The 141357-nt window shown below is 36.9% G+C and overlaps 11 protein-coding genes and 1 long non-coding RNA gene across 33 annotated transcripts in view; 7 read left to right on the top strand and 5 right to left on the bottom strand.

The window, feature by feature from the left end:
• Window positions 1-12629, top strand: part of dnm1b (dynamin 1b) — a 35274-nt gene extending 22645 nt beyond the window's left edge. The window contains exons 16-23 of one of the 4 annotated variants that reach the window (XM_027145569.2): window positions 1608-1717; window positions 2262-2373; window positions 2633-2644; window positions 2855-3025; window positions 3177-3418; window positions 3725-3922; window positions 7246-7282; window positions 11413-12629. In XM_027145569.2, the coding sequence (XP_027001370.2) occupies window positions 1608-1717; window positions 2262-2373; window positions 2633-2644; window positions 2855-3025; window positions 3177-3418; window positions 3725-3922; window positions 7246-7267 (867 nt within the window). In that variant the 3' untranslated portion in view covers window positions 7268-7282; window positions 11413-12629. Of the gene's footprint in view, window positions 1-1607; window positions 1718-2261; window positions 2374-2632; window positions 2645-2854; window positions 3026-3176; window positions 3419-3724; window positions 3923-7245; window positions 7283-7885 lie in introns of all 4 variants that reach the window. The other 3 variants (XM_047819004.1, XM_027145567.2, XM_027145563.2) reach the window with 3 other exon arrangements.
• A 10961-nt stretch (window positions 12630-23590) lies between these two features.
• Window positions 23591-31896, top strand: entr1 (endosome associated trafficking regulator 1). 4 transcript variants are annotated; one of them, XM_027145711.2, is made up of 10 exons: window positions 23591-23824; window positions 24167-26470; window positions 26602-26734; window positions 27090-27187; window positions 27456-27821; window positions 27968-28041; window positions 28190-28301; window positions 28394-28456; window positions 29723-29862; window positions 29991-31896. In XM_027145711.2, exons 3-10 carry the CDS (start codon window positions 26689-26691, stop codon window positions 30073-30075), a joined length of 984 nt encoding a protein of 327 aa, XP_027001512.1. In that variant the 5' UTR covers window positions 23591-23824; window positions 24167-26470; window positions 26602-26688; the 3' UTR covers window positions 30076-31896. The 4 variants fall into 4 exon arrangements, with proteins under 4 accessions (XP_027001512.1, XP_027001510.1, XP_047674935.1 ...); XM_027145709.2 differs by lacking the exon at window positions 24167-26470 and having other exon boundaries at window positions 23592-23824; window positions 27456-27863; XM_047818979.1 differs by lacking the exon at window positions 23591-23824 and having other exon boundaries at window positions 25150-26470; window positions 27456-27863.
• A 747-nt stretch (window positions 31897-32643) lies between these two features.
• On the top strand, window positions 32644-45336 carry snapc4 (small nuclear RNA activating complex, polypeptide 4). 2 transcript variants are annotated; one of them, XM_027145702.2, is made up of 25 exons: window positions 32644-32788; window positions 33165-33300; window positions 33389-33429; window positions 33518-33620; window positions 34134-34162; window positions 34261-34401; window positions 34515-34631; window positions 34772-34850; window positions 34938-35019; window positions 35134-35235; window positions 35538-35610; window positions 36440-36604; window positions 36751-36901; window positions 37057-37163; window positions 38417-38511; window positions 38643-38737; window positions 39248-39336; window positions 40496-40924; window positions 41072-41161; window positions 41928-42138; window positions 42240-42307; window positions 42392-42460; window positions 42675-42705; window positions 42797-44949; window positions 45048-45336. In XM_027145702.2, exons 1-24 carry the CDS (start codon window positions 32768-32770, stop codon window positions 44917-44919), a joined length of 4647 nt encoding a protein of 1548 aa, XP_027001503.2. In that variant the 5' UTR covers window positions 32644-32767; the 3' UTR covers window positions 44920-44949; window positions 45048-45336. The 2 variants fall into 2 exon arrangements, with proteins under 2 accessions (XP_027001503.2, XP_047674928.1); XM_047818972.1 differs by having other exon boundaries at window positions 45032-45336.
• Window positions 45337-45504: 168 nt separating this feature from the next.
• Window positions 45505-49498, top strand: card9 (caspase recruitment domain family, member 9). Of its 2 annotated transcripts, none has more exons than XM_047818978.1 (12): window positions 45505-45810; window positions 45891-46028; window positions 46144-46469; window positions 46567-46746; window positions 46826-46966; window positions 47058-47183; window positions 47301-47495; window positions 47911-47997; window positions 48181-48229; window positions 48470-48555; window positions 48743-48816; window positions 48983-49498. In XM_047818978.1, exons 1-12 carry the CDS (start codon window positions 45609-45611, stop codon window positions 49092-49094), a joined length of 1716 nt encoding a protein of 571 aa, XP_047674934.1. In that variant the 5' UTR covers window positions 45505-45608; the 3' UTR covers window positions 49095-49498. The 2 variants fall into 2 exon arrangements, with proteins under 2 accessions (XP_047674934.1, XP_047674933.1); XM_047818977.1 differs by having other exon boundaries at window positions 47911-48009.
• Window positions 49499-49783: 285 nt separating this feature from the next.
• Window positions 49784-62331, top strand: LOC113642287 (coiled-coil domain-containing protein 180-like). 4 transcript variants are annotated; one of them, XM_047818975.1, is made up of 37 exons: window positions 49784-50151; window positions 53195-53361; window positions 53667-53752; window positions 53836-53945; window positions 54036-54164; window positions 54264-54374; window positions 54475-54570; window positions 54647-54810; window positions 54958-55077; window positions 55201-55280; window positions 55364-55452; window positions 55535-55654; window positions 55799-55972; window positions 56127-56242; window positions 56323-56449; window positions 56547-56589; window positions 56689-56738; window positions 56848-57047; window positions 57134-57309; window positions 57426-57606; window positions 57700-57846; window positions 57924-58068; window positions 58164-58280; window positions 58369-58467; window positions 58563-58637; window positions 58749-58930; window positions 59218-59282; window positions 59628-59742; window positions 59888-59968; window positions 60058-60127; window positions 60212-60356; window positions 60919-61079; window positions 61161-61298; window positions 61383-61494; window positions 61579-61681; window positions 61761-61902; window positions 62027-62331. In XM_047818975.1, exons 1-37 carry the CDS (start codon window positions 50092-50094, stop codon window positions 62159-62161), a joined length of 4431 nt encoding a protein of 1476 aa, XP_047674931.1. In that variant the 5' UTR covers window positions 49784-50091; the 3' UTR covers window positions 62162-62331. The 4 variants fall into 4 exon arrangements, with proteins under 4 accessions (XP_047674931.1, XP_047674930.1, XP_047674929.1 ...); XM_047818974.1 differs by having other exon boundaries at window positions 54457-54570; XM_047818973.1 differs by having other exon boundaries at window positions 54457-54570; window positions 61576-61681.
• Window positions 58748-70020, bottom strand: LOC113642290. Its single transcript, XR_003440519.2, has 5 exons — window positions 69862-70020; window positions 65783-65823; window positions 59908-59949; window positions 59625-59704; window positions 58748-58922 (listed from the first exon to the last, which is right to left on the bottom strand). It is a non-coding gene; the product is annotated as an uncharacterized LOC113642290 (long non-coding RNA).
• Window positions 70021-70053: 33 nt separating this feature from the next.
• On the top strand, window positions 70054-84434 carry ccdc180 (coiled-coil domain containing 180). 2 transcript variants are annotated; one of them, XM_027145658.2, is made up of 37 exons: window positions 70054-70247; window positions 72055-72221; window positions 72499-72584; window positions 72660-72769; window positions 72860-72988; window positions 73068-73178; window positions 73282-73377; window positions 73454-73617; window positions 73766-73885; window positions 74009-74088; window positions 74172-74260; window positions 74343-74462; window positions 74607-74780; window positions 74980-75095; window positions 75174-75300; window positions 75380-75422; window positions 75512-75552; window positions 75723-75910; window positions 76002-76177; window positions 76294-76474; window positions 76568-76714; window positions 76792-76936; window positions 77032-77148; window positions 77235-77333; window positions 77428-77511; window positions 77647-77834; window positions 77970-78040; window positions 78350-78464; window positions 78610-78690; window positions 78778-78847; window positions 78944-79088; window positions 82298-82458; window positions 82540-82677; window positions 82761-82872; window positions 82957-83059; window positions 83139-83280; window positions 83405-84434. In XM_027145658.2, exons 1-37 carry the CDS (start codon window positions 70188-70190, stop codon window positions 83537-83539), a joined length of 4431 nt encoding a protein of 1476 aa, XP_027001459.2. In that variant the 5' UTR covers window positions 70054-70187; the 3' UTR covers window positions 83540-84434. The 2 variants fall into 2 exon arrangements, with proteins under 2 accessions (XP_027001459.2, XP_027001458.2); XM_027145657.2 differs by having other exon boundaries at window positions 70055-70247; window positions 82954-83059.
• pomt1 (protein-O-mannosyltransferase 1) lies at window positions 84054-92043 on the bottom strand. The gene is made up of 19 exons (XM_027145660.2): window positions 91628-92043; window positions 91445-91551; window positions 90087-90137; window positions 89493-89639; window positions 89293-89401; window positions 89135-89194; window positions 88605-88698; window positions 88357-88512; window positions 87533-87663; window positions 87328-87423; window positions 87140-87232; window positions 86955-87051; window positions 86444-86536; window positions 86227-86347; window positions 85727-85824; window positions 85535-85648; window positions 85305-85431; window positions 84793-84970; window positions 84054-84707 (listed from the first exon to the last, which is right to left on the bottom strand). Exons 1-19 carry the CDS (start codon window positions 91744-91746, stop codon window positions 84533-84535), a joined length of 2166 nt encoding a protein of 721 aa, XP_027001461.2. The 5' UTR covers window positions 91747-92043; the 3' UTR covers window positions 84054-84532.
• A 1771-nt stretch (window positions 92044-93814) lies between these two features.
• Window positions 93815-106073, bottom strand: fam169aa (family with sequence similarity 169 member Aa). Of its 4 annotated transcripts, none has more exons than XM_027145703.2 (12): window positions 105935-106073; window positions 103113-103260; window positions 102251-102350; window positions 102081-102166; window positions 101803-101974; window positions 100937-101116; window positions 100713-100835; window positions 100528-100637; window positions 100388-100418; window positions 99565-99664; window positions 99350-99446; window positions 93815-98808 (listed from the first exon to the last, which is right to left on the bottom strand). In XM_027145703.2, exons 2-12 carry the CDS (start codon window positions 103245-103247, stop codon window positions 94420-94422), a joined length of 5523 nt encoding a protein of 1840 aa, XP_027001504.2. In that variant the 5' UTR covers window positions 103248-103260; window positions 105935-106073; the 3' UTR covers window positions 93815-94419. The 4 variants fall into 4 exon arrangements, with proteins under 4 accessions (XP_027001504.2, XP_027001505.2, XP_047675003.1 ...); XM_027145704.2 differs by having other exon boundaries at window positions 100531-100637; XM_047819047.1 differs by having other exon boundaries at window positions 103113-103248; window positions 105935-106061.
• A 9638-nt stretch (window positions 106074-115711) lies between these two features.
• Window positions 115712-118291, bottom strand: gcnt4a (glucosaminyl (N-acetyl) transferase 4a). The gene is made up of 3 exons (XM_027145582.2): window positions 118185-118291; window positions 117859-117984; window positions 115712-117422 (listed from the first exon to the last, which is right to left on the bottom strand). Exon 3 carries the CDS (start codon window positions 117419-117421, stop codon window positions 116123-116125), a length of 1299 nt encoding a protein of 432 aa, XP_027001383.1. The 5' UTR covers window position 117422; window positions 117859-117984; window positions 118185-118291; the 3' UTR covers window positions 115712-116122.
• Window positions 118292-118496: 205 nt separating this feature from the next.
• Window positions 118497-130591, bottom strand: ankrd31 (ankyrin repeat domain 31). 7 transcript variants are annotated; one of them, XM_027145585.2, is made up of 19 exons: window positions 130371-130591; window positions 129729-129814; window positions 129541-129605; window positions 128128-128215; window positions 127550-127784; window positions 127299-127405; window positions 126819-127004; window positions 126522-126664; window positions 126311-126442; window positions 123350-123452; window positions 123006-123215; window positions 122405-122469; window positions 120734-122306; window positions 120414-120569; window positions 120176-120318; window positions 119773-119953; window positions 119549-119649; window positions 119400-119457; window positions 118499-118749 (listed from the first exon to the last, which is right to left on the bottom strand). In XM_027145585.2, the coding sequence occupies exons 1-19, from the start codon at window positions 130376-130378 to the stop codon at window positions 118619-118621; spliced, it is 3771 nt and encodes a 1256-aa protein (XP_027001386.2). In that variant the 5' UTR covers window positions 130379-130591; the 3' UTR covers window positions 118499-118618. The 7 variants fall into 7 exon arrangements, with proteins under 7 accessions (XP_047673947.1, XP_027001386.2, XP_047673946.1 ...); XM_047817990.1 differs by lacking the exon at window positions 130371-130591 and adding an exon at window positions 130188-130318; XM_027145587.2 differs by lacking the exon at window positions 130371-130591 and adding an exon at window positions 130198-130308.
• A 4231-nt stretch (window positions 130592-134822) lies between these two features.
• The window catches only part of hmgcra (3-hydroxy-3-methylglutaryl-CoA reductase a), an 8077-nt gene continuing 1542 nt past the window's right edge, over window positions 134823-141357 (top strand). The window contains exons 1-18 of the mRNA XM_027145616.2: window positions 134823-135006; window positions 135551-135739; window positions 135839-135950; window positions 136050-136137; window positions 136227-136311; window positions 136437-136542; window positions 137605-137711; window positions 137829-137948; window positions 138503-138657; window positions 138847-139091; window positions 139237-139406; window positions 139715-139909; window positions 139990-140148; window positions 140281-140438; window positions 140561-140666; window positions 140748-140918; window positions 140998-141138; window positions 141259-141357. The exon at window positions 141259-141357 is cut by the window's right edge and continues 60 nt beyond it. Of these exons, the coding sequence (XP_027001417.1) occupies window positions 135575-135739; window positions 135839-135950; window positions 136050-136137; window positions 136227-136311; window positions 136437-136542; window positions 137605-137711; window positions 137829-137948; window positions 138503-138657; window positions 138847-139091; window positions 139237-139406; window positions 139715-139909; window positions 139990-140148; window positions 140281-140438; window positions 140561-140666; window positions 140748-140918; window positions 140998-141138; window positions 141259-141357 (2382 nt within the window). The 5' untranslated portion in view covers window positions 134823-135006; window positions 135551-135574. The remainder of the gene's footprint in view (window positions 135007-135550; window positions 135740-135838; window positions 135951-136049; window positions 136138-136226; window positions 136312-136436; window positions 136543-137604; window positions 137712-137828; window positions 137949-138502; window positions 138658-138846; window positions 139092-139236; window positions 139407-139714; window positions 139910-139989; window positions 140149-140280; window positions 140439-140560; window positions 140667-140747; window positions 140919-140997; window positions 141139-141258) is intronic.

Genomic DNA, 141357 nt, shown 5'->3' with positions numbered 1-141357 from the left:
AAAATACCTATTAGCAGTAAAACTGAAGATACCAAAAAACAAAACCAAATCAAAAACATTTAATTAACAAGGTTTCATCAGATGAAAAGTTTATCTTCAGAGGAAATGTAGATTGTACCAAATGATGTGGCACATTTTCTTCAGCAAGAAATGGAAAAAGAGAGAAGGAAAGGCAGCAGGAGGAGGTGGAGCATGCATTTTTATCCATAAATTTTTTTTTTTACTGTTTTTTTTTCAAAGTTCAACAGGAAGTGAAAATTGGCCTCTTTCTTAGACCAGAATAATGTTGAAGACCTGTCAGAAGAAGAGCTGGCATTCGAGTGTTTGTGCTCTGGTGCATGTGTGTGTGTGTGTGTGTGTGTGTGTGTGTGTGTGTGTGTGTGTGTGTGTGTGTGTGTGTGTGTGTGTCCTGCTGCGTGTATGTTTGGGGTGGGGAGGCTGACTCTAAGGAATGTTGAAGTTTCTTTCCATGTTGGAAAGCTGTAGTATCTCCAGATGTGTAGGATTTTGGACTGTACCCTTCTCCATGCAGCTTTCCCTCTGAAGCTAACTGCATAAAGAGCTCTTTATACTGATCCCATACACAAACGCACACATGAAACTGAACATTAAAGAGACTTTTCAAGAGCATGGTTTGAGCAATACAAATTTACAGTAAGCTTGATCCACCACAAGTCCCTTTTGATGGTCAACATCCAGTAATGTGAATATGAGCATTAGGATAAAAAAAAGCAGTGATATTAGCTTGAAACAAATTTTTTGTTCAAAGAATGTAATCAGTTTTACTCCATATGCGAATGTGTAATGCAAAAGGAATAATAATATTACACTGAAGAGCAACAATCATTGAAAACTCTACAGATCAACAAGAAAAGGGGGGAAATTATATTTGCAATGACACTGTCTTTTTCTGTGTTAGGATAATGTTAAAAAAAATCTGAAGAGCTGGATAACATGTAAATATCCATAACAACACTAATGAAAAGCATTTATTTAATGACACAGTGAGACTGTGTGGAGTAATCAGATGATTTCTCTGCTGTTGCAATTATTATGATTTAATATTTTCTGCTATCCCATCTCTAAGAGAGTGTTTTTATTCTAATCAATATTAAGTAGATACATTTTTATAAAACATTCCACTGTATTTACATTTTCTTTAAAAACACATATTTGGTTAGTAATGAACTAGGACATATTTCTCTTGCATGTTTAATTTTTGAAATATATTGCAGTTTTAGCTTCTCCTGAAATCTCCTCTTCTCTTTAGTTTTCTCATGGCATCTATCCTTTTATTTTCTTTTACAGACAACCCCCACCCAACCTTTTACTCAAAGAAGTCATGAAAGTAAAATTAATATTTTTTTAAATAAACAATCACATTACTGTCATTAGCTAAAAATTAGAACCATTACAAGATATGTTTATTGGATAAATGGACTTACTGCCATAGGAGTCCAAAAGCCATTATTTACAATACAAAAATGTTCTCAGGCAATTTAGAACACATGTAGAAATGTTACTCATAGAGCAAAATTAACTTGTGATCTCGTCAATCAACCAGCTCAACAATCAGCCCCTGTCTCTCATAATGCTTCCCTCTACAGGAGAAAGAGAAGAAATACATGCTGCCTGTGGATAACCTGAAGCTTCGAGACATTGAGAAAAGCTTCATGTCTAGCAAACACATCTTTGCCCTCTTCAACACTGAACAAAGGTCAGTTCAGCTCCATTATTTCATATAAGTCCACTTCAGTACCAATGATATTAGGAATCCTTCAAAATTTCTCAACGTAACCTTTACTGTTTATGTCAGGAGTGTGTGATTATCACAGATATTTCCCTGTATGGAGAAAAAACTGAATACCCAGTGTTGAAACTTAAAATAATGCAAATTAAAAGCCACAGCTGTTAAAGTCTTACATTTAAGATATTTCTGTATGAAATGTATGAAAGTGCTCTGTGGCAATTTTTTGTTTCACCAAAATAACAAAAAAGTGTTCACTCTTATTTTCCCAGCAAAGAAAATCTGCTAAATTCCTCGTAGTTGCTATACAGTAGATGTGACATGCAATAATTATGTTGATTCTTCCTCGTGTTGAACTGTTAGTCTTTTTAGTTTATTAGACTTTTGCTAAGCGAGAACATGCACTTTGGAGAAATGCATTTGTAGAGTTGTATAGCAATTTGTATTATGAATGCAATCTAAGAATAGAGCCTTACATGTAGCCCTGTGGAATTTTGCTGCTTTTGCTCCACAGAAACGTGTATAAGGATTATAGGCAGCTAGAATTGGCGTGTGAGACACAAGAAGAGGTGGACAGCTGGAAAGCCTCCTTCCTGCGTGCTGGTGTTTACCCAGAACGCATTGTGGTATGACTACAGTTTAGACTGTTATAACTTTTATTGACTATTATGGCTTTATTGACTATTATTTTTGGCTTTATTTACTTTATTGGCTTTATTGACTATTATGGCTGTTGACTTTTATGGCTGCTTTTCTAACAGTAACACATATACTGTAGTGTATTTGTTAAATATGAGTGATGTTTATCAAAAGCTGTGTCGCTTTGATGTTCTTAACACCTCCACTTATCCTTGCTTTACTGGTGGCCTGTGTCTGAACTGAAAGGACAAAGAAAAGGTACGAGCTTCATTGCTATTAATCTCATTAAACTTCTTCACTGTTTAGTCTAATTACTGGCACAACCCAAAACTAACCAAGCATTTAATCTTAAACAAATTTGAAATTTCACAGTTAAGCCATATTAACGTATTCATTTAAAAGGTGTTTTCAGAAACGTTTCCCTGAATAGTTTGTATAACATTGTTGCGCTGCTGTGTTGTGTAACAGAGTGAAAACAGTGAGGAGAGCAGCTCGGACAGTTTCATGCACTCCATGGACCCTCAGCTGGAGAGACAGGTGGAAACCATCCGCAACCTGGTGGACTCCTATATGGCTATCGTCAACAAGACTGTGCGCGATTTGATGCCCAAGACCATTATGCATCTTATGATCATCAATGTGATTATTTTATTCTCCTTTTGTTTTTCTGTTTAAAAAACTTCAAAGTTTAGTGTTTGTCCTTGTTTATTATATGCAGGATATAGTCAATTCTCCTGCCATCATGGTACAAAAATAGCTACCCTTTTGTCTCACTTTCACTATTTCACAGACTAAAGAGTTCATCCTTGCTGAGTTGCTGGCCCAGCTTTATTCATGTGGAGACCAGAACACTCTGATGGAGGAATCAGCAGAACAGGCGCAGCACAGGGATGAGATGCTGCGCATGTACCATGCACTCAAAGAAGCACTGAGCATAATTGGAGACATCAGTACAACCACTGTGTCCACATCCTTGCCTCCTCCAGTGGATGATTCCTGGCTGCAGGTGCAGGGAGGACCCTCAGGACGAAGGTATATCACTAGCAAAAACTATTTTTATTTTATTGATTTAAGCTTAGCTTTAACCTTATTTAAAAAAATAGAATAATAACTACTTATGCAATATATAGTACATACTGAATAACAACAAGTTTTGCTGCTTCTGCTATATTACTAAAATCTTCTAAGATCTAAGATCATTTGTGGTATGTTTTCAGCTTTTTTATACAATATACATAAAATTGTTCCTTTTATCCACGAAGTATCAAATATTGGTGTCAAGAATTGGTGACAAACAGCCATAGAATAAATTCTATGAATGTTTATAATCATGCACAGATCCCCTATGTCCAGCCCTACACCTCAGCGCCGTGCCCCTCCTGGACCTCCTCGCCCTGGTGCTCGTGCTGCTCCTGGGCCTCCAGCTTTCGGAGCTCCACCTGTTCCCTCCAGACCTGGAGCCTCTCCAGACCCCCACAGTGCCCCACCACCCCAAGTGCCCTCACGTCCCAACCGTGCTCCTCCAGGAGTTCCTAGGTGAGTCTAAAACCCTCCTGTCTGATGAGTTAATTACTCATTATAGATTATATATAAATATAATATAAAATGTGCATTTTTGTAGCTAATCAAAGTCTTGATTATTACATTATTCAAATGTTTTTTTCACAGAAATTGTCAAATCTTTACAAAACCTTAAAACTGTTGAAGAATGTTTTAGTATAGAATGGTTAAAGCTATAGATAAAATAATTATTTAGGCTATACCAATTAATGCAAAATTTGAAGAGATTAAATGAAATGTTGCATATCTTGGATATTTATATACATTCAAATGGATAATGATACTTACTTAACACATAAAATAACCTTTGTGGTTCTTATTGGAACTACAGCTTTTGAAAAACTGACAAAAATAAAGGAAAAATAGGATTCCCTTTCAAGGGAACTCAACACTGCATCATGAACTGTTGAACCATGTCAGCCCTTATAGGGAAGACCTACATGGCCACACTGCACACAATGGTGGTTTTGTAGGCATACCAGGATGACCTGCTATAGGAGCTCATCTGTTGTGAGAGGCTCATGAGAGCGTCCAATGTCTGCCAAGACACATATTTAGCCCTCTCCACTTCTCTTTATTTTAAGGTGTGCTGCCACTGTTGATAACACAGACCAAACCTCTTTCCTCTAGGAGGAACTTCTCTTTCATATGGAAAAGGGGCTATAGAGCATATTCCATGCCCAGATAGAGCCTCTGGCTTTGCAGATGGCATTTCTTGATTCCCATGCCCAATTTTGGACCTGCAGGTTTTGAATTGTACTGTATGTTGACACATACATGTTCAAGATGTTAATGGTCTGATTATGGTGTTTCAGATCAGGTTCGAGGACTGGGTTTGTGATGATAATCCTGAAGGATGCCTGACTTCTCATAGGTATCTTGACAGAGCACAGGAGACTCCCCATGCTCGCTTTCGGAGGTGAAGCCAGGTTCTCCCTTTCAGCCTAGTCTTATCATTGCTCACTCTCACAAAATGCATGGAGGCTGCTCTGGCCTCATTGCACCACAGGGCATTCTTGTATTCAATTATCCAGATGACTGGCTCAGCTTGGCTCAGTCAAGGGACATGGCAACCAGCCACTGAGATGTCGTGCTTGCTCACATGAGTGTGCTTTTTCCCTCTCAGAGAACCACCTTCTTGGAGTTAGTTTGGGATTCAGCCACAATGCATGCTCCTCTGTCTCCCACTTGGGTGGATTCCATCTTTTCTATGGCATGCTCAGCTCTTTGGAATAATGGCCAAACCTATTCCTTTGGGTCTGCTACACATGAGACATGAGAGTTTCAAATCTGGCTTAGCAGCAGGAGTTTATCACCATTGCAGGCACCCGTTTCATGGTCACAAGGGTTACATGTAACAAGCTTTGTACCCTTCATATGTGGACAGACCCTGGTTTCTCACCTTGGGTCTACCTCTTAAGGTGTGTCATTGTTGCAAGTATCTTTTGACCTTCCTCCTGGGTTGGGAGCAGTCCTAGACAGCTGCCCCACCATGGCATTTGGAAGGGCTCCTGTCTTTTGTACCATACAGATTGCCTGAAGATGGGGACTGTGTTTTTAGAGCTGAAACACTTCCTCCCAAAGCTCAGGGGCCTAACTTTGGCGGTCCCCTGCATCAATCATTAGGGTGGTCCGCTTTTGTGTCCTCTGTTTAGGCTGCTTTGCTCAGTAGTCCTGAAGGCGGCTGCTTCAAGCTCTCTTTTAGACTATGGAGTTAACCTGTCTGGTCCCCTGCATCAATCATTAGGGTGGTCCGCTTTTGTGTCTTCTGTTTAGGCTGCTTTGCTCAGTGGTCCTGAAGGCAGCTGCTTCAAGCCCTCTTTTAGACTATGGAGTTAACCTGTAAGAAGTTTCTGACTCTCAATGGCTCTGTTGAATGGTAGGAGTTCTGCAGGGTCTGTCAGTTGCCTCCTTCTGCCTAGGGTCTGCTCCTGGCATGGTCAGGGCTGCCCTGCACCTCAATGTGGGATATGTTCCACAGACGTTGCCATTATGGCTAGTCTTTCTGCAGGCCTTATTTCCTCTGAACCACGAATCTGTAGAGCAGATTCTCTCAGCACTTACGCCCATTGCTCGAGCACATGGTATAAGTCCTCTTCCCTTTATGTCTGCTTCAGTGACAACTTCCACAAAGAAATGTACCTATAGCATCATGATGCAGTGTCTTCTTTCCTTCTCAGGGAACCAGGAGTTAAAGTTAATTTACTTAAAAAACTAAAACTAAAAACACTGTATATTTAAACAAAACTACAGAAAAGTTTTAACTTTACCAAATCAAGATAAAAAAAAAATTGAAATTTAAAAAAAAAATCTATTACTTGTTAAAATTGTGCAAATTACATGGATAAATAGCAGTTGAATTTAATATCAGTACTCAGTTATATGTTTAATGTCAGTGGAAATACTGTGGAATCTTTATACCATTTTCTCTTTTCACATTTGGATTGTAGACATATTTAAAACACTATAAAATTTATAGTGATTTAGCTATGTGCAATTCACCAGGTGAAGGGTTTTTTTCCAGGGTGCCATACTTGTTTAGGTTTATCTTTTTTATTTTGTCCTAAAGGTATTTAGATTTATCTCAATATGTAAGGTTTAAACAAAATTTTTAAATATAGTGTTAACATTGGCACATGTTAACATTTACATGTTTATTGACATATATTCTGTAGCTGAAACATCTGTGGTGGAATAAGAAATCTTTGTAACCTCCGTGTGAGTGTATAATTAAGGTTAATTGAGATGGTGCAGGATTCATTTGCTAGCTAGGAAATTCACTACAAAGAGAAGAGAAAGAGTGATGATCTTCAAACTTCACTCCTTATATTCCCTCTGCAATTTCAGTATCTTGATCACTACCTGATCCTTTCGCATTGGAGGAAAATTATTACTTTGTTTCTTTTTTTGCTTCTTCTTCTCCTCCCCTTTCTCCTGTTACTCTCACCAATATACGAGCCACTCGGGGTCCTTAAGTGCCTCACTTAAGCTCACAATGGCATATCATCACTGATTGTGTTGTTAGGTTTCTTTAGCTTCATTCCTGACAGTGTTTTAAATTCATTTCATGTTCATAAACCCTACACCAACATTTGTTTATATGTCATCAGTTTTGTGAGATCATGCTGTAATTGTGCATTTCCCAGAAAAGATCTGGGATGTTAGAGAAAAGGGAATATGTTCAAAATAATTAAAAACTGTATATGCTTATTCCTTTAAGCTGTTCCTCTCCATTTTAGCAAACCCTTATTCTGACAAGACGAACCAAACGCAGCCCCAATAACTCATTATTCTTTCAGAATTTCTATCAGTGACCAATGAGGAGGTCCACAAATGGTATGTCTTATGCATATTGTTCTTGTGTGGCATCATGAGTATCCATGTGCATGGCTTCATGTCCAATCATCTTTCACAAACTGATCGTTTCATATGCCAACTAACCAAATGACCAAAATCAATATTGTTCTCTGCCATTAAGTGACAAACTCAAAACGATAATAAGTACTTACTTCACCTGTACCATTTGATGAGCTTTCTGAATTTGTCATGTTATAGCTTGCAATAATAATATAATGCTCTGGAAGCTATTTTTTCTGAGCATGTTGATATTTTGGTGAGTTCAGAGAATTCATTTAAGACCCAGTCATATGTCAATGAGGAAACTGAGGCATGGACCTTAGTAATTTTAGAAGGTTTTGTTATTGTTACCTCTCATTTAGTCTCTAGTTAAATTCAAGGTAAAAACAGTGATCATTTTGATAATTCTGGTAATTTTGTGGAAGAACTAAGCATTCACTCACTGAAACTGAACGGTTGAAAACTCAAATAAGACTATTTGATCTCCATCTGTCCAGAGTGAGTGAGTCCATGCCAATTATAATTTCTGTATAATTTTATTATAATTTTGTGCATGCTGAAATACTTTTCTGATCACGACAGTAATCAAGAGTGATTATCCGAGTTACAAGAAAACCTTGAGCTCCTTGAACCAATCTGGCAAGTAAGCTCTCTTATAAGCAAGGTGTTTCCACCAACAGAACTCTCACTCAGTCTATTTTATTTGTATTGCACATCATTCATGTAGTGTTGTCATACTGTTTTGTGTGAATATCCCAGAAGATCAGCAGTTTCTTAAATCAAATCAGCACCAGCAATCATGCCATGATTAAAGTAAAAAAAAACACACTTTTCCCCATTCTGATGTCTGATCTGTAATTGAAGCTCTTGACCTGTGTCTGCCTGCTTTTATTCAATGAGCTGCTGCTGTTTGGATAACTGTATAAATAAGCAGGTGTACGGCTGTTCCTATTAAAGTGGACATCGTGAAGTACTCATCATGGTGCTAGGCAAATCGGCTTGCTAGTTGCAGTGATGTTAGGTGACGTATCCTGGGTAAGCTAGAGGGTACACAGCATTTTATTGTATGTTTTTCATTAATAAGTTAGGAGAATCAATAGAGAGAAAAGGAGCATAAACAGGATGTGTGCTACACACTCAGCATTGTGGTGTTTTAAATATGAAATGGGTCCCTTTTTGTCAACCTCATAAAAGGTCTGATACTGTTACAGTTCTGCACCTGGTTGCATTTGTTTAGTAGAACATAATGCGATGTGGTTTGTTACAATAATGAAGCTTTACAATATTATTGTATTAGCTTTACAATAATAAATTTTAGCTAAAGTTTAAAGTACTTTTGTAAATTTCTCATATTTCTCACATATCAGCTGTAAGTGAATTAATATTCTCATCTTTTTCTTTAAAAAACTATGTCAATAAAATTTTGTGACCAATGAACAACCAATCAGGACAAGGCGATATCGCAAACTGCCTAAGAAGCATGCTCATTAATTCAGAAAACTTCCTCTTACACCAGTACATTAAAGGGAGTGGAACCATTTGCTTGGATTTTGAGTATTAAAACCTTTAGGTTCAGCTAAATCCACCAAAATCCCCAACTGTGTCTGAAACATAATCTTATAAGTTTGTATTTCAAAAGCCACTTCAAAAGCTACAAAGTTTTCTATTTAACTATACAAAGATTCTATTCTTTGTATACACATGCTATTTCAATCTAGTTATAAAGTTATAAAGTCAATAACAAATAATGTGTTTGTTTATAAGCAGCACATAAAAGCAGCATGTAATGCAAGCATTGAATTTGGACATGATTCAGTGCCTTCCTACCTTTTGACTATACCCTTAGTCACTCCATTAATTAACATTTTAACATGACTATGCAGGCTTGTCTTGCAAAAGGCAAAGGAAGGGAATAAAAAAAGCCTGGTTAATGACCATGGCCATGCTGTTTTCATGAATAGGTTCATTTTCTATGTGTGTTGTACTCATCTCAATATATCTGTGTGTTCATTGACACTTGTGCTTGTGTTAGTTCTTGCTAGTTTGTTCTATCCTGTCTGTCTACTTGCATTTGTCTGTTCGTTGTCATCGTCGAAGTCGACGAGTTCCAGCATCACCAAGAAGACCCAACAAAGCCAAAGGTTCCCTTAGAAACTATTAGCCCTGGATCCCTACTTGCAGAAAGAAACTACTGTCTCCTCACACAAACACCCAAACACTCATACTGTACACAGCCACACAAATCACATCTCCTAGAAGGAACTTACCTAGAAGCACATATTTACATAAAAGAATCCTTGTCCTTGAAACAATCATACATGTAAACTAGGTAGAAGACAGTAAAGCAGCGGTGTCCAACCATTTCATTCCAACCAAGCAGAAGCCAAGTCTCAAAAACATACACTATTATGCCATTTTGTAGTACAAATAGGTTTAGTAGTTTGTTCACACTGAAAATTCCAACAAGAAGAGGTCACTTTATTTAACTGGATAATGCACTTATCCAGCTGAAAAGATTAAGTGTGGAACGCTCATAAACTGAATGCTCACAGATTTACTTACACAAGGGAAGAGGGGTGGAGCTTATAGACACTGACACTGTGGTGGATGAGACATTTTACAAAAGTCTTTTAGATTAGCCCACATCGTATGATTTATTTTTCAACATTAATCAAAGTTACTTTATTCTGCTACATGTTTGATGTCGTTTGGAATTGACTGCGAAATAGTTTATACTTCCATTAATTGAGACTATACTGCCTTTTAAAATTCACACACTACATGTTAGAGAACATATATACTGTATTGTTTAAGCACATAGTGTATAGTATGTAATTTGGGACAAGGTTAAGTATACATTGGACACTGAAATATTCTGAATACTTTAATAAAATGGTGTCAAATCTTATCCAGAAACAGTGGGTGCAGGTTTTCATTCCAACCAAGCAGAAGCCACAGCTGAGTCTATTGAAAGCCACAATCAACTGATTAAATATAAAAGCATGTGACTGCTATGACATTAGCCTCTCTCAATTGTCTTTAGTATAGTTTATTCTTGCTGACCTTTGCGCCTGCTACTGTATCTCACTTCCTTCTCTCTTAAGATCAATCTACATGCAGCTTACAGTCTTAGAGCACACAAAAGCCACCTGCTAAACACTGGCTCACTCAGTTACTTCTCTGAGAAAGCTGCTACATTCTCACACTAAAATGTAGCCATAAGTCATTTGTTTAGGGCTTGACTTAAAACTAGAACTCTAGAGGCTAGAGGAAAGAATTAGGAATTTGATTCAACTTGGTTAATTTTAAGTTTTATATACGTGTGTATAGATGTATTTATTTATCTTTCCCAAACTCGAAGCTTATTTGCCTTAATTTTGAGTTTATGGATGTCAAATAAGTCAGGGTGGTTTGGGAAACAAGTAAACCCACATGATGATATGGAGAATACGCAAAACTTTACACAAACATTTACCCGATCTCAGTATTGAGATGATAATGCTACCTGCTGCACTGCCATGCCATTCAAACACTGATTCTGTAAACTGAATTCAAAGCTACAACTATCACACTGAAAATGTATAAACATCTCTAACAAGATGAATCATTTACATTTAGAGCTTCATTTGCAAAAACTGTCAGCCGAACATCTGCTATTATAAGTTTTGATCTGAGGGATTTTCTATTCCTTTCCCAGTATAAGTAAACAGGTCAAAATCAATTTGTGGTAATTTATCATACTCTGGAGATGTAGTAGATTGGTGGAAAAACATGATACTGTATTCCTTTAATTATTGGTGTTCAGAAAAAGGTTGCATAAAGTAACTTTCTTTTGTCGCTGGGGTGGTACTCTCAACAATCTTCATTCAATTTTACTCTTCATTTAAAACTTCTTTAAGGTATTATTATTAGGCCAAAAAAAACATTAACTGAAGAGATAAAATCCCACTAGTGACAAACAACAGTACAGTTTAGTACTTTTTCTGTAAGTGTCAGAAGTCTGCAAAAAATATATTTTGAAAGAGTTGCCTGTGGGTTACTTTAGTGCTTTCTTTTTGCCCACAATTTGTCTCTCCTTCTCGCCCCACATGTTCTAACTTTTCACCCAGTCGACCAAGCAAAGGCAGCCCTTCTCATGGAGAGAGTCCACATCCTTCGTTTGACTCATAGAACCCATCCTTCCACTCACTCTCTCAACTGCCTTTTCTCTGACCACGAGGACGTTGAAGGTTGGACACGAAGGCCAGATAAATCCATGTATATCTATCTGCTAGGAAGATTTGTTTACAATATGTTTTAATGTGTGATTAGATGCAGAGAATATATAGAGTGATATAGAACAATAATAACAGAGAGATTGTGAAAGAATTGAGATGGACCTAGTGTTTACTGCAGTGTTATTTGTAATAAAGGTGCTGTGCAGTGTTTCAGTGTTTACACAATATATAATGTCAATGTGTTCTATATTGAGCTGTGACTAAAGAAGTTGCCTGCAAACATTTTGCCTTCTTTGTCAGATTACAAATGGGTTACTGTACACATGCAGTCAGCCTCCATCTGAGGCAGAGCTAAATATTCTGTCGTGATTAATGTTTAATTTATTATTAATCGCAACATAAAAGTATTCATGTTGTGTGCAAGATATATGGATCCAGCTATGGATCCTATGGATACAGCTCTGCTGTATTTAAAGCAATCTATCACCTGAAAACAATTAATGATGCTAATAATGAATTAAAGTTAGTAGGAGTGAGTTAATATTATGCAATGAAACCATGCTACTGGATTTCCTCCTTTTTTAATTAGCTTTTAAATTTTATTGAAGACTTCAGATACAAATATTGGAATATGTGTTGTGCAATATGTCTAATGGAGTATGTTGTCCAAATTATAAAAGAATTGTGTTGCCTTGCTTTAATTTAATTGAGAGGAATAATTTCTTGAATATGATTTTAGAGGAGAATGTGGTTTAATCAGACTAAATGAAAGAAAAAAGCCAACAAATGTGAGTAAAAAATTATGTTTCCCACTATTTTTCAGTGTTATACACAGATTTGTATTGTGTTGGTGTAATGCATCTCTGGGAATTTTGCTTCCGTAACTTTGTGCACATTGTACAATATTTAAGTAGCTAATAACAAAGTGAAAGAAGTGACTGTAAACAAAGAAGTGATATGTGTATATATTCTGAGTTGATTTGTTTAAATGAATAATGTGAATGTGTTTGTGTCTAGTGTCTGATATGGCCTCCTGGATCTTAATGCCACTGGTCCAGCCTGAGAAACTGGCCAGTGTATTGTGTTTTCATTAAACTGTGGAAGATGTACCTAGTGCAAGGAAATTTCTTAGAGCAATGTTTTTCAGTTTTTAGTTCAATCCTCTCTAGTTATTGGCAAATGTTGCAGTGACTCTCAGAATCTCCAAATTGACATATGCACAACATCATTCTCTCATTCACACCCAGCATAAATGCACCACCGTGCCACACTGAAACTTCTGTTTTTGCTTGTTTCATATAGGAAAACCTTTTTGTTTTTACCAGAGTTTGTGTTATTTGCATTTCTGCCTTTTGGGAGCAATCCAGAGTGACAGTACATCTATGCATTATTTAAGGTTCAAAAGCAGTTTGATGTGCAGCTAAAGTTCATGGAACAAGAACTTCCTAATCATCTGCATAATTACAATAAAACCAAAAATCTTACCTTTTAGCTTTTAAATAAATAGTTAACCCTTTATTAGTTAAATAAATAGAAAACACTTATGAAATTTTCATTATGGTTTGACAATTAAATCAGACAATAAGTCAAGCAATCTCAATATTTTCTGGGCATACAGTGTACAGTACGTTCTTCACTCCAAATCTGCATGTGTTTGAAAAACTCCTACCTTTGTTTTATGTCTCCAGTCACTTTAAACCCAGAAAATACACCCTACATCTGGTTCCAATGACATACTTGCAGAATGAGGCACAGTTGTGTACAAGATTTGTAAAATATGTTTAACCCCATGGGTATTAGGGAGAAAAGTAATCTAGAGTCTAAAGTTAGACTCTGTAGCATGCATTAGCAGAGAAAGGTCCTTGTTTATGAACATGCATGTTCTTTTGTACTGTCTCTATGGCCCTGACCCCCACTGAGCAAAAGCCTTAATGGCTGCTCAATCCTTGGGTTTTTTTTTATTGGCATTAATTATTGTTTTATCTCACCATGCCAACTTTGACACACTCCATCGAATTGTCTATAAATGTGTAAGACTATAAAATATTTAATTATGCAAATACTAGTTTACTTTTTGTTAAACATTAAGTGACTGACTAAATGAGATGTTATTTTATTCCGCAAAGTCAGTCTTCTCATGGGCTACAGAAGTAGCCATGGACCGGTGTTGGTCTGTGGGTCATTTGTAGCCGGGCCACACAGAAAAAATAAAAAAGTACTATTTCAGTCACTCGTTATGCAATGAATATATATATATTTTAAATGACCAGCCCCGTCCCCGCCCTGCTGGTCTCTTAAATTATGTCTTACGGTGAAATCGGCAGAGGTTGGAAGTAACGGAGTAAAAATACTTCGTTACTGTACTTAAGTATATTTTTCTGTTATCAGTACTTTACTCCACTATTTATTTTTCGGACAACTTTTTACTTTTACTAATTACATTTTTACACAAATATCTGTACTTTTTACTTCTTACATTTTCAAAACGGACTCGTTACTTTTAGTATTATTTCTTCTCATTGAGCGCTGTTTCCAGCCTATCATCCTATCATTGTGCGGCTTTTTCACCATGTGACTGGTGTGCTGTATTATTTACTGGCTATCAGACATAGACTAAGGATAGCGGAGCTAACAATGAGCAGCACGCCTACAAAATGAATGGCTAATGTTAATTCAGAGGGAGTCACCGATGTTAAAATAACTAACAACGAGGACATTCCTGAACACCCATGGCCATATGAGGGAGATGTTTGAAATAATCGGCGTCAAAAAGGATCCCTGGCGAATGCGTTGCGAATTGTGTCAACCAGAGGCGGTTCTACACCCTTTTTAGGGTGGCTTCAGCCCCCTGTCTGTAATCTCAGCCACCCTAAAACTATAAATATAATTTTTACTTTCATAAAGAAACAAAAATTACGTTAAAATGCAGGACACGTCGTCGATGGGAAAGAAAATTATTTATCAGTTTGATCCAAGAGCGATTTTTTTTTTACTTTGCTTTTACACGCGTGTTGTAGTCTTTCAAAAGTGCGTCTTCAGCTGTCTGCTTTATTAGAACGGAAAAGCACAGGTACAGTACGCGCGTGCACGCGCAGTCAGAGCTGGAGGCGTTTATCTATAACGGTATTCGGCGGAAAGACGCAAAGACGGCAACCAAAAGCAGTGAAATGTCACTATTCTTATTACCAGAGTTGTCATATAATATATAATATAGAACTCTTGTTTTAAATTCTCACTGAGGGCTAAAACCCCCTAAAGATGAAATCCTACACTGTAAAAAGTAAACCGTACTATTTACGGAAAAAAAAAATGGTGCTGTATATTTTACGGATTAATTTTTTGTCTAAATCAATATTTATGTTTTTATAAAAGCAGTTTATACACGTCAAATTACCGGGTTTAAATTGTAATAATTACGGTTCATAACCATCTTTTTTAAAGCTCAAAACTGTTTTAAATTAAGGTTTATTTTGGAATAATTACAGTTAAAACCTATAATTATTTCACAAAGCAGACAGGAAAGTATTTATAAACTAAGGAAAAACATTAAATATGTAAATGCTGTTATACTATTTTTTTTATTATAAATAACCAGTGAATTCAAAGCATCATTTAATCACACAATCTGGAAGCTAGAAGAGATATGTTACATTTCTAAACATTCTGATTTTACCTTTAAAAAACTATTAAGAGTACTTTCATTCTAATTGATGAACACAAACCTAAATCAAATCAAAATCTATTAATAAACTCAGACATCTGTGTGGTCCCATATATTTTTTAATAAAGACTGGCAGGCATTTAAAACAACATTAAAGTGTTTTTCTGTTCTCGTGTTTTAACAGAAGTAAAATTTAGACTAAGAACTGAAAACATTTCTGCTACCTAACTGCCACTTTAAACTGAGCTTGGGAAGATACTGTACAGTATGTAAAGTTTCAGATAAACATTTACAGTAAGAACTTCTAAAGCAAAACAGAACTAAAGTGCTTACAAAGTATTGTTACCACTAAACATATGGTTACAACTCAAGTCATTAACATTTCAATGTTTATAAAGTTTAAACTTGGAAACCATTTGCATGCCACCTTTACAAAGTATCTTGCCACTCACGATCAGAAAGGTCAGAGATTAGGGTGAAGACTCTTGGGTTCACTTGGAGTCGCTTTTTGTTCTTCTTTTCCACAACTTCTGTGCCCTTTTCGGGATTGATGTTGAAAAAACACCTTGAAAAGAAAGAAAAAACATTGAAACTCTAAATATTAAGTGAACCTTCCCTCCTAGGTGTCTTCACATACCTTTGCAGGAATTCAAGCACTGACGCCAGTTCAGAAGGGTAGTGAATGTTGAAACAGTAGTAACTGCCAAACATTAAGCAAACAGCAGCGATGAAAGTAGTGATGTCATCGTTCACAATCTTGCGGTCCACACTGAGCATGAATCGAACAGCAGCATAGCAGGAATGTCCTGTGGATACAATTTCAAGTCAATGAAGACACATGTAGCAAGGTAATTGTGTATTTACATATGACTATCATGCAGTTTATTTAGTACTGCCCTGGAAAACTATTTAACATAATAGATTTCTACACATTCTACAGCACAAATTACTAACTCCATTTAATAAAATAACCTAGTTCAAAGGTTTAGATACCCCAAATGCTTAATACTGTCTAATGTTACATAAAAGATGAACATTGTTTTGTTGTTCATTAGGCTCATTTAATTTGAGACATTAAACAAAATCCACTAGGTCCTGAACATGCTTTGAATTTCCAGCATCCAAATATCTGACCATGACCCTCATCTTTTAACACTAATGACAATTATCATACACAACTATTACCCTAGTCCCTCAAATGTCCACATTATTTAAAAACAAATCTCAATTATACAGTGGGTTAAATATGCAGAACATGTCAAAAAGCAAATAACGTGCAAGAACTGGGTTAATTTTGATATTTTTTAAGTTTCAGATTAAACAAGACACTTGTGAACAATAATCACAAAACACAGAAATGCTCAAGATCTTTGTAATATCATATCTATACTTTTGAACTGGACTATTTTGTAACCTGAGTTTTTAGTCTGTGTTGTGGAAAATATGTAAAAGCGTTTACTTACCGCACACAATAATGCAAGGCATCACAGGCAGGTTTTCCAACTCTACATCCTTTGCGAGGCTTGTCTGTTCTACATAATGAAGAAGGAGCTCCTCTTTCTCATGAAAATAGGAGAGAAGTAGAAGAATCATGTCTTTCACATCCTCAGAGCAACCATTTGTCTGTCCTCTCAAAACTTGTAATTTTGTGATAGCCTGTAAGACATGCTTGTTCTTGGTTGCACAAACATTCCTCATGAAGTTCAACAGCCTTTTCAGAAGGTTCCTCATGAAGTTCAACATTTCCTTTTCTGTCTTATCTGCGTCTCTTTAAGTGGTATCCCTGTGAGGTCTTTAAAGTGAACTTCCATTCCACTTCACTGAAACAAAAATGGCCAGTCATCAGTGAGGATTTTCACGTTTGTTCCTTTGTTGATATCTTTTTGTTGACTGTAGTATGTAGACTTCATGAGAACCTTCACTTCCTCTTCATTCCAGTCAGTTGTTTGTGACAGACTCCTCATCATCTCTTTTTTCAAATGCTGACTCTCGGCAGTTTCACTGAGGGGCATAAATCGAAGTTCCCAATTGATGCAGCCATATGTATCCTGAACTGCAGCTCTTTTTTCAGGTGTGAACATTCTCAGGGTCACATTCCTCTGCATCATGAATGCGCTTTTTTATTTTTGGTGTACTGGTCCTTCTTGCATTTTGGACTCTGGCTTGAAATTGTTTGACCAAGGAGTAGTATCCAGGACCAATCACACTCTCTTCAATCACATCTTGCAAAGACTTTGGATATTTAGCAACCATCCTTTTGGCGACCTCCATTAAATTCATCCTACTTGGACAAGTACAAACTTTCATCATTGCCGCAACAACAATCCTCACCATTTCCCTACGCAACCGAGGAATTGGTCTTTTCTGTCTCTCAAGTGCCCGCATTAATTCCTCAGGAAACTTATTCCATGGGACTTCAAAGCTGTTCACCCAGTTCACACTAGGAGGGGAGGTGTTGGGAGATGAGCATGAAAAACTCTGGGACAGAAAAGATCCCGGAGATGAACAGACTGTTTGCTTTGGGGTTTCGGAAATTTGTGCTGTAAAAAAAAAGTCACAAACATTCAAACAAAATGAAAATATCATCACAGTTTTTATTTCCTATTGTTATTCCAAACCAGGCACTAATTAAGAATGACAAGATTGTCTTTACAGTTGAACAGTTACTTTAGCAATCACAATAATTTCCTTACTGTGACTGTATAATAAACAGAAAATAATGTGTATTAATAGAACAAATAAGGTAATAAATAACGAAGGTAATTGTTACTTTTAAAAACAAAAGTAATAAATGTCTGACCACTGAAGAGAGAGTTTACCCCAAAATGAAAATTCTGTCATTATTTACTACCATTTATAGTTGGAAGAATGTCAGTAACCAAACAGACCTCATCCCTGATTGGTTACAGACATTTTTCCAATCATCTTCCTTTGTGTTTAGCAGAACAAAGAAATGTATACAGGTCTGGGACAAACTGAGGGTGAGTAAATAATGACAGAATTTTCATTTTGGGGTCAACTATCTCTTTAGGGTTTTTGTAACGGAAACAAATACATGGACTTTCTGGTCTCCTTTAGAACAGAAATATTTCCTGGCTTGAATGGGCCTCAGTACAGCTGCCAGATCTGATTCCTCAAGAAATCTGAAATCACTTGGGGTCTCCACTCCTAGTGATTTTAAGGTGTCCTCAAGAGATTTTTTTTGTTGCGATTGGGAGGTCAGGTAATACAGCATCAATGGCATTGCTGATGTTTGAAATGTTTAGCTCTGATTCACCCATTGCTGAAAAACAATTAAAAAATAATAATTTGCATAAATAAACCAAAAGGTATGAGAAAATACAGATCAACAATCATGTTCAGTGTGACATCACACTGCACTTTAAAGGAATTACCCTTTTTCCATTCATCATATATGATGTTAAAGGATAGAAATCTGCCAGGTCATTGATTTTCATACAATGCATTATTTCAGTCGGATGTTTCAATTCATGCAAATGGTATTCAGGAATGAATTCTGCTACAAACTTTCTCAGCAGAAAATGAACATCTTCATCTTTTATTAGAATAAGTGCAAGTTCTCCAAACTCTATTAAATGCATATTATGTGTTACAAGGAGCTGGCCTTGTTTGTATAACGTACCCCTGTACATTACTTCTGCTGAGACTTTGGTATTGTTCTCTGTAAATCCAAACTGCCTCACTGCATCTTTAACAGAACCACCATACAGCTCTGGTAAAATGCAGTGATGTTTTTTACCTTCAAAATTAGATCACACATAGACCCTTCTGACAGATAGGCCTGGTACATTTGATGCCTTTCAGAGAGAGTGAAGCACAGGTTTTTATAGTTCTTTAAGTTCCTAGCACATCTTTTAAAGTAACTGTGCTTACTCTCAAAGCGTATCGTCCACAACCTGATCAAAGGACCAAACTTTAAAATCAGTGCAGGGTAGTGTCGCAAGTAGTGATGCTTAAGCATTAGTCCATGTCCTGGAAAGAGAGAGAATCTACAAGCAAGATATTCTTGGATAAGAACATCAAGGTATGCAACCACTGGCAATGAAATTTTCTGGGCACAAATCATCTCCACAATGTCTTTTATCACAGTTATTCCATTGTCTTCCAGGTCTTTTAAGTCTGCAATTAGCCTTGAGAAAACTCTGTCATTTCCAAAGTGTTTGAAGTCTTTTCCTTGACACAGCATTACAAGTGACATGTGGTCTGTACTTGATCTTAAATGAGGTGGTAAATTAGCCAGAGACAGATATACAGTTAGTACTTTGTGCTTGCTTTTTGCTGAACCTAATGGGTTCACTACCTCAAAAGAATCTTGATATAGAATTATTTTGAGACATTATGGGTTTTGAGAAAAGAACTCATTGTTTTTGTATACCTGACCATCACTGACATCACAAAGCACATCAGTGCACGGTAAGCATGTATCCTGTGCAGCACAATTCCGCCATAAGTCAGATTCCAATGAACATATCAAAGTGTCTTTCAATGGAACATAGTAAGCAAACCTCTGTGACCTTGTTTCATCTATTCCTAAGTACAACTTTACAGGTTCTGTGTATCTGAACATTTTTTTAAAAGACTTTGTTCGAAACAAAAAAATTGGTTCTCATTGGCCATTCATGACTACTGCTGAATAGGTCAGATTCCTTCATGACATCACATATTCTACCAATGTGTTCATCTGTTAACTCAAAACTTTTCAGAAATGCACTCAATTTATTCAAAGTATGTCTGTCCCAGTTCGTGTATGCTCTGAATCTCTTCAACAATATTTTGTATAGTTGATGCTGGCAGAAGAAACTGCCCTTGTAATTTCAAGTAGAAAAGACAAATATTTCTGAGAAACAGGTCATTGAAATTTCCACCTTCATCAGGCTCACTAAATCTCTCTGTAGAGCCTGTAACTAAAGGTTCAGTTTCAAGAGACTGAAAAACTGTCTCCTTATAAAGATCACTTATACTCTCCACGGAACACTGTGTTTCCTTGACATGTGGGATGTAAACGACGACTTTACAGTGAACGTATGGTCGCATCCGGTCACCGGACATTTTACAACACGCCCTTCGAGAATATGTTCCTTTGTTAGTGATCTGATATCGCGACTGGTGCTGGCACATAGAAATATTACACGTAAACACCTTAAGGGCATTTGCAGTAGAAACATGTGAAACATGTTATGTTTACGGTAAAAATGAGCCTTAAATGCCCCGTATGAACGAAACGTTTCATGGCAATCTGTAGCGGCGCACTTGCAAGTTGTACATAAATTGTTTTACATGTCAAACATGCTCCCTAAGGGTTTGCACGGATATTCCACAGAAATAAGAGCTAAACATTTTAACCACACGAACAAACACACACTCAACTGCTGTTTTAAACACCTAAATGGTTTGAGTTTGCAAGTCTGACTACATGCGCAGCCTAGATACGCTTATGCGTCATGAAAACAGGAAGAAGATGCATGCTAATCGTGTTTAAAACCACACACTGATTATAAAACAGTTTAACCCAATTTACCAATGTAATCTTAAAGAATATTTCTACCTATTTGTAGTTGTAGTACCTATTTATCGACAACGCTCCGCAACAATCGCCATTTCGCCACTGCTCCGCGCCAATTAGTAATCAGCCAATCAAATTCTTTGCCCACTGGCGCAAAGGAGCAACGTTAATCATAATTGGATGATGCTTAACGGTTACCTTTTCAAATGCTTGTTGAATTTTTCCTACCTTAAAACAAACTCCTGAGGACAGAGACAAAACAGATGATTAAATTTCAGAAATTTCGATCACACACCCTATAAAATGTAAAATCACTGTTAATAACAGCAAAACGATTTTTTAGTTAGACACATGTCAAGGTGGACATTTTTAAGGGTTTTAGGCAGACAATTTAAGCATACAATTTTTTTTAGAAGTCCTTATATTACAACTTTACACAGACAAAGATGATTTTATAAAAAATGTTATAATTATTTATGTCCTCTGCCCTGCATTGTGGTTTTCAATTGCACACTAAAAATAAGATTAGGAGGGCAGTTCCATGAAACAACCTTACAATGAAAAAAATTCTGTTTTTACCAAAGGTATTTTTGCATTCATGAAATGTTTATTTCCCTTTGTAAAGACAAACTTATTTTTTTTATGGTAACTAACACATTATATTATTAATTTTACTGCAATAAACCATATTTTCATATGTTTTTAACTGTTAAATTTAAGGTCTTACTCTGTAAAACTAATTACAGTTTTTTCACTGTAAATTCTACGGTTATTGCAAGTTTTGTCAAATACGGTTTTATCCTGTAGCATTTATACGGTATTTTACTGTTAAATTTACGGACTTTTTTTACACTGTAGAACCGCCCCTGGTGTCAACCCAACAACACGAAGTGCTTAATTTAATTAACATTAATTTTGTCATTTGTAAAACATCACAATAATTTTGAGTTGTTTTCAACGACAGAGCTGGAATCTCGCTACAGTTTGGGATACGGCCTTGGTGATACACTTGGTATACATTATATTTCCAAAAGTATTGGGTCACCTGAGCTTTCCTGCTATATGTGGTTGTTTTCTGATTTCATCCCTACTGAACACCTTTGGGATGAATGTGAACGCTGACTTCATGTAGGTGAGGTAGGGTGCACCCTACCTCACCTACATCGGTGCCTGCCTTTCGTAACACTCTTGTGGCTGATGAACACAAATATCCATCAGCAAACTCCAAAATTAACACACACACACACACACACACACACACACACACACACACACACACACACACACACACATATAATATATAAATAAAACTTGACGTCCTGTTACCAGCATGACACTAAACAGGGAGTAGTATCGGTGACTTTTTACTTAAGTACATGTCAGAGTCCATACTTCTTTACTTTAACTTGAGTAAAAGAGTGTAGTCACTACTTCTACTTTTACTGGAGTCTTTTAAAAAATGAGTATCTGTACTTCTACTTGAGTAAAGGATGTGTGTACTTTTGCCACCTCTGGAAATCGGTCCATGGTGAACAAAAGGTTGCGGACTGCTGGGCTACAATACAATTACATTGCATCCTACAATTTGAGAGCCGAGAAAAGAAAAGGAAGAAGACCTTCACTGATTCTTGGCAACAACACACTGTAATCATTCAGTCTGGGGTCAAAGTAAGCAAACAAGCATTAGTCTCTTCTAGAATGCTATAGAGCTATAGAAAGCTATACATTTACACATTTACACATTTCACTATCTGTTCTTGGAAGATGGTGAAAAGACAATGTTGTGAATTGTTAGACAGATACTTAGAATATTTATGGCATATTTATTTCACTTTTATCTAGCCACAGGGGTTGCAAGCCAGTGACTTCTGTGCCGTTCCCAAGCCTGGATCAATAAGGAGGGTTGTGTCAGGAAGAGCATCTGGCATAGACGTGCAAAATTCAAACGTGAGAATCAGTGAGAATTCCATACCGGATCGATCGAAGCCCGGATTAACAACGACTGCCACCAGCGCTGTTGACCAACAGGGTGCCTGTGAAAATTGGACTGTTGGTCGAGGAAGGAGAGGAGGGAGAAGTGTTCATGTTTCTGGCCACAACCATTTCTCAAGACCTGAAATGGGAGTGCAACATAAATGCCATCGTCAAAAAGGCCCAGCAGAGGATGCACTTTCTATGCAAATTAAGGAAGTATGGTCTGCCACAGGAGCTGTTGATGCTGTTCTACACTGCAGTCATTGAATCGGTCCTGTGCACATCCATCACAATCTGGTTTGGTGCAGCAACTAAACAGGACAGAAACAGACTGCAACGCACAGTAAAAACAGCAGGAAAAATAATTGGCGCCCCCCTGCCCACTCTCCAGGACTCGTACCAGACAAGAACCAGAAACCGAGCAGGAAAAATCACCACTGACCCCATGCACCCTGGAAACAACCTCTTTCAGCTTACTAAAACTGACAGACACAGGAACAGTTTCTTTCCCCAGGCAATCACCTTGATCAACAACTCACCATAATTATATGCATAATTTACTGCTTCTTATCATAAGTACTGCATTATCAGGACTGTCAGTCATCACATCATCTGTATATTACACACTACTGCTGCTGTATATTGAACAAAAGCATAATATTGCACAATATTGTTATTTGCATGCCCACACCTTATGTACATAACTGATATTCATATTTTATATATTTCATTCATTCTATACTCTATATTTTATACTCATTCTGTCTATATTTTATCTCATCGTCTGCATTGTTTTCTTGTACAGTTTGTATAGTATTTATGTCTGTACTTTTGAGAGTCACAAACAGCTGGAACCAAATTCCTTGTGTGTGTCAACACACTTGGCCAATAAATCTGATTCTGATTCTGATTCCTCTCTCTAGTCAGTGGAGGTTAAGAGGTACAGTACGTCCTGTGTGAGCTAACGGGTCCAGAGGTCAAGCTGTGGTGTCTGCATTCTTTTGACAATTCCATTTATAAAACATCAATTATGAACATATGAGCATTTGAGTGATGTGAAGTTGTTGTGGATATTATTAGCAGGGATCCTCAAACTGCACCACATGGGAGGACTCTTTCCCATATGGCAGCACCACAAAGCTATAGTAAGTAAAACAACTAATTGTTTCTCTTTTTTGTCTTAAGCGAGTCTCTGGGAGTGTGAGACATGTGCCATGTGCCACACGAGGATGGCAAGGCACATTCATTACGCTGTCCATTACATTGTAAAATTCATTTCTGGAGTTTGTTCGTATGCACTGTTGATGTTTGTCTTTTTTTCACAGCAAACCTTTAATTGGGTAAGATGTTGGGTAACACGTTATATAAAATCTGCTTTACATTTTCTGATCAATCTCAGTATTATAATGCTGGAAGAGAGATAGAGTGTGTGTGTGTGTGTGTGTGTGTGTGTGTGTGTGTGTGTGTGTGTGTGTGTGTGTGTACAGGATATGCTGACAGTGGTGCTTGAGGAACTTTTCTCGCAGCCTCTGGAGCTTTATGGCGATCCAGCAGCTATACAATCCTGAGTGTTAAGCATCATGAAGCAGCCTATACAGGAGATGTTGAAGACCATAGAGAGAGTCTGAGCAACATTTACACCTCTTGAACACACACACACACACACACACACACACACACACACACACACACACACACATATATATATATATATATATATATATACACAGTATATATACACACACATTCCTCTATACCATCTGTTTCCAAGAGTAATCAGGACATTTTGGAAATATATTGTTTCCTATTCGATTCGACACTTTTTGGTCATTGGTAACAGAACTGTTTTTGTTTTCCATTTTATTTAATCATAGATTACTATTAACTGATTCATAACCAGCTCAAGTTTAATAAACTAATAAATGTCCTGGTCACACTTTAAACTCTATTCTTTCACGTGTTGCTCGAGCTCTCTATATGTAAGTAAATATTTATTTCAGTGTTTGTTGTTATTGTGTACAGATTAATAAGCTTTTACTTTTCTTCCTTCCTGAGAAGCTGTATAGACATCGCTGGAGTTCACATACATTTTTTTTTACATTTATTACACATATATATTTACCTTTTATTATGTAATCAAATATTAGATATTTCATTTTTTCATGACGTTTATGTTTAATATTTTATTATTATATTCTATCATATTATATAGATGCTAATAAATGTTTTTTTCACTCACATTTGAGATTTCATTATGAACATTCCCTCTTCTCAAATTATTAGGTTCTATGTTTTTAGATATCTAATATCTATGTTTATAGTGGTATTGAGGAGGATTAGGTGTTGTTTTATCTCATTAAATAATACATAAATTATCCTACTACAAAAAGTCCATGCTTTATTTTTGTTAAGGTTCAGACTAATTGTAAGGTAAATAAAAAATTGTTATAGAGTCACAACATAAAACATGAGTACTTTTATTTATTTATTTATTTATTTATTTATTTATTTGTGTGGTTTTATGTGTAAAGTAATACATACATAAATAATACTTTTTAACACTTACAATCTGTATTTCAAGGACAGCCACAGTAGCTTAGTGTTTAGTACGTTCCCGGGGGTTGGTGGTTCTGTTCCTGCCTCTTCCCTGTGTGTGGAGTTTTCTCCCTTTGCTTCTTGGACTTCCTACTTACCCCATTATTCTTAATGTGTGTGTGTATGTGTGTGTATGTGTGTGTGTGTGTGTGTGTGTGTGTGAGTGTGTAACACTAAGATAATATATATCCAAAAAATATAAATAAAACTAAGATTTAAATAGGTATACAGTTGAAGGTGTATTGTTGCACAATGAGATATGTTGTTGTACAGAGAAATTATAAATTAAGATGGACACAAGTAGAGAGATTTCCTGTGTCAGTCTGTGGGGCACCTTGGTTAAATGAGTCTGCAAATGAACATACTCCTGTATCTGTCCAGGACATCATGGAGTGGGTGGTACATGTCCTGAATGGCCAGTAGCTTAGATAACATCCTTTTTGGAAGTCTTGATACTACAGCACCCCACAACATCACCGGCCTTACGGATGAGTTTGTTCAGTCTGTTGGCATCAGCTACCTTCAGTCTTTTTCCCCAGTATGCAAAAGCAAAAACAATAGCACTGTCTACACAGATTCATAGAACGTCATCCTGCAGAAGTTGAAGGACCTCAGCCTCCTCAGAAATTAGAGGTGGCTCTGTTCCTTCTTGTATATGGCTTCTGAGTTCTTAATCAGTCCAGTTTATTATTCATGTGAACTCCTAAGTATTTGCAATCCTCCACCATGTCAACCCAGTAGTGTTGGACAAATGGTGTTAAAGGCACTATAAAAAAAAAAAAAAAAAAAAAAAAGGTTAAATGTATACTGGTACATGGTTGGATCCTTAAATTCCAGTTGTGAACTGAAGGGGTTCTGTGAATGGCCTAACCATGGACCTGATCTCCTCTAGCACTAGCTTTCTACTTGATGTGACTCTTTAAGTTATATTTTCAGTTCCCTCTGCACTTTCTTCACCTCCTCTGTCTCCCCAACAATACCCAGCTTCTTCGCTTCTTGCTGTCCTTTGTTATCTACATTATCCACGTTTGTTACCCAGGGTGAACTTGTTATCCTTTGTTATCCTATTGTTTTGTTTGTTTGTTCCAAGGTGCTTGTGGTCTTATCTAAAACGCTTAAGCTCCCGCCAGGTCACTAGGCGGCGCTGTTAATCTCATGTGATTCAGAAATAACAGAAGAAGACGTATATGTGTAGGGTGGGGAAGCAAAAACCAAATTTTCATCTAGACAAAGTTGAAGTCAAATAACTAATTATTACTCTAAATATCTGAATTTGTCAGAGAAACGCATTGACGTGTAGGTTCATTCGGCTTGTGTTGATTTACAGGCTGTCAGATGCAGGTATTTAATTCAGGGTGACAGATTTGACAGCTGAGCAGCACAGATGTGTTAGTAAGCTACTGTTTACAGAATCATGTCCAAACACAAAACCTCCAAGAAAAAGCTTATTATTGAAGATGGTAAGTAAAATCTCTTTTCTTTGGTATATTACACTTCGTCTTGTTCTCTCTCACACCAGAGCTAATCAAGACACACTGCAGTGAGACTAAATTGGGGCTTTTGGGTAGTTCATGGGGTCAGAGAGGGTAAATAAGGGTAAATGCTCAGTCTGTTGAGTGGTGCATATATATATATATATATATATATATATATATATATATATATATATATATATATATATATATATATATATATTCATTCCAATCTTGAGGAAGATTCACAATCTGTATTATTACTTCTTGATCACTTTGCATTGTGTTCAGTCAGTGTTCAGAGAGCACTACAATATTAACACTGTCTGTACGTTTACTTCAGATGAGCCAAAAGAGGACGGAGAGGAACTTAATCCCTTTTCCTTTAAGGAATTCATCAGGAGCAAAAATCAGCACCCCAACATGACCTGTCCTGTTGAGGTGAACTACAGTATAATAAGCCTTCATTTGTGTTCAGAAAGAAAGAGAGATTTTCCACTATGAATCTACAGTATGCAATGGACCTGACATACCATGGAGTCTAAGAGCAAAATGTTTCTCTTTTTTAAAACTGATAGTTATTCTGAGATTCTTTTGATCTTAGATAAATATGTTGATTCTTTAACAACCATGCAAATATGAAAGCCAATGATCCTGTGTTCTAGCCAAATGCCATTTGTAATGATGTTTGTGATGTTTGTTGGTCTAGAAAAATCTTGATGGTGCTTGCTCTGTGGAGGACGTATGCAAGTATGCCAGTGGCTTTAAACACAGCCAAAAGGGTCACTTTTTCACAGATCCCTCACTGCTCGAGCAGTCGTTTGACTATAAACCAGAGGACGAATGGACTGAAAGCTACCAGCCCTCGTGCATCGATCAGGTGCACAAGTTAGGAATGAATGCTGTTCTGGAAGGCAGTGCGTACTTGGATCACTCCCTACTGTCTTGTGAAGACGAGACGGTAAAAGAGTGGGAGCTGCAAGAGGATTTCTCACCACAGCGTGACTTCCACAGAAGGAGCACAGGGAGCTATGAAGGAGATGAAGAGACCTCGGTTGTTGATCTCACCTTCCAGGTGAAGAACAGTACAGAAAATGGGATTAGTTACCAGGAAAAGGTGAAATCATGCATGTTTTTTGGTTTCTCAGTGGTGTGATTGTGCTACATTAATTCGTTTTATACTGTGACTCGTTTTAATGTGTGTGTCTCAATCTACTGTAGCTAAGAGAAGAAAATTCTCAGCTTCGGAAGCACATCAGAGAACTGTTAAAAAAGTCTGAGGTTGATTCTACAAAGTAAGATACTAGCATGAATTTATAACTAATCTCTGTAACTGAAGTGTGGATGTACTGTAGGATGACTGATAACAGGTTGATAACATGCTGAAAAGCAAGGTCTCATTCATGTGTAGATCTAATCAGGAAACCTGTCTGTGCTGTTCAGGATCAGACAGCTTACAGATGAGCTGCACAACCGAAATTTGAAAGAAGAGAGAGAAGCTAAAGCCTTAGAGAGCATGGTGCAGTCTGTGGAAGAAAACCTCCAACTCATGACAGTATGTGCTTTAGACAATTCCATTTACTTCACCTTAACATAGAGCATCTTGTGTCAACAAGTAACTCAGACTCTCTTTTATTTTCCACACAGAAACGAGCTGTTAAAGCTGAAAGCAGTTTGTCTAAATTGAAACAAGAGGTCCAGCAGCTTCAGGTTTGGCTTCACCTTTATTTTTCCCAACTTTATACGTACAATTTTTGTATTTGTACACTAATTTATTTTAAGCTGTATTTTAAACTTTATGGTAAACTTGTTATTGTGTAACAGTGCTATTGAATTATCCAATCGGGTAATTTATTAACCTGTGCCAGCTATAAAATCACAGGTTTTATATTAATGCGCTCATCAATGTTATAATTTCTATAGAATCTTTATAGTCACTTCAGGGTCTTGTGATTTTGTGATGATAGAAATTAAGCAAGCTCTGTCTTATTTGGAGGAATTAGCAATGTTTTTTAATTATGGCAGAATTTTAAAGCAGAATCCTGTGCTTGCAATTTCAGAATTTCTAGTAGATTTCTTGAAATAAAAAAATAAAAAAAGTTTTTCGAAAAAGCCACAGTTTAGCAACTGTTTAACAGTTAGCAGTTACAGGTTTTTTTTTGTTAGAATATGTTTATTAAACATTTTTGGAAGAAATCTCCAGCCTTTTGTGTCAGTCATATGTTCCTTCAGAGGTATAGTAAGACTTACATAGGAAAGGTAACATAGAAAAGGTACTGTACAGTATCCCGTGTAAAACCCGTACTGAATCAAACATGCAGACCAGATGATTCGTTGTGGCGACCCTGATCAGAGAGCAGCCAAAAGAACAAAGAATGTTGATTTATTTATTTTCATGTTATTAACTTCCAGAAAGGGAAAAGAGACAGACTGCTTGTTTTAATCTGATGCTAATAAATATAATGTCCTGATAACCTGATCTTATTTTAAAGACGTTCCACAACACAGACTATATCTATAAACAGATAAAATTAAGACAAATAATTGTAATTGTTGACATTTTGGTGATTCAATTTGGTTTTCTTTGAAACTCTTGGACAATGGCCATTGTCAAAAAGCAGCTTTACAGAAATATATAAATTTAGGATATAAATTTTACTTTTATAAGTTTATCCTTAATGAGAGCCAGAGGAGACTCCCTGAGATGATAGAAAGAATTCTGGAGAGGAACCAGACTTACAGGGGAAGCCATCCTCAACTGGGTGACCTAAGTGCGATTATAAATAAACTTCCCTTCAATAACTGTGCATAATGTTATACTTGTATAGCCTGGAAGTTTGTTCTAGTTTGGTCTATTCTCATGATTCTTGTCACATCAACTTCATCAATTATTTTCCTATAACCATACATCATGTTTTTTGTTTTTTTTTGCTTTGGCAACAAGTCTTTTTCACCCCATTGTTTTATTTCCCCCAGAGCCAGCTTGATGTGTACAGATGTGAGAATGAGCGACTTCATGCAGGAGAAACCGCTGCCTTGACCTCAGTGAGACAAAATGCTCAAGTAGCCTCCAAGTACCTCATCAAAGTTGCCCAAGATGCTGAGACGTCCATTAAGTATGTTGCAAAATTTATGTGATGTATCTGACACTGATCAGAGTGCGTTAATCAGTGTTAATGAATATAATTTCTTACACCATAGTGATCAGGCATGTGATGATGTTGTGTGTATTTTCTGTCCGCAGGCAGCTGCTGACAGGAAGAGAGACCTTGTGCCTCGTATCAGAGCTGCTGAGTTCAATAGACAAGATCACTGAGATTCCAAAATAACACCTTCTTTACTTCACCGTGTTGTGCCTTAACCACCTCTATTATTCCTTTATTCCTATTGTTCAAAATCAGATGCTTTGAATTTTGCCATCGTAATCCGTGTTTATCTCTGTGGCTCACGCATACGTGCTCACCTTGACAACGCTTTTACCCATGCTAGCTAGCATTGTCCAACTGAAAAGGATTGCTGAAGCTTTGGAGGCAGAAAACCAAAAGAATTTGAGCTGCTTACTGCATGTTACAAGACTGAATGCAGCCACAGACCAAGTGGGACGTCACATTGTGTACCAAGTTCTTATTTATAGTCTATGGGTGATGTCTTTCTGGTCAGTTTGTTGCTGAACATGCCGTAAATCTTTTTGTAGTCATTCTCTGAAAGAGTAGTGTCAAAGAGGACACTACTGGACACTACTTTGACTGGAATTCGTCTGTTTGGGAAGTTGAATAGTGTATGACATCCATGGTGGTTTTCTGAAGAGCTTTTTTACAACTGTGTAAACATACCTTTACATGTTAAACTTTTTTAAAGATAACTGATCTTATGGATGAAAGGCTCTTGTGGTGCAGGTTTTCATTCCAATCAAACAGCAGACATACCTGAGTCCATATGTTTAATCACTTGATCTTGGCTTTCAGTAGACTCGAGTATGGCTTCTGCTTGGTTGGACAGCCTGTTCAAACCAAGGATGTGTTGGTCATGAGTAAGGATATTGTTTACACAAGTCAGGCACTGATATTGATCCTGGCTCACAACACGTTGGGACACTGAAGACTCAATTTCGGGTGAAATGACTACCCATAAATCACAAACATAAAATATTCAAGTTTATATATCAAAGAAATTTGTTAGTTTAATCATGTGTTTTTGTCATGGTGCTTCCATAGTCTAGATAGTGGATTCTTTTAAGTAATTAAACACTTACAGTTGTCAAACAGTATTTAGTTCAAAATCACTAATTTAAGTGGTCAGTTATCCTACAGTAGAGCAATGACAAGCTAATTACATGTGTAGATGATTTTTTTTTTTCAGGCTGAAAAGCTTCAGAAAATGTATGGCATCATCTCCAGTAAGGAATTGTAGTCAGCATTGAGGCTCCCTAGGCTTTGCAGTGCAGCGTGGGATTTTTTTCAGGGAACAGACGTTCCAGTGCACTAGAGGGATTTTGACAGACAGAGCTTAAAAAGACTGACTTACTGATCAGAGTCCTGACTACTAAATTAGGAGCAAATTGAGATGCACTCAGTTGTACTTTCTCAAAATTAATTTCAGCTCTTGAGGTGCATCTGTTTTCCGTGTATCAAACAGTTTAGTCCGCTTGAAATAGAGTTCTAACTTTAGAAATATCATTGTTTTAAATTAATAACCAGTTATGTTCTGTCTCCCAGGCCATTAACATATGAGAGCTGTGATTTCATTCCAGTCCCAGAGAACACACACACATATCTACTCTATAAACATAGACATGGTGTAAGAAATTCAGCTTAGAAAGTATTTTCATTTTCATTACTCGAATGTGATTAATGTACCTTTGTGTGCATAGCATTGTTCAGTCACATAGTGATATAGTTTATAAGGAATAAACTTGCTAAATTCGTTTATGTGTTCAGATAGAATTAATAGTGAAAAGGTACAGTACTGTAAATAAACAGTACAATAGTCAATTTCTGCTTTTAAGTTTTAAAAGTAAATTCTTGCACAGGTTTCTGTGTAAATTAGCTGCCAATTTGTTGCAGGGTTTTCCCCCTGCTGGTCAAATTCCACGTGATTATAAAAGATAATGACGATATTATCTTTTATAATAATAAGTTTTACATTTACAATTTCCCTCGAAAACCAAAACCTTTGCTTTCATCCATGAGATATTCCTGTTTTTACTTTAACAAACAATTTGACATTTGCTTTTTTGATACAAAATAATGAAAGTTTTAATTACATAAACTGGAAACGTTATTGCTATGTGGTGAATAATCTGTATGTTGCACTTTTTATTTTATTTTTTAATTTTTTTAATAAACTTTTTTTTGTGATTTGAATTAATCCAATTTACAAAGTTTATTACAGAAACAATAGTGAAACTATTGTGAAGCATTTTGTTAATTTACTAATCAGCAGATATTTGCGTGTTTAAATAAGCAGGTTTTATACTCTATATCAGTATAAGATATTATACTGTATATCTTTATCTCTGTGTGGCTCTCATTTACTGCTCTTTAATAAATAAAGAGTTGCTAATTGTTACAAAAACACTGAGCTGTTGAATTCTCAAATTTGATTGGTCAGGAGGTTATGACGGTAGTTCAGGCTGCAAGACAAATCACAGATTTAGATATTAATGCACTTGTTTAGGCTGTTGTTATTGCTTGTAATTATTATTATTATTATTATTATTATTATTATTATTATTATTATATAACAATATATTATAAAAAAATATTTAAAAAAGAACAATTTACATATTAAAATCATTTAAAACTTTCAAATCTGTGTGTTTGTTTTGCCTTTAAAAGAGAGAGATGATTGTGGGAGGGATGAAAATCGCTGGTCGTTATGTTTTCTTCTTCAGCTTCAGACGTTTAAAAAAAATAAAAAAGATGTCCTTTAAATAGACTTTTATTTTGAAGCCAGTGAGCACAAACGCTGCGCGCGTTTAATGCAATCGTGTCTTGTGTCTAAACGTTTCGCTGACGTTACATGAGCGAACTAATAAACACGGTCAGTATGTCGAATCTCTTCTTATTAAAAGATCGTAATGAACGAATTTAACATGCAGCATAAAAACAAGCGTTTACTTCTTGTTTCTTTACTTCGTTAATAACGCTTTGTCGAATCCCTCGAATTGCACGCTGGGTAATATGTTAACGACCTGATATGTACAGGCAGACAGCTTCAGGCTTTAAAAGTATGTTTACAGTCAGCTTTTAATGTTTATCGTTTGTAAAGAGTAATATAACATGTATGTATATTAAAGGTCAGGGTGATTTAGCACAGTTTGAGATGGTTTGGTTTTAACTTTGGAGATAACTGTTTTGATGTAGTTAGTACCCATCATTTCAGAGTTAATTTCATTCTGTGATCTGTGCAAATGTAGGTAAAGAAAACAATGGCATTTTCAGAAGACTTGTTGGCTCAGAGGAGCAAACTACAGCATGAGATTTTGGCTCTGGAGAGCACACTAGGAAATAGTAGGAACGTTGCAGACATGATGTCTTCAGACAGTGACAGTGGTGAGTCAAACACAGAACAAACTAAGATGACACACTAAGGCGCACTGTATCACACAATCACTTAAATGTTCTTTCTCCTCTTTGGCAGCTGAAGAGTCTGAGGACAGTGGAAACGCAGGGGAGGATGTTGTATGTAAAATTCTATCAAAGATTTCCATATTAATGAGTCCTGCAGCAGTTCACATGCCTAATTCAGTATTTCATTTGTGGCTTGCAGACACTTGAGGACCTGGAAGCAGAGCGACAGCAAATACAGAAGGAAATCGAAGAGTTAGAGCGAACGCTTGGTGCAGATGCGGCTCTGGTCGATGCTCTGACAGGTAAATCTGTGAATAGTTGTGACATCACAACCATTAAGAAAATACTGGTTGTCATAGTAATAATGTTCATCAGTGGTTGATGCAACTAGCATTTCACTTAACAACAAATCCGTTTTCTTGCCGATAAAATAAAACATTCTAGGAGATTTGGCTTTTGTAATGGATCATGTGTGCACTACTGTCTTTACTTCTATTGGTATTTGCAGAATCCCAATCACCCACCCATACTGATGCAGATTTACAAAAAAAAAAGCTTCATTTAATGGTCACATGTTCAACCAAATTGCAGTCTTTTCTCTATCTGCAGTTTGTGTCCAATGTAGTCTGAGACTCTCCCTCAAGATGTTCTGAGAGTCTCTTCTGTACATGTGGGCCATGTTGGGACAAGATATTTATTTTACAGTGAACTCAATTATTTCAATTTTTAGTTTTTTACTGCTAATAGACAATATGAGAATCATTAGAGATTTATAATAAAATAGTATTGACGTGTGTGTGTGTGTGTGTGTTTAGACAGTGAACATGGCAGTCTAATGGATTCTGTGAGTATTTGTATAGCTGTATATATTTACTCACTATTCATTTTCATTCATTCATCAAAATAAAAAATATTGACTACTTTTGTTTTCTAACATATTAGAATGGTGAGGACAGTGATGAGGATTTGGATCTTCCTCAAGATTTGGAAACCTGTCTTCAGATGAATTTGGTTTATCAGGAAGTGCTGAAAGAAAAACTAGCTGAACTGGAGAGGCTTCTGAAAGAAAATCGTGAACAGCAGGTCAGTTATTAGTTGGCATTAAAGATTGCTCAATTGCTTGAATACACTGATATAGTGTATATTACATAAGTGTAAAAAAGCTTTTGTTTGTTTATTTTGTGTTTTTTAAACAGAAAGAGATTGAAGAGCAACTTTCTGGTCCTTCATCTAACTATCCTGGCCTGCCTCATCTCAGACTCTTCCTTGGGAGCTTTATGAAGCCATATTTCAAAGACAAGCTGACTGGTTTGGTAAGATCTGCAAGTTACTAAATGATTTGTTACAATGTGGGAAAAAGTCGTTTTAGTCATTTGCATAATCCAGATTAAATAAATGTTCATCTTTTAATATGCATTTGCTGGTCTGTTGTTTTTTTGGCTCTCCTCTACAGGGCCCTCCATCCAATGAAGAAACTAAAGAGAGGATGGCTAATGGAACAAAGCCCTGTGATGAGAGGAAAATTAGAAGATGTATGTTGCATGTTTTGTTGAGATTAATTTCTTTGGTTTGCTACATACAGCAAAAATCAACAAATATTCTTTCCTTCTGTCTTTCAGGGGAGCCGTGGCAAAAAACGTTACTTATCAAATCTGTAGCCACAGACACTATGAAGCGCATGTTGCAGCCCAAACTCTCAAAGTATGTTTAAAAAAATAGTCTAAAGAGCTACACATTTTCCTCTGTGTTGTTTGTATCGAAAGTGTGTAACATAATAGCCTCAATGCTTGTGCCTTGTTTTCATTTGTCTTATAGGATGGAGTACTTAACTGCAAAGATGTCTAAAGCAAAAGATGAAGAAAAAAAGGAACTACAAATGCAAATTGCCCTTTTAGAGACGGATATTGGAGAAATAAGGTTCTATAATGAGTTATTAGCTAAGCTTTTTTTGTTTTTTGTTTTTTATGAAATTTAAGATAAGTTTACATAGTACAATTTTTTTTTATTACTTAGCCAAACTTCTTGTTTTTGTTAGGCATGTGATTAGTGACCTCACTCACTCCATGTTTGTGTGAATTTTATTGTGTAATTTAAGTATTAAGTAAAAAATAGCAAAATAAAAATTTACAGAATCAAATTGATAATATAGTGAGACTGTGAGACTTCATTTAATTGTCACAGTTTTTCATGTTTATTCTTATGAACATATTGTTTTGCAGGTCAATGAAGGAGGATCAACTGTATGGGTCTCGCCATGACTATCATGACTGGGACAAAATAGCAAATGTTGATGTATGTACTGTGCTTCTTGTAATTCATCATCATTTTCTGTTACTGACCAAGAAACATGTTGAATCTGTTTTTCAAAATACTGCAGCTTCACCAGAAGTAAGACAATCAGGAGACTAAGAATATGCTCAAAGAGAAGGTTTACTGAGCGCACAAAGACAACCTGTGCAATCTGTAATCTAAACATAATTTAGAAACTGTCGATTTGTTTACAAAAAGTAAAATGCAAAAAATCCACCCATTTTATGGCCTTAAAGACATCCATAAAGCAAGCTTAAGTACATATTCTTCCTGTGTTTATTTATTGTACTGTAGCCACTGGCCAGGTGATCATCTATCTATGTATCCCTCAATAAGGATAGACCTTACTCCATGTGCAAGGTACAGAATAGTAATGTAATATCAAATGTAGGCACTACACATCACAGAAGACAACATGAATATAGTTTCTGCTACCTGAGGCTGATCCAGGTCTATTAGAAACACAGGCAGCAACAGTGAATCATGATATAAGCCAAAAACGAGTGACAAAGAAACCCATGAAACAGAGCAAAATTTCTTGGCCATATTGTTACCATGAAGCAAACCAGGCAGCAAACAAATCACTTTCAGGCCAAAAACCGAAAATATATAACTAGATCCAAAATATAAATAATGGTGGTTTCCTGATTTACCTGACTCTTTCAATAAGAATAAAATCCCCAAAAACATCCAAATGTGCTTTAAGCTGAAATTTCACTTTTAATCATCTTGTTGATTAAAACAAGATGATTAAAAGTGAAATTTCAGCTTAAAGCCTCCTACTAAAAATGTCATTATGATTATGATGCAGTTTGAAGGCTTTCGACAACCTGATGATTTGATGAGATTCTGGCAGAATTTTTTGCATCCCTCCATTAATAAATCCACATGGAGTAAGGATGAGATTGCCAAACTTGCAGAAGTCGCAGAACAGCATATGTACTGCAACTGGGAAAAGATTTCAGAATCTCTTGGGGTAAGTGTAACAAAAGAAGATGTTTTGGTTTGTGTTATTAGTAATGGATTTAGTATTAGATAACTTGGTGTTGGATAACTTTGACTTTCAGAACATGTTTGGTGCTTTTCAAAATGATTCATTATCTCACTCTTTTTCCTTTTTAGACCAATAGGACAGCTTTCCTGTGTTTCCAGACATATCAACGCTACATCTCTAAACGGTTCAGGAAGAGAGAGTGGAGTAAAGATGAGGACGAGGTCTTCAAAGAGCTTTTGGAGAAAATGAGGATTGGCAACTTCATACCATATACTCAAAGTACTTACTCATTACTTATTATAAAGCAGCAGAAACTTGCTGCCAGTTACACTGACTCCTGATGTATGCTTATATTAACAAGCAGAGTATTTAGTCTGTTCTTTTGGATTGAACACCATTAAGCTTTTATTTGGGTATTTGTCATGTCTCCTCAGTCTCATACTTTATGGAAGGTCGTGATAGTGCACAGCTCATCTACCGCTGGACATGCGTTCTGGATCCTTCGATAAAAAAGGGACCTTGGACAAAAGAGGAGGACCAGGTATGGACAGCAGTTTAGTTTTCATCGGTCTTTGGTTGCGTCTCAATTATCTCTCTAGGTTGATAATCAGTATATTGTGTACATGAGTTCAGGCATTGTTAAGGACTCTGGCTCTCTGCACGTTGGGCCACTAAAGACTTAATTTCCAGTGACAATCTCATATCCACATCAGACTCTGTAAAAAATGATACCATAGTTCTTATTCTTGATATTTTCAAAAGAAATGGCAGTCTGCTTCATTATTTGTTATTGTTAATTGTGAAATATAGATTGCTGCCACCTCTTGTCATCTGTGCATTAGCATTGCAACGTACAGTAATGAACACGTACTCCTGGAGCATTTTTATACAACTACAGGTGGTGATTTAAAGGATGTCTGATCTGATTGGCTACAAAATCATACAACACATACCTATCTGCAAGGTATAACAAACTGTATTCTGAAACAGTCCTGCATATCAAAATTTAAGCTAATTCTATAAAAAGAAAAGTCCATCCCTTAGTTTACAAGCCCATACACAACTGCTTATTCATTGACGTCCATTTTCAAAGATTATTAACTAACAACAGCCCGCATGTGAGCTAATATTGAGCTAAGAGCTTATTTCTTCACTATTTTGAATCTTTTGGAAGGAAAAAAGTCACCACATGGTCCTCACATATAATCTGCTACAGTTGTAGAAAAAATTGACAATAATTATGACAATCCTGAGCAATCAAAAACATGTACTTGACCCACCATGTGGCTGGGAGGTAAGATTTCATTGTGAAGCCTTTATACGTAGATGATGGGTTTAATTTTATAGCTGTAGATCATAGCACATTAGTCCGTGTTATTGAAATTTGTATTTGAGGACTAAGAGGATCTGGTCAGTGGCTGCAGAGTCGCTGTATCAGCCTGTAATCTGAGCTCAGTTTATAGATGAAGGTCTCTCATTACTGCTCAATCTGAACCCGTATCTTCTTCAGCTGTGGTCATGAGTGGTGGGTAGACACCAAAAAAAGTTCAGAACTATAGGCTGCAGAAATGTGGTTCACCAGCAGGGTGGCCTGGTTTACTGTCTATAGCAGAGATGAGGACAATCTGGGAGAACCTCAGGGTAGAAGTGAAGTGGGTAAATAAAATGACAGTATTGTCCAATAATTCTGATATACCACTAAGGCAAATGGGTGTAATTGTTAGAAGTGATCATTATTATGCTGTTTTTAATGCTGTTGCAATGATTTGAAGTTCATTAAACTTGTTATTGCAGTTACTACTCAAAGCAGTAAAGAGGTATGGCTGTAAGGAGTGGTGGAAAATTAAACTGGAAGTACCTGGAAGGACAGACAATTCTTGTCGAGAAAGGTCAGCAAAACATTCTGTAGATTTTCTCAAGTAGTTGCAATTAAATTAAAGTGAATTGACTTGGCATTTATTTGATACAAATGCAGCATTTAAAATATTTTATAAATACATTTTTTAATCAACATTCTCAGATATCTGGATTGCCTCCAAGCTGATATAAAGAGAGGTGCATGGAGTGATGAAGAAGAGGAACTGCTGAAAAATCTGGTAGAGAAATATGGTGTTGGTGAGGATTTTATTTTTGCAGTCATAGCATCTTGCTCTCAGTAGGTAGAACGAAACCATACTATTGTATATTCAATTCAATTCAAGTTTATTTGTATAGCGCTTTTTACAATAGACATTGTCTCAAAGCAGCTTTACAGAACATAAACATAGAGCAGAAGGTAAACATAGGAATAATAAAAGAAATAACAAATAATAAAAGAAAAAGAATTAACAGAATAAAAATTCAAGATTATTATTAGATATATATATAGTAATCACAATCTGTATGTATTTATCCCCCTATGAGCAAGTCTGAGGTGACTCAGGCACAGTGGCAAGGAAAAACTCCCTTAAATTGGTAAAGGAAGAAACCTTGAGAGGAACCAGACTCATATGGGTGACACTGAGGGTGTGATTGGTGTATTGGTGTAAGGATAAATGTTTATGAAGGCACATGCAGACTAAATAATACTCCTGCTTTTTGTCTTGTTTTTTTTTTTTTTGCTCATCATAATTGCAATTTTATCAGGGAAATGGTCTAAGATCGCCTCTGAAATTCCAAACCGGGTTGACAGCCAGTGTTTGAACAAGTGGAAATGGATGTTGCATAAAGCTGCAGTAAGTATCGCTTCAGTATTAGGTTTTATACTACAGTGTTTTCAATTTATACTACAATTCTTAAATCTGATTAGTTAGGTGTTAGAAGACACTAGTGCTATTTATTTTCATATACAATTCTATAATATCAGTTCACTTAGTCCATAGTCCATACCAGGACTAATATAGCAGATGCTTCACATAGGGCGGATCAAGGGAATTTTAAAGAATGTTATATATGAAAGATAATTCACATGATGAAGCTTTCTATATATAGATATTTATTTATTGTTAATGGAAGGAGTCTCCAGTGTCAACACTTTGTAACTGTTCCGCAAGACAGTTGAGAATTGTGACAGCATTTTTTGTCTCATCAGCATCGAGGATGAGGTAACGACAACATTAACTGTAACTCGGGACATGGTTCAATTAATAAGAAATTGTAATCATTGGAAAATTGCTGTGACATAAAAATATTTTTGGATGTGCTGTTTATGGAAAATTGGGACAGTAACAGTAACGTCACCTCACAAAAGTTCGAATAACACCTTTGAAAATAGCAGACCTGGTCATGTTTCTTACTTGTGTTCTGGGAACTACAGTACAGACCAAAAGTTTGGACACACCTTCTCATTCAAAGAGAACATTTAGTTCATAACAAAAAAGTGTGAAACAACTGAAAATATGTCATATTCTAGGTTCTTCAAAGTAGCCACCTTTTGCTTTGATTGCTGCTTTGCACACTCTTGGCATTTTCTTGATGAGCTTCAAGAGGTAGTCACCTGAAATGGTCTTCCAACAGCCTTGAAGGAGTTCCCAGAGATGCTTAGCACTTGTTGGCCCTTTTGCAGCTCACCCCAAATCATCTCGATTGGGTTCAGGTCCGGTGACTGTGGAGGCCAGGTCATCTGGCGCAGCACCCCATCACTCTCCTTCATGGTCAAATAGCCCTTACACAGCCTGGAGGTGTGTTTGGGGTAATTTTTTTTTTCACACTTTTTTGTTATGTACATAATTCCACATGTGTTAATTCATAGTTTTGATGCCTTCAGTGTGAATCTACAATTTTCCTAGTCATGAAATTAAAGAAAACTCTTTGAATGAGAAGGTGTGTTCAAAATTTTGGTCTGTACTGTACATACTCTGTACTTTACAAGCATCACACTTTTATTTTCTTCAGAGAAAAGGTGTAAAGAGAGCAAGGCGTAGAAGGAGATCAACCAAGCCTGCGCCAACATCAAAGAGGAGGCGAGTAAGGCAGACAGACCTCAAGAAAATAAAAGATGATGATCTCAAACCTGAAAGTGACACCTCCATAGAGGAAGTGCGGTACATGGACAGTGATGGTGAACAGCCAGTGGAAAATGAAAATGTCTATTCAGATGATAAACGTAATCTTGAGTATGTCCAGCCAGACATGATGGAATGGATTCCTGTACATGAGAACAAGCTGGCTAATCCTTTAGGGAAACTGAAGACCACACTGGTAAGACTGTCCACTGGGGTGGAAGAGCGCAGCAGAGATTGTGTACGGAACACAGTGCTGGACAGATTGGGAAACCTTGTGAAGACTTATGTTGGGATGGAACCACCTGCTTTGCAAAAATCTGTAAGTTGGTTACTTTTTTTTTGGTCGGTAAGGCTTCATAGATAAGCTCTCAAAATCATGTTGTAGTTAGATATTTATTTTAAGCACTTAAAAAAGAAAAAGCTATAATAATTTTGTTGATTCAGATTTCTTGTATTTTACTTACAGAATTTGAGCAGTGAGCATGCCATGATTATGGTGTCGGAATGTGATGTTAAACACTTGCTAATTCGCATGAGAAAATCCTTCAGGAAAGCGGTAAGGTACCTTTTATAAGGAAGCAAAAAAAAAAAGGTCTGCTGTTTTAAGAAAACAGTCCATGATGAGGTGCTATAATGCCAGAGTGGATTATTTAATATTTATATTTTATAACTGCATATCCCAAAGTGTCCTCACACAAATACCACAAGAATTTTGTCCACAATTATGGTTTTTAATTTGACATTTTGTCAAACGTCCATGTGACATGAAAATTCCTGTTTCCTGTCCTATAAAACACCCTGTATTAAAATGTCAGATATTTAGCATATAAATAAATCTTAACATTAATATGATAATGATAAAAAGAAAGAACAAATGTTTTATCAATCATTCCAGACCTTTATATCCATTTCCTATAAAAAGAAAATAATGGCTTGTCATGTTACTTAGAGCCCGGATAATCATCAGTCCTGAAATGGAAAACTTACTAAATGTTGCAAAGAACAGATACTAAAGACCCTGGTTAATAAAATGTTAAAATGTGTTTGCAGAAAGATGCACCATATAAAAGATTATGTGCGGATCATCTGCCATCCAAATCCATGAGCATGAAGTGTTCATTTAAAAGCAATAACATATTAGAACGAGCACATTAGTATAAGCTGATGAGCTGTTAGACTGCTGTCAAAGCCGTGCTTTTGCAGAAAATGAAATGGCACCTTCAGACATGATAATTCAAATTTGCTGTGGAATAAAAAGCTTTATATATCAAAAACAATCAAAACAAATAAAGACCACAATAACAAATATTTTCTCCCAACAGAGATCATCAAAAAACAAAACCAGTTTATCTACATGCATAAATCAAAAGAATGATGAAGAGAAGGATAAAAATGAAACGGAAAGCGGTCGAAGAAAAAGATGTAAGGGTGTAGCCGCCGAACAGCTGAGATATGATCTCATGTCTGCCATTACTCCATGGGTTGGCAACGTGCTAATACCTTTAACTTTCAGTGAGAGGCGGGTATATGAAGGTAATTTTGAGATGTATAATGATGAAATATCAATTCCTGTATGTGTGTTGTGGAAGCTGCTTTCTTTTTTCAGCAGTGAACATATATTCTTTTCCATATAGCGGATATTCAAAAAAGAGTAGCAGATGCCTCTCTTCTAAAATCACCAATGTTTTTGTTTTTTCTGCAGGTAAGTGAAGTCTTTCCTTTCTGTTATTATAAATGAGTATTGGAAATGTCTGAATTTTAAACTGTTTTTTTTCTTTTGAAACAGGTTCTTAAAGTTGACACTGAAGGTTGCAAGAAAGTGATCGAGGCCCGGAAGGACAAGGAGTCCTTTATTGTAGGACATTAGTATATTATATAATTTTTTTTAAATATTTGATAATATTATGAGTTTCCTTAAACAAGCAGATGAGAATATATTTTAGCAATATCACCATTAGCATAGTACAGTCAGTATCCTCCCCTCCTAAAGTACTGTGTAATACCCAGAAATTTTAAAAGGCAAAGCAGATGCTAGAAAAATACTCACCGTCATGTTTTCCTCTTCTCAGATGCCAGAACCTGGATCAAGATCCTATACAGGTATCTGAGGTGTCATTTATGTTTCTTTCACATTCAAGTGCTGTGAATATGACCTGCAAACCACAAAATCTGTTATATTTTAATCTTTCAGCCAGGAAGCGTACTCCAGGTTCCAGCAATCATGTTAAGACTGTAGCAGAAATAATTGCTGAAAGAAACAAGAAACAATTTAACCCCCTGCTGTCCCCAGAGTTTTTAGATGTCCAGCTACTTCCCCAAGCTGCCAAAATTGCAATTTCTTCACTGCATCGACGGCAAAGGAAAACAAAACCGCCCATGCAGTCTGCTAGTCAAAAGTCAAATGCTGGGCTGATTTTTCCCCAGACTTTTGTCGTTTCCCAGCCAAATACAGATAGCAATGGTGACACTTCAGTTAATGTGGTACCGAGAATTTTACCTCTTCTGCAGTTGTGTCAACAAGATGCATCAAAGATTCCTCAGCCAGTATTACCAGTACCACCAGTACCAGTAGTAGTACCAGCTGAAAGTGTGATGCAGCCAGCATCCTGTCCCACATCTTCATTGTCCACAAATGATCCACCTACAAAGACTGCAGAAGAAGCTCGCACTTCAAAACGCAAGCCCAAACCCACAATGAAAGCCCAAGCTTTGTTGGATGACCGAAAAAGCAGGCTCTCCAAAAAACAGGCAGCTAAAAAACAACAAAACAGTAGTGTCACCCAGCCAGTGGCTGTATTACCACAAACTACAGCCTGGATTCTCACCCCTGCTGGTTTCCTGCCTGTTGCTGAAATTCAATTACAAGCTCCTGGTAATGAAAACCAGGCAATACCAAAAAATGTTCAGATGATATTTCAACAACATGTCTTTGTCAACCAGAGTAGTTGTGTTGCACCTACCAATAGCACAGGATCAGACAACCAAACATCTGATTTACCTGGAAACAATATTAAACCTCTGGCTGCTGGATCAAATCTTGGTCAGAATTGTTCACTTTTCTCTGTCTCAGACAACTACATGGTCTCTTCATTTCCCTCCTCTTCTAAAACCCCCAGTGTCATTTCATCTTCTGTCAAAATTATTCCTCAAGCTCTGCCTGACTCAACTTTGCCTTCCATTACAGGATCTGCAGCTCAAGATCCACCTAAATCTGCATGTAATCAACACAAAACTGTGACTCCCATGAATCCCATCACTCTGTTTGCTGGCTCATCCTCCCCTGTGGGAACTAGTCTTAGCATTACACCATCATGTAGTTCAGATGCAACCATCAATGTTCCCAGTGACTCAACAGTGTCTTTAGTCACAAGCACTCCATCCAAAACCTCTGCCCCTTTGTTGAACATTTTTGGTCTTGGTACCAATGCAGGTCCTCAAAGCCAAAGTATGCTATATCCTGTTTCTCAACCAACAATGGTGAACCAAAATGGCTCTTTGTCACTAATCAACACTGCAAGACCCTGCATAGTTAATGAACCTACAACTGCTACTGCAAATGTCACTAGTTTTCCAACTAACAACAAAGCACCTAATATCAACAAGAGCCTTCCTACAGAGAATACTGCTGTATCTTCCGCTTATTGTCTAATCCCTACATCTGCTCTCCCTTCTCTGAATGGAACAACACTTGCATTTCCACAGTCCAATTTTGTGAGCAATCCTGTTGTAGACAATGTAGGCAGTGTAGGCCATCCAACAGATCAGTTAGGTTTTAATTCACCTATCAGTCCCATGATAACTCAAATTGGGCCACAGACTGTGCCGCGGCAGGTGTCTCTCCAAGCCAGAAAGCAATCTGTCCATAGTGCGGCTACAACATCAAATCCTGAGCCGAAACAACTGACATTTGACCCTAGCTTGATATTCTTCGAGCAACCAACTCAAGTGAAAAACTGGTTGAAGGGGAACGGTGGCATTACACTGCCTGGATTGGAAGAAAATATGCCTTATCTTCCCCCATTTGTTAGCAGTATCAGTACACTGACTACCTTGCTTAAAGGAAGAGATTCTTTGTTGAAGTCAGCAGTGCAGCTGCTACCCAAAGAACACAGAGACAACAGCGATGAAGTTAAGATAGCTGCTGTCCGAAAGATAGTGTCTGAGAGGTTTAAAGACAACAAGGCATATTTGCTTCTGAAGGCTCGCTTCTTGTCATGCTTTACCTTACCTGCCCTCTTGGCAACTATAAATCCATGCAAAGAGTTAGAAGATGCTCTTGCTCAGGAACACAATGACAAAGTCAAGCCAAGATAGCTTGACGATGAACATCAGCTCAAACCATTGGTGAGTCTTATATGGTCATGAAAGTTATAAAGTCTTACCATTGTTGCCAGTTTTAGAGATTTTATTGTGTTAACTTTTACAGTTTACCAATTTTTTAGGAGTCTCTGCTTAACATGAAAGAAGGCGATTTACAAGCAACACTGTTTCCTGGAAGTGAGCCAAGAAATCAAACTGAAATTCATATCAGTGCATAGCATATTAGTAATAGCAAAATATTTATATTATTTAATTTTTGTACTGTATATTTAATGACGAAAGATAATGTTCAAAAATAGTTCATGTTGAAAATATATACTATATTTTATGATTATGTTCACAGAGAAATGCACAATTAAATTACACATTATTTCTCCAAAACTATTTTCAAATAAAAAGTTTTAAATTGAAGCTACTTCTTGTGATGCCTTTATTATTTCACTGATTTAACTAGAGATTCAGAATCTGTGTTCATTTCCATTGACTATCACGAGTTTAGCACACTGGCAGAACTGAATTGAGTAATAAAAGGAAATGGAAAAAAACTGAAATTACGCTTGAAAAAAGGAACTATGCCTGACCAACATTTCCTTTTTGTCAGTGATATTTTACTGAAGTCAGCCCTGTAACAAGTTTCAGTTAAGAGGTAAAGATAAAAACATTCACAAACTACAACACAAACAATGGCTGATAGACCGGACGCTGTTGAGTTGGAGGACGATGAAGAGTGTTGGATGCGTCTGGAGGACCACAGAATGCTTCTCATCAAGACCATTGAGCCTTCACGTATCATACCATACCTGAGACAATGCAGGGTGCTTAACGGTGAGGACGAGGAACAGATTTATAATGATCCAAGTCTTGTTGTTAGACGGCGAAAAGTAGGTAGGTAACCGTCACACCACAACGCAATGAGTTTGTTCTTGTCTAATTTCTTTTAGAGACGTAAAAAATTGTTTTTTTAGGTGTCCTGCTAGATATATTGCAAAGGACAGGTTATAAAGGCTATGTGGCATTCCTTGAGAGTTTGGAACTGGACTACCCTCAGCTGTATCAGAAAATAACAGGCAAAGAGCCGTCCAGGGTCTTCTCAATCCTTGTTGGTAGGTTTGTTAGCTAAAATGAAACACTAGTGATTTTTCAGTGAGAAATTACCAATAAAAATACACAATATTTAATTTGGAAACTAATAACTTAATATGTGCCATCTGAACTAAGATACGGCAGGTGAGTCCGGGTTAACTCAGTTTCTCATGAACGAGATGACACGGCTTCAAAAAGCGCTTCAGGATGAGCGCAAAGCAAGACTAGTTGCATCTGCACGTGTTGCTGAGCAAGCTGACACCGTTCGCCGGATTCAGACCCGAGAATGCGAGCTACGCAAACAGCAAGAGCGTGTACAGCGCATGCGTGAAGAACGGGACCAGATGTGGGACAAGGCACGGCACTTGAAGGATGAGAATTACAAATTAATGAGTGACATGAACCGACTAAGTGAGGAGAAGAACTGTGCTCTCATGTGTAATCGAGACCTACAGCTGGAGGTTAGACCAGTTAAGAATGACCCAGTATGTGGAATTTACATGGTTCTATCTGTATTGGGTTTTTAACAAAGCAGTGAGTTTTTCTGTTCTCCATCAGATCGAGAGGCTGAAGCACAGCTTAATGAATGCTGAGAGCGATTCTAAGATTCAACGCAAGCGTACTATTACACTGAAAAATGCTATGGAACAGAGGCCTAGACAAGAAATGGTGTTGGCGCTTCAGAAAGAAAATGATCTTCTCCGTGCTCAAGTGCAGGAGATTCATAGCTCTTCTCAGGTAAAACCGGAAAAAAAGAAAGTTAGAAAAGAGTTCTTAGTTAAACTGCAACTTGACTATTTTTGAAAATTATTTTCAGGTGCAAATCACAACAAATGATGAGAAGCCAAGCATCGAATCAGGAGATTTCAAAAAACAAAGCAGGGCACATCAAGAGTTGGTCAACGAGCTTTATAAATTACGCAGGGAGCTACATGATGCTGAGGAACTCCGAGATAAGGTTTTTTGGAAAATATATGATGAGTGTAGCTCTCTACATCAACATATTGTCAGCAGCAATTTCTTGTACATTTAAAATTTCATGTCTGCAGTACCTGGAAAAGAAAGATGAACTGGAACTGAAGTGTGAGATTTTAAAGAAGGACTCAAAAATGTACTGCAACCGTATGGAGGACATTTTAAAGCAGCTGGATGAAGTAATTAAAGAAAGAGATAAGGTGATCAAATTAACTCTGCTCTGTGTTTTATATCACATGACCTATTATATATATAATATAAATCATGTACTGTATCTCATATGCTAAATGTAAAGATCCTTTTTTTCTATTAACAAGGCAATATCTTCACGAGAGGAGTACCATCAGGAGAACTGTAAAAATCTTCAGGACAAAGACCGTTATCGCAAGCAGCTCAGAGAGTTGGGAGAGCATTATGATGAGCTCCAGGTCCAGCTGTTCCGCACTCAAGGAGAAATTCTCACTCTTCAAGCGAAACTTCGGAGACAAAAACACTTCCACAAAACACTAGGAGTAAGCAGTCATGTTATATGCAGAACTTAAACACACTTTTGCCACATGACATAATGTACGTATTTTGGTCAGAATTGGGAAGTATTTTGAATTTGAAAGTGTCTACAGTATATTGTATTCAGTAAAAGAAAAACTTCATAAAGAAAAAAATATTTATTCTTACTTTCACATGCTAAATATCTCAAAGCATATATTTGTGATCATGATGTGACACTTTCATTTTCATTTTTCATCAGACACTGACTGATTTAAAATTCCTAACAATTAAGACCTCAAGAATTAAACCTAATCCATTTGTTTGTTGTTTGTTTATTATAAATTATATATATTATATTAATATATACATATATTTAAATATACATATACAATTATACATTATTTTAAAAATTTGTCTATTTTTTGTCCCCTCTCACAGACAAATGAGGGAAACTCTTCTTGGGGCACAGCAGAGGATAGCATGACATTCTTTGCTTTGCCATTAAACAGCAGTTCTGAGTCCACAGTAAGGCAGGAAATAAATGAATCATTTCACAGTTATAGCAGCTTGTTCCTTTTTTGCCTTTGTATGACAAATGGCTATGTCATTTTTTTTAGCTTATTGTAACATCATTAAATGCAAGTCAGACAGAATATTTGTTTATTTAAAAAGAAAAAGTTGAAAGATGACTGTTTTTTTTCTCTTTAGCTAAAAAGTCAAACAAGTGAGGAGGATTTGAAGGAGAGATATGAGAAAGGTGCTCTCTTTTTGTGATTAATCTTCGTTTTATTTTTTACTTTCTTTTATCTGTGGCTGGTCTTCATTGGTTATACTTTTCTTCCCCAAGTTTTGTCTGTCTGCCCTTTAACAAACACTTAAATTCAAAAGTTAACATGCATTTTGAATTTCGACTCTACAGTAGGACAGTCAGTCCAGACTTACCACAAAACCTAGTTCCTTCTTGTTGGTTGACATTTACTTTTCATTTTGACCTAAGGTGCCAGTGATGATTCCCAAAGTCCAACTTCAGGGGAGTACAATGTCTGCATAAATATTAAAGACCTCAGTACCTCAGATGCCAAGGTAATATTCACTTTTTAAAACTAAATTCAATTTATTCATATAACTGAATAAATTTTATATAACTGAATAAATTTTAAAATTCAATTTATTCAGTTATAAAAAAAAATATTCAAGTCAAAAGTGTACACTAGAAGTTTAAACAAAAGGGGGTGTTTTTGTATATATGTTTTAATGACATCATTTATAGGAAAGGATGTCAACTGAAGAGGAACTGTCATCCAGTTACCCACCCAGGCCGAGATGCAATTTTTACTACAGAAGGTTGGTATATGTATTTTTTGATGTATTTTCTGTGATGACTCCATGCCTCCGTATTTTAGATTTGTTTTTGTTTTTTTTAAGAATCCCAACAATTTAAATAAGGTGGATGGTAAGCATGGTAATATAACCATTCTTAACTATTTTTAACAGTTTCTTCTCCTGACAGGAAACGTGCCTTGAGAACAAAAGCCACAGTTAAAGACTGCGCTAAAGAGTGCACACAGTGTGTACTGGACAACTCCAGCGGGACTGATAACACAGACACAGATGGGATTTGATACAAGCCCAACTAACCAGGAGACAACATTTTAACTTTAATTATTATTATTATTATTATTATTATTATTATTATTATTATTATTATTATTATTATTATTATTATCCTCATCCAATGGTCACCTTAGATTTATTGATGACATTGAATCTTAAAATTCAATATGGTCAACTGAAACATGGTATTTTATAATTTCCTATAAATACATATTGACCGTAAATTTAAAAGCAATTTTGTTTTACAGCAATATTTGCTTTAAAGGTCAGTATACCTGGCATAATCAACAGCCAAGGAAGTGTGTATGAAGACAGTGTTAGAGTCTCCTGGTCAGGCACAAATAGAAGAAACATCACTGATCTCTGTTTGATGGTTGTCTGTAAAACCAATAAACAAACTCCACTTTTCTTACATTATGTGTCATTATACATCCTTTGTTTTCTGTTCTGTTTCAAAACCCAACTGAAAATACCATCACCTCTAATACTGTAATACTAGCTTTATGTAATATTTTTATTAGAAATTTTTTTTTTTTTTTTAATTTATTATTTTTCTCCTGAAAGTTCAGAAAAATGTCTAGATTTTACACTTCATAGCCACACCATGTCTCTCTAACGTCTAACAAAGACAGGAGGTGATGGATGCAAGTGCAGACTTTTGTTTTATAAGTTGCAAAGAAAACAACAAAACATACTGACTAAAACTGTGGCCGGCAAAGCAACAAACCCGACGCAACCTCAAAGCAGAACTTAAATAGTGCCGCTGATTAGGGGAAGCAGAGGACAGTGTTGTTGTTTTTCTCTCGTACAGAACAGGTTTGCGTTCGGTGAGATGTGACGTACAGAGTTCTGAGTTCGGACCGGTTCTGTTTAACGGAGCATCGAATTGACTTTGAACGGAATTCGAACCTTGCGTCATTAAATAAAAGTACAAACTTTTCACAATAGCGTTCCATTCACATAAGTAACTCAATACTACATACGTAATTAGCCACTACAATAACTATGGCTGAATCTCGTATTGTTCCACGAGAAAAGGTTTACCAGCAAATTTTTGCTGCTCAGGTAAGATATCTTAGAGCTATTCAAGTAAAAGTAACTTCTTACTTTTTTAATTTAGAGAACGCAACGGTAAATATAACGTTATATCTCGGAACTAAATAGACAGTGTTGTTGTGTAGTAGCAAAACTGTTGTGTGTGAATTTAGAAAATCTCCAGTAGTTTCTCCAATTAAAATTAAACGGACTAAATAAAAATTTGTCAAAGCCAAATGTTTGTAGACAGCTGACCAATTGTAGATTCAGTCTCCTTCTAGGAAGCCTTTCCCTTAGATTTTGGGTGATTTTGTGCAACAGGGGTCCAATCTCAGGGTCACTGTTTCTGCATGTTTTTATTCTAACCAAGCAGAATCTACACTTGAGTCTACTGAAAGCCAGGACTGATAAAACGTGGACTCCAGTGTGGCTTTGGCTCAATTGGGGTAGAAACTTGCACCTTTGTGGACATGATTAGACATTTTTCCAATTTGTGTTCAGTCAGCCACATGACCATTAATGAGGTCAGGTACTGATGTTAGTTGAGGAGGTATGGGATGCAGACAACATCCTAGTTTATCTCAAAGGTCTTTAGATGGGTTGAAGTCATGGCTCTGTGCAGGACACTCTATTTCGTCCAGACCAACCTTGGGAAACCAAGTCGTTATGGAACATATAAATTTTATTTGTTGTATACACAATTATACACAGTACAAGATGTAGTGAAATGCTTTGTACCACTGTTCTTAAAATAAAAAAAAGCCAATATTAGGCAAAAAAGTAAAATAAAGGAACAAAAAAGGCACATGTGAATACAATATAAGAAGAAATGTATACTGTTTGTGAACTCTAGAAATTCCTATATTTCTGCATAATTATGACCCAAAACTTCATCAGATTTTCAAGTCTTAAAAGTAAACAAAACAAAAATCAAACAAATGAGCCAACAACATTATACTTCTTAATTTAATTGTTGAGAAAAATGTTTCAGCATTACATATCTGTGACTTGCAAAAGTATGTGAACATTTGTTTTCAGTATCTGTTGTGAGCCTTTATCTAGCAATTACTGCGTAAAGTTTCCAGTAACTTTTGATCAATCCTGCACAACAGCTCATTCCTCAGTACAGAAGCGCTTCAACACTCTGATTTTATTGGGTGTCCCCACATGAACTGCTTTCTTAAAGTCCTTCAACAATTTTTCTTTTGGATTAAAGTCAGGACATTGACTTGGCCATTGTAAAGCATTATCTTTGTTCCTTTTTAATCTTTCTTTGGTAGACAGACTTGGGGGCTTGTGATTGTTGTCTGGGTGTATTACACATTTTTTCTTGAGACTCAGTTCATGTACCAAATAATGCCATTTTCCTTTAGAAGTCTCTGGTATAATTCTGAATTTAATGTTCCATAATTGATGGCAAGCTGTCCTGGCCCAGATGAAGCAATAAAGTCCCAAAGCACTATACTACCACCAGCATGTTTCACAGATAGTATAAGGATCTTATGCTGGAATTCAGAATTTTTCTTTCTCCAAAAATAATGCTTCTCATTTTAAAACAAAAAGTTTTATTTTGGTCTTATTCCACCACAATTTATTTTTCTAATAGTCCTTTGGCTTGTCCACATGATCTTTAGCAAACGTCATTGGCAGCATTGTTCTTTTTGGAGGGTAGTGGCTTTCTCCTTGCAACTTTGCCTTGCGCATCGAGGTTGGTCAGTGTTCACCTGATGGCAGACTCATGAACATTAACATAAGCCAAAGGAAAAGAGGCCTTTAGTTGCTTAGATGTTGCTTTAGTTGCCTTTCTAACCCAACAGACTGTTTTGCTTTTAAAGTGATCTTTGTTGGTTCAGCACTTCTTGGAATGTACCAAGGGTCTTAAATTTCCTCTATTTGTACAGAATCTATATGACTATATATAAGTCCAAACACTTTAGAGATGATTTTGTAACATTTTCCAACCTGATGAGCAACAATAACCCTTTTTCTGAAGTCCTCAGGAATCTCCATTATTTTTGCAGTGATCCGACCTTGAAATTAAGTACTAAACCTAGAGGTTCACAGTATATATATATATAAGCATTACCAAGCAATAATATATTTGACTGATCTGTTTGACTGCTTTTGGGATTTGTGGGGAAAATATGATGTTTTGTGTCATATTTATGCAGAAATATAAAAATTGCTAAAGGGTTCACAAACTTTCAAGCGACCCTGTGTGTGTGTATGTATGTGTATATACATATATATGTGTGTGTGTATATACATATATATGTGTGTGTGTGTATATATACATATCTCCTATTGAAGAAGAAGCTGTTTATTTCAATGTAGCAGTGACAAAATACACAATGTACTTTGGGTTTATCGGGGTCAAGAAGAACCCAGGGCAAATCCCTCTCATGCCCATCTCCCCAATGGCTGGGTCACACATTGTCATCTAGCCAGATGTCTTTAAATGAAAATCATGGTCACGTCCACCTTGTTTTGGTATTGTTACAGTTGTTATCACCCAAATAGCCAAATAGATTTTAAATGGTAATCACAGTCACATACCCTTTGTTTAGTGACAGTCCTTGATGTCCTACTGCTGCTCCCATACTAACAATTTAATCAAGTTTATTAATTTAGAGTTCTATTACTTACGTAACGTATTACTGTACCTTATGATACTTAAGCCTTTTTAGGAATGAGCTCTTTCCGATGTGTATCTTTGAGTGGAATCTGGGTGCATATAATCTGTAATTTCTTACGACGGAAATAAAAGGAAAATATATGGAAATATATAAATGTTAAAGTGCAGGATGTACATATACTGTAGTGCACAGTATGTAGTGCCAGAAGAGGTTGGGCCAGAAGAGGCCCCTTAGTTCCAGTGAAAAGGAAATCATAATTCAATAGCATACAAGCACAAAATATGCTCTCTTTCTCCATCACTGCCTCTCTGCCTCTTTGTCCCTGTCTTTGGTCCCAGTGTGCTTTACAACAAATATATCATACTTACGAGTTGGGTTGTAAGAGGTCAATGTTAGTGTTGGCTTATTAATATATTAAAATATGTTTTTCTCTGTAGGCTCAATTGTCACTGTCTCTTCATGAGGGGAAGAGGGGGAGGCATGCTGCACATGCAGGTGGTTTGAGTGAGGACAACACCATTAGTGGAAACACAGGTACTGGAAACCTCCTGTATCCTCTAAGGAGTGAAAATGGGGACGAGCAGTGCTCTGAGGACATCACAAGGTATGGTAGTAACTGCTAAAATGACAAAATATCAATAATAATAGATTGAGCCCTTGTTCATAATTGATTATAGATTATCACACCTAGAGATTATGTAGCATACCTTTGTAGCATGTTTTAGGAGACCCACAGGAAGAAAAAGCAAAACTCAGTATAGGATCCTCTGATCAGGATCAAACCAGGGGGTTGGTTTGGCCCCCTGCTGCACTACTCTGTCACACTAGCTGAAAATGTTAAAATAAATGAACATGTACTCTAAGGATGTATATTCCCTATATTCTGATTTGTAATATACTCATTTACAGAAACCAGCTGTTTTCAGGAACAAAGCCTGTATTAAGTGTAGACCAGGATGATCAGATGATGATTAGAGGACTGCCTGACAGAGTTGGTTGGTAGCGTTCATAAATAATCTATAATATCAACTCACATTCTCATTCATTAAGATGGAAATAACAGTCAATACTCTGTCAGTTTCTACAAAGACTGACTCAGACATCATCGAGGGACTCATGGAGAAAAGACAAAGGGACCACACAGAAGCTGTCACTCGGTTTCAGATGGATCTTATTGAGCTCAGTGTGGTACATCACCTTCAGTACTGTAGAGAAAATGAATATTTTAATAGTTGTGTTGTGACTCTACTTTAATAACTGTCTCTCTGTTTTGTTCAGGGGTTTGAGTCATTGTTAATAGACACTGGAGAAGATTTCCTTCTCAAACTCTCAGAATATGATGAGGAAGTGGAGAGACTGATGCAGAAAACAGAACACAGTGGAGATTTAATAGCCTTCAGCTATCAGGTGATACCATAGTGTGGCATGTCATATCGTCTACACAACAATTTGTTGATAATAATTAATAATCATGATAATTATTAATAATCAATATTTCTTATTCAGGATCTACATGAGATTTGGACCTCTGTGAACCATAAATCTGCTATGAAGAGAAATTGTATCCAGGAGTTGGATGAGCTCTTTGTCAAATATGAGAGTGAAAGAGCAGCAATGGTAGCATATCAAAAAAGACTTGTTATTATCATGTATAATAAGATTTTACATATCTACAGTATATACTGTATAAATTTTACAGTTTGCCTATGTTTTACAGATTACCGAAATCCTAAGCAAATACACAAAAAAGTTTGAAAAAATCAGTTATGTTATGCCCAGTGATGTCCACAGACTAATTAATAATGAAGCTATGGTAGGTCACTTTGAAATTTTAAAACAATCATGGTTCTATGAAGTGTGCAGTGTTTAACTCTGTGCATTTTTAATAGATGATAAATCAGGCATTACTGGCTAACAGACGAGCTGTGGCAAAATTACATTTGAACCTAATGGAGAAGAATTTGCAGAAAGAGGTTCAGTGCCACTTCAGATGGGAGGCAAATCTTCAGAATTGGAAAAAAATCAAGGCTGTCGCTGCACTCAGCCAGTTTAAGTAAGTCTGTAGCAGGGCAGTGCTCTTAAATTTCATAGCAGGATCAGATCTAGAATAAACTTGATAGTTTTTTATATTTAAAATAATAGAAATTCACTATATACACAGGCAAACACTATATACACACTTGTAATTCTCTATCTCCAGAGACTTCATGAACAGCCCTGAGATTCAAAACCCTAAAAATGTACAAGAGACTTTAAACACCATGCGGACAAAACAAAAAGCATACAGCAAACAGCGCCTCAACATCCTGGAGCAAGTCAGGTTAGAAAGTTTCATATTGTAGTCAAACACAATGCTAAGCAGTTTAACAATACAGATCAGTTGAAGGTGAACATCATTTAAAATGTGCATTTTTTGCTCTTTATTTTCATTTGCTACATGAAGAAATATGACCCCACCTAACTGCTCAAAGTCATTTGCTGCTGAATGGTACTCCTCTTTATCTTCGGTGAATGAGCAAATTGGTAAGAATATGCTAATATCCACAAATCTATTTGTTTTGTATTTTCTTTTCCTGAATTTCTGAATTGTATTCCACTTTTTCCAGATTTCACACACAGAGAGACCATGGCAAAACTGCGTGAATATTATGAGAGTGCCTGGCAAGACTGTTACCTGGAAGTTGGACGCTTTGAGGTTTGCAATCTTTGTGAATGTATGTTTTAGTATTACATTTTATAGTATGAATTAAAAGTAAACCAAAGCTTGTATTGTGTAGAGTGAAGTGTCTAGCTATGGAGTCACCTCAGATGAGATACAGCACATTGTTAATGGTGAGATGTTGCCTCTTATTGACAAGTGCCAGACTCAAGCAGTGGAGCATTTACAAGCAATGAAAGTAAGTTTACACTCTGTGTTTGTTGAAAAGGTGCAATTTGTCTGTATTATCTACTGTAGATGAGGTACTGTACTGTATATGTATATGAAAATACATCACATGATGTTTGAAGACATGGTGGAATTCTGTTACTGTACATTACAGAAAACATTTGAGGGTTTGGCCAAAACTGCTGCGTTCTTGAGTAAGATTTTGTTCGAGTTTGTGCATGGAGCAGCTAACGTCTGGGAGGTACACAGTGCACATCTGAAGGGGGCAGAGCAGCAGCTGCAGGATTCTCTCAAAGACGTCAGCAAGAACTTTGAAGAAAAGAATCAAGTGAGACTGATACCATTGTGCTTTGAGATATAGTTCCTTAAAATTTACATAATAGTAAAAAAAAAAAAGATGGTGAACAAGTGAATGTGACATCTGATAATGCAGATGCATGTCCTTTTTTTTTTTTTTTCTTTACTGCCTATGCTGTTGGTAGAAAAAAGAGGCTCAGCTGGATGTGATGATGGACAAACTCAGGCAGGGAAGCACAGAGAAGGCCCTCAAAGCTACAATGGAGCAGATCCTTCACCTTTTAGAGGAAATTAAGGAAGGGTAAGCAGAAATAATTCAGTTTATTTCTGTGTTGTAATCACCATAGCTTATAGTTACATCAAATGTTTATACTTTTCCAGGTGTACCAATTTCTATAATGAAGGAGTCCATAGAGTGGAGAGTTATCCTGAAATGGTCCTTAAAGAAATACATGCATACAGCATGGCAGTCAGTCAGTACTTCAAAGTCAATGAAATATACAGTCAGGTACAGTTTTAGACCATCAGTTAGTCATATATACCAATTAAAACATTACATAAGTATTAATTAGGACTTTGATTAATTCTATGTCTATATACTCTAGGACCCCGAGGAGCTTCAGATACTTTATCCTGCACTTATCACCAGTAAGTTAGAGGTTCTAGGTTTAGGATTAGGGTTAGGGTTTTTTCAACTGGTCTAATAATATTTTTATACTTCGCCTCTCACTATTCTGACTTTTCTAGGTTCAAATCATGTATCTTGTATAAAGAAGACATCACCGACATCACCCTCAGTAAGTCTTTGCCCCAGCATTTTCAAGACATGTTACTCCTCAAGCACACACACTCCTGATCTTTGTTCACCCTTCTCTCCATCATGCTGTTTCTTTTTTTGTTTTCTAGGAGAATATTGATTGTTTCTCACAGGAGAACCGAGACTCTCCAAACAAAGAAGCTTTCACAACATTAAAGGGAAAAGTCTACAGCTGCCCTGTCATACATCATGATGATGATGATGATGATGATGATGAAGAGCATTTGAATGCTATGGAAGTGGAAGCGGCTTTGTTTCCAAAAAGTCTTATAGTTGAATTGCAAAGAAAGTAAGAAGATTTTTCAAAACAACAAATTAATAATACCTGCTTTGTGTTTTTTCACTATCTAAGACTGGTTTGTGTCCCAATGTCAGTGTGACAGAGGAATTCTTTAATCACCTTGAGGAGAGGAATCAGGAGGTTCTGAATCACACAGTGACCATTTTGGAAGCTACGAAAGAGAAGCTGAAGGCTGAACGAGACCTCCGCATCCATCTCCATCAGTCTCGAGCAAAGAGGATTGAAATGGACGTTCACAATGTCCGGGCAGGTGTGTGAATGTCAAGAGAATGTCATCCTGATATGTGAATATTTGGTTTGTATTTTGAAAGTGCATATTTCAAAGCTTGTCTATATGTTTGTGAACTGTCTGTGTGGTGTTGCCAGCTGAATTGATCTTGCATCAAGATCGTGTGGATAGACACTGCAACGGTGTTCTACAGGCTCTTGCTGATTTGCGATCTGACTTCAACAGCCTCCAGGTCACACAGCGCAAAATAAATGAAAACTTTCGTACAAAAATCTACAGCATGGAAGACATGTTATACGCTGCTACCAAGTCTGACATGTAAGTGCTTATGTGCTAACAAAAATGTAATATCGCCTTGGCTGTGCACTAATACAGAATTTTTAATCTGTTTTCTTATGTGTGTTTTAACAGGCTGGTAACACTCAGGGCTTCACTACAAATCCACTTGGAAAAACACATCAGTGAAAACCAGGAATTACAGAGGCAGTTTAGACAAAATCTGGAGATCAGATTAAAGGGCCTTAGAGAGGCTAATGCACAATTAATGAAACATTTTAAGTATGTTAATAATATTTTCCTCTTTTATTCTAAACACATCAGGAAACAAATGATTAACCATTCTTTTTTCTTCAAAGGCTGTTTGCTGAAGGTGGTAATTTTACCCCAGAAGAGATTGAGCAATACAGAAAGCATCTGGAAAAGATGGCTAAGTGCATTGACACAGCTGATGCGGCTCTAATGCAGGACATGGAGGGCACAGAGTCTAAATGCCTGGACAAGGTAAAGTACACAATATGAGTGATGATCCTATTAAATAAATAAAAGTCTACTATTTACCGGATTTTAAATACTGATGTTTTTGTTAATCCGGTCAGGCAAAAGAGGTCATCAGTAAGTTTGAAGAGAAGCTTCAGTCTCTAAAAGTGGATCTAATGTTCCTGGAGAAAATCCAAAGAGTACTCAAAAGCACAAAACTTCAGATTAAATCAGAGGTACTTTACAAACATTTTGCTGGTTCATAAGAATTCTCTGCCACAAGCATTATTCTATGATTTATGATTATATGTAATATTTCTCCAGGCCATGAAGAGCAACACTCACAAAAAAATGATCGACACTGTGATGAATGAACTGAAAGAGAGGGTCCATGCCTACACACAAAGCAGCCTGGATAACAGGGTACAGTCTGTTTATTGTGCTCACAAGCTAGCCTTATGTATGTATGGAAAGTATGTGTAATTCTAATGTGTTTTCTTCAAATTAATGCATTACAGGTAACATCTGGTGACATTTTTAGTTCCCTGATAGGAGAACTCAGAAAGAGAAGTCAGTATCTAGACTGTTATTTGGTATGTTTGTGCACAACAACTCATTCTATGAAAATTATGAGGACAATGATTGTGGCCATCTCTTTCTTCATCATCGTCATCATCAATGTCATTATTATTTCTTGCCTGCAGAACCCATCTACGGCTGTTCCACTGCCTGACGCTCCTCTGCAGGGGGTGTTTGCGCTGGCTACAAGGTCCCATAGGCAGGGAATGAGGGGCAGCCCTTCTGCAGATTCCCTTCTCCAGCCCAGCTGCATGGGAGCTGACTTTTTAGACGACAAGGCAGTAGAGGTGATCAGAGGCCTGCAAAGGTATAGAAAGAACATGAGCAAAACAGCTTGATAATTGAGATATTTCTTCAAATTTATGTGATTTCATAAATAATTATGATTATGATCAGAATTAAATAATCACTAATGCAACTCTTAACTTCTGCTTGGTAAATTTCAAACTCTGTTACTCTTATTTTTTCTAAGTGGTTTCAACATTTCGGTAATGCCCTCTCACGAGTAACACAATGAATTTCAACTCGAAAGTGAAAAAAGGAAGAAATGAATCACGACACACATTACATTATTTTGTTCTTTCCATATTTCAGGATAAGCAAGCCTCAAGCTTGCCAAGAGTCCAGTGAGGAGCTTAAAGAGACAAACTTGTCAACAGGTACATTATAATGTTTTCTGTAGGCTTTCTCCCTAAGAGTCAATGGCTTGCTTGTTTTCAGTTTCACAGTGTGTAACATGACGTCTGCTAGTCCCAGTAGGTTATGATGTCATTAACCGCACGGTTTGTCACTTAAAACACTTACTGACACTTTTTACAGAAGTTTTGTCCAATTCCTCAAGCTTCCAAAAATACAGTATTTAAAAAGGGTGGAAAAGGAGGGAATGAATGAATGAATGAATGAATGAATGAATAAAAAGGTTGCCTAAGCATATAGAAATAGGGTGTTTCCCAAGTGTTACATCAAAGTTTTGGTTAGATCTAGCTTCTTTTCTGACCCACCAGCTCCTGACCATCCAAGTCCTCCACCAGGTCCAGGTCAAAGGTCAGGGAAAAACAGAAACCCGTCCAGCTTAAGGTCTCTGCACAGGAAATCAGATGAGTCACTCAACTTACAGAAGTTAGTTTTCACTTCACTACAGATCATTTTATATAGTACATTAAAATGGACAAAAATTCTAACAGAGCCAGTATCCATTTTATGTACTTCGTTGAGAAAATAATTCAGTGGATATCAGTCAACATTTAAATCTTATTTTTTCCAGTGTGAAGAGGCTGAACATACCCACACGATTTGATGAGAGATTCCAAGTGTTTGGTCCTAAACCTGATGATCAAAAGGAAATGTAAATAACTTTATTTTTGTACACTTTACTCTTAGTTTATGGCAATATAAGATTGTGTATAACTGGGTAAGTGATTTGCGTCTTTTCAGCCTCACTTTTAAGGGCTTCATCGCTAAAATTCTGTGGGAAGCCAATGACCTTCTCCTTCAGGTGGCTGAGGTATACCCATCTCTTGAATTATAGCACAAAGTATAAGTACACTTCTGTGCTAAGAATAATCAGATTAAATCGACTCACTTTCAGGAATTCTACCAGAAAACGGAGTACCGCTTGTTCAGCCGTCCTCAGTATATTCTGGAATCATTTGAGCTGTGTGCTGAGGACTTCAACAAGAGACTCCTTGTCTATCAGAGCCAATCTCATGAGTACCACCATGGCTGTGTACAAGGTGAGCCTCTCTCCTTCATAATGCTAAGAAACTATTTCATGTATTTATAATCTTTAGACTTTGTTGTAACACGTCGGCGGTCAGATGCCTCTTTAATTCAACATCAGATTAAAGTTCAGAATGAGACAGATTGCTTTCTTGGGAAACCAATATTACCTTAAACTTATTTAATATGGAATGACTATTTGTAGCCAGGAGTTGAAGCACTGGCTCTGATCTCTGGGTAAAAGAACTCCTGTAAAAGAACGACACTAGCCAGTGACTGTTATCTGATACCTTGCATATTCAGAAGATGCTGCTCTTCCTTACAGCACATACAGTAGCTGTAACTAAGTTAAACTAAACTAAGTTAAAATTTACTGACTCTAATTTTTCAAGAAGTACTGTTGAACCCTGCCTGTTTAAGGTCCTTTTGTTTTATTAAATATACTTTAAATAATTTGTCAGAATTTATACAGATTTATACTTGCTCATATTTACTTCTCATAAATACTTATTTTGCAAAAGACCAAAACTGACTATGTGCCATAAAAGATTATTATTGCTTCAATTCTATGTATAGAGTTCTGTAAGCAGCTGAAAGCCATTGAGGAGATTGTCTGTGATATACCTAAAGCACTTCTAACAAAACTGAGGGATCAGCATTTGGAGGACCTGAGCAAGAGTTTGTCTCTCATACATCAGCAGTTTAAACAGACTCAGCAACAAAGTGATCAACAGAGGGTGAGTGGAATTACTCTGTATACTTTACACTTTTATTATATATATAATATTTTAATAAGTTGTTCACTCCCTCTCTCTCAGAGAAAACACAGGGGTCAGCTGTCTGTACGTCTGAGCCACCCGGCTTGTGAAGAAGAACTGAACAGGCTGGTTACAGCTGAGGATGACAGGCAGGAGGAACAGAGGAAGGCTATTGTGAATAACAGACTGGAACTCCAGGTCATACACACTTCAAACTGCTAAATCCACTGATATAGCTGTAATCTGTGAATGGTGTAATTAGTTTTGTTTTCTTCCTAAAAGGCCTGCATTAAGAAGAATGCAGATGAGTTTGTGACTGCACTTGCCACATTGACAGAGAGTTTACTCTTCCAGTTTGACAACATACTGACTGTTGATGAGATCCAAGGTGGATGTAAGTGGTCTGTAATGAGGCTTGGTGTTGTCTTAGAAATATGAAGCAAATCAATGCCCTGAGAACTCTTTCTGTTTGCAGCAGTAGAACCACAGCGGGAAAGCATCACAAAACTTGTTCGTCGAACACAAGCAGGTACTCTACAGGAGGAGCAAGAGAAGAGACATTTATTGGCAAGAGGGAGCAGGTTAGGACTGATACAAGGAATCTTTTATAATGTTTGTAGTAAGTGGTGCATGTTAGAATTCACAATTTTCCTTTTACAGAGCATGGCCAGGCATCAGTTACTTTGGAACCACCGATGATTCATCTGTCAAGCAACAGAAACAAAAGACCGCCACCATCACTACAGCTAAAACTACATTGGCACAGCTTAAGGTTATGGAGGTTCGAAATGCACTGCATCAGGTAAATGACCAATACTGTACTTGTATGCTCTAAAGCACACCAGTTCTTTTGTTGATAGGAATTTCTTCACAGCATGAAACCCTTATGTTGGTGGTGTTAACTGCATGTATCTGTTTGATCCCAGAATTATGAGCAGAGGATCATGGGGGAGTTTGAGTGCGTGCAGAAATTCAGGCAGGAACAGGAGGCAGAGATGTTCCATTGGCAAGAGCACTGGAGAGGAGAACTGAAGACCCTTGCTACACTCAAAGCAGAATGACTGTGAGGGACTAGCAGATCTCAAATGTATATGTGGTGACAAGAAAGGCTTCTATGCCCCAATTTCATTAATTCTGGGAGGAACAATTGGAACACCCAGTCCTATACTGTACGTTGGCCGGAAACTGTCTCTAGCTTGAAAAAATAAAAAACCCTGATTTTTTACCCTAACTTGACCCTGCTTTTTCTGTCTGTGCCCTTGCAGTAAAGAGTTTCTAGAAATTGTAGTATTTTTTTTTATAAAATATCTTATTTGTAAATAAAGGATTATACATTATAGAGACCAAAAAGCCCCATGTTAAACTGTGTTCACAGGTAAAGTAATAAAAAATTTGGCAAAATAGCACACCAGTTTAGTTTAACTGGACCTTCCTTCAAAGTATTCAGAAATATTTCAAGACATTGTCCTTAAATAAGTGTTTTGTAATAGTAATGCTAGTGAATGCTAGTGAATTTTGTATCCTGAATTTTCCCCCAGTCTCTCTAAAATCTCTTGTGGATCTGAGGTGTTTTGTCCTCAAATGGTAAATGATATAAAATGTTAATCTGCATTAGGTGCATATTTACTTCCTAACATAACGACCTCTGGAATCAGAAATAATTTTGGTTGGAATTAATGGTAATTGCTTCCAAATAAGTATAGCTGAACCTCTGGATTTAAAATATATTCATAATTAAAGTGAAATGTTTTAGCTGGCTTCCCCGCAGCTGAAATTGGTCTTGATTCTTTAATTGTGTTTCTTCCAAAAAGACATCTGTCCCTAATCTTCTAATATGGGCCATAATATAATCTTGTTTTATTCTCCATGAGGGAATTGTCCAATACATCCTCAAAAAAAGTAAATAAAGACACGACTTACCACAAAGCTCTGTTGAGTCCCCAGACCAGCCTCACAAACTTATTAAAGCATATCTATACACACCTTTTTTAGCTGTGCATGAGCTATAATAAAATCATTACAGACTAATGAAATAGCCTGATAAAATATTAGAGAGTAGAAATAAAATAAAAAATATTGTTTGTTCACTTTACCCAAGTCAGTTTACTTGTCTCTTTCGGATGTAGAATCAAATTTCTTCTAAATATATCTCAGCATTTTTTGGATTAATTGTATGTGTATCTGGAGCTGTCTATGGTGATCACTAGTCTAGCCGGGTAGCGTAAACTGTAGCATATACCAGCGTCTCAGTTTGGTCTTCACCGGATTAAAAACAATTTGCAGTTTGTGTGCCCATACCAGAGAAAATATGCACAGTTGTCTCTTTTTTAATAAAGACAACCCTTCCTTCTGGATAGTTTTAAGATCTTTTACCTATCTCAGAAGTATATTTTTCAGGTGGGTTCACTTTCTTGTCCAAGAGCACTGCTTAAGATATCCAAACAAGTAATCTGGGATTTTACAATAGGTTGGCTCTTCTAAGAGTCCGTCCAGTGTGTATCCTGCCTTGATGCCCGATGACGCCTGAGATAGGCACAGGCTCCCCGTGACCCAAGAAGTTCGGATAAGCGGTAGAAGATGAATGAATGAATGAATGGCTCTTCTAAGTGATGATAATTGCTTATTCATTAGAGGAGCTCCTTCTTTGCTTCTTACTCCATGACGGCAGAAGCAGAAGTGTCCAACTTTGTGATTTTTCAGTATGAAATCCATGTAATAATACACACTGTTGTATTTGGAGACTCCACTGGATTAATATGTGCCCTTCTCAACTAAGATATGGCAGGTGAGTCTGGATTTACTCAGTTTATCATAAACAGGGTTGCACGGGTCCAGAAAGTGCTTCTGTAAAGCAGCAGAAACATCACTGATCTCTGTTTGATGGTTTGTAAAACCAATAAACAAACCACCTAATTTTTTGTAATAATTTGCATGAAGTCCTTAATTCTCTAAGGTGGTATAGCTGCCCATTCTTCTCTGCTAAATTCATCCAGTTCCTTTAAATTTTTTGATGATCACCTCACCTGGCTCAGTGATACTGAGGTCAGGAGACTGTGATGGCCAATCCAGAACCTTCACCTTTTCTGTCATGACACATAACACACATGGAGTTTGTGACTTCACGAGCAGTGGAACTTAGCCATCAATCCTGCAATGGTGGAGGACTCTCCCACAGATGTTGTTCTAATTCTTATGGGTTAGGGGCTTATTGATTCAGTGGTTGTGACACTGGCACTGGTGGATCTCTCCTTCACTCTTCAACTTGTCTTGTTAATGGGTCTCAGACTTATTCTTGTAATGGTCAAGCTCTTTTATTTAAAGATGCTCAAGAAGATGACATTTGTAATAAAAATAGGTTACAGGTAATGAGCAGCCAGTAAACATTTTATGCAGTGTCAGTATTAATGTGTTTTCTGTTATATGCAGCACATACAGTACATTGCACCTTGCCAACCTGTGATCAACCAACTGAGCCATGCTCTTTAAATCCTTTTGATCACCTCCATGTTGCGCAATGGTCCAAACCATGCGCATCATTAAACACAGTAGTCAATAGTAAGAGAGGAGCCACAACATTTCCGAGGACTACAACAAATACCTGATTGTTCATTTTATCCTCACCCTCCCACCCAAACCTGTTAACCATGTTGAGAGTCTGTATTTTTTATACAGAGTCTGTGTTCTACACTTTTGCTTGGAAGGTTAAATCTCCATCTGGAAATGGTTCATCTTTTGGGTCTAAGACAACTAATGTTAGAATGTCCTACTGCTGCTTGTTTAGCTGCCTCATCTGATGTGATGTTACCAGTACTCACAAAGAAATCATCTGTTACTGTATATAGCTATTTTTTCTGGCGAACTGATGTTATGCAAGGCTTATCTGGGCTTGCTAAAGCTGGAGTTGTACAGAAATCATTGCGAAATTGCATATACATTGTCTACCATTCCCAGGAAAGTTAACATTTGACCTTCTGTCTGTAGATTTGGACTGTACCCATTGCCTCAACATGTCGTGAGAGCATACCTTTTGTAAAGTGCAAAACTTTTCCTAAGTACTCAACCTTTTGCTGTCAATAATTTTAATATATTTATAGTGAGTCCTGCTGACACTACTCTATTGTCATACTGTTATGATGTCAACAGGAGTGGGCTGGCTTGCTCCCTTACTCATGGTGCACTTGTTTTCATTTTTTTGAACTGTGTCTTTCTCCTGGGTTTCTATTCTGACTTGACCACATCAGCAGAATATTAGTTTGTCTCACTGCTACATTGTGCTTTGCTGGATCTTTCCTTATACTCTCCTATTATCAAACTGATTTTGCTAATACCTCTCTCTAGTCTAGGATTAGTCTAGGCTATTTATCATAAACAATGATTATGCTGCTCGGGCCTTGATTCTCTACTAATGGTTCAGCATTTTCATCATGTGGGTCTTTAAGGTATTCAAACAATGGAATGGTAGTTTTGCTAAATTCAGGAGCTTCATTCAAAACATGCAATTCTGGACTCAGCTTCTCCTAAGCTCATTAAACCAGTTTCTGGTAAAAATATTCTGCAAAAAATCAATTAAACTGTGATTTGGTCAACAGCTTATTTATAAATAATTCTTCTGATTGCCATCTCTCAACACTGTCATTAACTTTAAAAGTCTGCTCGTTCAAAAATGTATCCTTATACAGTACCTGTATTCTCTCCGTCTATTTTTCTAGGTGCATCCAACAGTCTGAAAGAAAAAGCAAGAACAAAATCACTCACACCAGAGGGCACTGATCACACATAATATATCTGTTACCATACACTTGTGGGGAACCTATTATAAACTACAGCAGATGTTTCCATACACATAAGGCTGAAACGATTCCTCAAGTAGTACAAAAAATCATGGAGGCAAATTCATTTTAGTGATTCATTTTTATGTAAGACTCTTCTTTCGGCTTTTCCCTTTAGGGCTTGCCACAGCAAATCATCTCTCTCCACCTATCCCTATCTTCTGCATCCTCAACAACTGCACCCACTAGCTTCATATCCTCATTAAGTACATCCATATACCTCCTCTTTGGCCTTCCTCTTTGCCTCCTGCCTGGCAGCTCCATGTCCAACATTCTCCTACCAATATACTCACTCTCCCTCCTCTGCACATGTCCAAACCCTCTTAATCTGGCCTCCCTACCTTTGTCCCCCAAACGTCCAACATGAGCTGTCCCTCTGATGTACTTGTTCCTAATCCTGTCCAATCTTGTCACTCCCAAAGAGAACCTCAACATCTTCAGCTCGGCTACCTCTAGCTCTGACTCCCGTCTCTTCAGTGATACTGTCTCTAAACCATACAGCATGGCCGGTCTCACCACTGTCCTGTACACCTTCCCCTTGATTCTCTCTGATATTTTGCTATCACCTTTCCCACTCTCTCCATTACTCTGGACTGTCGACCCCAAGTACTTTAACTCCTGTACCTTCTTCACCTCTTCACCCTGTGACCTTACTGTTACTCTTCCCTCCCTTTCATTCACACACATGTACTCAGTCTTACTATGACTGACTTTCATTCCTCTTCTCTCCAGCGCAAACCTCCACCTCTCCAAGTTCTCCTCCACCTGCTCCCTGCTCTCACTACAGATCACAATGTCATCTTCAAACATCATGGTCCAAGGAGACTCCTGTCTGACCTCCTCTGACAACTGGTCCATAACTATAGCAAACAGGAAGGGGCTCAGAGCCGATCCCTGATGCAGTCCCACCTCCACTTTGAACTCCTCTGTCTGACCTACAGCACACCTAATCACTGTCTTGCTCCTCTCATACATGTACTGCAGCACTCTGACATACTTCTCTGCTACTCTTGACTTCCTCATACAGTACCACAGCTCTTCTCTTGGCACCCTGTCATACGCTTTCTCCAAATCTACAAACACACAGTGAAAATTCCTCTGACCATCCCTATACTTCTCCATCAAAATTCTCAGAGCAAAAATTGCATCTGTTGTGCTCTTTCTGGGCATGAAGCCATGATGCTGCTCACAAATTTCCACTACCTTCCTTAACCGAGCTTCCACTACTCTTTCCCACAGCTTCATTGTATGGCTCATCAACTTTATCCCCTATAGTTGCTGCAACTCTGCATGTCATCCTTATTCTTAAAGATCAGCACTAACACACTTCTCCATTCCTCAGGCATCCTCTCACTCCCTAAAACGTAGTTGAACAAACTAGTTAAAAATTCCACTGCTGTCTCTCCTAGACACTTTCAGACCTCTACCAGGATGTCGTCAGGACCAACTGTCTTTCCACTTTTCATCCTCTTCAAAGCCTTCCTGACTTCATCCTTTCTAATCTTATCTACTTTCTGTTCCACAGAGTTCACCCCTTCTACTCTTTTTTCCCTCTTATTTTCCTCATTCATCAGCCCCTCAAAGTATTCCTCCCATCTCCTCTGTACACTCTCCTCACTTGTGAGCACCCTTCCATCTCTATCCTTAATAATTCTAACTTGCTGCACATCCTTCCCATCTCGATCCCTCTGCCTAGCTAATCTGTACAAGTCCTTCTCTCCTTCTCTAGTGTCTAACCTAGTGTACAACTTGTCATATGCCTTCTGCTTGGACTTAGACACCTCCCTCTTCACTCTGCGCTGTAACTCCTTGTATTCCTGGCTATTCTCTTCAGTCCTGTCCATGTCCCACTTCTTCTTGGCTAATCTCTTACTCTGGATACTATCCTGAACTTCCTCATTCCACCACCAAGTCTCCTTATCTTCTTTCCTCCTTCCAGATGACACACCCTTTCTCCCTGTCTCCCTGATCACTTCTGCTGTAGTTTCCCAGTCATCTGGCAGCACTACCTGCCTCAACTTCTGTCTAAATTCCTCACAACATTCCTCCTTTTTCAGCTTCCACTACTTGGTTTTCTTCTCTATCTTTGACCTCTTCGTCTTACAGACTATCATAGTCATCCTACACACCACCATCCTATGCTGTCTGGCTACACTCTCTCCCACTACCACTTTACAGTCACTAATCTCTTTCAGATTGCCTATTCTACATAGGACGTAGTCTACCTGTGTTCTCCTACCTCCACTCTTGTAAGTCACTCTATCTTCCTCCGTCTTCTGAAAATAAGTGTTAACCACAGCCATGTCCATCCTCTTAGCAAAGTCCACTACCATCTGTCCTTCAAGGTTCCTTTCCTTAACTCCAAACTTGCCCATCACCTCCTCATCACCTGTGTTCCCCTCACCCACATGTCCATTAAAATCCGCTCCTATCACCACTCTCTCACCCGTGGGAATACTCTCCATCATCTCATCCAATTCACTCCAAAATCTTTTTTTTTTTTCTATATTAGGAAAAAATATAGACTATAAAAGTCAATGGGTGCTGCCAACTGTCTGATTACCAACATTTTTCAAAATATCATCTTTTGTGTTAAACAGAAGAAAGAAACTCATACAGTTTTGGAACAAATTGAGGGTGAGGAAATAACCCAATTTTCATTTTTGGGTGAACTATACCTTTAAGAGCAACATTTAGCCTTAAATGTTATATGAATATGGGACCTGGAGCACAGGTTTTATCAGCTGACTATCTTTTGTTGCTTATAATAAATTGGAATGTTGATAACACATAAACAGTCTTTAATAATGCTCTAAATTACATGTAGATTTTATTTTATGCATTAGTGAGTGTGGTGGTGCCTATGGGGTGTCACTCTAGGATGGATGCGTATGAGGCTGGGGGGGGGGGGATCATAGTATACTCTCTACAAAAAACTAGACTACACCACTGATCCACACCATAATAAAACAGCTTGAATCCTGCTCCTATACTACGAGCCTTGCTACCCTTCCACCTGGTCTCCTGTACACACACAGTATATCCACCTTCCTTCTCTCCATCATATAAGCCAGCTCTCTACCTTTCCCTGTCATAGTACCAACATACAGAGTTCCTATTCTCAGTTCTACACTCGTAACTTTCCTCTTCTCTCTCTGTCTGTGCAGTCTCCTCCCTCCTCTACATCTTCGACCAACAGTAGCCCAATTTCCATCGGCGCCCTGTAGGTCAACGTCACCGATGGCGGTCATTGTTAACCTGGGCCTCGACCGATCCGGTATGAAATTCGTACTGACGATTTCACATGGTTAAATTTTTATGTAAGATTATTGTGACTATTGTAAGTCAATCTGAAGGTATGAACGTGTTGCCCCCATAATATAAGAAAGGTCTTACAGTACTTGTACATGCCATTAATACAAAAGCTAGTTAATTCAATTCTGTGTATATCAGCCATTCAGTAATGTTTTTTCATGTATATTAGCTCAGATGTAAGATGTTTGTGAATAGCTAAACACAGTTTTTCTTAGATCTAATGCTGAAAAATATAAATTTGCATTTATGAAATTTAAAAAGATTTAAAGGCATCACAATTGTATAACCACCATAAATACAATCAATCTATTAGCGTTAATTAATGTACTTCTGTGTGGCAATAGTGTAATAGTGTAATAGGTTAATATTGTTGTCTCCTCTCAACACCAGCTTGTGTAATCCAGTTAATGTCTCTGTGGAGTCTTTCTATATGTTCATCCTGTCATAACACCTGGTGGTCAGTTTAATATGTGTATTGTGCCCTGTGATGGTCTACCATTCAGCATTCCTCAGGATCTACAATGATCCTGACCAGGACAAAGCGGTTACATGAGAGAATAAATGACTTTAGAGACAGTTTTTAAAAGCTCACCTCGACCCAGTAACTCAATACTTACACAGAAAGCCCCTGCAAAATTAAGAAAAGACCTCAGACTGACGTTCAGCTACGCTTGAAAGACTGGACACGACTATACTGTTAAGAGAGATTAGTATGCTGTGCAGTAGGACTAATTGTGATTTTAGTGAGGAAATACTGCTCCACCTTCTGGCACGCTTAAATACCTGTTTTAATCGCCTGAACGACGTGTCACCAAGGCAACGGGTTGACGCTCGAGCTGTTAGCCTGGAGAATATGGCCTTCCTTTATAAGCACATTTAAAACATTCACATCAGCAATAATCCTGGACTGTTTCTTACAGTCACATTACTTCTAAAGTTAGCAATGACTGAGACTCGTGTTGTTCCAAGCGGAAAGGTTTATCGGCAAATGTTTGACGCTCAGGTAAGATGTTAAAGCAATATCATATCTACTACGTTGTGTTGTGTTTATTAACGCTAGCTGGGTACCAGAGTTGTTGGGTAGCAAAACTGTTGTGTACGAATTTTCCTGTACTTCCTAAATTTCGGACTAAATAAAACCACGTTGAAAAAACATACTATATTGTACCAGTATATAAATTCACTGCCGCAGCAGAACACAAGATTGAAAAAATAAGCATCGGCATTATGTTGTAAAATTATATTTTTTCTTGCGATACACTATATGTCCAAAGAATTGTAGACGCCTGATCAATTTATAGTTTTATATGTGGGGTTGCCAGGGGGTGGAAAAGGATACTTTAAGTACAGTGTCAGTCTATAATCCCATATTTGATTAGAGGCAGAAATAATAATTTACTGACTTTAACCCTGTGATCTTTAACATGATTGGGTTCTAAAAATTTATTTTACATACTACGAATTGTCTAAATAAAAACTTCAGCTCAATCTCTCAAGCACATGCAACTCAAGTTATCACTCTGTTGACTATATAATCTGGGTGTATAATACATCACAAATATTTTAATATAATAAAGCTTAAGCACCAAGAACCGAGATAAAAGAGTGTATTACAGTTTATTAAAATATACATTTACAAAAAAAAAATTGTCTGTTTAACACTGCAATTAAACAGACAAAATATTAATCAGAAATTGCAGAAATCGACTTTAAAAATACAAATATAATTTTAGTGTCCATCAATTTACAAACATTATGTACATTCTGACATACTGTACATTACAAATCCTATTTACTGTATATGTAAAACAATACAAGTCTGTGGTTTTGGTGAAAACTGGAAAAAAGTTTCACAAACTCATCCATGTTGAGGGACCTTGCCCCCTAAACTCAACACTACAAACTCAGTTTGACAAAGCCCAGTTTTAAAGCTGAGAAGCTTCTCTCACATGAAGCAGTGCTGACTGGTGTGACAACAGAAATCTTACAAAGCCTAAAGAGCTCATGGAACACCTCTTTATAAAGTTCCTGAAACACAACAAAAACTTATGTATGTCGCTCTGGATAAGGGCGTCTGCCAAATGCTGCAAATGTCAATGTAAAATCAAGGAAAGTAGATGGCCTATCCCTTTCACATTTCTCTCTCCTTTCAAGAAGTTGCTTAGTGTAATGAACCTCATGTTTGAGGTACTCTAAATTTGACTCAATGGGCTGAGCAAAAGCAAACAAAGCTTCCTCGCTTAAGAATGGTGTGCTGTTCAGGTTGAGACACTGGATCCCCTGCATTATTTCACAATTCTTATTTGAAAAATGCCTCTGCAGCTCAGTGTTTGTTAAGGTTTTCACTCCAACCAAGTAGAAGCTACATCCGAGAGTACTGAAAGCCGAGATCAACAAACGTGGATTTAGGTGTGGCTTCTGCTTGATTAGAAAACCTGCACCCACATCAGCCCTTTGTGGATAAGATTGAACATATATGATGTGGGTATTTGTCTTCAGTCAAATTAAGGAGATCAGGCATTAATGTTGGGTGAGGTGGCCTGGCATGCAGTCACAGTTCCAGTTTATCCAGTTTTAGCGGGTTTGAGGTCAGGGGTCTATGCAGGATTATCAAGTTCTTCCAACTAAATTTGGCAGTTAAGTCTCCATGGATTATTCATGCTGGAAGAGTTTTGTGCCCCTTTGAAAGGAAATCATAATTAAACAAAGACAAATTATACTGTTAACTGTAATTGTTTGCAAATACTTTAAGCTTTCAGTTAGTGTGTTAGTGTTGGCTTATTGATATGCTAAAAAAAGTGTCTCTTTAGGCTCACTTGTCACTGTCTCTTCATGAGGGGAAGAGGAGGAGGCATGCTGCTCATGCAGGTTGCTTGAGTGAGGATAACACCATTAGTGGAAACACAGGTACTGGATACCATCTGCATCCTCTAAGGAGTCAAAATGGGGATGAGCAGTGCTCTGAGGACATCATGAGGTACAGTAGTAACTGCTAAAATGACAGAATAACAATAATAAAAAAGACTGAGCGTTTGTTCATAATTGATTATAGATGATCACAATGTGATCTGTAAATGTTTATTGACATTTTATGGCAAGATCCTTGTCATACCCGACTGACTAATTCATTCGTCTTCTGTAAATTTTGATAAGGTGCACAGATGCTCTAGAAGCAAACAATCATTCTCTCATAAATATGCATAATAATTGATGTTTATTCTTTATATTCTGACTTGTAATATGCTCCTTTACAGAAACCAGTTGTTTTCAGGAACAAAGCCTTTATTAAGTGTGGACCAGGATGATCATGAAGAGATCAGAGGACTGCCTGACAGAGTTGGTTGGTAGCATTCATAAATAATTGTAGTGCACGTTCTCATTCAGTAAGCTGGCAATAACAGTCAATACTCTGCAGTTTCTACAAAGACTGACTCAGACATCATCGAGGGACTCATGGAGAAAAGACAAAGGGACCACACAGAAGCTGTCACTCAGTTTCAGATGGATCTTATTGAGCTCAGTGTGGTATATCACCTTCAGTACTGTAGAGAAAATGAATATTATAATAGTTGTGTTGTGACTCTACTTTAATAACTGTCTCTCTGTTTTGTTCAGGGGTTTGAGTCATTGTTAATAGACACTGGAGAAGATTTCCTTCTCAAACTCTCAGAATATGATGAGGAAGTGGAGAGACTGATGCAGAAAACAGAACACAGTGGAGATTCAATAGCCTTCAGCTATCAGGTGATACCATAGTGTGGCATTTCATATCGCCTACACAACAATTTGTTGATAATAATTAATAATCATGATTCTTATTCAGGATCTACATGAGATTTGGACCTCTGTGAGCCATAAATCTGCTATGAGGAGAAATTGTATCCAGGAGTTGGATGAGCTCTTTGTCAAATATGAGAGTGAAAGAGCAGCAATGGTAGCATATCAAAAAAGACTTGTTATTATCATCATGTATAATAAGATTTTACATATCTACAGTATATACTGTATAAATTTTACAGTTTGCCTATATTTTACAGATTACTGAAATTCTAAGCAAATACACAAAAAAGCTTGAAAAAATCAGTTATGTTATGCCCAGTGATGTCCACAGACTAATTAATAATGAAGCTATGGTAGGTCACTTTGAAATTTTAAAACAATCATGGTTCTATTAAGTGTGCAGTGTTTAACTCTGTGCATTTTTAATAGATGATAAATCAGGCATTACTGGCTAACAGACGAGCTGTGGCAAAATTACATTTGAACCTAATGGAGAAGAATTTGCAGAAAGAGGTTCAGTGCCACTTCAGATGGGAGGCAAATCTTCAGAATTGGAAAAAAATCAAGGCTGTCGCTGCACTCAGCCAGTTTAAGTAAGTCTGTAGCAGGGCAGTGCTCTTAAATTTCATAGCAGGATCAGATCTAGAATAAACTTGATAGTTTTTTTATATTTAAAATAATAGAAATTCACTATATACACAGGCAAACACTATATACACACTTGTAATTCTCTATCTCCAGAGACTTCATGAACAGCCCTGAGATTCAAAACCCTAAAAATGTACAAGAGACTTTAAACACCATGCGGACAAAACAAAAAGCATACAGCAAACAGCGCCTCAACATCCTGGAGCAAGTCAGGTTAGAAAGTTTCATATTGTAGTCAAACACAATGCTAAGCAGTTTAACAATACAGATCAGTTGAAGGTGAACATCATTTAAAATGTGCATTTTTTGCTCTTTATTTTCATTTGCTACATGAAGAAATATGACCCCACCTAACTGCTCAAAGTCATTTGCTGCTGAATGGTACTCCTCTTTATCTTCGGTGAATGAGCAAATTGGTAAGAATATGCTAATATCCACAAATATATTTGTTTTGTATTTTCTTTTCCTGAATTTCTGAATTGTATTCCACTTTTTCCAGATTTCACACACAGAGAGACCATGGCAAAACTGCGTGAATATTATGAGAGTGCCTGGCAAGACTGTTACCTGGAAGTTGGACGCTTTGAGGTTTGCAATCTTTGTGAATGTATGTTTTAGTATTACATTTTATAGTATGAATTAAAAGTAAACCAAAGCTTGTATTGTGTAGAGTGAAGTGTCTAGCTATGGAGTCACCTCAGATGAGATACAGCACATTGTTAATGGTGAGATGTTGCCTCTTATTGACAAGTGCCAGACTCAAGCAGAGGAGCATTTACAAGCAATGAAAGTAAGTTTACACTCTGTGTTTGTTGAAAAGGTGCAATTTGTCTGTATTATCTACTGTAGATGAGGTACTGTACTGTATATGTATATGAAAATACATCACATGATGTTTGAAGACATGGTGGAATTCTGTTACTGTACATTACAGAAAACATTTGAGGGTTTGGCCAAAACTGCTGCGTTCTTGAGTAAGATTTTGTTTGAGTTTGTGCATGGAGCAGCTAACGTCTGGGAGGTACACAGTGCACATCTGAAGGGGGCAGAGCAGCAGCTGCAGGATTCTCTCAAAGACGTCAGCAAGAACTTTGAAGAAAAGAATCAAGTGAGACTGATACCATTGTCTCCAAACATGTTTGCCTTGAGATATAGTTCCAGATAAGCGGGAGAAGATGGATGGATGGATGGAAATTTACATAATAGTAAAAAAAAAAAAAGATAGTGAACATGTAAAAGCATGTGAATGTGACATCTGATAATGCAGATGCATGTCTTTTTTTTTTTACTGCCTATGCTGTTGGTAGAAAAAAGAGGCTCAGCTGGATGTGATGATGGACAAACTCAGGCAGGAAAGTACAGAAAAGGCCCTCAAAGCTAGAATGGAGCAGATCCTTCACCTTTTAGAGGAAATTAAGGAAGGGTAAGCAGAAATTAATCAGTTTATTTGTGGTGTAATCACCATAGCTTATAGTTACATCAAATGTTTATACTTTTCCAGGTGTACCAATTTCTATAATGAAGGAGTCCATAGAGTGGAGAGTTATCCTGAAATGGTACTTAAAGAAATACATGCATACAGCATGGCAGTCAGTCAGTACTTCAAAGTCAATGAAGTATACAGTCAGGTACAGTTTTAGACCAAAAGTAAGTCACATTTTAAGTATTAATTATGGCATTGTTTAATCCTGTGTCTGTATACTCTAGGATTCTGAGGAACTTCAGATACTTTATCCTGCATTTATTCCTAGTGAGTTAGACTTCTTAGTCTCACTAATATTTCAACTGGTCTTATAATAATTTTCCATTTGACCTCGCATTATTCTGTCTTTTTATTAGTTGCATTTCAGATATCTTGCATAAAGAAGTCATCACCCTCTGTAAGTCATTGCCCCAGCACTTTCCAGAGTATTACATCTCAAGCACACACTCCTGATTTAGCTAATGCTGTGGTGAATCTTTGTGCACACTTCTTACCATCTGTAGCCTATTCTACTCCTCTGCATTAGTTACTGTACCTCATTAAAGCATGCTGTTTCTTTTTTTCTAGGAGAATGTTGATTGTTTCTCACAGGATAACAGAGACTCTCAGAACAATGAAACATTTACTACTTTAAAGGGAAATATCTACAGCTGCCCTGTCATACATGATGATGATGATGATGATGAGCATTTGAATGCTATGGAAGTGGAAGCGGCTTTGTTTCCAAAAAGTCTCATAGTTGAATTGCAAAGAAAGTAAGAGGATTTTTCAAGACAACAAATTAATAATACCTGCTACTGTATGTGTTTTTCACTATCTAAGACTGGTTTGTGTCTCTTATGTCAGTGTGAGAGAGGAATTATTTAATCACCTTGAGGAGAGGAATCAGGAGGTTCTGAATCACACAGTGACCATTGTGGAAGCTAAAAAAGAGAAGCTGAAGTCTGAACTAGACCTCCGCATCCATCTCCATCAGTCTCGAGCAAAGAGGATTGAAATGGACGTTCACAATGTCCGGGCAGGTGTGTGAATGTCAAGAGAATGTCATCCTGATATGTGAATATTTGGTTTGTATTTTGAAAGTGCATATTTCAAAGCTTGTCTATATGTTTGTGAACTGTCTGTGTGGTGTTGCCAGCTGAATTGATCTTGCATCAAGATCGTGTGGATAGACACTGCAACGGTGTTCTACAGGCTCTTGCTGATTTGCGATCTGACTTCAACAGCCTTCAGATCAAACAGCGCGAAATAAATGAAAACTTTCGTACAAAAATCTACAGCATGGAAGACATGTTATACGCTGCTACCAAGTCTGACATGTAAGTGCTTATGTGCTAACAAAAATGTAATATCGCCTTGGCTGTGCACTAATACAGAATTTTTAATCTGTTTTCTTATGTGTGTTTTAACAGGCTGGTAACACTCAGGGCTTCACTACAAATCCACTTGGAAAAACACATCAGTGAAAACCAGGAATTACAGAGGCAGTTTAGACAAAATCTGGAGATCACATTAGAGGGTCTTAGAGAGGCTAATGCACAATTAATGAAACATTTTAAGTATGTTAATAATATTTTCCTCTTTTATTCTAAACACATCAGGAAACAAATGATTAACCATTCTTTTTTCTTCAAAGGCTGTTTGCTGAAGGTGGTAATTTTACCCCAGAAGAGATTGAGCAATACAGAAAGCATCTGGAAAAGATGGCTAAGTGCATTGACACAGCTGATGCGGCTCTAATGCAGGACATGGAGGGCACAGAGTCTAAATGCCTGGACAAGGTAAAGTACACAATATGAGTGATAATCCTATTAAATAAATAAAAGTCTACTATTTACCGGATTTTAAATACTGATGTTTTTGTTAATCCGGTCAGGCAAAAGAGGTCATCAGTAAGTTTGAAGAGAAGCTCCAGTCTCTACAAGTGGATCTAATGTTCCTGGAGAAAATCCAAAGAGTACTCACAAACACCCAAGTCCAGATTAAATCAGAGGTACTTTACAAACATTTTTTTTGGTTCTTAAGAATTCTCTACCACAAGCATTATTCTAAGAAATTATATGTAATAAATTTCTCCAGGCCATGAAGAGCAACACTCACAAAAAAATTATCAACACTGTGATGAATGAACTGAAAGAGAGGGTCCATGCCTACACACAAAGCAGCCTGGATAACAGGGTACAGTCTGTTTATTGTGATCACAAGCTGGCCTTATGTATGTAAGAAAGTATGTGTAATTCTAATGTGTTGTCTGCAAATGAATGCATTACAGGTAACATCTGGTGACATTTTTAGTTCAACTTCATCCCTGATAGAAGAACTCAGAAAGAGAAGTCAGTATTTGGACTGTTATCTGGTATGTTTATACATAACAACTCATTCTATGAAAGTGATGAGGACAATGATTGAGGCCATCTCTAACATCACCATCATCATCATCACCATCATCATCACCATCATCATCAGTGTCATTATTATTTCTTGCCTGCAGAACCCTTCGATGGCTGTTCCACTGCCTGATGCTCCTCTGCAAGGGGCTTTTGCCGTGGCTGCACGTCTACGGTCCCGTAAGCAGGAGAAAGGGGGGAGCCCCTGCTCAGATCCCATTCTCCAGCCCAGCTGCATGGGAGCTGCCTTCATGGATGACAAAGCAGTGCAGGTGATCAGAGGACTCCTAAGGTAAACAAAACCACTGCAAAACAGCTTGAGAGTGGATTTTTTTTTTAAAGAATTTGAAGATTGATTTTTCTTTACATTTGTTTGATTCAATAAATAATTTGACACTTCTTGAAATTTGTTCTTTCCAAATTTCAGTATAAGCAAACCTCAGAGCTGCCAAGAGTTCAGTGGGGAGCTTAAAGAGACAAACTCGGCAACAGTAACAGGTACATCAAAGTTTTCTTCAGTCAATGTTCAATGTTCTTCATGCTTGTTCTAAGATTCAGAGTGTGAAACATTAACTGTAGCATGCACCAGAAGTCTGCTATCCACAGCAGGTTATGATGAAATATACATGTCATGAAAGGGGCATTTCATGTCAATATTATTTCTGATGTTCATGTACATCATTGGAGAATAAATAGATTAATCTATTGCACAAATGCTATGTCAAAGTTTTTGTTAGTTCTAGTTTATTAGACAAAGAAATTAGTTATGCTGTAGAGCTATTGTGGGTGTTTTTTGGGACCCACCAGCTTCTGTCCGTCCAAGCCCTCTACCAGGGTCTGGTCAAAGATCAGGGAAGAATAGTAACCTGTCCGGCTTAGGGTCACTGCACAGGAAATCAGCTGAGTCACTCAACTCTCACAGGTTAGTTTTCACTTCATTACACCTCATTATATATGAGCCATTAAAATGTTCTGAGAAAAGACAATATCACTCTTTTTGTACTATTCTTTTTTGGATAAATAATTCAATTAATATCTGTAAACATTTTAACGTGCTGTTTTTTCAGTGTGAGAAGGATGACCAGACCTACACGGTTTGATCAGAGATTCCAAGTATTTGGCCCTAAACCTGATGATCAAAAGAAAATGTAAATAAAATTTTTTGTAGTAGACTTTACTTGTAGAATATATTATGCCAACATAAGACATGAATAAGTAAATTTATATTGTTTTAGCCTCACTTTTAAGGGCTTCATCACTAACATTCTGTGGGAAGCCAATGACCTTCTCCTTCAGGTGGCTGAGGTACACCAATCTCTTTATTTATAGCACAAATAATAATAATAATAATAAATACTCTTCTCTGCAAAGAATAATCAGATTAAATCATCTCACTTTTAGGAATTCTACAAGAAAAATGGGCGCCAATTGGTCAGCCGTCCTCAGTATATTCTGGAATCATTTGAGCTGTGTGCTGAGGACATAAACAAAAGACTCCTTGTCTATCAGAGCCAATCTCATGAGTACCACCATGGTTGTGTACAAGGTGAGCCTCTCTCCTTCATAATGCTAAGAAACTAATTAGGGCCTGAGCACCGATGGTGCGAAGCCCTATTGTTTTTGTTTGGGTTTATTGGGGCCCAAGCAAAGATGGTGCGAAGCCCTATTGTTTTTGCTCGGGTTTATTAGGGCCCGAGCACCGATGGTGCGAAGCCCTATTGTTTTTGCTCGGGTTTATTCTTTTTTTTTTTGCACACATTGGCCAATTGGGGTCCCTTAACATGCTCGAAAACTCGGGCAAAGGCTGGAAAACGGGCGTGGCAGGGGGGCTCTGTAGCGCCCCATGTAATGAAAAAACAAACATTTGTGCACAGATCAGGCAATTATGTACGCACATGTATGAGAGTTGGTACGCATATAGATCTCATCGACCCGAACAACTTTCGCACTCTCAACTATGAGCTCCGCCCAACAGGAAATCGGCCATTTTGGATTATTTCATAATTGCATGCGGTGAACTTGGCGAATTCAGAGAAACAGGAAATGTCTAATATCTAAAGCAAAAAATGTCTTATTGGGATGACATCATCGATGTGCCTATTGTGAGGCACATCGACGCATCGATGTGCCTATTGTGAATCTTGGACATAGCGCCACCAACAGGCAAAAGGAAGTGTGTCAGTCACAACAGTTGCATGTGTGAACTTTTAAATACTCCTCCTAGGACATTCATGCGATTGACACCAAAAGTGATGCCGAGAAATTGCACTTACTAAATTCCGAAGAGGTTATTGATATCTCGAACGGTGCTGCCACGGTGAGGCAACTAAGTTATGGCGAATTCAGAGAAACAGGTAGTGTCTAATATCTAAAGCAAAAATGTCTTATTGTGATGACACGCGGTGTGTATGTTCGGCCAAGGATTCCAATCGCATCGATGTGCCTATAGTAAGTCCTGGGTATAGCACCACCAACAGGCGCCAGGAAGTGTGTCAGTCACAAAGGTGGATTTTTTGACAGTTGCATGCAATGAACTTTAAATACTCCTCCTAGAGGATTCATGCCATTGAATCTAATGCAAAATTGCGAAGGGATTTTTGATATCTCAAACACCGTTGCCATGGCATCGTGTCAAAGTTTACTTTTATTTCAGGCATATTTAAGGCTTCTGGCGTGCTTAGATTAACTTGAAATTTGACACATACATCACATTCGTCGGCTGTTAAGTGTGGACAAAAAGGTTGGACAAAGGTGTGTCTCTTAAGTGGCTCACTAGCGCCCCGTTTGTCTAAAATGTGGGGTTTCATTTACCTACAGTCCCCAAATGGTTCAGTAACAACATAAAATAGTCCACTGATATTTACCCACTTCATGCACTTGCCCACCGTGCATTGTTTACTGTGAGGCATCATATAGCGATAAAAAAATGTTCAAGGGCCCGCCATCGCTGCTTGCAGCTTTGTTTGTTTGTTTGTTTGTTTGTTTGTTTGTTTGTTTGTTTGTTTGTTTGTTTGTTTGTTTGTTTGTTTGTTTGTTTGTGGCACGGTGGCTTAGTGGGTAGCACGTTCGCCTCTCACCTCCAGGGTCGGGGTTCGATTCCCGCCTCCGCCTTGAGTGTGCGGAGTTTGCATATTCTCCCCGTGCCTCGGGGGTTTCCTCCGGGTACTCCGGTTTCCTCCCCCGGTCCAAAGACATGCATGGTAGGTTGATTGGCATCTCTGGAAAAATTGTCCATAGTGTGTGATTGTGTGAGTGAATGAGAGTGTGTGTGTGCCCTGCGATGGGTTGGCACTCCGTCCAGGGTGTATCCTGCCTCGATGCCCGATGACGCCTGAGATAGGCACAGGCTCCCTGTGACCCGAGGTAGTTCGGATAAAGCGGTAGAGAGTGAGTGTTTGTTTGTTTATTTATTTATTTATTTTGCACACATTGGCCAATTGGGGTCCCTTAACATGCTTGAAAACTCTTGAAATTTGGCACACCCATCAGAGTCGGGTGACGCTAGGCTTGGGCAAAGGCTGGAATACGGGCGTGGCAGGGGGGCTCTGTAGCGCCCCCTGTAATGAAAAAACAAACATTTGTGCACAGATCAGGCAATTATGTACGCAAATGTACGAGAGTTGGTACGCATATAGATCTCATCGACCCGAATAACTTTCGCGCTCTAAACTATGAGCTCCGACCAACAGGAAGTCGGCTATTTTGGATTATTTCATAATTGCATGCATTGAACTTTTAAGTAGTCCTCCTAGGGAATTCATGCGATTGACATCAAACGTGGTGAACATGATGCCGAGACATTGCACTTGCTAAATTCCAAAGGGGTTATTGATATCGCGAATGGTGCTGCCACGGCGAGTTCATAGAAACAGGTAGTGTCTAATATCTAAAGCAAAAAATGTCTTGAAAAAAATCTAATGCGAAATTGCGAAGGGATTTTTGATATCTCAAACACCGTTGCCATGGCATCGTGTCAAAGTTTACTTTTATTTCAGGCATATTTAAGGCTTCTGGCGTGCTTAGATTAACTTGAAATTTGACACATTCATCACATTTGTCGGCTGTTAAGTGTGGACAAAAAGGTCAGACAAAGGTGTGTCTCTTAAGTGGCTCACTAGCGCCCCCGTTTGTCTAAAATGTGGGGTTTCATTTACCTACAGTACAGTCCCCAAATGGTTCAGTAACAACATAAAATAGTCCACTGATATTTACCCACTTCATGCACTTGCCCACCGCGCATTTTTTTCTGGGAGGCACCGTATAGCGATAAAAAAATGTGCGAGGGCCCGCCATCACTGCTTGCAGCTATATTTTAAACATTTATAATCTCTAGTCTTTGTGTTGTAACTGATCACTGGCCAGATGCCATCAAATACACAGTTTGCTTTTTTCCTCAGAAAACAAATATTTCCATTTATTTATAAAGGAATGCATATTAGTAGCTTTTAATGAAAGCAAAGGCCCTGACCTCTGGGTAGGAAGAACACCATTCCTCTCTCCTGTAAAAGAACAACACTAGAGACTGTTATCTGATATGTTATTCATATTCAGAAGATGCTGCTCTTCCTTTCAGCACATTCAGTAGCTACATGATGTTATTATGGCAACTAAATCTGGGGAAAATTTACTGACTAATTTTTCAAATAGTACTGTTGAACCCTGCCTGTTTAAGGTTCTTGAGTCTGTTTTATTGAATATACTTTGAAAAATTTATTATTTTAGTAAAGATTATTATTGCTTCAATTCTATGTATAGAGTTCTGTAAGCAGCTGAAAGCCATTGAGGAGATTGTCTGTGATATACCTAAAGCACTTCTAACAAAACTGAGGGATCAGCATTTGGAGGACCTGAGCAAGAGTTTGTCTCTCATACATCAGCAGTTTAAACAGACTCAGCAACAAAGTGATCAACAGAGGGTGAGTGGAATTACTCTGTATACTTTACACTTTTATTATATATATAATATTTTAATAAGTTGTTCACTCCCTCTCTCTCAGAGAAAACACAGGGGTCAGCTGTCTGTACGTCTGAGCCACCCGGCTTGTGAAGAAGAACTGAACAGGCTGGTTACAGCTGAGGATGACAGGCAGGAGGAACAGAGGAAGGCTATTGTGAATAACAGACTGGAACTCCAGGTCATACACACTTCAAACTGCTAAATCCACTGATATAGCTGTAATCTGTGAATGGTGTAATAGTTTTGTTTTCTTCCTAAAAGGCCTGCATTAAGAAGAATGCAGATGAGTTTGTGACTGCACTTGCCACATTGACAGAGAGTTTACTCTTCCAGTTTGACAACATACTGACTGTTGATGAGATCCAAGGTGGATGTAAGTGGTCTGTAATGAGGCTTGGTGTTGTCTTAGAAATATGAAGCAAATCAATGCCCTGAGAACTCTTTCTGTTTGCAGCAGTAGAACCACAGCGGGAAAGCATCACAAAACTTGTTCGTCGAACACAAGCAGGTACTCTACAGGAGGAGCAAGAGAAGAGACATTTATTGGCAAGAGGGAGCAGGTTAGGACTGATACAAGGAATCTTTTATAATGTTTGTAGTAAGTGGTGCATGTTAGAATTCACAATTTTCCTTTTACAGAGCATGGCCAGGCATCAGTTACTTTGGAACCACCGATGATTCATCTGTCAAGCAACAGAAACAAAAGACCGCCACCATCACTACAGCTAAAACTACATTGGCACAGCTTAAGGTTATGGAGGTTCGAAATGCACTGCATCAGGTAAATGACCAATACTGTACTTGTATGCTCTAAAGCACACCAGTTCTTTTGTTGATAGGAATTTCTTCACAGCATGAAACCCTTATGTTGGTGGTGTTAACTGCATGTATCTGTTTGATCCCAGAATTATGAGCAGAGGATCATGGGGGAGTTTGAGTGCGTGCAGAAATTCAGGCAGGAACAGGAGGCAGAGATGTTCCATTGGCAAGAGCACTGGAGAGGAGAACTGAAGACCCTTGCTACACTCAAAGCAGAATGACTGTGTGACTAGAAGACCTTCTGTGTCAGGAATGATCCTGAAACCAAAAAATTCCCTGTCTGAAACAAGCACAATGTTAGCGTCTTAATCACTATAGAATAAGATGAAAGAGCATCTAGCATTGCTGCCTCGGCTTTTGGGTTTTGCATGTTCTCCTCATGTGGGTTTCATTTGGAAATCCATTCTTTCAGATGTACTGGAGTTCTAGTCAGGGTATATTCCGACCTCAAGCCAGGATAAGCTCCAGATACACTATCATGACCATAAAAAGCAAGCAAAATAAATGTTCTTTTCCCAATAAAAACTAGTTTAGAGTTTTTGCATGTGCTGACAAAAAAGAAAAATATAACTTAGACTTATTTTTAAACCAAATTTATTTGATTACAAAATATTATATAAATAATATATATTTCTTTTTTATTTAACTGAAAAGTTCAATTTAAAAAAAAATATATTTCTGATATTTTCATTAAATATAGTGTTACTTGATAAAGACATCAAACAATATTGTGGCTAAAGTTTAGAAAAACATTTATTTACTATTTCCAAGTACCACTGATTAGTGTTGTGCAAAGTTTAATAAACTCTGAGATCAAGTACAAACAAAAGTGAAGCTGTAATGCTTTCATTTGCTATACAGTGATACAGTTGCTTGCTACACTACTTTAGATAATACAAATTTTATACCAAGAAATATTTCATTCTTAGTAAATAGAACACGTTCAGATTTAGCAGCTCTTAAGATGAAGCCCTACAATATTATAGGCACATTAGTTTACAAGAACATGGATATTGTTCTTGCATTATTTTAAAAATGATTTAGGCCTTATTTTATTATAAGTACCTTCTCATAAAGCATCATAAGCACATTCTAATAAAAATCATGATTTAACTACTCATCTTTCACATCTTTTTATATCTAATGCACTGAAATTCCATTTGTTTCAACTGCGTTAATGTGTTCTAGGAAGTGTTTCAGAGAGGACAGCTTCATCAGCGTTTATGGAAAAGTATATCCCAGCTGTCCCTCCACTGCAGTGCATTCAGCTGCTCAGAGGTGAGCTCAGGCTGGCCGTACGTGAGGGGGATAAAGGTGCGATAGCAAATATACACAGAGCACAAAGCTGCCAGGATTACTCCAACAAATGCCTTCTGATACACTGGTGATCTGGGGGTAGAAATAGAGGAGAGTTTCTACACAAGCAAATTCATGGAAACAAATATGACAAACATAGTTGTCTCTCAAGACTCACCTCAGTGTGTAAGTGTACAGGTGCTCCACAACAACAGGGATCTGCAGAATTTGGAAAGTGAGAGCTGGGAGATAGTGGTACAAAAATAATGTCTTCTCCATCAGAAAGAAAGGCAGGTAATTAACAGCCCATCCTCCAGAGCACACAACACCCACCAGCACCAGCTGCTCCCAAGAGGCTATATGTGAACAGAACAAAGAGAACAAACCCGTGCTTACAGATCCGTGATGATCCTTAAATAGATCCCACAAAGCCAAACCTCTAACAATATAATATATGTTAATATAAGAATCATATTATAAGTTCTTCATTAAAGTTATGCCCAGTATTATAGCAGTGTTCCTAGTTAAGCAGCTGTGGGTGTATATTTAAAAAAAAAATCTGTACATGGGCAACATATCAAGATAAACATTAGGTCAAAAGTAAATGCCTCCTGTTATTAACGGAATGCAAAAATAACATTTATAGCATTTTTTTCACCTGTGATGTACTCATTTTTACAACATACAAACCTTCAGGGATGTCCTCTATCTTCCGCCGTCGTCTCAGCAGATAAGTCAAAAACAGGAATACATAGACAAGAAGAGCAAGGTTCGCAAGCGTCCAGGTGACTAGGTTTCCTATTAAGTGGATTTGGGCCTGAAGGAAATGATGGGACAAGAGTTTATATAATACACATGAATGCATTACAGTTTGTAAATGTGTCCACAAGCCTATATGGAGAAATGTACAAAGAACCTACATTGGTTGATGGATGAAGCCAGTATGCGATGTTGGTGTCCATGGTGACCCATTCAAGGGGTAAGGAGCTGTATTTGTGTTCTGACTCTTCATTTCTTACAGTCAACATCTTCCACTGTCACAAGCAGCAAGCTGTTTTAAGCGACTCAAACTCAGAGGTTCATTAAAATCATAGTGTAGGATTCATACTCACCTGAAGTTCCATGAACTTAGCCATAAATGTGAGGTTTCTGCTGAAGTCAACATGAGTAGGAGACTTAAGTTCAAGTTCTCTCTCCCGTTGTTCCTGACCTGTGTATATAGCAGAACAATCAGCTTAAACTAGTGCAACAAATCCCCTCATCACGGTAAACAATTTTGCACCATTCTGTATAAACTTCAGAGACTTTTGTGTGTAAAATTTCCAGGATATCAACAGTTTCTGAAATACTGAAACCAGCCCATCTGACATCAACCACCATGCCATGACCAAAGTTGCAGAGATAACACTCTGATTATAACCCTGTTATCATCTGAAAAACAGTGTAGCTGAGTGAACTTGATTGATGTAGCTGATGCTGAGGATCTATCAGAGCCTGAATTTACACTCCATCCTGACAGTGCTGCCATTTCTGGATATTGGTTTTCTGGATTAGATAGAAATACAGCTAGCAATCTGGACCAATTTCCTTTAAAACAAATACATTGTCTTACTCCTGCCATAGCGATGTTCTTCAACGTTCCACACACCGCTCTGCTGGTAGCCTTTATAGACCTTATCACCCACCACCTCCAGCTGATGAAACCCCCAGTCTGGAAGAGATGTGCCGCTCAGCTACACGAGATGAAACAGAAAGTGTCAAGTTCCGTATGTTCTTATAGCCAGTTAGATCTTATAAACGCATGAAAATAAATATACACAAACACAGACCTTCAGCACTGCAGAAGTGTTGACATGGATCAGCCGCACCTCTGACAGAATAGTCTTCCACACATCTCGGTCTGACTCACGGTTTGTGATGTCCTTAAAGCAGATGGAAACATTTTCTCTTAAAATTTCACTATAAATGTGAGGATCTAAAACATCAAAGTTATATTCATTTATTTAAGTTAATTTTATGATTATGTAGGAATTATTAGGGCTCGATTCTGCCTAATTACAATTACAATGCACTGACCAGACTATACCGTCTTAAAATGCGCAAATGTGGTCAAATTGACAAAGTTTTTTGATCCAACTTAAAGTTTTTGTCCTTTATTGCAGAAAATAAATGGGAACTGGCAAAACTGCAAGCACATGATTCTCCTACCAGTAAAAACACAAATGTAATTCCTTTTTATAATCTCTGTACTCATGTTTAACACAAGAAGTTTCCTCAAGGAGGGGTTTGCCTAATATTCATGTTTACATACTTGACATTTTATAAATTCTGTTTACTCACCACTCTCCAGAGATTCTGGGCTGGCATGGACACATTGAAGTCAATGTAGCCAGATACTTCCTGAGAGTGAGGGCTCATAGGAGCTGCAACATCATGCCTAAAAGGATGTGATTTTTAATATTTTTATCTTGCAAACTGACTGACTAAAATGTTTGAGTTACAATGTGAACGTGGAGTTTCGTTACGTGTTGAGGAACCGTGAGGTCATGCCATGCAGCAGCTGTATAATATCGCCGTGTCTGACAGGTCTGGGTGGACTGCTCACGACAAGGCTCTGCCTAGGTCGATAAATATCACAAAATGACATAAAAACACAGCCCTGTTTCACTGGAACAGCAGAAAGTTTTGTAGATGGAAGTTGTGTATACTGTACTTTCTTGGATCTTTGATAATCCACCAGTTGTTGACGTCTTTGAAGGGGTAGCAGGTCACCTGCTGCTGGTGCGAACTGCCACGTCCATTTTCATATCTGCATGCAGTTAGACAAAAGAATACATGGCTGCATGTCTGTTCCAATGTTTGATTTTAGGCCTCAGTGTGACACAAATAATTACTTAAACAAATCAGAGACGTCTGACCTGATTGGATAGTTGGCTTTATGAGAATGAAGCCAGCATGGAACAGGTTTGCTGGATACACTGCGAAGGGTCACTTGGGAACCGAAGGCCACCTCCAGAGGCTGACCCTGAGTGATCCTGGCCAAGCCACCCTGTTCATTACACAATTACCAATTCTAAATCAATGAGTTAGTTACAAATGTTAGATCCTGATTTTATTCTAATCTTCTAATTCTAATCTTGCTTTTAAGCAAGCTTATAGCCAGAATAGACAGTCTGATCACTACTGTGGACTGCTATAATTCAAATCAACAAGACAAATCAACATCGACCACTGAAACTTCCAGCCTGTCTGCTTCACACCGAAATGCTTTGATCTGCACCCAATATAACCTCTTGCTATCAGATCGACCTGCACAGACAGACCACCTGCAAACCTAAAACACTCTAATGGCCAGAACTTAAAATAACACCCATCTTTCAAACAGCAATGTGCTGCTGTAGTTCACAGTTCTCTAGGACTCACCACAGCAAGACATCTGTGATCTACCAGGACTTCACAAACAAAAGTAACTGAATTTCAAACTCTGCAACTCTAACAATAATGTTTTATGTCATTAATACTTATTTATTATAAAAATATTAAGTGCATTCTTAACTGTTGACTATAAACCCTAATCATTAACTGAAGCTGAAACACTATCCCCCCACCCCCCAAAAAAACAAAACAAAACATTTTTACAAACTTTTTTTTTAATGGTTGTTGGATGTTTCACCATTTCACCAAATAAATACAGTGAATGAACTCCTTCATGTGCTGAAAACAGACTCTGTGTGAGAAGTACCTCTAGACTGGCTTGAAAAGCACTGCTCATCAGCTGGTCATGTGGCCCACTACGGTGCAGTAAGGATAGATGTATGTAGAAAAATCCCAAATACAGAAAAAATGGAAGCACCACTAAGGACAGGAAGCGAGCCAGAACCTGCAGCAACACTTTTCCCTGTGGGGACAGGACACTGTGTCAGTCAATATTCCCTTTAAGTCAGCTTGTGTCAGTAGTTTTCTCTGGAAAATTGAGCTTGAAAATCTTACATTGCTTAAGGTTTTATCTCCAATGACATGCCAGGTGTGAACAGCCACCAGACTGAGCAGCAGCAGGTAGGTAAAGAGACCCATATACTTTACTCTAGGGAAATAATATATGTTTAATATCAAGCTTAAGATTAATATAAAGACGATTACACTCTGAAGTATACCAAGTGAAGTAGAAGCACAACTGGCAGTCATAGTGTACACACAATACAGATAGTCAACTCAAATCTCAGTTTGAATAAGAAACAACTGAGTAGAATAATATATCATTTAATAACTACAAAAATATAATATACAGATAATGGGGGGGGGGGCTTACAAAAACATATACAAATCAGTTCAAATGAGCATTTGTAAATTTTATTAAAAAAAATAATAACCATAGCAGAAACAAATGTATTCTAAGATAATGTATAATGACAATATAATATTGCTATACATGATAAACTGCATTCAATACAAATTTGACTGCTCATGTACACAGTAAAACTGCTTGATATGAACTGACTGTAAATAAATGCTCTACTTACCCCACTGCAAATGAACAACTGGCTCCAGAGACCATAAGCCACAACCACCTGCTTAAAGAACTGGGGGGGGAGACTTATCATTACACAAATGTCTATAGTATGAGGACATTGAAGTGACCCCAGAACTGCATCAGACCATCTGATATTGTCATTTCTACCTGTTTGGTGCATTGTGGAAGCGCAGATAAGACACAACAGCAAGCAGCAAGAAAAAGATAAGCACTGACTCCAGGAGCATGAAGCGAGACTGAACAATCAACGAGTTCTCTGAAAAACATTTAAAGATTTTTTATAATTTTAGAGGTTTTTTCAGTTGTTTGTTTTGGCAACTGCTAAAGAGACAGAAATCTGCATTTGCCTAAAATGAGCAGTACTGAAGCTCCAAGCGCAGTGAAGTGAGAACAACCCAGTTCCACCATGAGGAGGTAGGCGAGGGGAACCAACAATGACCCAGCCAATGCAGGTATCACTCGGAGAGTCCATACAGGAACATTACTGGTGTATTCTTTAATACAAAAAGCAAAGAGGTGAAACAATATTTACTCATAATTATTACTTCTATTCTTATATGAAAGCATTGGTTGTGCTGAATGATTAGAATCTCGTGAATTTTTGACCCAAACCATATAATGTATACTAAATAAAAGATTAACCAAGGAGTTTGCTATTTGTTAAATAGATGTACATTATACTGGCAAAGATTAGTGGACACCTGACCATAACACTTAATTTAATTCCCCTTTGCTGTTATAATAAACTCATTATTAGAAATTTAATTTAGATTATTTCTCTATGTGAGTACTTTTTCTCACATAGAGTTTCTTCACTTATGAAGAAACACATGTAAAGCTGAATATTTTTGGTTTCATCATTAAAATTAAGATTATCTAAAACCTTTCATGCAACAATATTAAGAAGTTATGTTTATACAATTTCCAAAAACAAAATTTACCTGCTCCTATTCTGTTCCAGACAAAATTGCCATCAAATCCCCCTAGATAGCCTGTAAAGAGAAACAAATGAGGATCATGTCTGTGAGTGTCATCCAGCTCATTTTGGCTGTGTTTATATTATGGAACTTGATGCACAATTCAGATATTTTGACACAGATCAATTACCACCTGACTTACTGTACAGTACATCATTCACCTGGCAAAATGTGCCATGCTGAACACTGTGTCAAAATATCAACACCATGGCTGTAGAAAGGAAATGTCGTTTCTGATGTGGTCATTGCCGCCCCCGTATATAACTATTTTGAATAGTTATATTTCCATACAGATTGATAAACATTTCATTTCATATGTCTTTATCTGACTACCTTTTATTTTGCACATTATTTAAGTGTCAACTGATTCATTCTGGCCAAACATAAAAATCACTAGGAGTAAAACTGATGAGTTTAGATGGGTGTGAAATGACCAGATATGTTTCAAATTCAAAGCTTTCATTGAAGGTGACCAGTATTAAATGTGAAAAAATCCAATCCAAACTGTTTATTTGTATGCATCAGTGTCTGATCTGTGTCAATAATCAGTAAAAACGGATTAGGTTAAGAATGTAACTTTACTTACTGTTTAAATGCTTTCACAATATTTATTCCAATAATATTTAGAAATATTACACAGAAGTGCAGTAGATGACACTTTCCCAATTCAGGTTCAGGTGTTACCTATGTCCAACATATTAAGTGTTCAGTCCTGAAACACCCACTTGGACTCAGAAACTGCTGTTAACAACATCTCACTGTACAACAATATTCCTGTATCTGTATAGTTATAAATCTTAGTTTTATTTATATTGTTTTGTATATATCATATATAAAATCCTATTTCTCTGTATGTTTGCTACTGGATGCTTGAATTTCCTCCAGGATCAATAATCTATCTATCTATCTATCTATCTATCTATCTATCTATCTATCTATTTATATCCATTTGTCTATATCTATCTATCTACAGTATCTATCTATCTATATCTATGTATCTATCGGTCATTGCATATCTATCCATCTCTCTCTCTCTATCTATCTAAATGTCTGTATCTATTTGTCATTCCATATCTATCTATATATCTATCTGTCTATATCTCTATATATATCTAGTGTATACAAGTCTCTGTTTATCTGTTTTTATTTTGGTGACTTGGAGCTGTGATAACAAACCCAAATACCCCTGTGGATTAATAAAGTATTCTGATTCTAATAATCCTGATTAATTAGTTGATTAGTTAAATCAGGTGCGTTGGTAGAAACTAAGATAAGAGTAAAATCAGCAGGACACCTAATATTACTAACAGGTCGATTCTTACCTCCAAGTGCCAGGATCATGTGTCCTAAAGGAGGTCCACTCTCGTCAATAAAAAACACCCTCTTCATGTACAGAGACACAAACTGTCCATAGTAAACCTCGTCAAAGCTGAAGCACACAGAGAGCTGTATGAGATGTGTACAGACAGACAGTAACACATACAGAGGGATTAAATAATACTCACACGACCCCTCTGGGAAACTGGATACCGTACAGTCTGGTCAGGAGGCCACAGGCTGTGACTGCAACCAGCAGCACATTAATGTCCACTTTCACCGTCACTGGTATTTTAACACCCTGCATGTTGGTAAACACCGAGTGCTTTTAACTCTGCAGCAGATCTCCATATGCACTTTCCCTTATTCCCTCATTCACGCTCTTGTCCAGGCGAGCTGCTTAGGTTCGGATATTGTTATCATTATCATATAGATTTTGTCAATTAAATTTTATCGTCTAAACAAGCGTGTAAAATCAATATCAATTTTAAGAAATGCTCTCACAAAATTGCGGAATTTCTGGCTAAATGAATAAATAATTAAATAAAATAGAGAGCAATTGGTTGGCCAAATTAAGAGTCTGACTTCCGGGTCTTACTGTTTCAAAAATAAAAGCCTCAATTCGTGCATGCTTCTTTTTGTGTAAATCAAGAGCTAAGCATTTTGGTCTTAATTTTTATTTTATTTTATTCTTTTTTTTTTTAATAGTTAAGGGAAGTTTTTTTTACTATGTACATCCAGTGGTTTCTGAGTGATGTCCCATTATGGTCCCTGGTGCGAACAATAGTTTTTAAAAATGAACTAAAAGAACGTTTTGCCAAGAATTTTTCTGTCCAGTAATGACATCTGAAGGAGTCACAGTGGAACCTTGGTTAATTTGATTAAAACACCCTTAATAGGTGGTTGATTAAGGCAGCACTCTTTTGGCCGAATGAACTCAAATCCCCAGAACCATGCTCCAAAATCTAGTGAAAAGACTTCACAGAAAAGTGGAGTTTATTATAACAACAAAAAGGGATTAACTTTGACTGTTATGGTCAGACCACTATATAATGTAAGTCTATTCCACTTATTATTCCACAAGAAGCTCATATAAGAATATAAGTAATAATTATAAGTATATATTGCTTCATCTCTCTTTCATTTTGTTTTTGTTTTCTAGTTTCCATAGCAATACAGGTAATAAAAATGATCCAAAAGTTGCCATCTGCGGTTCTCAAATTTTATTTGAAACAAGAACAATAAAGATGTTCTAAAATGCACATTTAAACAACAAAAATAGTATTGCTCAGGAGTATTGGTGCAGAAAAGGCATGCGATGTTTTCAGGTGTCAAAAGAGAAACATCTAATTTTGTCCAGTTGACAAAAGTATAAAATATATAATATGATTAAAAGAAGTGTTTCAAAGTTGTTAAATTTGTATACTAAGAACTAAGTGCATACTCAAAGATCCTGAAGAAGTGCTAGTGGACCATCTACACCGGGCATCACCAAATGGCGGACCGCGGTCCGGATCCGCCCGGACCCGTTAAAATTCTAATATTATCATATTAATATGATACTTAATATTATCAATAGTAGATTATAATAAGGAGATACTTAATATGATCATATTAAGTATCTCCTTATTATAATCTACTATTATAAGATTATATAAGCTATTTGATGTTGATAAAAAAGATAAATCTTTTGTTCATGCGCAGTTAATCTAGTTACGACAGGAGCGTCATCAAAAGCTAAGCCAAAAACAGATTGTTTCTGTTCCATACTCCAGAGCAGAAGGTGGCAGTAATGCACCTAATTACGCTGGTAGGACAGTTGCATGCCCATTTCTCTCATTAGGAACGGAAGATGGAAATGGAGTAAGGAGAGGTGGAAAGCAGAGAGGAAAAAGGGAGCTGCTCAAAGCTCTGCACTTTTCTTTTATTCAGTAAATTCTGCCCTGTTCTATTTCAAGTAAATTTACTTGAAATGTTCTTTTGCCTAAGGTTCCTGTGTTATTAATGTAGTTAATGTTTAAAAAAGGGGAAGCTCAAAAGTCTTTTAATTTTTTTATTAAAGATTAAAAGCACTTTTATTTTATTCAAAAGATTCTTATGTTTTACATTACATGAAATATAGGCCCTAAGTTCAGGCTGCTCAAAGCCGTGTTTGCACGTTTTATTTATTTTATTCAGAAGAAATTCAATGTCTGTTGTCTGTTACTTGACATGTAGTAAAGACAACTACAGGATTGTTTTCCATTCAAGTGCCATACAAGTTCAGACTTTGAAAACGCTTGAAATTTAACAATAAATTATATAGAAATGTGTGCATTATTGATTTTATTAACATGAGGGTACACTATTTTAAGTGACAATATAAGATTCGGACCTTTGCTGGGAGGAAATTTTAGTAACTGGACCTCTTTGAATTTTATTTGAATACCCCTTCTCTACACTATTTACCTGCAATGTACTTCACATATGAGAGAACATTTCTAATCCTTATGTTTTAATATTTCATTAAAGTATTACATTACAGGTACAGATTTGCCCAGATCTGTACTATAACTATAGAAGAGCTAAAATAGACATTTTTAAAACAATTCAAAACTATTTACTTACAAAATGTTCTTACACAATACCGAAATAAAAAAATTAAACATTACACTGTGGAATTGAATATTATCCATAAGCACAAATATATAAAGTCAGTACTTCCACATTTGTGACAAGATAAAGAAAAACATAGCTATATAGTGATACATAGTACAGAGTACATAAAGTGAAAACAGTAAAAGTCTGTGAATAACAGTAATTAAAGTAACGTTCATTAATAGAGGAAGCAGAAAAAAAAGTTAAAGCAACAAAATGTAATAAAAGTATAGACTATATTTTGAATATTAAATTTGTATTTTCAACTTAAGTTGCATTAAAAAAATAATGTTATTTTATTTTATTAGAGCCATGTTGCTAAAAATGTTTTTTCCTCCTTAAATTACATAATTTCTGCTCTTGCAAGCCGTTTTGATCTACGAGGTGTTAGCTCATCTACGGCTGTTCTTTTCTGTTGAGGTTTCTTTTCCTTTTTTCCTGAAATCACCTCTTTTACCTCCTCTGCCCCTGACTTATCTTCCATTTCACTCTGAAAATCTAGCATCAATTCTCTTCTTGTACATGCTGGTCCTTCTGCAGGTGAAGCTGCTGCTGATTTCCTCCCCCGAAGGAACCTTTTTGTCATCACTCCATACTCTTCTTCTGTATATGTGATTTCTTTTTCACTTTCCTGACCTGAAGCTTTGGTCTCCTCAATAACTTGGTTACATTCTGTGTTATTACTGTCAATCTCTTTATCCAGCTCCAAGGTGAATGTTTCATGTAGAGTTACCCAAGATTCAGTTATTTCCTTGGCATTCTCCTCACTTTGCTCTTGTTCCTCTTGAGAATCTTTGACATCTTGGGGTTTTCCAGCCACTTTATCAGCTTTGCCTGCATTGTTTACCGACTCCATTATATCCTCCATTGCTGAATGTTTTTCCCTTTTCTCTTTAACTTTGTCCAATTCTTGTTCCACTACCTTGGTATGCGTAACCTCTTCTGACACATTTAGAAACTTTGACTTATCTTCTGTCACTGTGATATCTTGGCTGTTATTTGCATTTCTAGAAGTTTCTTCCTCTCTTGTGTTCCCCTGGTCCTCATCTTTATGGGAGATTTCCTCACCTACAGTATTGGTATCCTTTATTTCTTCAGCTTTTCCTTGATCATTGGTTTTATTTTCTTCTTGTGACCTCACATCAGCCACCTCCATTTCTGTTGCATCTACAGTTGCAGAATGTTGATTATTTGCCCACACGTGTGTTTGACCATCATTTTTACCTTGATCTTGTCTGCAGAATTGTTTGGATTTCCTGAAAGAGGCAGGTTTGATTGTTATTGTTCGTTTTCTTAAGGCCTTTATTTCAACACCTTCGGCATCTTCTGAATGATCATGAACAGCTTCGGTAATCAATGTATTTATAGTGCTATATTTTGCTTCTTCAAAGCATTTTTCTTTTACTCTTTTACTACGTTCTTTTTCAAATGTTTTCTCAAGCAACATTTCCTCCAGAGCATTATCTTGTTGGTCACTTTCCTGTTTAGAATGTGCATTTCTTACTTCTTTCTCCTGATTCTCATCTGCCAGGTCAACTTCTACTAGAATTTTCCCTTCTTTTGTTTCTACCTCCTTATGACCAACAGTTTCTTCTACCACATCTTTTCTTCCATCAGTCACCTTCTCCATTTTATCTACATCATTTCCAGGTTTATCTTTTTCTTGCTGCTGGTCTTTTCTTTCTGCTTCAGAGACAGCTGGTATTTCCTTATTGTCGTATTTTGAATTAATCTCATGTATCTCCAAAACAGCAGTCCTGGATTCTTCAGTGCTTTGCACCGCTACTATTTCATGACAAAATTTTGTCACATGTCCGTCCATCTCCAGCTCTACAACATTTGTCTGTGAGATACGTTTAGATCTTCTTCTTGGTGTTACTGTTACTGTTCTTCCCCTGAGGTGTCTTATGAATACAGTTTCATCTTCTTCATCTATCTCCTCTTCTGTGTTTTTATTTACTTTTGTTTCTTTGTGTACATTTTGGAAATATATAGACTTTACTATGACACTACTAGGTCTGAGATTTCTGCTTTCCTGGACACTGTCACCTTGAACAGATGTTGTTATTTCTACCAGAGGTTTTTTTGAAGCCAGCTCTGCTGAAGCATATTTACCTTTTAAGGTAGTGTCTTGTGTTTCTTTCAAATGACCTTTCACATCTTCTTCTGCAAGAATATTCCCATCTTGTGCATTGTTTGTAATGAGTGTGTTATCCATACCCAGTTCCATTGCTGCTGCTTCTTTGGCTCCTTCTTCATCTTTTCTTTCTGTTACAGGTTCTGTTACATTAATCTCAACCAATACCTTATCTTCATTTGCAGCATTATCCTTGATTAGCATTTCTCCTTTCTGTGACTGTGTTGTTTCATTTCCATCTGTTTCATTTTCACTTGATTGCCTTTGGAAATCCATATGCAAGTCAGATTGATGTAGTGTAAACATAGAAGTGGACTCAACTCCCTTCTCCCTGACTTCTTCTGGTGCCAAATCTGTGGCCAGTTCATCATCCTGTTCAGAATTATGATGATGCAAGATGCACTGGACATGTGTAGCTGTCTCTAAACATTCATTGTGATCTGATTCTTGTGTTAAACTTGGATTTTGCAGAGTGGACTTTTCTGTTTTGGATTCCTCACCCATCTTACATTCATCACTGTATTTCTCATTAAGCTTACTTGCCTCATCTTCAATTATGCTGTTCACTACCCTGCTCTCATCCACATCTGTGTCCTTTGCAGCTGGATTTATATGTGAGAGATTGTCTTCAGTGGGATTTAACTTCTCTATGTTCTCTACCTCTACAGCTTCAGTCTGTAATTCTTCCTTTACCTCTTCAGGAATATCCACTGCATGTTTCCTCAGTTCAAGCTTGTTGCTCCTCTTCTCCTGAGAAGCTGCAGAAGTAGAACAAAACTCACCTGTTAGATTGGGGTGAACATTTATGACATCCACAAACACAGCAGAAGCTTCTTGCAGTGTCAAAGTTGATGTGGTTTCCATTAAATCCTCTCTATGTGCCATTTCTGTAGTTGCACTATCTTCTTGTATTGTGTCTTCATCTTCTTTCACACATTCAGATGTGTACATTTGTTCAGTTTCTCCATGTTTTATATCCTCAGGTGCAATCTTGTCTTGTTCTGTAAAATTTTCTTTCCTTTTATTTTCCTCAACATCATTTCCAGTGGACTTCCTTGGGTTCTCATGTTCTTCAGCTTCTATATAAACCTTATCCAAACTTATTCCCTCTACACAGGTGTTCTGTACAACTGAAATCCTATTTTTTGGATCATTTTCAGCAAACACATGTACAGTTTCTGACTCCATGTGCTCTCCTACTGCAACCTCAGACCCTAAAATAATGTTCATCTCATTATTCTTAGACTCAATTTGTTGTTTAGGATCCTCTAAATGTATCATGGCTTTAATTTGTCTTTGTTGTGGAGTGGCTTGGTTTTTCAGTTGTACTGATCTCCTGAGAACATTTTTAGTCAGATCCCTCCCTGCAGCCTGATCTTTGAGCTTTCTAGAGCGTCTTAATGGAGTTACAGTGGTTGCCTCATTCTCTTCCCATTCTGAGTTATCCTCTGTTAGTCCTGTTTCTGAGCCTGGTTCCTCCTCCTGCTCTTCAACAGTTTCTGCAGCACACTGCCATTGTGCTTTTTCAGTGGTGATGCGTACTGACTCAATTTCCTCTTCTACAGCAGTGTCAGTGTGTGTCTCCATAACGTCTCCATAACAATTCTCATTTTGAATTTTGTTAGGTTCGTCCTCTGCAGTCAGATTTTCTATTTGCTCTTTTTCTGACTGAGATTCTGTCTGCTTTAATCCTATTAACTTAGGCTCTTCTATATGTTTGAGTAACTCTGGTTGCTTTATTGATTTGGATTGTCTAGTACATATTTGTTTGGAAGAGGCTATAAATGTTTTCTTAGAAGAACTTCGGAGGACGCTTTTTGTCAGTTCACTTTCTGCAGTCTGATCTTTGAGCCTTCTAGTGGGCTTCGATGGAGTTTCGTAGTTCGATCTACGTTTGTCACCATGTTTCCATTTTGAGCCTAAACTGAAAGCCATGTTTACGTTTTCCTCTTGTTGAATCATCGTGGTGACATTCTCCTCCTTATTATTAGGACTCGGGTCTTGGTCTTCAATTACCTGCTCTCTTTCATGTAAGCTCTCTAAGCCAGTCTCTTCAACTATGTCCTTTTCTTTCACCTGCTGAGTTTGCTTTTTTCCTAAAAAAGTCACCTCCAGTGTGCCAGCTATATCATTCTCTATTTCTTCTCGGTCATCAACAATGTTTTTACCCACTGATCTTTTCACCATCTCTACTTCATCTTTTATATCTTCATTGTTGATCATTTCTGCCATATCTGTTTGATCTTTTTTGACTTCTACTATTCCTTCAGAGGTTTCTCTCCCATGTAATAGTATCTCTTTATCAATGTCATTTTTACTTTCGTTTACCTCTTCAGCTTTTTCTTTTAACTCGTCAGTTTCTAATGACATATTAACAATCTCCACCTCTACTACCTGCTGACATTCTATAGGTTGGAGATCACTCCACTTTAGGCTTTGGATTTCCATAGCCGGAGTCATTTCAGGCACTTGTTTGTTTTCTGTTTCTGACATTTGGGTAGTTTCAGGGATCAGTTTGTTTTGCCCTTCACAGTGAAGACGAGTATTATCTTTTTTGGGGTAGGCAGAATCATGTGTCACTGTCTCCATTGTGTCCTGCAAAAAAAGCCATTACAACATACAAAGGACTTTCAAATCCAGTCTAATTTATCAACCATGTAAAGCAACCATACTTTTGTTCTCCATGCAAACTGTACAGACACACAGATACATGTATTTCTATGCACAGTATGTGATTTATCAGGTTATTTGTGTGTATTTTTATAACCACTCCTGGCACACATAGACTAATAATTAGAAGCTTTCTTTACACAGATTGTCAATCATCTCAACATAACAGACAAAGTAATTGCTTACTATGAAGCTTAAAGTAAGGTACAGTCATTTTCTACTCTACAGTAGTAGAATTGTACTGTTTTTAGCTGCAGGTGATAAATGCCAATTTTCTACCATATCCGATTATATTGCAGTATATGCAAAAAGTGTGCCGTGCAAAAATCTGGCTGACATAGATGGGTTTTGTGCAGAAACAAAACACAAAATTAACACTTTTCATATGTTCAACATGAGTATATAAATGAACTTGCAGAATCCTTAGTATTTATATTTTTCAATATAAAGTAATACTTATCCATACCTTGAGTTCAGACTCTTTTAAATTCAAAGAAATTTTGCCATCCTCCTGCACTGGGTCATTTTCTGCACACTGTACATCATACTCTGTGTCTTCTACCCTGCATCGTGCACACATTTTAAGACACAGTTCAAATTAATTGAGCTTTCTAACTAGTAATTTTCATAATGCTCAGTTCATAAACTTGAATGATGCATGTTAAATGTTTGAAAAATAACCTGATGATTTTTTCATTTGTCTCTTCTGTGTTTGCTTCAAGTTTTTTACGCTTCAGATTGCTGTTTCTGCCAAGTGTTATAACTGGTGTGTCCTGTAATTCTGTAATGAGGAACGAATTAAACTCAGTAAATTTACTGACTGCTGATGAGCATGTTTCCAATCTACAGTGCTTGAGTTGTTAACATAAAATATGTAGCAGTAATGACAAGGTTACTCTTTATTTGAAACTTGAAATTATGCTTGAAACTTTTAATAATAACACCGGTATTGCAAATAAACCTGGATACTTAACTGAAACCTAACTGAAACTTCTAACTGAAATATTTTTTCTTTACTTAGCACCACAAGGGCTAAATAAATTTCATTAGAATACATTAGCTTAAATATGGTTGTCAATAAAAAAGCAATAATCAATCATTTAATATTGACTGTGGTGAGAAGTAACACCTTTGATATAATCCTTTAGTGTAATACTTAAATTTACTCCTTCATTCAATTTACAATACAAATATGTGCATTTCCTCTACAGTGCTTAGCTCTACTAATAATCTCTAAGAATTACCCACTTTGACTGGTTCATCCTCTGACCTCAGAGAATTAATGTGGTAAATCCCAACAGTCAAGATTCTGCACTATATAATGTTGCCCATTTATGTTGTCCAAAAAAAGTAGTTGTATAACGTGTTTAAAAGTAAATAAAAAAGTTAAATGAAAGGAGAGTTTTGTGAACCAGAAAAAGACTCTTCTAACAAACATAATCCCAAATTTTTATTTAGCTAACTAACAAGAAATTCATGAAATATTGTTCTTTAAAATACTTGCCTTTTGTTATTTTAATCTTGACAACCTCCTCCTGAAGATGTCCAAGAAAAAGAGATGAATTTTTTGTAAAATAATAAAATATCTTGAGAATCACCATGTTAATTTTCAAAAATATTAAGAGTCAATTAGTTATGTACTACAACCTCCATGAACTCCATTGTCTCCCGTACTTGTGTCATCCCAACTTCCTTTGGGATATCACTATCTTCTGTATCTTCAAAATTCAATTCTCCCTCAACTTGGTGATTTTCTAGAATGAAATTTGCAGAATTAAAGAAAACTTAGTTCTCTAGCTTTTATGCCAGAATATTAAGCACCTCCTTACCTTTTAGGTCCATTGCTTGTAATTTTCTGGCTATTTGGATTCTCTGAAAAGGGCTGCCAACACCCACTATTTCCCACAGCAGCTCTGTGTCATCTGGATAAAGACTCATGTATTTTTTGCAAACTACAACAAGAAATTCAGGATGGAACATGTATGAGAGATAATTAAAAAAAAAAAAATCACTGACAAGCTTCAGGATGAAATGCTTTATACTGTAGCAATACCTTTGAACATTGCTGGTGAAAGTGGATATGACAAACCCATGATTTCTTGTCTGAAGCTGACAATAAAGTCCTCCAGTATTTGTAGACCATGTCCATGTCCACGGTAATCTTTCCGGATGAATATGGTATCCATGACAGGAATCTGATAACGATGGGTCAAGAATGTTTTGCACAAGCTCCCTATTATTGAGAACAAATAAAAATGGGAACATAGGTCTGTGATTGCTTTGTAAATATGTTAATGCTGGTCTTGTTTTCATATAATATGATGAATAAAGTAATAATAATTGGTAACTTCAAACACAATTTGTCACCTGTTGACATGATAAAACTGTTTCTCTCTCCCACACACACTCAAACATTTCATCATCAACATTTCAAGTTTGAGAAAAGAACTTTAATTTGGAGTCAAGTTAGAGTGAACAACTCAGACCATTGAACCATTTTGTTTCATTCCCCTGATGCTCAAGCTACATGTATGTTGGGGAATATTTTTATTCCTTCCGACCCGATTATGAGTTGCGTTCACATTCACAGGAATCGCAGCTCAGAACTCACACCACATCCTAAAGGTAGCCTTGAGTTTGGTACAGTGGTGTGCTTCTTGGTCCACATGACAGCTTTCACATTACCAATTCATCATAGAAACTGTGCGCTGTTTAAAACTAAACTGCCAGTCTGAAAGCTCCTCTAACAGAGATGCGCTCAGTACAGTATTCCAACATCCCAAAACAAGTCTCAGATCATTTAACTCCGCTGTTTTATCATATATGCACCATTTTTTGTTTGTCATTTTATTCAAACATTTTAACCTTTAACTCTTGACCACACTAAAGCTTTACAGTTTATATAGACAGAGAGCATACCTTCAGGTTTGACTGAATAAAAGCCAATGGCTTCGCCATTTTTCCAGAGGATTTTGGCAATTTCATCTTCTCCATGACAAGGAAAAGGCACATCGTCCCCGACCATCTCTTTTGTTCTGTATATAATTCTGTTAAGGACATACAGAACTATCCTCTCTCCAGGGGTCCTTACCTGATAAGAAAAAACTAAATATTCTTATCCTCATTTTTTTATAATTGCTCATTTGGAGTGCAGATGATACTGAAGTGGCAGTACATGTACTGTAAATGGCAAGAACCTTGATCAGTCCTGTTCGTGAGGAGTCTGCTGTTTTAAGAATATCTTCAGCTGACCACCACTGATCCAGTAGGTAGAGTCCAACAGCTAACAGAATAAAAACAGTGAATTGTCAGTGATATCAACAGTCAATTTAAATGCTTACTGTATCATATTTCGGTACCATGTTACCTTTAAGAGTTTCTTCAGGTGAAAATAGTGCAAGGATCTTTTGTTTAAGGTCAATTCCATAAAGGGGAACAAAACTCACATTACAGAGGCCAATCTCTACCTGAATCATGACATAAAAAAAACATTACATAATTTGTCATTAAGATTAGAACTACATTATACATCCTTACACGTATATACATTAACTTTACCAGCCACTTTACCTGCAAATGCAAAAATAATGAGTTATTTCTGTTTAATAACTCATTATTTATAGTTTTATCTATTTCCAATACAATACATATCAAAAGTGAACTTAAAGTTACAACCTAGATAGCTGTCACGGTTAGACAAAGGCGAATGAGGATCCAAATGCAGTTTTTAACATATTTAATCAAAAATCAAAAAACAGGCAGGCAACACAAGGCAGAACACAAGGCAGAACACAAGGCAGAACACAAGGCAGAACACAAGGCAGAACACAAGGCAGAACACAAGGCAGAACACAAGGCAGAACACAAGGCAGAACACAAGGCAGAACACAAGGCAGAACACAAGGCAGAACACAAGGCAGAACACAAGGCAGAACACAAGGCAGAACACAAGGCAGAACACAAGGCAGAACAGAGACATAAACATGCAACATACCACAACGACTAACACCAGGGAAGTGGACAGACATTAGATATAGGAAACAGGAACCAATCACAAAGCGGAGACAATCTGAGACAAAGACAACACACCTGGAGGAAAGCTTGAGTTCAATTAGTGTCCATGGTAACCAATGAGTGGGTGGAGCAAACAATTAACAGCAGGGCAAGACAGCAAACAGAAACAAGGCAAACACAGACAGACTCATTAAAATAGCATTGTCTGATCTTACTTTCTTAGATCCAGGTATGTTGAGGTACTCATGAATTTCTGAATTTCTGTACAGAAGTTTAGACATGTAGCTTTTCGCTGTCTGCTCCAGGGATCCAGGATCCACATTGGCCAATATATCCACCGGGAACTCCATACTGAGAAGGAAACTTTAAGGAAACTTTAGTTAGGTCACTGAAGCGCTGAAGCAAATACTCTAAATTGTTTTTATCTGGTTGCTTTAGCCTGTATGATCACTTGTATGATCAAATAAAATCTTTGATTTACCTTAAACCTTCCCAATATAAAGAGCAAAGGAAAGTGTTAAGGAAAAACAAAAGCTACTAAGTAAAAGCATCACACTCAGAGAATTATTATCAAAGCTTTATGGTCTTTCTGGATGCATAGCAAACCAGTTCCTCTCATCTCATTAGAGGGTTCAGTACAATACTACAGGAAAATTCTCTCTGGAATGAGAATACACCCTCAAATGCCTCTAGCATATTGGTGGGTTTTATAGAAGAGTATTATAAAACATGATGTGTCTAAATGCACAACAGATGCAACTGCATAATATCACTATTGGATGTGTATTTTAATCATTCTTCAATTTTCTAATTTCTAATGAACCCAAAATTGAAATCTTCTATACAGTAAATATAACCTTCTTTTAGAAAGACCAAAGGCCCTTAGCCCTGCTTACACATTTATCAACACACAATTTTTGAATACCTGCATTAAAGCACAAATAGAAGTTTTACAAAACTTAGAATTGTCAACATTTCTAATACAAGCCAATTAGGTTTAATGTTATATGTGCATTCCTGTCAAACTATACACTATTTACTCGCTCCATGACATGTACAGCCTTCAGCACTTATTTCATAACAAGAAAATGAAGAGAAAAAAAACTGTAACATGCCCAAACAACAGACCCCTTTTTCTTAAAGGCATCCTACATCTCTCACAATCAGAGAGACAGAGGTCTGAGTGTCACATGTAAAATCCACAGAACCCAACACAACCACTGTTTGGTCAATAGCTCTGAGAACCCTATTTCTAGTACATGCAAAGACACACTGTGCTTTGACCTCGGATATATGCTCTATACAGGCTTTTCTATATCAAACACAGAAACTACACAGATATAAATCCTCCAGAACTTTATCCACAACAGATATACACACAAAAACAAGCAAAGTTTTTAGCTCTTGCTGTAGCCCCAAACCCCACCCTGCTCTGGTTTGGCAAGTTTAGAGTCAGTGCTAATAAGATGTGTTGTATGTCTGTGTCTTATATGACAGGGTGAATTTATTTAACACCTGTACCACAGGATGGACAGAACAACTCTGATTTTAAAGATAAACCTATGAAAAGCTAGTACAATTTTCAGTAGTCTGCAATAAAGTCCACAGCAATGCTAAGGGGGTGTGTTCATCTGTAGTGTGTGTGTGTGTGTGTGTGTGTGTGTGTGTGTGTGTGTGTGTGTGTGTGTGTGTGTGTGTGTGTGTGCCATGTATGTATTTGCAGTCAATGGCTCCCCTGTCAAGGGAAAAGACCAGTGAAGCAGAAAAGCACACCCATGTGTGAAAATGTGTAGATTCACTGAAAACCAGCTCCCATACACTCCCTATAAGCCTGCACAACCACGCAACTCAATACAGGCCCTGCACTGCACTGACGCATTTTCACACTCAACTCTGGCCAGCAAATATGCAAAGATAATTTACAAAAGCCTTGTTCTTAAAGAGTTCCTCAGCAGAAGCACTTTGCATAAAGTAGCTTTATTTTTAATATTCTGAGGCAGCTGTGATTCTACAGATCTAAGCATGTGTAACTAATTGGAAAAGAACATGGTGTACAGTTCAGATCTCAACACAAAGGCCATCGCCCTAAGGTAATGACTTTACATGGACTCAGTCAGGTAGCCTTTTTGCAGCCAATGATTTGTAATTATTTTAACCATAACATGCTAGCAACTATTGAAGTATTAATTCAGCCACAGAGCTCATTCTGTGTGTAAATTCACACATGCAAATGGTATATTATTAGTTTTATAAGTAACTTGAGTACATGTGCAAACATTTTTATTTTTAAATATTGTTTAAATGTACACATGTTAAAGGAACATAAATCCTCACAGTGCATCTAGTGTCTTTAATTCATGGTATTAAAAATGCAAGAGAGAAAGAGCTTCTGAGAGAGTGGTGGGTGAAGTCTGGAAAAAAAATCTAACTAAACTTTTTCACAACCTTAAAAAATCATGCAAACAAGTGCATTGCATAAAGAAAAAGAATAATGTTGTACATGTTTGTGATAAAATCGTCGAGTTCACAAAGACGCAGTTAATACAGAGGCCATATACACTAAACTAAGGCAAAGGGTGTGTGTGTTTGTGTGTTTTTATTGCAGAGGTGCAAGCAATCTCTTATTGTAACTTAAACCAAGCATAAACACTGTAACTTGCAGTTTGCTTTGTTTTGGAAGTGATATCTAGAGTTTAAAATTCTCAATAGAAGTGAGTACAATGTGTTATTTAGAGTTGCACCCACCTTTTTGTCTCCAAAACACACAATTCCGCCTCAGAGCAAGTTACCAATACTATTAATACATTAATACCCAAAAGCTGTAATGAATACAGTAGGCATAAGTAAGTGTACTGTTTTATGGAATATAAATGTCTGTACAAAGCGTTTCCTTCCGCTCCTGATGTTTATTTTATGTAATTAAAAACAAAACTAATAACACTTTGCCACAATACTTTATTCTGCTTAGAGGAAAAACAATCAAAGTCTAAATGATCTGTCTGAGTAAGTGTGACACAGAGAGAGGGAAAACACTCACCCTAAATATGCTGAAGAGAAGAAGAAACAGCGAAGGGAAACCTTTTTATTTATTTGTTTCTGTAAAGCCCTGTGATTTTAGTACTGCACGGTCGTTCACACAGTAACTGAGTGGGCAAAAAATGGCAATGAGGCTACATGCACGCTCCCTCCGGGCGCGCGGGCGCATCCACAGCTGGAGCAACGAGAGCGCGCACAAGCCCTCTTGCATAATCCACATTACCCAAAGCCTCTTTGGTCTAAATCTGGAACAAGATACGTGTCCTACCTGCTACACCCTGTGTCCTAGACAACCTGCTAAACGCCGACCACAGTGACTAGTAGGCAATCATGTTGTTTTATTAGTTTAATACTTTCAGCTTAGATCATAACAATCAAATAATTCCAAGTGTTTACTGGGATACTTCCTAACAAAGGAGCCTAATAGGATCATCTGGTTTTATTTTGTTACTTCAATCTAGTTTGAACATAATGCCCAGCTAAGCCTTTAAATATTCAATATGGTATATAGTGCTAAGTGCAAAGTAAAACACAGATTTGTTTTTGCCTGAGGCTTTTGGCTCACAGACATTATTTGTTCACAAAAATATAGTCTTTTTAGTTGACAGGCAGCTCCACCCTTTTAAAGGAGTAAATAGCTTTGACATCAACAAACCAGATTTTCACTGTCAGTGGCTTCAACAGATCATCTATAAAATTGTTACACATACCACAGTGTTTTCTGTTATACAAGAACATCTCAATAAATAAGAATGTAGTGTAAAAGTTCATTTATTTAAGTAATTCAACTCAGACAGTGTATTATATAAATTCAGTACACACAGACTGAAGTAGTTTAAGCCTTTGTCTTTTTTTAATCGCATTGATTTTGGTTCACATTAAGCATAAACTGACCAATTCACTCTTGTAAATTGTATCTCAAAAAATTAGAATATTTTGACATGCCAATCAGCTAATCAAAACATCTGCAAAGTTTCCTGATGCTCTCAATTTGGTTCACTAACCTACACAATCATGGGGAAGATTGTGATCTGTGCTGATCTGGCAGATGTCCAGAAGACAATCATTGACATCCTTCACAATATTATCTCACATAATGTTTATGCAGTATATGTTAACTCACATAGTGTTTATACAGTATATGTTAACTCACATAATGCTTATGCAGTATGTTAACACACATAGTGTTTATACAGTATATGTTAACACACATAGTGTTTATACAGTATATATTAACTCACATAGTGTTTATACAGTACATATTAACTCACAGTGTTTATACAGTGTATAAAATATAATAAACTGCTGTAAATGTAGATTACTGGCTTCCAGTGAAGCAGCTTTTGACTGGGGAAATGTAAAATCCCTTAAACAATACAAGTAGAAAGTTAAAAAAAAAAAAATTTGGACACATTTTGGACATGGTGTTATGTTGTCCAATGTAAACAGAATTATTGGATATTGTCATCAATGCTGAATTTCAGTTTTCCCATGATTCCATTAAATTTATAACATTTAATAGCTATTAATAGTGATAAATCGTTTATATGTGCAGCCTCACACACACACACACACACACACACACACACACACACACACACACACACACACACACACACACACACACACACACACACACAGTTCTGTGTGATTCTGTGTGACCCAGATTTGCTTTAGGAATTATTTATTTTGACAAAGGAAAAACAAAAAAAAGGTTTGGCATTTATGTCGGAAATTTTAATTTCATGCTTATAGAACTTCAATACGTTTAATAACAACTATAAACTTGTTTATAATCGCATTGTGCTGTTGTACAGATGTTCAGCGATGCTTTTATTCAATACAACAGAACTGCTTGTGTGATATTGTTTAATTGTACATTTTGCTTTATAAATAACAACATTGACCTGTTTATTAGTGTTTATATTATGTGTAGCATCTGCCATATAAGTTAATGTGAAAGAGTAATAATCGCCAGTAATAATCGCTGGTGCTGCTTATGTAAATAAATTTTTTATCAACGCCTTCTGACCAATCGGACTCAAGAATTCAACAGCGCTATGCTATAATGTCATAATTAAATTGCAGCAGTATGATATTTGAACACAGGGTGGCGCCATTTATTTATCTACATCTATATAAAGGTCTGAGTATCGTTAGAGACCGTGATCAATCGTTTTGTATTTGAGGGTGCTTTCACACCACACGGTTCATTTGGTCCGGACCAAAAGCAAAAAATGATACATTGTAGCTTTTTAGCAGTATTGATTCCTTTTCATGCCACACTGATCGTTCTGTAACCGCACCAGTTGAAACGAACCAAAATCAGTCATGTGATAACATCCACATCACTCATTGGCCACATGTCTTTGAGCGTATTTCCTAAACTGCTTCTCGATTGGTCAGAATAAACGTTCGGGAAATTTCAACGAAACTCCGGAAGTAAACAAAAAGAGAAAAATACAGGAACATACAGCTGCAATTATGTTCGTGGTTGTAATCTACTACATCGCTTGTATACAGCATTCTATGCAAATGAACCGAACTATAGATGTGAAAGCACCCTTAAAGCATGTCACATCTGGGGAAGTGACACATGCCTTTAAATTACTACCGCTACTGATATGGTGAATCTGATAAGATCCATTTAATTAGGAGACATTAGATAGTGTAATGTAACACAATTTGTCACTACCAAATGCTGTAATTTTAAATAACATAAATAAATGTTCCCACAACATTGCAGTGCTACAAATACATTTATATACTGTATTAATGTATTTGTAGCACTGCAATGTTGGAAAACTTTGACACTTGATTCCTAGCCAATTATACAATATAGACAGCTATAATGAGCTGAAACTAAAACAGTGAGAGAGTGGCTTTATCATTAAAGAATTCAATAATTAATAAATACAACTTAACTTCAAGTTAATATATTATTTGATATTTTAACAACATTTTCAGAATGTACCAAATGACTTGATCCACTGATCTGTCACTGATATGATCAAGTATCTTTTATACCTTTAGTATGCATATTATTGAATACAATGTTCCTTCAATTTAATTGTCTAATATAGTCTTAAATGTATATTAGTGTTCGTTACGGTCTCTTAAAATTCTCTTAAAATATCTTAATTTTTTTATGGAAGGTGTACTAAATTATGTTTCTAAGTTAATGATGGTCAAAAGTGTGTGGAATCCTCACCATTGCATGCATATGTGCATGTTGAACATATAATTTCAAGTTTAGTACCCACTTTGCTAATATTTTAAGCTCCATCCTTCTGGGAAGACTTTCCACTAGAGTTTGTAGTGTAGCTCATTCAGACAAAAGAGCATTAGTGGAATCAGGCATTGATGTTGGGTGAAGAAGTCTGGGGTGCAGTCAGTATTCCAGTTCATACAAAGGTGTTCAATGAGGTTTAGGTCAGGGCTTTGTGCAGGACACTCAAGTTTTTCTGCTCCAAGCTTGGTACCTGTATTCACAGAGCTCACTTTGTTCTTTCAGCCTTGTAGATTGTATATAGAACAGAACCACACGTGTTTGATGATCAGATGTCCACATAATTTTAGTCATACTGTATAGTGTACTAAACAAAGATACAAAAGATATATGGTATCACCTTTACAACAAGGAAAAGCACAGATGCCACCTTTATTTTATTGAGTGAAGAGCATGCTCAAACTTTCATAAAATGAATGAAGTTTTCATTTTTCATGTTCTTATTTCAAAAAACTCTTTTTCCTAAGAGGAAAGTCCAACCCAGCTCAGTTTAACATATTTGTGTAAACAAATATTCATCTGTAGCACCATTTTATACCAGAAGGTGGCTCCTGATACTATTAATAATTTCTCTTATTTGGTGCCCATTCCAACATATGGCACTCTCATCTTTGTCCACACTTCTTCCAGGGACGGCAGGAAGCCACAATCTCATGTAACAGCCAGTTCTTCTGCCTATATCACGCTGCCCCAACTATTGCTCCCTGCCATGACCTGTCACCACTCAGAGACAATGACAACAAGATCTCAGTCATGTAATCTTTATTATCATTTATTGAACGAAACCATGCCCACCTGGTTTTATTATTGATGAAGCAGTTCAAAAATATTCATTAATTACCCATCCAGCTGGGTGCTAGACAGGCTGCACCTAGAAGACAGTTCATTAGAAAAGAGAATATGATACATGGCATTAACAATTGCAGCCTTGTGGGGCCTGAGACTGAAACCATGTATTGTGTTGCATTCTTTTGGATTGTGGAGTGTATTATGGCTCAGTACTTTGAGGCTTATTTTTCTTGTTTATACCACATTTGAAATCCAAAGTTCTATCTCAGAACTAGTGCTGCTCCAAAAACTTTATAAATAAATAAATAAATAAATAAATAAATAAGATTTATTTAACATGATCTTAAACATGTTCAAATATTCTACTTTAAACAAACATGAGATAAATGTGGTGGTGTACATGCAATACATGATTACTCTATAATAATTTATAAGATGGGCATATGAATATATACGGTACAAGATATATGTGCAGCAGCCGGTAAGTGCAGCATTGATTAAATTGTTATTGTAATTCTAAACAATTACAAAGAGCAAAAGCTGTCACTTGTACTATACAAAAGGCCTTCAGTTCATGAAATCTACCTGCAACACACCCCTATTAATATTTTTTACAACTAAAGAGACAGTGGAAACAGTAGAGCTCAAATTGAAAGGATATACATGACAGCATAAAAAATGGTTTTCAGGTCACCAGGTGTTTCTCTTTATATTCCTGCTACCTTTTATCACACAAAGTCTAAACTAACCCTGAAATCCCAGCTAATATCCAGTTGTTTATCTTAAAACATATTATTCAGTAACTACTGATAAACCATTAAGAAAGATTAATTTGTAATAGAATGTATGTCTAGATTTTGCAGTATTTACAGTATTTTTTATTTTATTACAAAGTATCAAATAAGGTTAAGGTTATTATTTAGTTGTTGCTCATATGCTAGACACATGCCACTATGTCACAAACTATAGCCTATTTACTAAATAGTGCACTAAAAATGAGACTGGGGTATATTTTGGAAAATACAACACACCAAACATACTCATGAAACTGCACAATGTATTCACTATTGAAAAAACAATGTAGTCTAAGTGTAGATTTACTGACTTACAGGGAAATAGTGCTCTATAAATTCAGATTCCGTCATACCTCCAGGTACAATATTAAGCTTTACATTTTACAATGGCGAATATATCTCACATAAGGTGTTGACATCAAAAGGTCTAAAAAGTGTCTGTTGATATGGTAAAGTTTAATTCAAGAAGACATTTATTTAGCATTTTAGCAAAGAATCTCTGGTGTCAACATTTTGTGACATTGTTAGACTGTAATATTGTTAACGCTGTTTCTTTAAGTTATCAGACATGCTAAAGTCTTCAGCAGAGAAGAGGTAACACTTAACAACTGTTTATAGCTGCTATTATGCAAGTGATAATAATTAACTTGTTTTGCTGATGACTGAAAGTATATTTGGTTAAATAACAGAATAATGAAGTGGTATTCTTAAATAAATACAACTGTTACCACGTGGATATTTTTGTGGTATTAGAAGTAAATAAAAATGTTTTTGTGGTCTATTAACAACATTACCCATTATGTTTTACTCCTTAGTTGTCCTTAATTAGCAAGATCTTTTCAGAGCTTCATTCACTTACTGGCAGCAGGTAGTTATTGTTAATTAAATTCTATCATTCTACTATATAACATTTGTTTATAGTAAATTACACTTTATTAGACTGTTAAACTTTTATTATAATAATATATACAAAATATTAGAATAATGTGTAAAAAACACTTTATGCATTTTTACAATTACCTTTGCTGTTTTATCCAGGTTTTAGATAGAGTACAAAATACTAACAAAACAATCAAATATGTTTATTATTCATTTCATTACAGTAGGATTGACTGGTAGACAGTCAGTTAGAATGTTTTACTGGGGGTTAGTTGTTAGCCAGATATGTTCCAGCTCCAGTTAGCTGTTATATTTAATTCCATTCTAGCTACAAGATATAATGAAAGTCTTGTTCTTAATTAGTTTAAGCATCCAGTTTTCAAGAAAAACATTGGTTATAATTTGAGTTTAATTTTGACATTTAATTACCTAACACTGGTCTATGGGTTATGTATTTAAATGAGTAGATTTTTAGCAAACATAGCCTTCATTATATGTTTATCCCTAATTTAAACTTATTTCACTTAGCTTAACACCTACTTATACAGTACCACAAATACTGATACCATATTTTAGGACCGATTTTGCCCTGGATTTTGCTGCCATCCATCTTTGTGGATTTCCTGAACAGCTAATTGAGGTTCTCGGTGTCTCCTGCGGTGATGCAGCTCCTCAGTGAACCCCATATTACACTGGACTGATTCCTAGTCTACAAAATCCCTTCTACCATTTGGTTTCTAGCCTTTTTGTATTTGGTGATGATCCTCATTCCCCTCCACACTTCTTGTACATTTTTCGATTGCAGCTTGAACTCCAGCTTGTCCCTTTCCTGAGGCCTTGTTTTATTTATTTATTTTTTTACAATATGCCTGTTTCTTTCTAGCATTGCAGTACAGTCGGAGAAGTGTTATTTTTTTCTTCTGCTTCATGTTTTGCATGTGTTTGTTTAGCCTCACCTTTATTTTAATGTTCTTTCTCTTGGTTCTGTCTCTCTGTTAGTGTTCTTTATTAAACACTTTGTGCATTTGTATCTGGCTTCAACCCAATTACTGTTACAAAATACTCATTGTCTTACTTTGTCAGTACCCTGTTAAAAGTAAGCTTCAACCGTGAGGTAAGATGTTATCAGTGTAATTTCCTGTGAATGATTAAGCTCAGCTTGGAAACTAGATGTTTTCTACAACAAAAACATTTCACAAACAAATAAGAAAATAATTGTTCTTTATTGTTGTCTTAAACTTTGAATTAAGTAAATTATTATGAATCACCTAAAAGGAAAATGCTTAGCTTAACACACTATGAAAAAATGCAGAGCAAATGCAATGTACTTGGCTAAAATTATCTTATCATTGTCACGCCTGACTGTGTCAATAAGCCATTGCCAGTGATTGGCTTGTCCAACTTCTGGCTGCTGTTCTTGGACAAGTTGAGTGGAAGGTGGAAGGTACTTCTCTCATTGGAAATGAGGCCACTAGATTAGGGAAGCAAGAGTATCATATAAAGGCTCTTTGTTTCAGAAGAGTCCATGTGCTTAGGCCAACTCTGTGAAGACTGCTGAGTGAGATGGTTTGTGTCTCTGTAGCCATGGCGCTTGCTTGTCTGTCGCGGACCCATAAGTTGCCGTCATCATACATACAAAGGCCACGATTACAACTCTGATTACTCTTATGATGACAGCAACACACAGAAACCACAGAAGGCCAAAGAGCACCGAAACAACATTGTGTTGACTTAGGCCAGCTTGCAGATTTCTCTTGGGTTGTTTCTGCAAGGCTGGACTTGTGAAGGTTTGTTGTTTGATCAGATTTTCATAATTCAGAGACTGTCATGTTGTCTGAGAAAGCAAAAAATATTGTTTGGTGTAAGTTACACTTCACACCATGCTTATGAAGAGAGCATGGACATATGACTTTATGGTAATAGTCTGAAATAAGAAGAAAGAGTAACACATGCATGAGAAATCAGCTATAAAAACAAAACAGTAGAATGACTTACCAAAATCCAGTCAGGGTATAGTATATTATATTTCTGGTAAATCAGTTCAGCTAATGCTATAGTGAATTCAGTGAAAAAAATAATTAAAACATTATTAATTAAATAAACCTGATTTCCTTTGCTCACTTGTGTGCACTGCATACACACAATCTTAGAAAGAACAGCAATATCTATTGTACAGCACCATTTACAGGGACTTTCCACCAAAGTCCTCCCACATAAATGGCGGTTGAAGTGTATGTTTATTCCCCAGTCCCTCAGGGCATTATATAGCAGCTCTGACCTTTATTCTGAGATCTAACAAGTTTGGAATTAATGCAATATTTATTCACATTATTACTTATTTCTATTAATAATCTGTTTCATTAATAGTAATAAAAAATAGCACTGAAAAGCACTTAAAGCACTAGAAGTAGAATAGGCAAAATGAATAACTTGTGGATATGTAAGCGAACTAACAATTAGAATAGTTAAATATTAGTAGTAAATGTAGCAAATATTAGTGCAACATAAATTTTCCAAAAAGGCACTATAACAAGCTTATTTGCAAAGGGCTGGTGTGGGTTCAGGCTTTCATTCCTATCATGCAGTAGCCAAACTTGATTCCACCTGTTTAATAAACTGTGACCTTGGTTATCAGTAAAATAAGGCATGGCTTGGAATGAAAACCTGCTCCCACATCCACCCTTTCTAGATATGACTGGAAACCCCTTCACTATAATGTAAAATAAACTCATACTGCATAGGCATGCTGTTATCATCTTATTTGATTACCATCACAATACCGCCTACATGTACAGGTAAAAATCAAAACAGAAAAAAAACCTTCTGATTTCAAAAACAAGTGCACTTCATACAATATCTAATGAATATAATAATATATATGTAAATTTGTATCTAATATACATTAATTGAATTTATCATCAATAACATATAGGAAGAATGGAGTCTTCAAGTGCAATATAGGACCTATGTAGAACAGGACTAAATCTATAACTGAAAGGTTGACACAGACGATTTGTTAATTGTTTTCATCATTGTTTAAGGAGACACACATTAGACACTTTAGACTGCTAACTGCTAAAGAAAATAATAAATCAGTAAGGACATCTTAATGTACTTGATGGTGAGAAATGACTCATTCAATGAATCTAGATCGTTTATAAATTAGATATCATGCCATTGTACCCATATACATTTCTTGACTTGATTTTATTGAAAACGAAACTCTACATTAGGCACATTTCTGCTGCATTATTGTTGCATACCTACTGCTGCCCATGAACAGATGCGCCAAATGGTGTAATTACAAAATTACAGTACTGTATTTAAAACAAAGTACCATGATATATGGCACGTTAGCAGCAACAATTGGTGTCAAAAATGAAACTAATTCAAGTTTTGGACAGAAACCGCAGACAGGAAACACACTGAGAATAGAGAATTCTCAGTGTGTTTCCTGCCTGCGGTTTCTAAACCCACTGCAATTAGAGAACTAATTTGATGCTTTAGCTCCAGTTTGCAACAACAGTTTCTAAAAGAAAGTTCTGGATATAGCAATAAAATAATAAAATCTCTCTAACTCTTTTCCTATAAAGGCTGAGTCAACAGGTGTGGACAGAGTAGCTAAATTGAAATAATTATTAACAGCTGATTAATGCAGTTAGTAGCAAATAAAAAAAGCATTTTAATGACCATTGAGGTCATAAATGTCTTCTTCTACTAAGTAAATTTAAGCACATCACCAAGCATAAAGATTGGCTCCAGGTAATAAATCTAACAAGGCATTACTCTTTAATATCAATTTTATTAAAACAAGAGAAATATTCTTCCACCTAACTGTTCTTAAGTGAATTATGAATATCGACTTTGGTTCCTGTTACAACTAAGATCCTGCTTACTGATATTTCGTGTTTGGAAAAAGAAAAAGACAGATATAGAGTGAGAAGAAAAGATAGAGGGTTATAGAGAAAGAGATGTATAGAGAAATAGAGGTATAGTGAGACAATATCAGTACCTAAAAGACAAAAAGTTTAATATATAAATGAGATACTTTTATTGAAGCCTTTCTTTAATAATAAATTCTAATAAAGACAACTGAGGTAGAATATTTGGTATTCTGTGCTTTCTAATAAGACCTTTCATAGGTCTTTAGTAAGGCAACAATAGAGACTATCTCTATCTGGGAGCTGAAAGGCACTTTAAAAAGGCCATTGTCATACGTTTTGGTTTGATTTTAATGGCAAAATGCATTGAATATTTTCGAGCTTGTATTGCATTAAACATTTCACTAGCATATGAAACAAAGTCCTACACAAAACATACTATGTTTGCTTTATAATAGGTGCAAGACAGTTTTAGTTAGAAAACAAGTACAAAAGTATAAACCCCTCTGGGTCCATGAACTAGGTCATAAATAAAGGTCTTCAATCTCTACCACTTTTTAAGAGACTGTGTTCAAACGATGTTGAATTTTACTCTCTTCAAGTTTTTCCTCAAGACATTGAATGAGGACAGGGTCAACTTTGGGATCAAACTTGTTTGCAAACCAGTGGCCATAGTTCAAGAGCCACCTGAGTTCTGCAGCACCATAAATGCAAACACTACGCATATGTTTTCCTGTACAGGGAGGGTACAAAGACCCTTCCAAATAGTTCCATTTTACCAGCCGAGTTTTACTCTTTAAATCAGTCACATCAGGCTCTGCCCTTGAGATCTCTCCTGGCACACCTGGCACTCGTACTAGTGTTGCCCAAAAGTGCTCATCTGGAGAGTAGGTGTCAGAGGACCATTCTAAGAAGTCTTCTGCCAGCTGGCTAGTCTGAACATACTGGACAAAATCACGCAAAAGGACAAAGTAGGCACTTCCAATAAACATTTCAATACCATGTGGTGGTGGGCTTTTAGATAGTGTAGTTCTAATGGGTAATTTCTGGTACTCATATGGGACATCTTTCAGTTCATGTTGAAAGCTGAAGCGTTGTTTCTTTAGCTCACTTGGTCGGCTTGACTCTAACATGTTTGCGCCGTCTAGTTTTTTCAGTTCCTTCACCAGCTCATAATTAGACTTAAGTGGGAAGTCTTGCCCACACAGATTGATAGCATACTTCCATTTGACCTCTGACCTCATTAGGTCTGACAGGCAATTGAGATCTGCATTGAGTCTTGTGATGTGTGCATACTGCACTGATTCGAGTTTAGAGGCAATAATTATGTTTGGAAAACATTTGGCCAGGTTTTTCACTCCTGCGATAAAGGATTTTGAGGACTTCTGATCATAATGAATGCAGTAAATGTTGTTTGGTGCATAGATGGCTCTGATAATCCTCTCTACCATGGGCATGTTCTTATGCACTACTAAAGAGTAGGCTAATGGAAAGCCACGCTCCTCGTCCGTCACGGAGATGCCATTGTAACCTCTTGCAGATAGGTATTTTGGACAATCTTCAGTAAAGGACACAACACTCTCATCATCCAAATCCACAATGTCTCTGTGCCTTATCTCCAAAGACTTGCCAATTTCTACTGGATCCAGCTGATAAATGGCAGTGCAGTCAATGGCATCTTTGTTAGACTGAGAATTGGATGATCCTACTGTAATTCCATAGGGCTCAATGTAGAATCTTTTTTTCAACGAGACCTTTACGTAGACAAGCTTCAGCACACACACAATGGACAATGACACAAAGAGCAAGTAGAGTTTGTGCCTTAGCTTATGTAAAGCAGCACATCTCCCTTTCATTCTGTGGGCAAATAAAAAAAAGAAAATGAGAAAAATTGAACCACACGTCTCTATTCTCACGCACAACTTGCTTAAGAATAGCACTTATACTTGATATATTAGTTATCAAAAAGGTCAAAAAAGTTCAAATTGATGAGAGTAAAAGGATGCACAAACAAAAAAAACGTCAAAACGCTGTCTATAATTGTTGTTTCCTAATTATGTAAAGTTGCTGAGTCGAAACCTCCAACTTATAGATAAAATAATAGAATTTGGCTCTGAAAATTCTCCACCAGAAAAGAATGTAATAAGTGCTGTTATTTTGCTCTATATTTCTCAGCAAACAGCTTTTCCATATAGTCGTGAAACCTGCTGTACTAAATAACACTAGTTAAGATGATCACCTTGCGTGTGAAACTCACCTTGCGTGTGAAACTCACCTTGCGTGTGAAACTCACCTTGCACACTTGCGGTGTCACTTCTTTTCTGTAGCGTTCCATCAAAAAGCGTCTTGAACTGAGGAATAACAGTCTTGTGCCAGCCTGTCCACTTAATATAGGCTTTGCCACTTGTTAAGGGTTAACCTAAAACACGAGCATTATTAACAGAATTGAAGTCCCATAATATTTACTGAAACAGTCCGCATTAGGATGAGAATCAGAAAGAGAAGTCGCGCAGCAGCTCCCTAAACATGCTGCATTAGGTAGCAAATAGCACTGCACCATCTTACAGGGCTCCTCGCATCTGTGACAAGTTTTCATGTTAATAAATCAGGAATACTTACGGGTTGAAGTGAGTCAGTGTGAGATCTCTACTCGCCTCTCCTATTGTGAAGCACAGCGGTAAGTAAAAGCCCCTGGCGCTTTTCTCCCAGACTTAAAGAAGGGGCGGGGCTGCGGTGAGCGAATACAAGCATAAGCCACGCCCACAAAACACAACTGCTGTTACTATACTGTACAATGACTGAGCTCTTTCTAAAAATGGTATTAATAAAGGTAAAATTGCTCAATAATAGAATAAACTACTGAAATAACAATTATTATGAAAAAAATCAATCCAAACGCATTCAGTCAGTAGGGGTTGTCATTCAAAACCAGTTTAATTATCAAATCTCTTTCATTACATTCCAAAAAAAGTGTTAATAGACTTTTTTAAACAAATATATTGCATATCAAAAAAAACTTTATGTTATTATAAACTTTATAAACTAACAAGCATTTAAAAGACCCAGTCATCATTGTTCATGAATGAATCCCAATATCTGTCCATCATGTAAGATGGCAGGAACTCTTCCGTAGTAATCAGTCGGATGGAAGTGATGCGCATAAGAGTTTCATTTCTTAATGCTCCTGTAATAAAAAAAATTTAAAAAATTGTAAATTTAACATTAACATCACAATTATAAATGTGCACACATTCCTACATTCTTCATATTTGTCTTTTATTAAGTTTACGGTAGTTACACAATAATATGACTTTAATAATAAAAGAAAAAAGCTGGAACTGTAAGGGGATAAGGGTAAGAATGAAATGCTCAATCTGATAGAACTGGGCTTCAAGGGCATGTGGACTAAATCAGGGTGCTACAACGCAAATTTAATTCACATGCATCTCCATGTCCAAAGTAAACATCGTGAAACTGCACAGTTGCTTGCAGGAGTCTTTAAACTGACACTGGAACTGTCAAGGACTAATGGTGAAAATTTCAGCTGAAGACAACACTGTATATTTGTGGAATGAAATTACGTTTGAAAGGCAAAAGCAGTCAGACACCAGCAACAGCATACAGAAAAAACAAACATCCTCTGCATGCATATTAATTAAAAGGAAGAGTGATGTCTTTACTTCCCTCTATTCTGTAGTTCCCAATGCTGTATGTATAAGAATCATAATCATAATTAAATAATTATTTATCTGTGGTCAATACCAACAGAGGTGTTAAACATTTTTTACATTTCAATGTGTGAAAAAAAGTTTCTTCATCAGCGCTGAATGATACCTGTCTGCTTCGATACCACCTCTATGGGTGTTGCCTTTGTGGCTTGTAGCTGACCAACCTAAAAATTATTAAAATTGATAAATCAATTAATGATTAAATCATTATAATAATTTGAATTATTGTAGCTGTTATTAATACATTTTACATACAGAATTATTTGCAGGACCAGCACTGCTTCCTGCAGTGTTCCTCTTATCATCTCTCCTGTAAGAGGAAGTTGGTTGTCTGGGTTGTCTGTGAACTTGATTATCTGAAAAAGCATTCAGATAAAAATTAAATGTAGTTGTGTAAAACTAATTGAACACAGAAGGTCTAAAATATCCTGCCCTTCTCTGCTCCATAAATCTCCAGAATATTTTATAGTATATATTACCTTGTGAAATTTCAGAATCTTGTTTAAAAGATTCATTTGGTTTCCCAGATACAACAGGAGGTTCTCTGAATGTCAATAGCAGCTCTTTGATGATTTCATGTTTTGCAAGGTCCAGTGCACTCTGTCCGTGTGAATTCTTATCATGAGGATTTGAGCCATACTGAAGAAGAAGCAACACGACCTATGGATAAACATTGAGTTTTACTGTTTGTCTAGGCAGTCACCTTTACGCCAGGTCCAAGGGTAAAAAGGGTTTTCATAAAGGAATATGTGTGTTTATGAATGAAAATTAGTCTTTACTAAACACCAAGCAGAGGACAAACTGAATATTCTTCTGCAATATAAATTATTGTAAAATATTCAATACTGGCCATGTACTCGAGATTTAACAAAATTTCTTTACCTCATATTCACCCGACACAACAGCATCATGGAGAGGAGTGAATCCTTCTGGTCCCCTGCTAGTAACATTTGCACCTACACGCAAAAGTTCCTTCACTACATCTGGATAACCTTTAACACAGGCCTCATGTAGAGCTGTCCATCCTGACAATGCAACATTATTATTACAAAACATCATTATTACACACACATTTTCAAGCTCTGTTTGTGTTGTGTTAGATCCCTAGCTTTAAGCTAACCTGCATTGTCAGCAATATTAAAGTTTATTCCGGCTTTAATGAGCCTTTTAACCTCTGGTAGGTTTCCTCTCTTGCAGGCATGATGGAGTAGAGTCTCTCCCCAAAAATTCTTTCTGTGAATGTTTCTCCACTTACAGATTTTAGCTGGCTTTGTAACTATTCAGGAAGATTACAGATGTGAATAAATATATAGTGGCAAAATACAGGTGCTGTATCTTTCAAGTAGTGTGCTTGGATTTAGCATCCTTATTATGAGAAATAAATTACAGATTTTTATCAAGGACAAATATCCAATGTTAAATGAATCCTGTTTGAAATACCTGCATTAAGCATGTCAGTGAGGATAGTCGTTGTCTCGAGTTTATGTTTCGATTGCTTCTTTTTGCGCTGGCTCATTTTAACAGCATATGAGGCTTCTTCATTTTCCACAACTTTATGAAGAGCAACTTGTCCTGCACTCTCTGTACACTGATTGTTATCTGGTGTTGGAAGTATACATAAGGCCTTCTGGGACAAATCTGTCAACATGCTGACAGAGCTCTCTGTGTTCAATGGATCAGTTGTGCTCTCTGTTGGTTCTCCACTGCTATGCTCTTTACCCATTTCACATGAGTCGTGCTGCTTGTCCTGATTTTCTCCCTCATAAGTGCTTATTACTGGGGCAGGATTTAACCTTGTTTGAAATATCATGTCCTCTCTATCCTTGTAGGTGATTTCTAACTGTTCCGTCTCTTCAATCATAGCGCAGTCTGAATCTGCAGAACTTTTAACATCATCATTTTCAACAGCAGTATTACCATCTTTGGCACAAACTGAAGCTAATGAGACTGTAAGAATATTAGCATCTGGGGGAATCCTTCTACTACTATCAATATTGATTTCAATATCTTTTGGCTTTTTACTGCTTGGCGTGCTATATATAAGTTGTTTTTCCTCACATAAAGGGCTAGCTTCCAATTCTAGGGTACCAGCTAGAGTGGTGATGTCAAGTACTTTTGACACTGATGTGCTAGCACAGGTTCTCTCATTGCATATAATGCCCTGAATGTCTGCAGAACTGACTGGACGATGACAAAATGAAACCAGGGTTACTTCATCATCCTTTTTTTTCTGTGGTTGTTTGATGGATTCATCTGAGTCATTATTCTGACAATGATCTGCAGGGAACACTTCAGTGAATATGTTTCCTTTGGATCCTACAATCACTTCTCCATTTTCAACACAGTTTAGAGTGTATGTACTGCTTTTAAACCATTTTGAGGCAACAGTGTTACTGTCAAAGTTGGGTAGTGGCAAAAATGTTTCTTTTTGTTTTTGATTAATTGAATGAACAAGTTTTAGCTGCTCAGTGGTTGGTTTTAACTGCCCTATCATCATTAAACCCACCTGAGGTTGAGGACTGTAGGTATGGTCATGAATTAACCCGATAAGTAGAGACTGAGATGCGATCGATTCAGAAGATTCTTCTGATGGTAAAGATTGCTTATCTGCACATGATTCACTTACTCCAATTTGGCAGGATGTTAGTACAGGAATACTACATTCCTGATCAAAGTTACTTGGAGCATGTGAGAGATATGTATCTTCACACAGAGTAGGATTTGAAGAGAGAGTCTTACATACATTTTTGTTCAGTGTAGTAACTCCATTTTTCATACTTCCAATTTCAGTGTTTACAACAGAGACACTGTTCAGATCAAAGTTGAGCAAGTAATCTAAGAATTTTTGATCGCTCGCCATTGTCATTCTTCGCATCCTTTTTTTGGCGACTCCAGAATTGCTCTCCTCCACAATATCGCCTTCAGAAACACCCAAGACAGTATCATCAGTGGTCTCCTTGCACAAATCTTTCCACTGATTTAGTTTTATTTCATTTGCACCTGAAACCAAACTCTGAGATAAAGATGTACAAATTAAACTATTAAAGTAAATAATTTGAAAAACAAACTGGTCTGGTTTATTTGTGTTAATATTATCAATCTGGACATTACCTGATTTACAATAAGCTCCTCATTTATGGTGGTGTCATTTTCCATTATAGTTTCACCAACTACTCCTAAAATCATGAACATATTCAAATAAAACCCAAATAAAAATAAGGAGTTTGAAGAAGTGTGCTAATATAACAAAATATGTTCCTAAAAATTGCATTCTAATGACTTAGATAAAATTAGAGTATGGGTATTTGATTGTGGCAGCTTTCCAGATTGTAAAAAATGTAGACTACTTAAAGGGAGCTAAGATGGCCACAACTGTTATTTTTTCATAAAGTGAACTGAAAAATAAATAAATAAATACACAATTACACTGAACACTGATAATATATTTTGAAACTAGTAGATACAAAAGTGCCAAATAAAGATGCATCATATGAAGTAGCAGCTAACACTGAATCCAGCAAATAACAAAGCTAACAAAAATGCATAACCATATTCTGTTAACTGTGATGTTATACTTCTTTCCCCCCTAAATGATAATGTTATAACCTTAACCCTGAAATGAACAACTGCACAGTATCATAAACATGAATCAAAACACTTGAAAAAGTTAAACTACAAATGCAAACACTGCAGAGACAGCTCTCATACTAACGGTCTGTGACTCCACAGTAATCCTGAGTAGCATTTAAAGCCCAGTTTTCAGGTGATGGTGGAGTCTTGGTGTAATCCACAGTGATATCACTGCCAGGATCACTGTCTGGGCAAGATTTGGTGTCAGATCCTAGAGACTCTCGCTCTTGAACAGCTAAAGAGACTTTTGTTGGGTCTCTTATTTGGGGCAACATTTGGGCTGATGATTTTACTAAAAAATAAGAAAACAGTACAGTAAGGTGACAAACACCCTTTTGCAATATGTAACAATATAATGGTTAGAAAGCAGTCACCTAATTCAATGTTTATTGCTCGTGGATTGATCGTGTATATAGTCAAGTATACCTTCATGACTTGTGTCATATTCTTTCGTGGTATCCTCTGTGTTTGGACAAATAGCTAAACTAACTTCAGCTTCACTGGTCTTCTGTTCTTTTTGTCTTGTTTTCTGAGTGTCACAAAAAAAATCATAAGGAGACAATCCTGTGCCAATGTTTGAAAAAAGCAGAAATGCTAAATTTGATTAAATTTGTTAGGGCACTAATTTTCATAGCACTTCTTTTTTCCTATTTTCAACTGCATTTATATGAAATAATTATCTATTAAATAATAATCATATAGTGAAACTTTGCAAACCATCAACAAGTGCATTGTATCTAATATCTAACCTAATAAAGTACTATTGTTTGTAATATCATTACATATCTAAGAAACTCATCTGTAGTGATTACTGTATATAGTAAGATAGCAATTGAACATGGACAAAGGTAAAGTTACACGGACACGGAAGTTACTTCACTTAACACAGACAGCCTTTCAAACACATTTTCCAATGCTCCATTACAGAACAGTTTATAGCCTCAACTGAGCTAAACATGGGCATGGCAGGCTAGCACATCTGTTTGCCTAGACAAATAAAGATAAACAGCTGATCTATGGATCAAATGGCAGCAGTCCAAGCTAAATAATACCTTAGTGCACAAAACCAGGCATGGCAAGAAACAATCTGCTCTACAGGCTCACTTTCATTGAAAGCTGACTACTGGGGTGAATTACAGAGTGGTGGGAGCATGTATTTAAAGAAAATCAAACTGGATGCAGTGTAATTTGAGGAGTGTCAAAATATGCATATTTTAGTCTCATCAGTTAATATTACATACAACTCAATATGATCTGTCTCAATATGTCCCTAATTTCAGTGACTAGCAACGGAATGAAAAAAATAAACATTTGCAGATCTAATGTCTATTAGAAACATTTCATGTTCATATAATTTCTGGTATGTTTTAATATTGTTTTTCAATCCAGACATACTACATAGCCAAAGGTTTGTTGTATAAAGGCTATAGTCTCTTGACACGTGTCCCACTCAATTCTGCAACAAAGGATATATTTATTCTACATCTATTATATATATTCTGCATCCAGGTGATTCTCACCATTTCTGATGGTGAGAAGGAAAACCAAACTGTACTGTATTGATTTAAAGCACTTTGTTTGATAATACATTTCTACATGCATTATAGCTTTTCCTAAAATGTTGGGCATAAACAGCTAAAAGAATAGCGATGATGGAGTGCGGAAAAATGTATCAGTCATGCTAAAAATGTGTAAATACATACAGATGATAAAGAGACAAAGACAAAAAGTGTCTTAGTCATCAAGATGTGGACCCATATATAAAAAAATGTAATGTAAGCATAAAATCATTGCCCTGAGGAATGAGGGATTAGACTTTTACTTAATTAGTATAAATAAGTCCATATTTTCTCAATGTAACATGCTATGAATGCCTCTATAATTAGAAAGTTTATAAATTGGATTTAATACATCAAATGTACCATGTGATTAAATGATTTTATTATGTGCTCCTTCAATAAATAACAAATAAAAACATGCTCAGGGACAATTTAACCTGCAATTTCCCAGGCTAGTTTGCATGTAAATAACAGTACAACTGATAAGAATGTTCTCTTTAACATATTTATATCTTTTCATCTAAAATGAAAGATCCAGATTTTTATTCATCGTGGTATATGGCTAACTTACAAATTCTGCTTTGTGGAAACTATCCCAGAATGCAAAGATCTGCCTTGATGGAATAAGGAAACAGGCCTAGAACTACTGCAGAGTTATTGATAGATCTTTTGGAAGAAATAGCAGAAAAGTCTGGCATTCAACCAAAATCTTCGGACAATAGCTTACGCTGCGAAAAGGCCTAAAGAAATTAAGCTAATAAAAGCTTCTTTTACTGTTTAAGAAGTAATTGTTTTGCTAGATAGATTATGATGTAATTTAACATCCTTTTAAATGATTATCCATACTGTAATATTCTTTTGTACAGAATACAGGCAGAAAACAAACAAACAAAAAAAAACTATTGGATGCAGCTTTCATATGTGCTACATTTGAGTTAGAGAGCAACTGCATAACTTACAAGTGGCAGCACTAATACATTACTATTCAATTAATGGCCAATCAGTTAAAATGTTTACTTTTACATAAACTGGTTCTCTATAGTCATTATGATTACATTAAGATTCCACTTTATTAAGGAATATCTTGTCAAATCAAATGTATTATATATCAAATAATCATTTAATTTGGCAACATATCCCTTATTGCTTAAAAATGCTGTAAGGGACTGAATGCACTTACTGCAGGTTAAATCTTAAATTTTTTATTGTTATTTCTGTCATTGTTGGACAGCTAATGATTTAGATATACATCTTACACTAGAGGCTTACTTTAAAGATCCATTTCAGATAATTGCTTCTGCTGATCCATTTTTTCCCTGTTGCACACTGCTGACCAACTTTATTTGCACTCTCACTCGTATACGTTTGTTATGCATTGTTGGCATCTACTGGATATATTTGGAAATGCAGTAATATACATACTGCCAGTCTGGGTTTAACCAACACAACAGCTAACACAAAAAACACTGTTTACTGTTTTTACTTCATCTTTACTTTATTATTGTATTGACTTTATTGTATTGCTTGTATTCATGGTATTGTCTATTTGTGCTGCAACTTTGTCTCCCTCAATTTTTGTACTACTGTGTACATGGCTGTCCACGGCCTCTGTAATGTTGTACCAGGGCACTGAAAAAAAAGCATTTCTGTCTACTTTTCACTAGCTAGAATGAACACACATATCTAAATCTAAAGTAATTAAATAGTGGGCCATGTCAATACTACCTTTTGCAAATTGCAAACTGAACTGTAACAACATACAAAAACTATCTGCTTTAGGTATGTTCCCAAGCATGCTGTCTTTTGTTGAAAGCTATCCATTACTTACTCTACAGGCCTTAGCAGCATATTGCCTCAGCAGTTTCTCTATATTGCTGTCTTGACTGAGGTCAAAGGCATTGTCTCCCTTCTGATTCTTCAATAACGGATCAGCTCCCCACTTTAACAGCAGATGAACAAGCTAGATTCATAAAAGACCATAGTTTAATAAAAAGAAAATACTGCAGGAGCACTAGTCCAGAGACTATTGAAACACCCACCTTAAAGTCACCAAGGTGTACTGCATCCTGTAAAGGAGTGATTCCTTCAAGGCCTACAGAATTGACTAGAGCTCCAGCTTTAATAAGGGTTTCTGCAACCTTGTAATTATGGCCCAATACTGCTTCATGAAGTGGCGTCCATCCTAAAATAAGCACAGTATGCCTTAAATCCTGTATCATTGCACAACAAGTGATCAACAGGAAAAAAAGCATGAATCTCATGCTGTAGCAGAACCCCCTGCTTTAAACAATGTTCAATCAGAACAGGTTTTTGGATTGTGTTATTCGAAATTGTACCTGCATTATCTGCCAGATTGACAGAGGCACCAACTTCAATTATGTCCTTCACAGACTGAAGATCTCCTTTCATCACAGCAAGATGGAGGTGTGTCTCTCCAAATTTGTTTCGTTTATGGATGCTCTGAAAGCTTAAGGTTTTTCGTTTGCTACTTGTTGGTTTTTTAATTGCTCTACCACAAATGCCTAAAACAAATTGTAAACAAATAGCACATATGCTTATAATTATGCCCCATTTTATGGTTTACTTGTAACCTCATATCATTTCATTGTCATATCACACTGATCTGGGAATCTGTGGATGCTTAAAACAGTTAATTTACTATGCTGAAACACAGTGCTGCTCAGAATATTTCATTTGTCTTTGGAAATATTCTATGTTAAATACCTCAAGGCAGACACTAATTGTTGATAACGTTACAAAAACAGTACTGATGAACGCAAACAGTGCTACACTGCCAAAAGTGCAGGAGGAGGCACCTGTTACTGGTCTCTGCTGACCTCTTGTGGACAGATGAGATAAGACAGCATTCTTTTCAATCTCACCACTTTTAGAAGATAAATTCCTGCGCACTGGCTCCTTTGACCTAAGCATAGAAAAGATCAGCCATATTAAACAAACTGCCAAATATTAAAGATGTTCCTGTAGTAATCTATTACTGCTGGTTTACTACCTGTCAGATATTTAATTCTCTATTTTAGTACACTATTGTCTGTTAAACCTTACTCACCTGTGTTTAGAAATGCTGCCTTTGTCCTTTTTTATTTTAGACATTCCCCGTTCATGTTTTCTTACACTTCTCTGACTGCTTACTGAACTTGGTCCACTGCAGGCATACTGTGACAGACCATTTGTGAACTGACATTTGGGATGTTGAATTGAGGTAACAGGGTATGGCTGAAGATGGTTGGCATCTGTATTGTTTTTTGAAGATTTTGAAGTCATTCCCACAGTCACTGGGATCCCTGTATGGACACAATTAATCACTACCAATAAAACTAAAAAAGACAAAACACATAGCATCAAATTGACAAGAAACAGCCAATAGGTAAAGAAATTTCATTAAATTACCAAGTGACATACATTTTACAAAGTGTAATGTATACGATAATTTATAAGCATGATAAAGATAAACTGCATCAAACTCTATGCTAGACTATGCTAGTTGCAGAACCTTCATGCAATCATAATAATATATTTTCTTCTAAGTGAAATCAAGGTATTTTATATTAGTACATTGGTCTGTCACACACTTTTTTTTTAAATTGTTTTTTCTGTGTGTTTGTGAGCATCAGCTTCTGTACTTACTGTTTGATTGATCAATTTTTGTTGACTCCTCGTTCTCGCAAACAGTGTTGTTCTGACTTAAAAAGGCTGTCAATGGACTGTCCCTAATCTGTAAAGATTATAACACAAGTAATACAATATATTTTAATATCAATAATTCTGGAATCAATAATTCTGTGGTAGTCAAAGCATGGAAGAGGGAGGGGGTGAATAAGGGGGATTTATTGTGGGAGATGGTCTTTTTAGACAGTTTTTTAATTATATTGCCTAAATGTCTGCTCAGTCAGTGTATTAACAATGGTATAATTATGTTGCACAATAGCTTACACAAAGCACAAGGGAGTTTTAAACATAACTTTATGTAATATGTAAATATTTTATGTAAATACTCACCAAGACGGACATAATTTTAATTTAATTGTATTTAAATATGCCTTTTTAACTCACTACAACGCTAAATCAATGAGAACCCTGAGCTTGTTTCTTTGTAACGAGACGGTTCCATCTGGGGTAATACTAGACAATGACACCCGAAGTGTGTTGTTTATGTCCAGTTTATTCCGTTGTTTTGTTTTGGTTGCCATCACTGCAGAAAACCCCGCTTCACACTGTTAGGATGTCGGAAATGGCAATAGGGATTTAAGTGCTGTGGTGGCAATCTCAGGGTATCCAGAACACCGGCAGAGTTTCAGAGTTGAACAAACACAATATACACGTACACCAAGCACTGTTAAACATGACAAAGTACCGGTGAACAGAGAGAAGAGCGATACACGCCTTCTCTCTCCACCAAAGCTACAACACCACTGCTGCTTGCATCCGCTCAGCTCCAGACGTCACCTAAACCCGGCCCGATAGCATGATATTTTGCGCATGCGCGGTATTGGTGCGGCTTTAGGTGACGTCTCTCAGCTCCCCGTTAACCTCTCGTCCATGGAAAGTCACACAAACCCGAGAGAAATACACTACAGTAAATAAAATGGAAATAATTTAATGTTCCTTGGGCGGCCCGGTACCATTTGGTCCACGGACCGGTACCGGTCCGCGGCCCGGGGTTTGGGGACCACTGCATTAGGGGGTTTGGCCTCAATAGTCCTGCAGTAGGAGAAGTGCTGTGTGCATGGGATTGATGAATGTGTAGGGTAGAAATTGCAGTAAATCTGGTTGATTTTAACCAAGATTATACTTCAAGATTTTTTCTCAACTACATTTAGGTTCCCTGTTCTAGGCTAACCTGCAACTTTGTAAATTCCCAGTTAATTCCATTAATTTCCATATATTCCTGTTAATTTCTATATTTTCCCGTTAATTCCCATGGAAAGTTTCCAGCCGTGAAAATTCCCAGAATTTCGCAACCCTATTAGTAACCAGGTATCCAAAATCCGTTGAACAAATAGTGTATATGCCAAGGTTTTATTTTAAAGTGCAAGTTACCTGACTGCTAGCAGCTGGCCTCCTTAACCCTCTCTCAGGCAAAAGACCAATCTCTGGAGAAATTCCTGGCAAGAAACGCTTCATGAATTAGAAAAGTAAATATGTCCAATACCTTATTACACATTCAACCATCTGGTTAACCTTTACATTTATATCCTAACATGCTAATGTAACTGTAATCAGTTTACCGAAGTGAGAACAAGACCATGGAGGAGTGTGAAGAGGTGGAGTACAATGTTCTCTACAATGTTCTCCTGCTGAACCCAACATCAGACTGTAAATAACAAAAACACCGATAAATGGCTCCTGATATATAAAACATTTAATTTGAATGTCTGACTGCTTACTTTGTACTAACTATAGATTCTGTAGGTTGCTATATAAAGTATATATAAATATATATATATAAAGTAAATGTAAATAAACAGACTGCTAATTATCTTCTGCTACATTAGAGAGCCGCCCGGTAACGGTAGCTGATGCTAAGCTGTTAGCTACCGATTCATGTAAAACTTCTCATCTGCTTCTTCACTCTCCGGTTCTGTTGTAACTACGTCCTCGTGGCCTACACCAAATTCCATCGTAATTGATCAAGTCATCTAATCAGAAACGCTACTTGTAATTGTTAAATGTAATATTTGCTGTACTTTAGCATACGTTTTCCGTCTCCCTCAGTAAGCTCGAGACGTTTCGCGCGCGAAAATGTACCGAGTGAAAGCGCGAGCTGTTTTCTCATTGCCTTGGCGCGCGCAGCTGTGGCACCTCAGTTATTTACTTTATATTGTCTACTGCATTTTAATTAAAGTGCATAGGCCAAAAGAGGAAAATACTTATTCATTCATCTTCAGCAACTTCGATCTTCAAGCATCTTCGATTCTCATATAAAAAGATCGATAATTAAACTCAGTAATTTGGAGTGAGTGTTTTTGTTATCATAAGTAACTTGCTGTCACCAAAAAAGTTTAATTATATCCAGTTAGGGGAAGGAACTACTTCTCCTTCCGCGGGTCAGGTGTGTGTGCACTGCGGCTCTGTGAAGGAGCCGGCCGCTGCAGCCCTTTATTTTCCCGCTACGAAGACTACAGACTGAAGAGTGACTATGGCTGAGCGCAAAAAGAGTCATGTCTGGCTGTATTTTAGCTGTAAAGACAGCAGTGACGCTGTGTGTGGAAAGACAGTGAAATACAGAGGAAACACTACAAACCTCGCTAAATATCTGAGGATAAGTCATAATATGATGATATAATGAAACGGCGGTCTGAGGAGGAGGTCCACGGCGAGAAGACGCAATATATATAAACGTCTGTGCCCAAGACAGACTTCAATCAGTGTCATTTGGCAGCAGCGGCAGACCTTATCCAGGTACAGAGAGATAGCGTGATAGTCGCGTTATCACTGACTGTGGGAAAGTTATTCACGCCTGTTAAGGCTTTAGTTTTTTAATGTTCCAGAGTTCCCCGGAATCCCAGCATTTTTACAACAAGCTAACAGAAAGCAGTTTGTTCAAATAGAAAATACTAGTGAAACATGAAGTAAGCTATCCTAATAAAATAAATGCAACGAGTAGCTTTCCCGAGATCAGTGCTAAGGGTGTATTGAGAGAGGCTGTGACCACACACATTTATTATCAGGTATTGCCATCCTAAAAAAATGATGTTAAAGCAGTTAAGTTTTCTAAGTTAATTTTGAATAGATAATTCATTTTTTGCACACATCGTCACGAAAGAACAGCAAAAAGTGGATATGGAATATTTTGTGACAAGGTTAAGAGTCAAATTTTTTTATTTGTGTGTAATTTTCAACCTGTTTTACAAGTCTGAGATTTTCTTTATAATTAAATAATATGAGAGTAGTTTATTGTCTTGTCATTATGCAGCTATAATTTGGAATTGGTAAGCCTACAGCCTAGTTTTTACTTTACGTTCAACTAGTTGTCATATCACACTACACATAAAATACATAAAAAGTATTGATATCGGTATCGGCAATACCAGCCTGGTTATTACTTGGTATCAGATCGAATAGGAATTAAGTGGTATTGCACATCACTACTTTCTGAAGTGCCACTTTATACACTATTTACACAACATACTGCACCTGGACACTTTAAGGACAATCTTTTAAAAACCATAAACATTTATGTATATTTATGTATATGTATACACGTTATTTCTTCATACTCTCCACATATTTCATATTTTTATATTTTTATATAGTTGTTTTATTTTTATAAAGTTTTATATAAATTTTCTTATATAGTTTATTCTTTCTTATTATTTTATTCTCATTTTATTTTTTGTTTTTTAATACTTTTTTATATTCTTTATTATATTCTTTATTCTTTATTATATTCTTTATTATCGGACAGTTGCATAAAGCATTTCACTGCATATCGTACCCTGTATGTATGTATGTGACAAATAAAATTTGATTTGATTTGATATTGATATTGATATCCAGCCACCCAGCCACAGACTGCTCTCTCTGCTCCCCTGAGGAAGACGTCTCCGCAGAATCCGACCCCGCACTAGTCGACTGAGGGATAGCTTTTTCCCTCAGGCTATCAGACTAATTAACAGCCATAACTAACACAGCATACAGCATACTCCACAATATGTTATGCTACACACTGCACTCAAACTTCAACAGTTCAACACTGGACTACACACACACTGCATTCATATTGCATGTATACACACTGGACTATACACACACTGCATTTAATTTAGTATAACAATCTATCTGACAATAAGCTATCGCTAACCCTAGGACATCTCTGTACCTGTACAGTCTGTTGCACCTTACATGTTATATATATATATATATATATATATATATATATATATATATATATATATATATATATATATATATATATATATATATATATATATATATTGCATGTATATAATATTTATACTTATATATTATTTATATTTATATTACTTATACATACTTATTATATGTATATATATAATTTATATTTATACATACACACACACACATATATACATAAAATTATATATATATAAAATTCATACTGTATATAATGTGTGGTGCATTGTAAATATGTCTAGTAGTACACTGTGTGTACTGACTATGTATGAGCACATTGCATCTTTTCCACATTTTCCGCATTTGCACATTTCAACTGGTACTAAGCATTTTGCACTTTTTTTTTAACCTCTTTGTAAATTGTTCTAATTTCTGTTTCTTAACTTCTGTATGTAAATGGTTCTGCAATTTCTGGAGCTCGCTCCCAAGAATTTCCCTCACTACATGTGCTGTGGTGATGTGACAATAAAGGTGACTTGACTTGATATTGTTCTGCTTCTTCTTGTACTTCCGGGTTTCCCCGTTAGGTGGCGCCAGAGAGAATCATCTGTTTCCATCTAAATCTATCCTCTAATCCTCTAATCTCACACCAGATACCGTCATGTCCTCATTTAACACATCCATATATCTCCTTTTTGGTCAAAGATGACGTTCAACATCAAACCCTTCAGTTTCTAACTTCAATCTGACTACCCTGTCTGGTTGATTACCCTGTCTGATTAGTCTGTCTGATTGATTAGCCTGTCTGATTATTATGTCTAATTGATTACCCTGTCTTATTGATTAGCCTGTCTGATTACCCAGTCTGTTTACCCTGTCTGATTCCCCAGTCTGTTTACCCTGTCTGATGACCCTGTCTGATTGATTACCCTGTCTCCCTTATTACCCTGTCTGATTACCCAGTCTCCCTGATTACCCTGTCTGATTGATTACCCTGTCTGTTTACCCTCTCTGATTACCTTGTCTGATGACCCTGTCTGATTACCCTGTCTGATTGATTACCCTGTCTGTTTACCCTGTCTGATTACCCTGTCTGATTGATTACCCTGTCTGTTTACCCTGTCTGATTACTCTGTGTGATGACCCTGTCTGATTACTCTGTGTGATGACCCTGTCCGATTACCCTGTCTCCCTGATTACCCTGTCTGATTGATTACCCTGTCTGTTTATCCTGTCTGATTACCCAGTCTGATTACCCTGTCTGACACTTTTTTCACCTTTAAAAACATTCCTCACAAACTCATCCTTCAGTATCACTCCAACCCCATTTCTCTTCCTGTTCACAGCATAATAAAACAGTTTGTATCCCCCTCCATACTATGTCCTTCCACCCGCTCTCCTGCACACACAACATATCTCCTTTCCTTCTCTCCAGCTCTCTACAGTACCTTTCCCTGTCATTGTACCAACCTTAAGAGTCCATATTCTTAGAGCTTTACTCCTGCTTTTCCTATTTCTCCTACACTGGACTCTTCTTCTCCCTCCTCTCATTCCTGCTGCACCCTGTAGGTCTGATCCGGTGGGGGACCTTGTTTACTCCGGTATGGAGTTCACACTGACGACTCATGTCTAGATTTGGCACGTTTTTCTTTCCCTATTAAAAGCAAAAAAACATCCACAACTACTACTAATATTCATCATTCTCATCATCCATTTTACATATCACATAATCAGAAGTTAATATTTTGTAGCATATAATTACATTTGCATTTACATTTCTAGCATTTAGCAGACACCTTTATAACACACACCAGAGTGATTACATTTTATTATTATTATTATTTTTATTTCAATAATTACACAATAAAACACTAGGAGTAAATCTTAAAGCTCACTCAGCCACATATTACACATGTTTACTGAGATTAAGGTTTATTCTTATTCTAATAAATTAATGAAGAATAAACAAGACCATAAATAAGACAAAACACTTACATGAACATTTTTTTATTTTATTATTAATTGTTTTATTAAACAATAAATCCATCGACTTGTTTGCTGTTATATACAGGATGGTTTCAAACAAAACTAAACTAATTTGTCAGGAAAGAATCTAACATGTAACATAACAGCACTTTTTCTGAGACTTTTTACTATTTAGTTTTTTTTTAATTTTCTATTTTACTATTTTTTATAATATTTAAAAACGGTTGTAATGGCAAAATAATAACTTATTTAGTTTATGAACAGTTTAGTTTCATATTATTGTTTTATGCTTTTATTTATAGCATTTTATATTCTTTATAGTTAAATATAAACACGCACAAATTACACATAGATGTAAATTATGGCGAGATCAGGCGTCTTCACACAGTAACCGCCTTCCATGTGGGCAGTGCAAGTGGGCGGGGCTTATGTATTATTTTATTCGGTCCGTGAATTTGATTGGCTCCATGCAGTAGTGACGCAGTGCCATGCCATCGCTCCACACGCATTACAGGCGAACGGCGGCAGGTGATTGGTCTCAGCGCCGGACAGCTCACTTAAACAACCGTCAATGGATTAAACACTGTCCGCTTTTCCTAATAGCACTGGGCCGAGAATAACCCTCACCATCCATCCATCCTCTGGGTTCATGCATTAACCAGCTTCACATCATTGCTGTAATTATCTATTATTTTCCTGCCCTCGGTAAGTACTGAGCTCAGATTTATGAAACAATTATATCTTAATTGAAAAAGGCTTATTTATTTAGTTGAAAACAGCGCAGATTTTTTACATCTTAAAAACATCTCCAATCACATCGTTACATATTATTTCTACAGACAGTATGTCAGTATGTTCATTAAAAGCACATGGATCTGTATATCTATTATCTGTATATTCTAAGCTTTATGTTTGTATCCTTTGGTCTGATGATAGTGCTTGTATTGTATTTATTTCATTTTAACTCACGATGGTCGCTAGAAATAATGCGGCTAATTTTCTCTTATATTCAGAGAATATTCCCCAGTTACAGCCTTTTGATTCCACCCCTCACGTTTCCCAAGACTTTAAAAAAGCACAGCATTATTTTATGTTCTCTTCATTCAAATATTTCATTTGTTAACTCTAATAGTGAAGCAAACACTCAGTATTTCATTTATCCCAGTATTTTTGACTGTTGACTGTTATAGAACGTCTAACAGTGAAAGAATACAGACATTCTATCACTCTTTACACTGTTCCTATTCAGTTACAATAAATCAGAGAGATCGAGATGCTGAGCAGACTTTTCCGACTCCATGGCCTGTTTGTGGCCTCACATCCTTGGGAGGTGATTGTAGCCACTGTGACTCTCACCGTCTGCATGATGTCCATGAACATGTTTACTGGCAATAACCGCATTTGTGGTTGGAACTTTGACTGTCCCAAGTACGAGGAGGTACATTGCATCATTATCAAAATCTATGGCCATTATTATTTGTAAATTTTAGTGTTAGCCATGGTTGACAACCTTCTTCTTTAATGTGTATGTACACAGCAAATCCTCAGCAGTGACATCATCATTTTGACAATCACACGTTGCATTGCTATCATCTACATTTACTTCCAATTTCAAAATCTTCGACAGCTTGGGTCAAAGTATATACTCGGTAGGTTTATTAGATTTGCATTTATGAAGTCAAACAGATTAGAATTTACAATATTTACATCTGATGTTAATTTCTTGCTTTTCTTTTTTTTCTTATCAGGAATTGCTGGACTTTTCACAATCTTCTCCAGTTTTGTGTTCAGCACTGTTGTGATTCATTTTTTGGATAAGGAGCTGACTGGTTTAAAGTACATAAACTGCTGTTTTTATGATATTTAATCAAATAAATGGCTTGTTTGGTGCTATTAGAGTAATGTTTGTCTTTGCCTGTCTCCAGTGAGGCATTGCCATTCTTCCTGCTCCTGATTGACCTCTCTAAGGCATGTGCTCTGGCAAAATTTGCACTGAGTTCAAACTCACAGGTACTGTACATGGCATCACATTTATCTTCATTTAAATTATTAACTCTTAATATCTGTAGTAATATTGTAAATTAACTAATTCCCTTCAGTGGTGTTGATTTAGGTATGATTTATTTATGCTTCAGGATGAAGTTAGAGAAAACATAGCCAGAGGAATGGCAGTACTGGGTCCAACGTTCACTTTGGATGCTCTGGTTGAGTGTCTAGTAATTGGTGTAGGGACCATGTCAGGTACATTTTCCTGTACTTCATTCTGTAACCAGACATGAAACCACACTGTATGCAAAAGTAATGGCTATAACAAGATAAGATATGTTATTGGAAAATGACCGGGTGATATGATACTTTGACTACATGACTGTTTGAAACAGCACGACATATTTTACAACAAAAGCTCATCAGCACATCCTCAAGTGATTTATTACTGTTATTCTATATCAGTTTGCCAATGATCAGTTGCATTATATAAGCTATAAAAATTAAAAGTAAAATTAAAAATAAAAGGATTAGTCTTAAAACAAAACTCTGTTACTATATGATTATGTTTCTTTTAGTGAAATGATTGTGTCTTCTTTTTTTTTTTAATACAATGTTTTTATTATTAGCTTTAGTTTATGTGGAGTGTCCCCTATTTAAGTCCCTGTGAATTATCTGTTAATATAAAAAATAATGTGAATAATAAGGGGGGGGGCACGGTGGCTTAGTGGTTAGCACGTTCGCCTCACACCTCCAGGGTTGGGGGTTCGATTCCCGCCTCTGCCTTGTGTGTGTGGAGTTTGCATGTTCTCCCCGTGCCTCGAGGGTTTCCTCCAGGTACTCCAGTTTACTCCCCCGGTCCAAAGACATGCATGGTAGGTTGACTGGCATCTCTGGAAAATTGTCCATAGTGTATGATTGCGTGAATGAATGAGAGTGTGTGTGTGTGTGTGCCCTGCGATGGGTTGGCACTCCGTCCAGGGTGTATCCTGCCTTGATGCCCGATGAGATGCTTGAGATAGGCACAGGCTCCCCATGACCCAAGAGTTCAGATAAGTGGTAGAAAATGATTGAATGAATGAATGAATGAATGAATGAATGAATGAATGAATAAAAAAAAGTGCATTAATCTAAACCAGTGATTTGTATTACAGCTGGTACTACTGTCAGAGCTGCTGTTAAGCTCTGGAAATTAATCAACAATTTATGACCAATTATATTTAGGAATTTCAATGCACTGAGGTGACAGTTTGTATTAGATTACTGTAAGCTAAACACGAACAGAAAGATTGACCTTCCATTTCTGATGAATGATAGGTGTTCGCCAGCTTGAGATCATGTGCGGCTTCGGATGCATGTCTGTCCTCGCCAACTACTTTGCTTTCATGACTTTCTTCCCAGCCTGTGTCTCATTAGTGCTTGAGGTAAACCAAATTCTGCATTGAAGATAAAAATATGGTGTGTGTGTGTGTGTGTGTGTTGCTTTTATGTGCTAGAAAGATGCGAGTCAGCATTTTCTAAAATCTATGTATCTAAAATAGTTATCAAGGGATAGCAGAGAGGGACATCCTATCTGGCAGCTGAGCCACTTTGCCCGTGTCCTTGAGGAAGAGGAGGACAACAAACCCAATCCGGTCACACAAAGGGTCAAGATGATCATGGTACAAACTAGACATATGGGAAGATTTGATATAAATTTATACAAATTTCAATTTAAGTTAAGCATGAGCAGGATGATTATACATAAACCAGCAAACTGTTAAGACCAAGATTATCCTTTTTTAATATAGGACATACAAAGAAAACTTTATTCTTAAAATAAAAAATATATAAACCATTTTAACAGTTGCAAAATTGCAAATTTGACTTAAAATCAATTTGTATGAGCCACAAGTCATTAGACGTCATACATGTTGCATTCGATTATATTTGAATGATTACAGATTTTTTTTTTTAATTATGTAGCATTTCCCCCATTAAAGGTTTGGTTAACTAACTAAAATGTTGGATAGATAGCAATCCAGTAATGCTAACCACTGCTAGCTACCAATACTAAAGTTATTAGTTAGTGAATTTAACTAAAATATGTCAAGCATTAACACTAAAAATTAAACATCTATCAATTAGCAGAACCTGCAGATTTGCAGTAATTTCTAGAATATATTTTTCTAAGCGCTAGAAAATGTAATTAACTATTTTCTGATGTACTTTTTAGTCTCTTGGCCTGGTGATGGTTCACGCTCACAGTCGATGGATTGCAGATCCTGCATCTCCAAACAAAACTCTGGATGTTCCTCAAGTGGGAATGAGTTTAAATTCACCCAAGAGGATTGAGCCAGATATGTCTTTGTGGCAATTCTACTTGTCCAGGTAAGTCAGTTTAGGGGGAGATTCTATTCTATTCTAAAGAAATACTATTCTTGTTTTTCAATCAACTTGCTGTTAAGCTAAACGTTTCGTACAATCAGTACAGTAAAATCATCCAAGGACACAGTGATTTATTTATTTTCCTGTGTATTGCTTCTATGTTGTATTTTTATTAAGTGTGTATCTTTACAGAATGATCAGCATGGACGTTGAACAGGTCATCACTTTAGGTCTTGCACTCTTCTTGGCTGTGAAGTACATTTTCTTTGAGCAGGTGGAAACCGAGTCTACGCTGTCTCTTAAAATCTCTACTCCTCCTACCATGCTCGCACAGAAATGGTGTCCTGACCAGTGCTGCAGGAAGGAAGTGAAATCCTGCTCTAACAGGACTGAGAAGCCCACTGCTCATCCTCCTGCCATCACTAAAGAGGAAAGAGGTCAGGGTAACAGCCATTTCAATTTTTCACTTTAGTTTTACATTCATCTTGCCAGCAGCTGTTTTTTTTTTTTAAATTTAGCCACTAGGTGAAACGTTTGGAGTAATTAGAAGCCCTAAAATACTGCAACTGCCATTTTCTTTAGATTTAGTGATAAAGCCATTTCCTATCACGAATGAGCCAAGTCCAAAAAGTATGTTTGTGCTGGGAGAGGGAGAAACCTTGGAAAGTAGTGTTGTGGTGGAGTCTCAGCCCAACATCCCTTCAGAGCCCAGGCCAATGGAAAAATGCTTGAACATTCTGAGAGACCCACAGGTGAGGACAGCACAGAAGCTCATTTTTAATCAAATAGTGCATCTGCAGCTTAACCTGTTCTGGTTGAAGTATTTTCTTACTTTTAAAGACAGTACCTAGATAACTTAGGGCTCCTTATATCCTTGTTTGTGACCGGTGTAATCTCTAATGAGCTTGCTCACTTTACTCACTTACTCTTAACCAATTAGTGTATGACGTAAGAAGGGATTAGAAACCTCTTGTGTCCATTATTTGAATGTATTGTGTAAGATCACTGTGCATGAGACAGTCTTCTGAAAAGTGTGTATGAAAATAATCTGATTTCACAGATGGGCTCTCGAAACCTGAGTGATGATGAAATTATGATGTTAGTAAATGCAAAGCACATTCCTGCCTATAAGCTGGAGGCGATGATGGAAAGCCCAGTGAGAGGGGTGATGATCCGCAGGAAGATGCTCCACCCCAAACTCCCCAGGACTTCTGCACTTACCTGCCTTCCATACAAAGACTACAATTACTCTCAGGTAAGGAAGAAAAATAATTCCATATTTATACATCTTCAGTGCTTGAGAGGCAGCTTTAAGTGACTTACTGTTTTTCACAGGTGATAGGAACTTGCTGTGAGAACATCATTGGTTATATGCCTATTCCAGTGGGTGTTGCAGGACCGCTGCTGTTGGATGGAAAGCAGTTCCAGGTCCCTCTGGCTACAACCGAGGGCTGTCTTGTGGCCAGCACGAATCGAGGATGCAGAGCGATAGCAGTAAATCATATTACTATGAATCTGTGTAATCAGCTTTAAGATATGGAGAACATTAAATAATATTTAATATTAACAACCCTAACAACCCTAAAGCAGACCTTAACATGCATAAATGCTTGTATTTACTGAAAGCTGGCTGGCGGAGCCAGCAGCAGGCTTTTGGCTGATGGCATGACCCGTGGACCTGTGGTTCGCATGCCTTCTGCCTGCAAGGCTGCTGAGGTCAAAGCATGGCTAGAGAGCCCAGAGGGTTACAAATGCATTAAACAGGCATTTGACAACACTAGCAGGTAAGAAAAAAGATAAGATACAGAACATTACTGGTACTTTTTTTACTTTTTTTAGACTCTATTGTAACATATCTTGTATGTACCAGTGTGTATGTGAAACTATTGATTTTTTTCTTTTTTAGGTTTGCACGTTTAGAGAAACTCCTGATTGGCCTTGCTGCACGTAATCTATATATCCGTTTCCAGTCCCAAACTGGAGATGCCATGGGGATGAACATGATCTCAAAGGTAATGCAATGTAATATATTTTGACATATTAAATACAGTTTTATGTTGTCTCAGTATGATCATTGCCATTTGGGTTCTCAGGGAACAGAGCAGGCTCTGGCTAGGCTTAAAGAAGAATTCCCTGAGCTGCAGATCCTGGCAGTTAGTGGGAACTACTGCACTGATAAAAAACCAGCTGCTATTAACTGGATTGAAGGCAGGGGCAAGTCTGTCGTGTGTGAAGCTTTCATACCTGCTCAAGTTGTCAGAGAGGTACAATTTTTACAAGGTACTAAAATATACAACATCACAAACAGGACAGATCTGTCATGATCTTGAATCTTCCCTGCAGGTTTTAAAGACCAGTACGGAAGCTCTGGTAGATTTAAATATCAATAAGAATCTTGTGGGTTCTGCCATGGCAGGAAGTATTGGGGGCTACAATGCTCATGCTGCCAACATCGTTGCTGCAATTTACATCGCATGTGGACAGGTATATCCTATATATACTGTAATATACATTACCACCAACCATATGCATAAAAATGTATGCTTTAAAGTACTAGAGAAAACAAGGCTGATATGAGGGCAATTGTAAACATTATTTTGTTAGGACCCAGCTCAGACTGTGGGCAGCTCTAACTGTATCACTTTAATGGAAGCATCAGGACCCACAGGAGAGGATCTTTACATCAGCTGCACCATGCCTTCC

This window comes from Tachysurus fulvidraco, chromosome 9, assembly GCF_022655615.1.
Source record: "Tachysurus fulvidraco isolate hzauxx_2018 chromosome 9, HZAU_PFXX_2.0, whole genome shotgun sequence".
Lineage (NCBI taxonomy): Eukaryota > Metazoa > Chordata > Actinopteri > Siluriformes > Bagridae > Tachysurus > Tachysurus fulvidraco.
This window is presented reverse-complemented; position numbering and strand designations above follow the sequence as displayed.

Coding starts and splice junctions, on each gene's coding strand:
- gcnt4a (XM_027145582.2), bottom strand. CDS start 117,421: ATGAAAGGGAGATGTGCTGCTTTACATAAGCTAAGGCACAAACTCTAC.
- ccdc180 (XM_027145657.2), top strand. CDS start 70,188: ATGACTGAGACTCGTGTTGTTCCAAGCGGAAAGGTTTATCGGCAAATG. Junction 75,553..75,722: donor TAAAGAAGTCATCACCCTCT/GTAAGTCATTGC, acceptor CTTTTTTTCTAG/GAGAATGTTGATTGTTTCTC. Junction 78,465..78,609: donor GAGTCACTCAACTCTCACAG/GTTAGTTTTCAC, acceptor CTGTTTTTTCAG/TGTGAGAAGGATGACCAGAC.
- pomt1 (XM_027145660.2), bottom strand. CDS start 91,746: ATGCAGGGTGTTAAAATACCAGTGACGGTGAAAGTGGACATTAATGTG. Junction 89,640..90,086: donor CTGGAACAGAATAGGAGCAG/GTAAATTTTGTT, acceptor TTTGTATTAAAG/AATACACCAGTAATGTTCCT. Junction 89,195..89,292: donor TTCCACAATGCACCAAACAG/GTAGAAATGACA, acceptor CTCCCCCCCCAG/TTCTTTAAGCAGGTGGTTGT.
- ankrd31 (XM_047817990.1), bottom strand. CDS start 130,276: ATGAGAAAACAGCTCGCGCTTTCACTCGGTACATTTTCGCGCGCGAAA. Junction 129,815..130,187: donor GACGGAAAACGTATGCTAAA/GTACAGCAAATA, acceptor TGTTATTTACAG/TCTGATGTTGGGTTCAGCAG. Junction 119,650..119,772: donor AGATTCTGAAATTTCACAAG/GTAATATATACT, acceptor ATGCTTTTTCAG/ATAATCAAGTTCACAGACAA.
- card9 (XM_047818977.1), top strand. CDS start 45,609: ATGGCTGATAGACCGGACGCTGTTGAGTTGGAGGACGATGAAGAGTGT. Junction 46,747..46,825: donor AGATTCATAGCTCTTCTCAG/GTAAAACCGGAA, acceptor AATTATTTTCAG/GTGCAAATCACAACAAATGA. Junction 46,967..47,057: donor CTGAGGAACTCCGAGATAAG/GTTTTTTGGAAA, acceptor TCATGTCTGCAG/TACCTGGAAAAGAAAGATGA.
- LOC113642287 (XM_047818973.1), top strand. CDS start 50,092: ATGGCTGAATCTCGTATTGTTCCACGAGAAAAGGTTTACCAGCAAATT. Junction 57,310..57,425: donor CGTTCACAATGTCCGGGCAG/GTGTGTGAATGT, acceptor TGGTGTTGCCAG/CTGAATTGATCTTGCATCAA. Junction 61,299..61,382: donor ATAACAGACTGGAACTCCAG/GTCATACACACT, acceptor TCTTCCTAAAAG/GCCTGCATTAAGAAGAATGC.
- snapc4 (XM_027145702.2), top strand. CDS start 32,768: ATGAGCGAACTAATAAACACG. Junction 32,789..33,164: donor TGAGCGAACTAATAAACACG/GTCAGTATGTCG, acceptor GTGCAAATGTAG/GTAAAGAAAACAATGGCATT. Junction 36,902..37,056: donor CTTCATACCATATACTCAAA/GTACTTACTCAT, acceptor ATGTCTCCTCAG/TCTCATACTTTATGGAAGGT.
- fam169aa (XM_027145703.2), bottom strand. CDS start 103,247: ATGGAGTTCCCGGTGGATATATTGGCCAATGTGGATCCTGGATCCCTG. Junction 99,447..99,564: donor ACAAATGAAAAAATCATCAG/GTTATTTTTCAA, acceptor TGCACGATGCAG/GGTAGAAGACACAGAGTATG. Junction 98,809..99,349: donor TAAAAGAGTCTGAACTCAAG/GTATGGATAAGT, acceptor CTTTTTTTGCAG/GACACAATGGAGACAGTGAC.
- entr1 (XM_027145709.2), top strand. CDS start 26,689: ATGTCCAAACACAAAACCTCCAAGAAAAAGCTTATTATTGAAGATG. Junction 27,864..27,967: donor GGATTAGTTACCAGGAAAAG/GTGAAATCATGC, acceptor AATCTACTGTAG/CTAAGAGAAGAAAATTCTCA. Junction 28,302..28,393: donor AAAACCTCCAACTCATGACA/GTATGTGCTTTA, acceptor TTTTCCACACAG/AAACGAGCTGTTAAAGCTGA.